Raw genomic sequence first — 144,179 nt, forward strand, 5'->3', positions numbered from 1 at the left:
ATATATATATATATGTATATATATATATATATATATATATATATATATATATATATATATATATATATATATATATATATATATATATATATATATATATATATATATATATATATATAGGTACGTGGACTGATTTTTTTAAATTATTCAAATACTATAATGTTATATATCATTAGAAAGCTCTCAAATACAGTATTTCAAAGGTGAAAAAATTACGAAAATCGGACAATTCTATAAAAAGTTATGACGTTTTTAGTTGCAAATTTTCGATATATGGATTTCTTGATAAAACTGTGGTCAAAAAAATGTTTTTTTTTACATAAATTGTTATAACTTTGTCAATTCTTATTCAAAAATCTATAACTTGGTATCAAAAGATAGGTGTAAAAATGGGCTTTAATTTTAAACTTTTTTCTAGGTAAATGGCGCATCAAGGGATCCAGAGGGGGTGCTAATCCACCACCGACACCTCACAAAAAACACTTTTTCTCCATAAAAGAGTGTTTTTTTTATGAAATTGATAATATTTATGAATAAAATGTTGGTATTATTTGGTATTACATCCCTAGCCAGTGTTACAGGTCTATCATAAAGTTGGGTGTTAGGTTGCGGTTAAGGTTTAACACACCCTACCAAAATTTCATTCTTTTAAATATTGTAATACTTACTAAAATAAGTAAATTATAAAAAATAAATTACAATAGAAATACAAAATACATTTTAAAATAAATGTAATATTTTAATACTTTGAAAATTAGTAACTAGTGGTGTATAAAATTACCTTTTTTGGAGGGGGCGTATCCTGCCCCTCCCCTGCTGCCCTAAACCTGGAAAAAAAAAATTAATAACAATTTCACAAAAAATGTTAAAATGCTTTCTTAAACAGAGAGAAATTAGAATAAAAAACTCATTTACCACATTACAAAGATGCGTTTGAATATCCATTTTGTCCTTTGAAGGGACTGATTACCCGCTCCAACCTTAACAAAAAACACACAAAAACAATAAGTATTTTGAAATAAAAAATGTAATTAAGTTTTGTCATGGCTTTTAGTGAATGATTTAATTTTTCAATTCCATTAATGAATAAAATTAAATCATTTTTAACAATAGACACCACGTGAAAGTAAGCCAGAGCCGTCTATCAAAAAAAATTTGCAAGCCATAAAACTTGCTGTACCATATTTGCAAGCTACAAAACTTGCGGTACTCATTTTGCAAGCCATAAAACTTGCTGTACCATATTTGCAAGCTACAAAACTTGCGGTACCCATTTTGCAAGCCATAAAACTTGCTGTACCATACTTGCAAGCTACAAAACTTGCGGTACTCATTTTGCAAGCCATAAAACTTGCTGTACCATATTTGCAAGCTACAAAACTTGCGGTACCCATTTTGCAAGCCATAAAACTTGCTGTACCATATTTGCAAGCTACAAAACTTGCGGTACTCATTTTGCAAGCCATAAAACTTGCTGTACCATATTTGCAAGCTACAAAACTCTTCTTCCACGACCACTTGCATTACCTCTGCTGCTTTCCCCAGCACTCCTGTTTGGGGGATAATAGGGCCATCTAAAAAGAGGGTCATCTTTGCCCCCAAACTGGACCCAACGCAAATACGACCTGTTGCTGGTGGGTCCAGGATGCTGGGTCCTATAAACCCTGTAGGCTACATATGTAAGGTCTAAAAGCAAATAAATAATAATTATATGATTAACCACTGGCATTATGTAACACTTAATAAAAAATTTTTACTTGTTAAAGTTTATCTAAATATATAAAATTATTGACTAATAAATCACTGATAGGTAAACAAATTTTTAATAAGAGTAAAAATTTCAATCCTGCTAGTGATTTTCCTTTTATGAGAATTCAAATGAAAACACAATATAAATGTATTAAACAGTGCATATTAATAGGAATAATAAAAATTTGATAACCATTCAGATACATTTTTAATACATAAATTTACCGGCAGAAGGTTGAGCATGTGAAACTAAAGGTAGAAAAAGTTGTCATTTAAAGATATTACAATTGCTGAGAAATGCGCACACATATTTAAAAGTAATAGTTATTAGACATACCAGTTGTTGCAGATGTAGAACATGGAACTAAGGTTAAAAAGTTGTAATAAGATAAATTGCAATTGATGAAAAATGCATACATAATTAGAAGGTAAAATTTTTAAAACTTACCAATTGTAGAAGATGTACATGGTCCTAAGGTTAAAAAGTTGTAATAAAAAATTAATATAGCAAATGATGAATAATGGATACGCATATTAACAAGTAATATTATTTAGACATACCACTTGATGTAGAGAACGATGAAACTAAGGTAAAAAAAGTTTTAAAAAAGAAAAATATAGCAATTGATAAAAAAAGGCATACACAAATAGAAAGTAAAAATTTTTAAACTTACCAATCGTAACAGATGAAGATGGTCCTAAGGTTAAAAAGTTGTAATAAAAAATTAATATAGCAAAGGATGAAAAATGGATACACATATGAAAAAGTAATATTATTTAGACATACCAATTGATGCAGACGACAATAAAACTAAGGTAAAAAAGTTGTAATAAAAAACAAATATTGCAATTGATGAAAAATACATACACATATTAGAAAGTAAAGTATTTAAAATATACCAATTGTAGCAGATGAGGATGTTCCTGCGGTTAAAAATTTTTAATAGAAAATAAATATTGCATTTGTTGAGAAATGCATACACATATTAAAAAGTAATAGTTTTTAAACTTACCACTTGTTGCAGTTAAAGTTGGAACTAAGGTTAAAAGATTGTTATAAAAAATAAATGTTGCATTTGATAAGGAATGCATAACAGGTTTTTAGAACTTACCAACTGTACCAGATGAAGATGGTTCTAAAGTTAAAAAAGGAGTAAGACACCGCACAAAAAAATAAGTTTAGCATTAAATATATTCACAGAATAAAAATTCCTTGTTTTCAAAATTACTAATTATAGCAAGTGATGAAAGGAGAGTTAAACAAAATATGAGTTAAACCTAGACACACATGTTTAAACTTTTGTTAACGTGATTCATAACAAAAGTTAAAATATACAAACTTACCAATGGTAGACCTTGTCGATTCAACTAAAGGTAACAAAAAAATAGTACGATAAAAAATAACACCTTTTAATTGCCAAAAGTAAGTTCAAAAAATAACAACTAAAAAATTAAAATATAAAGATTATATGTATATAAACAAGAAGCTAACATTAGGAATGTGTATATACTTATATAAACAATATACATATATAAATTAGTATACATCAAGAAAAAGGTATAGACAATAATAATTATATCTTATATTTAAGAAAAACTTTAGAAACATTAAGTTAATGCAAAAATGTTATGGGAACTATACTTACGAAATCTCAAAAAATCTATAATGATAGTGCTAGGATCTAAATAAGAAGCAAATATTATACATGTTTGTATAATTATTTAAATAATATTTAAAGGGTGAAGTGGTATACAACAGCAAAATAATAAAAAAAGATGAGTGTAATTTTTATATCATTTTTAAACTAAACACTAAAAAATATGTTTGTTAAGAATAAATCAATTTAAATTCTATTTGTAGACTTCTATAGAAATTAAAAGAATTGAAGCAAATCATAAAATAATTTATTTTTAACAAAGTATTTGTTAATATACAAATAAGTATTATTAATACTTATTTGTGTATTAACAAATTTGTATACTTATATGAATCATATTATGATGTTTGAATGAACCTGTGAAATGATACTTTTGTCTATCAATAAAATCAAAACAGTTTTAATCTAATAGTATTAGATTAAAACTGTATTATTAAAAAGGTATTATTAAAAATGTATTAGTAATACATTAATCTTTTTATACTTAAGATTATCTTACCAAGATAAACAAAAAGAGTAAGGTTTTTACATTTATGTTTTTGTTTTAAAAATAATTAGCAATAATATAATTATGAAAAAAAAATTTGCTTACTATCTGTTAGAGAATCTATATATGTTTGTAAGATTTGTTTTTCCATTTTATTTGTTTTTCTGTTATCTAATAATAAAAATAATGCAGAAAAAAATTGTTTTTCTAAGAACTGGCCCCCCTATCCGCCCCCGTATTTTTATAGTTCGTGTTACCGAAAAAAAATTGATTAAAACAGAAATTAGGTACCAAAAGTGCTGCACTTAGTTATATATCTGCTCCCATTTTTTTTGGCTGAAATTTGGCAGGTAAAAAGAAAATACATGTAGAAAGTAGAATAAATAATAAAAAAAGCGGGCTTAACATTTCTTTGATACGAAATTAATGTGAGAACATCGACTAAATTTTCATAGAAAATTGTCAGCAAAAAAATTCATAAAAAAGTTAGGCAACCATACTTAAAAATAATATAGGAATCAAGCTTGACCTTTCTTCTTTCAAAAAATATCCTAAGTTTATATGTGTTTCTAAAAAGAAATACCTCAAAAAAACGTTTGCCTAAGGCTACCTAAAAAAAGTGGTATTTGTAGAATAACACATAGTAAACTATCTGCTCCCTTTTTTTTTCTTTGAAAACTGGCATGTGCTTAGAAAATGCATGTAGAAAGTTAAATCAATAATAAAAAAAGCGGGCTCAACATTTCTTCTACTATAAATTAATGTGAGAACATATACTATATTTTCAGGACCATAACAAACCATGAAAAATTAGTAACCATACATTAAAAGCCACATAAAAATCAAGATTAACCCTTCTTCTTTCAGAAAAATATCTAGGTTTATATATGTTTCTAAAAAGAAACACCACAAAAAACGTTTGTCTGACGCTACCTTAAAAAAAGTGAAAAAAACGTGGAACAAAATTTTAGCACAAAAATCGGCTCCGTAAAACGCGATTTCCGCGTACCTATATATATATATATATATATATATATATATATATATATATATATATATATATATATATATATATATATATATATATATATATATATATATATATATATATATATATATATATATATATATATATATATATATATATATATATATATATATATATATATATATATATATATTACATCGGATGTTTGAAACTTATCTGCAAGTAAACTTAGGGTACTTTGGTGGGACTTCTTTCCCCTATGATTTATGTATGACTGTCCCATTAAACGTGCTTATTTTATTTTGTTATGTTTGCAATCACAAGGATAACTTTCTTTCCTCTTTCTAGGACTTGGAATTATGAGATCCATTAAAATTTTTGTTAAAACAACATACATGAAACTGTTTACATTTTCCGCGTATTGCGCCTAAAAATACGAATCAGCTGGAGAGTGAATTTTTTAAAAAGGGCGTATTGGAAGCAAATTTGCCTTTCCCTGTTGTAAAAAATGACCAAAAACTACTTTGAGCTGACCCAAGAAAACCGCTTTGACAGGGTGAAACTACAATGTTTCCTGACTCCAAAAATGTAAAATTTGAAATCTAACTATTTCGTCCGAGAAAATGATTTTGATTTTTAGTTTTTAGTACTTTGCACAATTGGGCGAAATGACAGCTTTTCAAATTTTGCATTTTTACAGCATTCAAAAACTCTTCAAAATAAGCATTTATTACTCCAAAACATAACTGTCTAAAATTCACTTGAATAATAGTTTATTCTGACACAACTGATATAGTTTTTCATTAACAAGATGGAAATAATAAACACTTTCTTAAATAATTCTTTTAGTTATTCTAAGCCAAAACACAAAAATAACCTCTTGATTCTAAACACATAAAGAGCAAATGGTACATAAAATAAATTCTTCTCAATATTTGATTCTTCACAAATGCTTGCTGTTGTAGTCCACAACACATGAAAGAAGCCTCTTTGCATACTCAGGATGATTGCGGTCTCTTTTGTATCTCTGCCAATGTGAGCTGAAATTATGATGCATTGATACTGTTGCCTGCTCACTAAAGATCCCCAAGGGAGCCCTTTTGATCTCAATGAATTGCTTCACATGGAAGAAAACAGCATGAACTTTTGGAGTCACACTGATGTTCATGATTGCCAAATATGAGTCTCTGAAGCGATCAATTTTTTCAGAAAAGTCATCCTCCAGAACCATACCAAAACATGCTGTCACCACAGACTTAAACTTTCGAAGGGCATCAATGATTCCAAAGACTTGAAAAGCAGACTCAGTCTCTGCAATTTTTTGAAGGAGGTCAAGATTGCTGAGAAGCTTGTGACAGGCATTCCCTGCAAACTGCCCACCATGGTATGGTTCTTGTTGAATGTGGAGAGCTGAGGGCCACTTGACAACATTGGGCCAAACTTCTGTCATGGTTTTGTACATGTGATTGACCACACCAAGGAGAAGATGGAGTTCCATTGGTAATATGAGCTCCAAGATGAGTTTGTTTTCAGAACCAGATAGCAAAAGCTCATGCACTACATTGCCAAAAGATCTTGCCTTTTTGATATCACCACCAGACTTAGCAAACTCTTGATAACAGGCAACAAGTGAGCCTAGTGTCCTCAATGATCCTGATTGAGAAAGATGCTTTGATTCTGTGTTGCACCAAGAGCAAGGGTGAGTACTTGCATGGCTCTGAAGGCCACAAAGGATGTTGGCAAGTTTCATGTCGCATGAGACAACAAAGTTGACTTTGTCTAACTTGATTAAAGACAAGATCTGCCTCACATTTTCAAAGTTTTCTGGTAGTCCTTCTGATAAAGCCACAAGCATTTGACGCTTTACACTATTGTCTTTGGCAGTCCTCTGAGTTAAAAGTTTTTTCCGTGGTGGTGACCTTGAATCACAGTGAGAATCCAACTCTATGATGCCAAGAGAAACTTTCAGAAATCCTCCACCTCCATCAATTCCCAACTTGACAATATGATTCTGGAAAACTCTTCGAGAAAGCAGGACTTCATTCAAAAGCTCGGCAAGATCCTTGCAATGCACAACCACAAAGTCAGTGGAGTTACTCTCTGATAAAACTTGGATGCTGGTTTGAGTAAAAAACTCAGACAACTGTTTGCCAATGGCTTCAAACTTGCAAGAAAACTAGTCTCCACAATCTTGGTGTCACTGACTCTGTTGATGGTTGATGCCAATTTCTTCATGCCAAGGTTGGACAGTCCTGTGTTTAGCTGAACTTGTACAAGATCTTCAGTTTTGATGCTGGGTTCAGGAAAAAGAGCTCTTGCACTTGAGCTTCCTAAAAATGAAATTATATTAACACTTTTTGTAATTTTAAGTTTTAAAATTAAAGGTATTCCCTCTGAACCTGCCATCTTTATATGTATATATAAAAGTATCACCTGTTTTAACTCTAAGTGGTGGGCCGCCTTTAGGATGCGATATTTTGACAGTACCACCAGGTGTGGAAGGTTTAGTAGAGATGACTTGAGTAGCTATTTGCTCTGCAGCGAGTGGATCAGCTGTAGCTAGCTGCTTGAGATTCTCTCTAAAAGTGAATGGAGTGCACTGATGTGGCAGACCTCTTCCAACTAGACTCAACCAATCACCACATCTTTGAGGGGTACAATCTTCCACAGGTTTAGAATAGTCCACTGGGCTCTTCTCATTCAACTTCAAATGTCCAACTTGACAAATAAGACAGTTGCAACCTTGATCTCTTGTTGGTGGTCTAACTTTTATAGATGAGAAAGGAAACAAAGGTGGCAGGTTAACATCTTTTCCTTCATCTTTTCTCCGAAGAATTGTTCGACATGAGTCACAAATGCCTCTTGGCACTCTGGTATCAGTCAAATCAAGACTTGTATGGTAATGCTTGAGGATATTTTCAACAAGGAACTGTGTCAACTCTCGAGAGCACTTCTTCAGACACAAGACACAGACAGATTTCCGACAATCTTCATGATTTTTTGAAAAATTTGGCATTTTGAAATTTTTCTCACACAACTGATAAGTGAAACACTTTAAATAAACATATTCACTGCCAATTCCCGGAATTTTTAGCTTATTTACAATTTTGATGCAACAAAATGTTTAAAATATACTTCAACCATGAAATTGTAGGTAAAATTTTATCTTCTGAGTTAAAATAAATACAAATTATACTTGCTATATAGACTGTTATGTTTTAGAGTAATAAATGCTAATTTTGGAGAGTTTTTGAATGCTGTAAAAATGCAAAATTTGAAAAGCTGTCATTTTGCCCTATTGTGCAAAGTACTAAAAACTAAAAATCAAAATTATTTTCTTGGACGAAATAGTTAGATTTCAAATTTTACATTTTTGGAGTCACGAAACATTGTAGTTTCACCCTGTCAAAGCGGTTTTCTCGGGTCAGCTCAAAGTAGTTTTTGGTCATTTTTTACAACAGTGCTTTTTAAAAAAAATCAAAAACTTTCAGGTGGCTTTATTTGTGTAAGAAGATAAAATTTAAACACATTTTTGACATAAACTGATGAAGCTATCATAGAAGGACACAAAAAGTGAATTTCAAAAAAAATGAGCCCTTTTAAAAAACTCAAATTTCAAATTAGCCCCTTTAAAAAACACTGATTCAAATATACAAATAGCCCCGGTCTCACTATTGGCGCAAAGTATAAAAATGATTATAAATGTACTAAGTGCAAAGTTTATACAAATTTTTTTCTATTTATTTTGGCCACAATTTTAAGCCAAAAATTTAATATTACGAAGTGATGTTTTAAAAGAAAAGTTTTTGTACACAAAAAAAACTCTTAACATTACAATGAAAGATGAAATAATCAATTAAAAAGATTCTAAGTTATTAAGAAACTATTATTTTATATAGAAGAAGCTATTTGTAATAAAGGCTCCGAACTTACCGCTGCTGCCAACTAACCACGTTAGTTGGCAGCAGCGGTAAAAAAAAAGTATCCTGTATTTCTAAGATCTTTTAGATTTGGTGGTGGTGGGGGGGACGCATTCACCGATCCCCCGGATCCGTCACTGCATACTTCTGTTGCTAATATTGTACGCCACTCTCTTTGCTGCTTATAATACCTTATCCATTGTATCTTTTATTGTATCTACAGAATTATCTGTAGTTCTATCACTTATTTCAAAAATCGTTAGTAGATCGTCATAAGTTACACTAGAAATTTGAATAAATTTTTCTTATTTGAGTGCTGAGCCATCGAACCAATTTTTTCATGAAACTCAAAATCTATTCTTGGTTCTGCCATGCTTCACTTAGCTCAGTTTTAATTATAAACTAAAACTTCATGTTTTCAAGCCAATTTCATATAAAACATCTAATTTCTTAGTTAGCCACTAGTACGTACCTGATTACAAATAGATTTATATGAAGATACCTAATTTCTGAATACCTACCTAATTACTAATAAATTTGTATGAAGATACCTATTTTCTAAATACCTACTTAATCACTAATAATTTAAATGAAGATGAAATATTTAATGTCCGAGCTAATGATTCTTTTTTTAATGCATTAAAAGTTAATTAAATTACATTTTCAGTATAATGAGACATTTTCAAATTTGCATCTTTTATCAAAGCCACCATTTTTTTTTTTTTTGCAGTTGTTTAATGACATCTGAACTTTGATTTAAACATATGAACTTTGATTTGATTTTGATTCTAATTTTGGTTTTTTTCCCGGCTCCATCGAAGTTGACTTTTAACGTTTTTGTAACAATATTTTTATTAAAGTGCTGAATTTCATAAATTTAAAAGATTTATCAAAATTATTTTTATTGAAAAGTAGATTAGATTAGCTTTCAAACAAAATATAATGACCCACTCTTCATTTGATTATATCGCCTTAGCAGAACGTATAAAAAAAAAACAACACCTTAAATGAGGCAAAGCCGATATTTTCATCTAAACATGTAACTTTGAATACTAATTTACCACCGCATTACAAACCTAACTAAAACCACAGTATAAAATCCAAGAATAATATCGACTGAAGAATATCAAATTATATTTTAACAAAAAACTATATTTAGCATTTAAATAGCTTTAGATAATGTTATACATACACACGCACACACTTATATGTATATATATAAATCCATTTGTGAACTGCCCTATAAACATATTTATATACATGCATATATGCATATATATATATATATATATATATATATATATATATATATATATATATATATATATATATATATATATATATATATATATATATATATATATATATATATATATACATATATATATACATATATATATATATATATATATATATATATATATATATATATATATATATATATATATATATATACATATATATATACATATATATATAAATATATAAAAATACATATATATATACATATATTTATTAAGTGAAAAATACGTATAAAAAGAATGTGCTGGACAAAATCCATTCATTAAAAATTCAATATATAAAAACTAATTTCGCTGCATTTTGGGAGTACTAGGTTCGAATTCAAAGGGGCTTGTATTAAGTTCCACGGAATTTGCAAGAATGCTCGGACTAAATGGCGAAAATTGAGCAGCACTCTAAAAAAATCGATTAAAATTGTATATAATCAAAAAAAACATATAATCAAAATAACAACACCATACTTTATTTATGCATTATTTACCATACTTAAGAATATACCTGATTGTCTTCAGAGTTAAAAGATTGGTTGATGTTACGATTTTTATTTGGCTCCTTTAAATCTTGATTTTCATCTTCACTTTTCTAAAAACACTTGTACTTGATATTTATGCTATAAATTAATTTGAATAATAAATATTATGAATATATTATAAATAAAAATATAAAACTATAAAAAATTAAAAAAGGAAAAATAAAAAAGTTAACAAACCTCTAGATTAGTAATATCATTCAGTTCAACTTTATTTTCGAATAACCTATTTAAGATACATTAAAATTAAGAAAATCTTAAACATGATTAATTTAAAATTAATTTTAACTAAAATTAACTATATATATATATATATATATATATATATATATATATATATATATATATATATATATATATATATATATATATATATATATATATATATATATATGTATATATATATATATATATGTGTGTGTGTATATATATATATATATATATATATATATATATATATATATATATATATATATATATATATATATATATATATATATATATATATATATATATATATATATATATATATATATATATATATATATATATACACACTACCTTTTATTAATTTTTTTTTGCAATTTCATCTTAGTTTGATCAGGGAAATTTTCATGAAGCTCTGCACGACGATTCTCCAAAACTAAAAGTTTTTCCTGTAAACATTGTAAACAAAAAGGTGTAGACACAAATATAAAATATTATTGAAAAACATAAACGATAAACAAAAAAAGATTACTTTAACTTGTTTTAATAGGTTTAACTCTTTAAGAACACCAATGACATCACCTAATCTTGTATCAGATAGTTGCTTAGATTCTTGTAGAATTTCAATTTTTCTTAAAAGATCATTTTTGGTCAGCTCAGCTGTTATTTTATATGAAATATCTGACCTTTTGTCGCTTGAACGTTTTATAATTCCTGGTAGAACATCACTTAACTGCTGATAAGCACTTTTCATTTCAGCAATATTTGATACTGTCTCTCTTTTTAATAGATTTAAATCACTTTTTATCTTAAAAGAACATTGTTTTAATTTTGAAAAGAAATCATATTTGTTTTGCACTAATTGTTCTTTGTAGAATTTCGTCCTCTCATGGTCTTTAACTTCTTGCTCAAGCATTGCACGTAAAGTAACGAGCCTTAAGTTTAAAGTGTTTTTCTCTTTCGTTATTTTATCAATTTCAGTTTTTAGCTCAACGCATATTTGATCAAAATGATAATTTGCATCGTTTTTTTCACGTTGTAATAACGTGATTTGATGTTGTAAATGTTCGTTATCTATGTTTGATGTGGAAGAATCTTGTTTGCGTAAAGCAGATAAAAGGAATTCTTTCTCGCGCATTAATGTTTCCAGTTCACGCCGAATTTCAAGATTATATTTTTCTTTCTTTAAAACCTCTCCCCGATAACTATTGTTATCGGTGACTAAATTATCCCACGCTAGCTGAATATCACGACGAATACGGCTTTCTAGCTCAGCTTTTTCTTTTCGAAGTATATCCATATCTTGTTTGAGAAAATCTACACACATTTGCACGCTTTGTAAACTAGTCTGATATTCTGCACAACTTTTTTGCAAGTTTAAGATAGCAGTATCTTTACTAGCGATAGCGTCAGTATAAATGACTATTTGGCTGGTAAAAGAATCAATTTGCTTTATCATAAATTCTAACTGAATCTCTAACTGTTCTTTAGACTCAAAAGTACGTTCATTTTCTTGATGGACCAATTGTAACTCTTCAGCTAGTTTGTAAGAGCTTGATACCTCTTGATCTCTCGCTTCTTCCAATAATTTTACCTTGTCAGTTAACTCAAATATCGCATCATTAAGTAACAGTACTTCATCTTGCGCATGCGCTAATTCGTCATTCAAAAGTTGAACTTCCTTTTTTAAGTTTTCTTTAACTTCTTCATTTTCTATAAGAGTTTCTTCTTGTTTTGCTTTCCATTGTTGAACTAATAATTCTTTTTCTTGAACGTTTACAAATATTTCATCTCTTAAGAATTTTAAAGTAACTTCACTATCGCATTTCTCTTTTAAAAGTTGGTCAATACGAGTTTGCATCTCACTAATTTGTCGGACAAAATCACGCTTCTCAACAAGATGACATTCAACTAAGTCACACGTTTCTTGATGAACCTTTTCAATCTCCGTATTTAATTTACTAAGTTCTAACTGATAATTAGTTATTGACTGTTCATATAAAGTGATTTCTGCTTTATCAAATAATGGATTTTCATTTCCAAAATCTTTATTGTTTTTAGGTTTTAATTTTTCTACTAATTGAAGGTTTTCATTAACAATATACTGTAGTTGACTTTCTAGCGATGTTATATTATTTTTACTTATATATAACTCTTTTTGATATTCCTCTATAAATTTCTGAGAATCATTTAACTTTACAAGATTTTGCTGATTTTCATAATAAGATTGTTTTAAGACATTATCAAAATTTAACAATTTCTCATTTAATTGTGATAAACTTTCATTGTTAGCATTTATGATAGCATCTTTTTCTAAAGTTTCCTGCACCATTGCATTAAGTTTTTCATTTAACTGTGATATTTCAACTTGATAGTAATTTTCGATTTGGCTTATTTGATTCTTTAGAAACATAGCTTGCTGTTCATGACTTGTTTGCAATGATGTTATAAGTTGAGATTTTCCATGAATCAGTTCGTCAACCTCCTCACGTAAGCTTTTAATTTGTTTTTCACAGAGACGACGATCATTCAAAATGCTATTAAGTGAATTTTGGTAGTCTTCTTTCATTACTTCTAGTTCCTTCTTTAATATAAATACTTCGTCTTTACTTTCATGTGCATCTTTTTTATACTTTCTACAGAGTTTTTTTAACTTCAGTATATATTTTTTAGAACAATCCTCAGATCCTATTGGTGCTTCCATTTGAGTTTGATCTTCTGTAACTGATTCAATAAACTCAAGTCGAATTTCACTTTTAATAGGAGAAGTATCAAACGATTGTTCCAATAAAGAATCGTTATCTTTTGCATGCATGCTTGAAGGCACAACAGTTCCAACACTTAAAACAGAGTGAGGCTTCTCGGAGTGAGGCTTGGAGTGAGATAATAAATTACTTTGTTGCAACTTTAATCTTTTAGCATCAACATTAGTAAAAACATCAATTTGGTTTTTCAAAGAAAAATTTTCTTCCTGTAGAGCTGTATTAGCCTGTCGAGCATTATCTAAATCTTCTCGAAGACTGGAAAAAATGTTTTGGTATTTATCATGAATGATTTCTTCAGCATTTTCTTTTTCTGAAGTGACTGTTAGCAACTCCATTTTTAAGCTACTAATAGATTGTTCTAATAATTTGATTTTCTGAAAATAAATGCTATCCTCAAACGCGATCTCAGCATGCTCATCAACTTTTAAAGGATAAGGAGTTCCATTGATATTTGGAAGCAATTCTATGCTTTTATTAATAAAATTTGATTCTATGGTACTTGTTAAACTCTGTTCAGCATGTTTATTTTTTGAACTTTCTAACTCTAAACTTTTTATTTTTTCATTTAGTTCATTAATTACAAGTTGATTTTTTTCAAAACTCTTTTCTGCATCTATAATTAGCAACATTCTTTCTTTTAACTGTTGATTTTCGCTTTTCTCATTTAAGAGTTCTGTTTTAATATTTATTAAAGATTCTGTCAGCAAAGAAATTTGGGCATCTAATTCCATTTTTTCAGTCTCTGATTCGTCAATGCTTTGTTCCATCAACCTGTTTTGCTGAATTACGTCTCTTAAATTACTTTGAATAATAGTCTGTTCATTATTGAATGTTTTGATTTTTGCCCTCATATTTTCAATGATATTATTCTTTTCACTAAAAACAGACTCAAACTCAAAACGCAAATCTTTTAATTGTTTGCTTTTGTTCAATACTATCTGTTCAATTTCTGATGATTTTTTATTAAGTATCTCATCTCTGAGAGATATTAATGCGTTATTCTGTGCTTCCTTATCTTTAATTATAGATTGTAACGTTTGAACCTGTGTTTGAAGGAGAGTTTGATTATTTTCCAAAGCATTTATTCTGTCTAAGTTTCCTGAAATTTGAGACGACATGTCCTTTATGTGTTTATCTTTATCTTCAAGAAGTGCAGTAAAATCATTTTGAAATTTCTGTATTTCAATGTTATTTGATGAAACAGTTTGGCGAACTTGTTGTTCCTTTTCCATTAATAATGATGTTAGACGACGTTCTAGGGCATCAGTTTTTTCATTAAAAGCCAACTCTTTTCTTGTCATTTCTGTTGTTAAACGATTGTGTTCTTCATCAACAGCATGTTGAACAACTAGATCCTGATCTGCAAGGCGTTTTTTCAGATCAATTAACATTTGATCTTTTTCTGTGATATTTGCATCAAATGTGCTTCTTAAGTTTTTAATTTCTTCTGCTTTACTAAAAAGAACCTCCTCAAGTTTGCCATCAGCATCTAATTTAATTTGTTTTTTCTCATTAGATAAAAGCTCAAACTCTAATTTTAAACTATCATAACTTAATTTCATGCGACTAAGGTTTTCATCTAATGTACGATTTTCTTTACTCAGTGTAGCAACATAATCATCTGCTTCTCGTAATCGAGACTCAATCTTTTCATAATATTTTTGTTTTGAGAGCAACTCAGCAGAAACTTCAATGCGTGATTTCAACTCTGCTATTACATGTTCTTTTTCATTTAACAACTTCTCTTTATCACGTATTTTGTTTGAAAGAAAAGCAATTTCATCAATGCTATTTTTTAACTTTAGCTCAAGTTCTAACACGGTTAGCTCAAATGCAGTTTCGTATTCATGTCGATCTTTAAGCGCAAGTTCTACATCAGTACGCAGCCCAGAGCTAATATCATCAAATTGACTGGTTGATTTATTTGAGATTTTTTCATTAGTAAAGCGCTTTAGCTCCTCTTTGAAAAAGTCTCTTTCTTTCTGTAACTGTTTAGATTTACTTATCATATCTCTGCATTGGGCACAGGATAAGCTAAATGTTTTATTTTCATCTAACAATTTAGCATTTCTGTTGATATCATTAGGAATACTATTTAAATCAGCATTATTATTTTTTGAAATAAGATTCTCAAAGACAGAAACTGTTTCTTTAACTTCTAAACTACCTGATAATGAATATCTGTCAAGTAAAGCTGAATCAAGTTTAGTTAGCAAACTTGTTTCTTTTGCCTGAGCATTTTTCTTCTAAAATAAAAACAAAAAATAAGAGACTTTTGTTAGAAATTTCTTCAAACATTTTACATTCATTATAGCACCCTTGAATATGAAAAACGTTATATATTATTTCTATAAACTTATATATTATTTCTATAAATTAATATAGTATTTCTATATTTATTAATATATTATTTCTATAAATTTATATATTATTTCTATAAATTTATATATTATTTCTATAAATTTATATATCATTTCTATAAATTATTTAGTATATAACAAATTAGTAAAGTAGGTCCCATTAAAATTAAAATTAAAGTTAAATTGAACCTCTCATTTCGAAAAGGGCACAAGTCCATTTACTAAAACTTTTCAAAATCAACCAAAATAGGATTTTTATTAAAATAATGTCTAGGTTGCTAAAGAAATTAAACATAGAAGTAGATAAATAAAGAATGTATATAAATTATGTATTTTTTATTTTTTATAAAAAAAACATAAATCATACGAAAATTTTTAATTTAAACTTATAAACTAACTGTTAAAAGTTTTGGACTTATGTCCTTTTCGAAATGACATGTTCAATTAATAATTTGACTTCTTTAGAGTTTAAGCTAACTACAATTTAACTTAATGATATAACACTTTATAAAAAAGTTCCCTCAGTTAAACATTTTATGAATGTAAGTATAGTTTGTTTTATGAATGTGACTGTCATATTCGTGTATTACATGAATACTAGTAACAAACAGAATAAATACAATATTTTAAAAAAATTGCTAAAACTATTATTCATTGTTTTATTATTCTTCAAATATTTTGTGACAATGTGTCTTTGTAATTCTTTTATTTATTGAATTTTTGTTACGCTTTTTTGTGATTATGTGTGTTTTTGTCACTATTTATATAATCACAATTTTTTGGTGATTTTGTATTTTTTAACCCTTTTTTTTGGTGGTGTTATAGGTGGTGGTGGTTGGATTTTGTAAATTTTTGCAATCCTTTCTTTTGTAACTATGAAAGATTTTTGTGACACATCATTAAAAAACTATGACATTTGCAATAATGTAAAACTATGAAATTAAAAAAAAAAAACAAGACATATAAACATTTGCTCCAAATATCTTTTTAACCTGATTGACATAATAACTGATAACATAAACCCTAACTAAGAAAATCTAATAGTTATTTTTCAGATTCAATCAAAAGAAAAAAAAGAAAAAAAAGAAAAAAAATTAATACTAATTCAATTGACTCAATGAATAAAAAGTGATTTGATATGAGCTTAAAATAATTAAAGTGTTTGAGATAAATAAAAATCTTACCATCTCAAGTAAAACTTCTAACTCATTTTTAAGTTCATGTACTTGATCTTCCAATTTTTTTATGTAATCAGATTTGTGAACAATCTCATCTTTTAACCCTTTAACTTCTTCTTCTTTTAAATCAAGCATTATCTGCTTCTCTCGTAGGCACGATTCAGATGAAACAATAGAATTTTTCAACAACTGATTTTCAAGCGCTATTGCTGATTGTTTATTATCCAAGTCATCTTTGAAAAATGTTGTTTCTGTTAACTGTTCTTTAATATCAGCTAGTTCATCTTTCAACTCATGATTTTCTTCCATAAGATCATATAAGTCTGCTTCTTTCATGTTTAACTTTTCTTCAACATCATTTATTTTTGCAACTAGAATTTTCATAGATTCATTTTCGCTAAGTGATTGGCTTTTTAAATTTTGACAAAAAGATTCTGATTCTCTATATCTCTGTTCAAAATCGATCATTTTTGTATTCAAAGCCATTAAGTACTCATGTGTGTTATTGATAAAATTCTTTATACTTGAAGATAAAGAGCTCTCAGGCCATTCGAGAATTGATGCATCATCAGATATTTCAGGAATTATTCTATAATTTTCAGGTGTTTCATTTACGATTTCTTTAATAAAAAGATTCCATTTCATTAATATATAATCTAAGAATTTCAATACGTTACTTATTTCCAATTTTGATTCTTCTATTTCCATTTCTTTTTCATTAAGTTTTGAAGTTACTTCTATCTTATAAGCAGATAATTGGTCATATAACAAATGTCCATTGTCATTTAAATCAAACAGAATCTTGATATTTTCTAATTGAGTATTGTTTTGGTCTATTTCTTTTTTATGAGCTTGATAGTTTGAGAAAAGTTCTTCATTAGCTTGACACTTTTTATAAAGCTCTTCTATTTCATTTGCTTTTTGTTCTTCTAACATCTGATATTGAGATTTTAGATGCATCAAATCTTTTTGTAGATTCAGATGATCATCAAGCAATTTTCCTAGCGTATCTTCTTTTACTCTTAATGCATCTTCTAGTGCTGTTTTTTCCTCATTCCAACTCTCTTGGTTTAACTTAATTTTATTAGATAGTTTTTCAAGCTTCTTACTTTGATGTTCTTTATCACTTAAGTCTCTCTGTAGTTCTTCATTTAATTTTTTAATATCCTTTATGTCTTCTCTAAGGTCTTCATTTTCTCTTTGAAGACATTTGAATTCATCTTGCAATCTAACAAAATTATGTAGCTTTTCATTAATTGATTCTGTTAGCTTTTGGTTTACAAGTTGAAGATTGCTCAATTCCTCTTGTATATTATTAGCATGAAATACTTGTTTTTCATAAGACACAATGCATGAATCATGAGATATTTTAAGTTCCTGGAATGCAGAGTCATTTTCCTTTGCCTTAGCCTCAAGAGACTCAACTGTCATTGTTAAAACTTTATTGCTTTCTTCTAATTTTAATATTTTAATGTTTTGTTCTTGGAGATTTTGTGAGAGCTCATTAAAAAGTAAATCTTTTTCTTCTGACAAACGATCAATTTCAGATTGTAAATTTTCAATAAAATGGTCTCTGTCCTTAATAGTCTGCTTGACTTTAATTTTTAATTTTTTGATAATTTTGTCCTTGTGTTCTTGCAGTTGTTCAAGATTTTTGTTTGATTCAATAATAGAGCTATTTTGTTCTAACAATAAAGTTTTCATGTTATTATTTTCATGTTTAAGTATTGCATTTTCTTCTTTTAGATTTTCCATTTCAACATGAAATCTTGATGCTAAGTTGACTTCTTGTTTTAGCTTGTCTTTTTCCTCAATTTCTTTCCTTAACTTTGATTTTAACTTTGTAATAATAACTTCTTTTCTCTCTTTAACGGCTGAAAGTTTCTCAATGTTCTCTATAAGATCTTCAACTTGTTTCATCAAGCCAAGATCAGAATTTACAGGCTGTTCATATGCATAATTTGTAGAAAGAAGATCTTCAGAAACTTCCCACCCAGGTTCGGATTCTTGATTATATAAAGTACTAGCATTAACAGAAATTTCACACGAGACATTATCAGACAATGACTTATCAATTAAAGGCGTATCAATTGCAGATACATTTAATATCTTTTTATTTTTCTCTCTAATTGGCGTTGAAGCAGATGCTGAAATTTCTAAAAGATGTTTGGATGAGGACAAAGAACTTTCTAAAAATGGTTTTGACGGAGAAGCATTTTTTGAGAGAGGATTTAAAATATTTTCTTTTGACTGATATTCTTCTTCTTTGTTTATGATATTTTCATTCAGTTTGCTATTGTTCAGACTAAATTTTTTATTTTTGCATAAACTACATATAGATTTATCAAGTTTTTCTTGGAAATCAATAGGCAATGAAAAAACACCTTGTTCAGACCCCTCCAGAAATCCTCTTAACATTTGAAGCTCTTCTAAAGTTCGACTTGACTCTTCACATGATTCTTCAAAAACAGATCTTTCCGATTCTAAAGTTTCGTTTTCTTGACTTATAACCTGAGCAAATTGTTGTTTATTAATTATATTTTCAAGTTCTTTAATTCTATCAGCCATTTCTTGTATTTCCAAATGTTTACTTTGCAGACTTAAAAAAGCTTTTGATTTTTCAACCTCTAAGCTATCATTACTAAGTGCTACACTTTCATTTAAATATTTAATTACAGATTCATTCATTTCAGATAATGATTTTGAGCTTTCTGTTTCTACTTCCTTAGTTTGTAAAATACCTTGCAAATCTACAATCATTTGGTCACGCTGTGCAATTTCAACTCTTAGGTTATTCAATTGACCCTCTCTAGTGCTTAGGCTGTCATAAGCTTGTGATAACTGATATTCTTTATTTAGCAGAAGTTTATTGAGTTCATCAAATTGTTTTTTCAGGTTTTCTGACTCATCTTTATATTTTAGCAAATTTCTCATTTGTTCTTCATAAAAATTGCAATTATTTTTCAGTTGATCTATTAAACCATCTTTTTCAATTATGACATCTTCAACTTCTTTAAAATATTTACTATGAGAGCTTCGCTCATCATCTAAATCTTGTTTTAAATGATCATAGTCTACAACATTAGATTCTAAATCGTCACACTTTTTAGTCAGATCATTGACTTGAGACTGAAGATAACTGGCTTTATCTGACAAATTTTTCAGCATAAATTCCTTTGTTTCTAGTGCCGATAAAATTTTACTGATTTCAGAGTTTAACTCTTCTCTATTTAACTTCTCTTGCTCAGACAAATAACAAAGTTCATTATCTTTAAGAACAATAATTTCTCTATTATGAGCAATTTCCTCGTTTTTCTTTTGCATGGTTTGTTTTAACTCATGGTGTTCTTGAGATAGCACATCATACTTTTCTGCTTTTTGATGGAGTTCAGCCATTGAATCTTTAAACCACATCAACTCTTCTTTTAATGTTGCAATTAGATCATCCTTCTCAGAATTGTGGTTAGCAATCTCTGTATTTTGCAACATAAGAATTTCTTTGTATTTCAACAACTGTTGATTAAGATTAAATATTTCATTTTGTTTTTCTTCTATGTGAGCCTCATATTTACTTATTAGTTGTAGGTTGTTGCTATCTGGGTCATCTGACTTTTTGTTATCTGATATATCTGATCTTCTATCTGGTAATTTATTTTTTAATAAATTACCAGATAGAAAATTGAAATCAACAATTTCAATGTTTTGATTTATTCCATGCAACTCTGCTAATAACTTGACATTAGAATCTTCAAGTATTCGTATTTGATTTTCTTTTTCAGCTAATAAAGCAGACAACTTGATGTTAGAATCTTCAAGATGACGGATTTTATTTTCTTTTTCAGCTAACACTGTAGACAACTTGATATAAGAATCTTCATGATACTTTATATGATTTTCTTTTTCAGATAAAGCAGCAGATAACTTGACATTAAAATCTTCAAGATTATGTATTTCATTTTCTTTTTCATCAGACAAAGCAGACAATTTGGTATTATAATCTTCAAGGTTTTGGATTTTCTTTTCTTTTTCAGCTAACACTGCAGAAAACTCGATATTAGAATCTTCAAGATACTGTATATGATTTTCTTTTTCAGATAAACCAGCAGATAACTTGACATTAGAATCTTCAAGATTATGTATTTGATTTTCTTTTTCATCTGACAAAGCAGACAACTTGCTATTAGAATCTTCAAGATGTTGGATTTTCTTTTCTTTTTCAGCTAACGCTGCAGACAACTTGACATGAGATTCTTTAAGATACTGTATATGATTTGTTTTTTCTGCTAAATCAGCAGATAACTTGACATTAGAATCTTCAACACTATGTATTTGATTTTCTTTTTCATCTAACACAACAGAGAACTTGACATAAGAATTTTCAAAACTTTGTATTTGATTTTCTCTTTCAGTTAACACAGCAGACAACTTGATATTAGATTCTTCAAGATTTCGTAAATGATTTTCTTTTTCAGTTAACACATTTGAAATTTTGGCATTAGAATTTACAAGATACTGTATTTGATCTTCCTTTTCATTCAACACAGCTAATAACTTGGCAGTAGAATCGTCAAATAAGACTTTATCTGCTGATTTAGCTGCAATTATCTGCTTTAATTTTAACTTGAGCTTTTTTATTACTAAGTCTTTATGCTGCTTTAAATTTTCAAGTTCATCATTTACATTTTCATCTTTTACAAACTCTTCCCTTAAACTATTTGCTTCCTCCTTAAGAATTAAAATTTCACTAAAATACTGTTCTTTTAATAGCTTCTCACAATCACGAGCATGCTCAGCTTCTTGTTGATTAGCAACTGCTGCATTCAAAGCTCTTTTTAACTCAACAACATCAGCAATTTCAACTTCTTGTTTAACAGGTTTTGAAATGTAAGCACATTTTTCTATCTCTGCCTGATATAAACTTTCGTGTAATGTAACATGATCAAGCTTGTTCTGTAAAACAACTATTTGATGGTTTAATAATTTAATTTCACTTTCATGTTTAAATATCAACTCTTCTATCCGAATTTCATTTTCTTTTATATAATTCTTTTGAAACTCTGCGTTTTCTAGAGCTGATGATTCTAACATAACCATTTTTTCCCTGTTAAATTTTTCCTCCATCAATTTGTAGTTTTCTTCAACAACTTTATTTTTCATAATTTCATACTCTTCATGCGCAAATATTAATATTTTCTGTTTTTCTTGCTCAAAAATGTTTTCCATTTCAGCCTTAATGTTTAATCGTTCTTTGTGTAGGTTTTCATCTAAACTTTGAGTTTGCTTCTCTAATTCTTTTTTCAAACTTTGAATTTCTTCCTTATACTGAACACTTTCATTAATTAGTTTTTTAATATCTGCCTGCAGCTTTTCAACTTCTCTAGTCTTATTGAGATATTTGTTTTCTAAACAGTTATATTTATCTTGAAGATTTAGATTATTTTGATGAAGTAATTCAACATCTTCTGATGATTTTAAAGTCTTGAAATTATTGATAAATTCTCCTAAACTGTCAATGTCTTCACTTTCTTCACCAAGAATTTTCATTAAACTAAAGAGCTTTTTGTTTTTTGAAGCAAGCAAAGATTTTTCCATGTTAGATGATTCTAAAAGAACTTTTAGTTTAGCTATTTCATTATTTAGTTTTTCATTCTCGCTGTGCCGTAAAGATGATTTATCTTGTAATTCTTTGGCAAGGAGTATTTCAGCTTTCTTCATTAGTGATAACTTTTTCTTCATCTTTGTTATAACTGCTTTTTGATCTTCATTCATTAACTTTAACTTTGAGATTTCATCATTTTTAGATTTGACTAAATCAGTGAAATTTTCTTTATCATTGGTTAAATGATCAAGCTTCATTACATTATCAATATTATTATCACAATGCAACTCAGCACTAAACTCTTTATTTTCTACTTGTTGTAACGTAAGATCTGAAGACTGCAAAAGTATTTCTGTCTCACAGATTTTTGAATAACTTAAAGATTTATCATCTAAAAGAATTTCATTTGGTGGAGTTTGATTAATCAACTGCTTATCTTTTGTTTTCTGGAACTCTGTTAATCTTTTTATTTCATCTTTTAAATTTATTATTGTGATTTGGTTCATTTCTTGCTCTACCTGTAACTCTTTGTAACAATTATTCAAACTGACAAGATTACTTTCAGAAGAAGTATGGGATTTTAAAAGCTTTTCAAACTCATTTTGTTTTTCAGCAAAATCTTTTTTTAGAGTCTGACATTGCTTTAAAATTCTTGCTGTTTTTGTTTTTAAAGAGTTATAATCTTCTGTTAAACTTTTATTGATTTCTTTAGTTGTGTTTAGTTCATCTTCTTTTAATTTTAATATGTTTTTGATTGATACCAAATCACAATTTAGGTCATTAATCATGGTTTCTTTAAGAGATAAATCATGTTCTTTTGTGTTAAGCATTTCCATGGTTTGTTTTAATTCTGTTTCTTTTAAATCTAAAACTTTCATAAGTTTTTCTACTTTCAAAATATCCATATTTTCATCAGATGATTGATAAGGCAAAAGTTCATCACAATAAGCTGTGAAGTTTTTAAGTGATTTCGATAAAGCCTCATATTCAGTTGCTCTAATTCTAACAGCACTTTGAAGCTCTGATATAATTTGATTGCCTGAATCTTTTTCAAACTGAGCCTGTTGATACTTTGACATTAAATCATCATTTATTTGGTTAAGATGTAAAAGCTCTGCTGATTTACTTTCAATTGTGTTTTCTAAACATGAAATTTTTTCCTGAGCTGAAGCTGATAATTCTTTCATTGTATGATATTCTTTTTCAACATTAGAGTAATACTCTTTAAAATTTTGTAAGTCACTTTCAACCTTAAAACAATGATCCTTGTACACTTCGAGATCTTTTTCAATATTACAACAATAATCTTGTTTTGTTCTAAGCTCGTTTTCAAGTTTTAAAAGATATTCACTGCTATGTTTAAATTCCTTTGCAAAACTTATGCATTCATCCTCTTTTGCTTTGGTGTTATGTTCAAGCTTAGAGCAATATTCTTCTTTTACTTTAAGATCATTTTCAAGTTTAATGCAATACTCCTTATTAAATAAAAACTCTTTCATAACATTAGAGCATTCATCCTCTTTAACTCTAAGTTCATTTTCAACTTTCAAGAAACACTCTTTACTTTTAACAAGTTCTTCTATAACATTAGAGCATTCTTCTTCTTTTATTCTAAGTTCATTTTCAACTTTCAAGAAACACTCCTTACTTTTAACAAGTTCTTCTATAACATTAGAGCATTCTTCTTCTTTTATCTTAAAATCATTTTGAGCCTTTGAATAAGCCTCTAAACTAGCTCTTAAATCTTTTTCTATATTTAAAAGACGATCTTCGCTGATTTTAAGACATTTTTCGGCTTCTTTACAAAGTTCTTCCTTTTCTTTGAGTTCTTTTTCAAACTTATTATACTGTTCTCTGCTAATGTCTTCTAAAACTTCAATTTGATGTAACTTTTCATTCAGTTCAAATTTTAATTCAACAACTAATTCATGATTGTTTTTATTGGTGTTTTCTTGAAGTTGATTATAGGTTTCACAACATTTTTTTAGTTCTTCAGAGATTCGATAACAGTCATTTTCTTTTGATGAAATAATGGAACATAAATGCTCTTGTTCTTGTTGCCAAGTTTCTCTATCAGCATTGGACTTTTGCAGTTCCATATTTAAATTTAAATTACAAATCTCTGCTTCTTCATTTTTATGCTTCAATTTACTAAGTGATGAGTTTAGCATTACTATTTCACATTCTTTGGTTTCTAGAAGTTCCTCTAAGCTGCATTTCATTTCCGCCTCAACTTTTAGACCATCAATTTGTTCCCTCAGTCTTTTTATTTGTTCATCTTTCACTTTGTTATTTTCTTTTTCAATCGAAAGCAGATTGTTTAATTCTTTTTGAGTTTCTGTCAACATCGCAACTTCAACACTTAGTGAAGCAAATTCTTCAACTTTTGAATTAAGAGATATCTTTAAGTTTTTATTTTCTTCTTCATTATTTATCAAAGCAATATTGAGTTTTTCCCTGATCAAGTTACTTTCAACACTCTGAGATTGTAAATTTTCAAGTTTTTCCATTAATTGATGCATATGTTTTAATGTGTTAGCTAACTCTAACTCTTTACTATTTAACTTAATCACAACATCTTGTTTTTCCTCATTTAATACACTCATTGAATCTTTCATATTTTTTAAAAGATCACATAGTTCATTTATTTCTTCACTCTTTTGCTTTAACATATGGTCATAGTCATCAATATGTTGAAGTTTTGAGTGAAGCAATTTTATGGCTTCATTCTTTGATAGTATGCTACTATTCAAACTTGTAACATTTTCTTCATATTCATTGATTATGTTATTCATCTGAGCTAGTCTATTTTCAAAATCAACTTCTTTATTGATAAGTATTGTTTTTAAAGATGCCTCAGACAACAAAGCACTTTCAAACTGTTTTTGAAGATCACTATAAATTTCATTAGCTTCTCTAAGATCATTTTGATAGGATGTTTCAGTGTTAGTAATTTCTTCCTTTAGTCGATCAATAACAACAGTTTGTTCTGCAATAGATATTTTTAATGATTCTGAATACAAGTCTTTTTCATTTATAGTTAGCAAAAGATTTTCTATATTATTTTTACTTAAAAATAAATCATTTTGCAGTAACTCGACTTGATCAAGCATAGATTTGACAGCCTCCTCTTTTGATCGCAGATTTGCATTAAATACTTCAACCAAATTATTTTTCTCGCTAATCTCAATTTCTAACTTTGATTTATCACTAGACAAACATTCTACCAATTGTTGAAAATTTTCAATTTCTGCAACCAATTTGTTCAGAGTTTCTTCTTTCATATGAAGTTCAGTCATAATAGCATTCTTTTCTTTCTCGTCTGCTTTCTGGTTTTCTTCAACTTTTTTAAAAATTGCTTCAAGTTGATTTTTTAATGCAATATTTTCACTTGAAGTGCCACTAAGTTGCTTAGTAATTATCTCAATATGATTATCTTTTTCTTCTACAGACTTTGCCATATTTTCCTGCAAAGCTTTAAAACTTTTTGTTTTTAACTCCAAATCCTCATTTAACGATACAATAACCTGGTTTAATTCAAGTTCTTTGGCAACTTGATCAGATGACAATGAAGCTAAGTCTTGAAGTTTGTCTTCTAACTTGCAGCAATTTAGTTGCAAAATCTTAATTTGTGAACGAGTTGTTTGCAATTCATTTTCAAGTAAAGCTTTTTTTAGTTGTTCATCTGTAAGTAGCTTTTTAAGTTGTTCACACTCAGCTGACTTTTCTAAACAAAAATGACATAAAATTATTTTATCTATATATATCTATACCTGTATCTATCTATCTATCTATCTATCTATCTATCTATCTATCTATCTATATATATATATATATATATATACATATATATATATATATATATATATATATATATATATATATATATATACATACATATATACACACACCCACACATTGACAAGCAAAAAAAAGTGAAAAGTATAAAAAAGCTTAAAAGTGAACAGAAACAACGTTTAATTTAATGAGTAGGAAATAAAGAATTCTCATATATTTGTTTATCTTAAGTGGTTTATTTTTGAGCGCATGTTGTTTATACTATGTGGTTTATTTTTAAGTGCTCTGCAAATTTTAGTTGCTTAGAGTCAGCAGCAGAATTAAAAAAAAATTCTAATATATCAAAATATTACAAGAATTCTTACCAACCATAGAAAAATTAATGATGAATAGTATTATAACAAGAGAATGCCCTGCACAAGTCCTGACCTTAATTCCATAGAAAACTTATGAGATAATTTATACCAAAATTACATACCAAATATTTATTTTGCATATATATCTGCTCAAAAAAAAATCTAAATATTTATTTTTTAAAATTTGTATATGTTTATAAAACTTTCCTTTAATAATATTAAGTATATATTAAGTATAGTTTTTAAAAAAAACTTGTTATTGTTCACTTTTCTTTTCCTATTTGCTTGCTATTGTATATACACAAATATCTTTGCATACCTAGCTTAGCATAAAACAACATTGATGACATACAAAAATAGAGAGCTGTAAATGTTTCAGTACATAAATCGACTAAAGACTTGGGTTTAGTGGATATTATCTAGATATGAAGAACTTTTATTGAGGCAAAAAAAAAACATTCTTTTTTTTTATTACTCCTCTTTAATTCCATTTTTCTAAAAAAACTGTTAGAATTCCAGTTGGGATTTTTGAACTTTAAGGTTGCAAAATATGCGTGGACTGTGTAAAGTCCACGCATATTTTGCAACCTTAAAGTTCAAAATATAAAGTTCAAAATATGCGCGGACTGTGTGAATATGCAAAAATAATGATATATACAGAGAGATATTTTAAACCCGTTGGGAATTACACATTATATGCAGTACCATTGGGCTGGCTAACACTCTGTGTGTGTGTATATATATATATAATTATAAATTTAGTTTTCTAACAAATTGGTTATATGTTAAATGCATCTTTAAAAAAAAGGTAAAAAAAGTTTACACAAACTTATTTGTTTAAGTTTTAATATAGACACTCATTTTAAGTTTATTTTAGCTCTTAAATCATAAAATTTTCCAGGTTTTAAACTGTTTGAAAGCGAGAAATAAAATGTCTTTTTTTTAATAAGATGTTTCAAACCTTAAATTTATAAATAATTTTAATGTAACAATAAATAAATTTGACAATGATTTATTTTAAATATTAAATTAAATTTATAAAACTAAACTATTAACTTTATTAAAGTTATTTATTATATAGTTTTTATTTACAGTTATTATAGAGTTTTTATTATAGTTTTATAAAGTTATTTATTATATAAAAACTTATTATTTTTATAAAAATAACTAATATTATTATAAACTTATATGATAGCAACTAATGACTTTTAATTCAATTTAAAAGTAAATTTGCATTAGCAAACATATATATTAATTTAAAAAATTAAATAAAAAATAATACAATATGTAATGTCTTATTACTTTATATATAATTTAGTTCATTATTAAACAAAGCGTCAAGTGTCAGCAATAAAACTTCATGTGCAGCTAAGTCTAGATTACTCTCTCTCTTTATATATATATATATATATATATATATATATATATATATATATATATATATATATATATATATATATATATATATATATATATATATATATATATATATATATATATATATATATATATATAAAAGGTGGTTCAAAAAACAACATTTTTGAAAAATATCTGCAGTAACACTGGATTTAAAAGTTTTTTGAATAAAAAATATTTTTAGGGGTGTCTTGAGACCCTTACATTTAATGAGTCCCTCACATTTAGAGGTGTCTTAAGACAATCAACATTTAATGGGTCCCTAATATTAATAAATAGTATGTCTTGTTGGGCCTCCAATGAAGCGAAATTTAAAAAATAAATATCATTTTACAAAAACAATAACAAAAATTTAAAAAAAAAAAAACTAATAAATTTTTTTTTGTAAAAAAGCATATTTTTTATTTTTGCTAAAAAATCTCATTTTCTAGGCAATAAAATCTAAAATAATAATTTATAAAATGACGATTATTTTTAGAATTTTATATAATTTTACTTCATTTGAGATCCAACAAGACATACTTTTAAAAAACTTTTTTTTAATAATACAAGAAACAAATTAAATGTTCAAGAGTCTTGAGGCACACCTAAAAATATTTTTTATTCAAAAAACTTCTAAATCCAGTGTTACTTTATCATATAGAACACATTAAGGTGCACACTGCAGATACTTTTATAAATTTTTTTTGAACCTTATATATATATATATATATACACACACACACACACACACACACACACACACACACACACACACACACACACACACACACACACACAGAACAATACTATACTCATGATTTATATATCTATTATATAATAATATATTATGATTAATAATTATATTAATTAAGAAAAAGTTAATAAAAATTAAATTATAAAATATATTAGACTATCAAAAAATATAATATCTCAAAATTTATTGAAAATGTAATTAAAAACTTTAAAGAAACATTAGTAAATAATAAGTGTGCTGACAGAAATTATCTCCAGAACGCTATGTAACTAACTTTAAAAAAGAAATCCCCCTCCATAAAGTACAATATCATATTTGTTTTGTTAGGAAATATATCTAGTATTTTCCAAAGAAATATATATAATTTATATTATGCTTGTATAAATTTCTTTCATCATTTATCATTTTATTTTCTATTTTTTATTGTTATATGTTTAAAACTAATATGTTATATGTTTATCATTTATTTTTGCTATCATGTTATACTTTTTAATATATCTTTAAATTAGTTAATATCTACTTTTAAATTACTTCTAATACCTACTTTGAATTATAAGTATTACAAATTTAAAACATATTAGAAAAAGTTTTAAATATCAGTTAACAATATAACTGGAGATAGCTCCAACCAATCAACACACTTACCATTATGAAAATGCTGAACTTCTGTCAAACGCTGTTCAATTACAGTACTGTTGTTAGTCATTTCTTCAAAACATTGCCGCAGAGAACCTATATTGTCATTGTAAATGCGTCTGTGCTCATCAAACTCTTCAGTTACTTGTTGCAACATTTTAGTTGTTAAAACCAATTTGTCAGAAACAGAGACACTTAAATTATTTTTTTCATTATACAAAATATTTATTTGAAATAAATCATTTTTGAGTGCTATCTCTTTAAGTTCAAGTTCATGAACAGTTTCTTTTAGTTTATTGATTTCAATATTTTTTTGTGCTATCTGATCTTTTATACTATGGATACAGGCTTCTTGTTCCTTAACCATTTCTGATAAGTGCATAATTTCAGACTCTTTGAAAATAACAATCTGTTTCAGCTTTTGCAAGTCTTCATTTTCAATTGCCAACTTTTCTTTAAGTTGAACAAGCTCTGCTTGACAAGACACTAACTTTTCAATAAGATCATTCTCACGCCACATACTTTGCTGCTGCTGCTGATAAAAGTCATTACTTAAAATATCAAAATGATATTTCATGTTTGAAAGATCAACTTTTGCATTATCAGTTTCTTGAGAAAACTTAATAACAAGTGACTCATATTCTTTGATCTTCTGCTCTGAATGCTTAATTTTATCTTTGAGATTCTTCTTTTCAGATTTTAAATGTTGTATAAGATCTTCATTTTTCTGTATAAGAAATTTTATTTCTGTAGCTTCCCTATCTGATTTAGCGTTAGTTACACCTAGTAATTTATTTGAAAAGTCCTCAGAAATAGTATCATTATAAGAACCATCACTTTGTATATGAGATGTGCTATTATTTTGAATTTGTGGTGTAACATTATTTTGTATTTGGGGTGTATCATTATTCTGTATTTGAAGTGCATCTTCAAGTTGAACATTTTCATAATTTTGTTCTTCTAGCACTACTTCATCTATGATTTCATCATTTATCATTTGTCGTTTATTCAATAGATCATTATTAGAAGAATCACTAATATTCCCTAAATCATCATCACTATTACTAAATGAATTAATTTCTGATTCATAAGTTTGAGGATCCAACAGTTTAGACTTTATATTTGACTCAAGTTTATCTAACTGATTCTGTAAATCAACTTTGCTTGAATCAGTGATCTTCATCAATTTACTATCATTTCTAATGTTGCTAATTTCATTGAAAATAATTTTTTCATTGGACTTACAACAGAAAACAGTTGATTGAAGACTCTTGATTTTTTTAACATACTCTGAGAGCAAAAGTTCCTGTTCGCTTTTATCATTTTCAAGTTTTTTAATTATAGCTTTATTCTCTTTATTTCGTAATTTAAGACAATCAATTTCAACTTGGTTCTCGACATGAATATTTTTTATTTTACTTTCAGCACGAATGAGAGTTGATTTTAGTTGTGAAATTTCCTCATTTAAGTGAACAAACTCTTCTTCCTTTATTTTAGACTTGTCATCAGTTGAATTCACTTTTTGTTCAATTAACTTTTCATTTTCAATAGCTTTTTCATTTAAAGTTTGAATTTCTTCTTCCATTTTCACAATTAATTTTTTTCTAATTAAAAGATCATCTGTGGCAACTTTTAAAAGATTTTCATTTTCAAGCAAATTATTTTGTAAAGTAGAAATATTTTCATTCAAAGAAAACTCTTTTAAAAGTGCTGATTCTTTATAAAAAAAAAAGTCATTTTTTAAAGTTTCTTTTTCTTGTTGAAGTACTATCAACTCATTTTTATGTCTATCAATAACATCATTTAATTCATTAACAGTAAGCAACAACATTGAAACTTCTTGCTTTAATCTATTGTTTTCATCAGAACAAAGCTTAAAACTTTGAGACGTATCATTTAAAAAATTTTCTGTGCTAATTCGTAAACTCTCATTATCTAATACAGTAACAGATTGGTGATCTAATTTACTATTCAAAGTTACTATTTCATTTTCAAGTCTAACAATATCCTCTTTGGAACTTTTCAGACATTTATTTAACTGAGTAATAATAGCTTGGTAACTTTGACTTTCATATTGAAATTCCTTTTCTTTAACTTTATATCTTTCTTCAAAGATTACAGCCTTTTGTCTAAAGTCTTCTAGAGCATTCAATTTATTTTGAAGATCAACACATTTTGCTAATGATTCAGAAAGTTTTATGTTTGATTCCTCCAAAATCTTAGTCAAAAAAACTTCCTTAGTTTTAAAGTCACTTTCCTTAACCTTATAACGGTCCTTATAAAGAGCAACTGACTTCAAAGCAGCATCTAACTCAAACTTTAATTTCAACTCTTCTGCAGCTAATGCAGAATATTTTACCCGGTACCTATCTTCTTGCTCTTGATATTTTACTCTTAAATCATGGTTCTCTCTGCTTAAATGAGAAACTAATACCTTACGCATTTTAAGTTCATCATAGTTGGAAATCATTAAATTAATATTTTCATATTCACATCCAATACAATCTTTAGCAATAATCTCATTAAAAATAACAGAGACATGTGACTCTATAGTAGCTTTATCATTATCAGGAATTACACTATCACTAGGTTCTGAAACAATGCAATTATCAAAAATAGGATCTTGTTTCTTAGATTTATCTAAGGGAATCTCATAAGTTTCTAACTTTTTAGCCAAAGACTCAACTTCTTTATTTAATAAAGATAACTGCAATAAAGAATTTTCATTTAAGAACAAAATATCATTTTCAAGATAAATGACATTTTGTTCAAGCTTTCGGATTAAATCATCTTTAATAGACAAATCAAGATTAAGAGAAGAAAACTTAGAGAAAACATGATCAGAATCATTTGACTTTTCCTGCAAAATCAGTGTATATTCATGAAGGCTCACTTCGAGTGCTTGGATATGTTTCTCTTTTTCTGACAAGCTTAACTCTAAACTAGCCACATCCAAGAGTTTCGCGCTCAAATCTGCCTCCAGCTTCTCCACGTGTAGAGTCGTGTCACTGAGGGCCTGAGCCTTAGTACTTAACATATCTTCCGACGCACATAGTTGGTCTCTTAAACTGTTAGTCGAACGTTTCTCTTTGTCCAATTCCGTGACCGCCTCTTCTAAAGCTGCAGATTTCGCTTGCAGCTGTTCTCTATCAACAACAAGGCACTTCTGAAGCTCTGTCACAAGGTTGTCTTTGACTTCCAGCTCACTCTTCAAATGATTCAAAGTGTCCTTCAACTCTCCGACTACGACGCGTTCGTTGGCCAGATCATTAGCCATGACACTGCACTCATCAGCTTTTCTTGAAAAAGACAAATTTAAATTTGAGAGTGCTTCTTCTGCCGCTACCAGCTTTTCTGTCAATATATCAACATTTTCCTTGAGAGAACATTCTCTGGCATTCATTTCGGTTACTTTTTGCTTAAAATTTGATAATGTCTTCTTTTTAAACTCTTTGAAATCGTCAGCATGTTTCTCTTTGTCTAGCTGCAAGCAAGATATAACAGACTGCAGCTGTTCGATTTCTGCAGTAAGTTTCGATTCGGTCGCATTCGAAGATTCAGACAATGAAAGAAGCTTTTCGTTTAACTCACGGAGCCTTTCCTTCTCCGATTCTATACAGTCCTTAAGCTTTGAAATCTCATTTGATAGCTCTGCATTCTCATTCAAATAAAGCATTTTTTCTGCACTCAACTCATGTAATAAAGACGCTTTTGACGCTAGTTCATCTTCCAGTTGTTTACAACTGTTTCTGAGGAGCAGTCTTTCATCCTCAAAATTCTCTTTAGATGCACTCAAATCAGAGAACGCAGCACTGACCTCGTTCGACTTTTCCTGCAAAATCAGTGTATATTCATGAAGGCTCACTTCGAGTGCTTGGATATGTTTCTCTTTTTCTGACAAGCTTAACTCTAAACTAGCCACATCCAAGAGTTTCGCGCTCAAATCTGCCTCCAGCTTCTCCACGTGTAGAGTCGTGTCACTGAGGGCCTGAGCCTTAGTACTTAACATATCTTCCGACGCACATAGTTGGTCTCTTAAACTGTTAGTCGAACGTTTCTCTTTGTCCAATTCCGTGACCGCCTCTTCTAAAGCTGCAGATTTCGCTTGCAGCTGTTCTCTATCAACAACAAGGCACTTCTGAAGCTCTGTCACAAGGTTGTCTTTGACTTCCAGCTCACTCTTCAAATGATTCAAAGTGTCCTTCAACTCTCCGACTACGACGCGTTCGTTGGCCAGATCATTAGCCATGACACTGCACTCATCAGCTTTTCTTGAAAAAGACAAATTTAAATTTGAGAGTGCTTCTTCTGCCGCTACCAGCTTTTCTGTCAATATATCAACATTTTCCTTGAGAGAACATTCTCTGGCATTCATTTCGGTTACTTTTTGCTTAAAATTTGATAATGTCTTCTTTTTAAACTCTTTGAAATCGTCAGCATGTTTCTCTTTGTCTAGCTGCAAGCAAGATATAACAGACTGCAGCTGTTCGATTTCTGCAGTAAGTTTCGATTCGGTCGCATTCGAAGATTCAGACAATGAAAGAAGCTTTTCGTTTAACTCACGGAGCCTTTCCTTCTCCGATTCTATACAGTCCTTAAGCTTTGAAATCTCATTTGATAGCTCTGCATTCTCATTCAAATAAAGCATTTTTTCTGCACTCAACTCATGTAATAAAGACGCTTTTGACGCTAGTTCATCTTCCAGTTGTTTACAACTGTTTCTGAGGAGCAGTCTTTCATCCTCAAAATTCTCTTTAGATGCACTCAAATCAGAGAACGCAGCACTGACCTCGTTCGACTTTTCCTGCAAAATCAGTGTATATTCATGAAGGCTCACTTCGAGTGCTTGGATATGTTTCTCTTTTTCTGACAAGCTTAACTCTAAACTAGCCACATCCAAGAGTTTCGCGCTCAAATCTGCCTCCAGCTTCTCCACGTGTAGAGTCGTGTCACTGAGGGCCTGAGCCTTAGTACTTAACATATCTTCCGACGCACATAGTTGGTCTCTTAAACTGTTAGTCGAACGTTTCTCTTTGTCCAATTCCGTGACCGCCTCTTCTAAAGCTGCAGATTTCGCTTGCAGCTGTTCTCTATCAACAACAAGGCACTTCTGAAGCTCTGTCACAAGGTTGTCTTTGACTTCCAGCTCACTCTTCAAATGATTCAAAGTGTCCTTCAACTCTCCGACTACGACGCGTTCGTTGGCCAGATCATTAGCCATGACACTGCACTCATCAGCTTTTCTTGAAAAAGACAAATTTAAATTTGAGAGTGCTTCTTCTGCCGCTACCAGCTTTTCTGTCAATATATCAACATTTTCCTTGAGAGAACATTCTCTGGCATTCATTTCGGTTACTTTTTGCTTAAAATTTGATAATGTCTTCTTTTTAAACTCTTTGAAATCGTCAGCATGTTTCTCTTTGTCTAGCTGCAAGCAAGATATAACAGACTGCAGCTGTTCGATTTCTGCAGTAAGTTTCGATTCGGTCGCATTCGAAGATTCAGACAATGAAAGAAGCTTTTCGTTTAACTCACGGAGCCTTTCCTTCTCCGATTCTATACAGTCCTTAAGCTTTGAAATCTCATTTGATAGCTCTGCATTCTCATTCAAATAAAGCATTTTTTCTGCACTCAACTCATGTAATAAAGACGCTTTTGACGCTAGTTCATCTTCCAGTTGTTTACAACTGTTTCTGAGGAGCAGTCTTTCATCCTCAAAATTCTCTTTAGATGCACTCAAATCAGAGAACGCAGCACTGACCTCGTTCGACTTTTCCTGCAAAATCAGTGTATATTCATGAAGGCTCACTTCGAGTGCTTGGATATGTTTCTCTTTTTCTGACAAGCTTAACTCTAAACTAGCCACATCCAAGAGTTTCGCGCTCAAATCTGCCTCCAGCTTCTCCACGTGTAGAGTCGTGTCACTGAGGGCCTGAGCCTTAGTACTTAACATATCTTCCGACGCACATAGTTGGTCTCTTAAACTGTTAGTCGAACGTTTCTCTTTGTCCAATTCCGTGACCGCCTCTTCTAAAGCTGCAGATTTCGCTTGCAGCTGTTCTCTATCAACAACAAGGCACTTCTGAAGCTCTGTCACAAGGTTGTCTTTGACTTCCAGCTCACTCTTCAAATGATTCAAAGTGTCCTTCAACTCTCCGACTACGACGCGTTCGTTGGCCAGATCATTAGCCATGACACTGCACTCATCAGCTTTTCTTGAAAAAGACAAATTTAAATTTGAGAGTGCTTCTTCTGCCGCTACCAGCTTTTCTGTCAATATATCAACATTTTCCTTGAGAGAACATTCTCTGGCATTCATTTCGGTTACTTTTTGCTTAAAATTTGATAATGTCTTCTTTTTAAACTCTTTGAAATCGTCAGCATGTTTCTCTTTGTCTAGCTGCAAGCAAGATATAACAGACTGCAGCTGTTCGATTTCTGCAGTAAGTTTCGATTCGGTCGCATTCGAAGATTCAGACAATGAAAGAAGCTTTTCGTTTAACTCACGGAGCCTTTCCTTCTCCGATTCTATACAGTCCTTAAGCTTTGAAATCTCATTTGATAGCTCTGCATTCTCATTCAAATAAAGCATTTTTTCTGCACTCAACTCATGTAATAAAGACGCTTTTGACGCTAGTTCATCTTCCAGTTGTTTACAACTGTTTCTGAGGAGCAGTCTTTCATCCTCAAAATTCTCTTTAGATGCACTCAAATCAGAGAACGCAGCACTGACCTCGTTCGACTTTTCCTGCAAAATCAGTGTATATTCATGAAGGCTCACTTCGAGTGCTTGGATATGTTTCTCTTTTTCTGACAAGCTTAACTCTAAACTAGCCACATCCAAGAGTTTCGCGCTCAAATCTGCCTCCAGCTTCTCCACGTGTAGAGTCGTGTCACTGAGGGCCTGAGCCTTAGTACTTAACATATCTTCCGACGCACATAGTTGGTCTCTTAAACTGTTAGTCGAACGTTTCTCTTTGTCCAATTCCGTGACCGCCTCTTCTAAAGCTGCAGATTTCGCTTGCAGCTGTTCTCTATCAACAACAAGGCACTTCTGAAGCTCTGTCACAAGGTTGTCTTTGACTTCCAGCTCACTCTTCAAATGATTCAAAGTGTCCTTCAACTCTCCGACTACGACGCGTTCGTTGGCCAGATCATTAGCCATGACACTGCACTCATCAGCTTTTCTTGAAAAAGACAAATTTAAATTTGAGAGTGCTTCTTCTGCCGCTACCAGCTTTTCTGTCAATATATCAACATTTTCCTTGAGAGAACATTCTCTGGCATTCATTTCGGTTACTTTTTGCTTAAAATTTGATAATGTCTTCTTTTTAAACTCTTTGAAATCGTCAGCATGTTTCTCTTTGTCTAGCTGCAAGCAAGATATAACAGACTGCAGCTGTTCGATTTCTGCAGTAAGTTTCGATTCGGTCGCATTCGAAGATTCAGACAATGAAAGAAGCTTTTCGTTTAACTCACGGAGCCTTTCCTTCTCCGATTCTATACAGTCCTTAAGCTTTGAAATCTCATTTGATAGCTCTGCATTCTCATTCAAATAAAGCATTTTTTCTGCACTCAACTCATGTAATAAAGACGCTTTTGACGCTAGTTCATCTTCCAGTTGTTTACAACTGTTTCTGAGGAGCAGTCTTTCATCCTCAAAATTCTCTTTAGATGCACTCAAATCAGAGAACGCAGCACTGACCTCGTTCGACTTTTCCTGCAAAATCAGTGTATATTCATGAAGGCTCACTTCGAGTGCTTGGATATGTTTCTCTTTTTCTGACAAGCTTAACTCTAAACTAGCCACATCCAAGAGTTTCGCGCTCAAATCTGCCTCCAGCTTCTCCACGTGTAGAGTCGTGTCACTGAGGGCCTGAGCCTTAGTACTTAACATATCTTCCGACGCACATAGTTGGTCTCTTAAACTGTTAGTCGAACGTTTCTCTTTGTCCAATTCCGTGACCGCCTCTTCTAAAGCTGCAGATTTCGCTTGCAGCTGTTCTCTATCAACAACAAGGCACTTCTGAAGCTCTGTCACAAGGTTGTCTTTGACTTCCAGCTCACTCTTCAAATGATTCAAAGTGTCCTTCAACTCTCCGACTACGACGCGTTCGTTGGCCAGATCATTAGCCATGACACTGCACTCATCAGCTTTTCTTGAAAAAGACAAATTTAAATTTGAGAGTGCTTCTTCTGCCGCTACCAGCTTTTCTGTCAATATATCAACATTTTCCTTGAGAGAACATTCTCTGGCATTCATTTCGGTTACTTTTTGCTTAAAATTTGATAATGTCTTCTTTTTAAACTCTTTGAAATCGTCAGCATGTTTCTCTTTGTCTAGCTGCAAGCAAGATATAACAGACTGCAGCTGTTCGATTTCTGCAGTAAGTTTCGATTCGGTCGCATTCGAAGATTCAGACAATGAAAGAAGCTTTTCGTTTAACTCACGGAGCCTTTCCTTCTCCGATTCTATACAGTCCTTAAGCTTTGAAATCTCATTTGATAGCTCTGCATTCTCATTCAAATAAAGCATTTTTTCTGCACTCAACTCATGTAATAAAGACGCTTTTGACGCTAGTTCATCTTCCAGTTGTTTACAACTGTTTCTGAGGAGCAGTCTTTCATCCTCAAAATTCTCTTTAGATGCACTCAAATCAGAGAACGCAGCACTGACCTCGTTCGACTTTTCCTGCAAAATCAGTGTATATTCATGAAGGCTCACTTCGAGTGCTTGGATATGTTTCTCTTTTTCTGACAAGCTTAACTCTAAACTAGCCACATCCAAGAGTTTCGCGCTCAAATCTGCCTCCAGCTTCTCCACGTGTAGAGTCGTGTCACTGAGGGCCTGAGCCTTAGTACTTAACATATCTTCCGACGCACATAGTTGGTCTCTTAAACTGTTAGTCGAACGTTTCTCTTTGTCCAATTCCGTGACCGCCTCTTCTAAAGCTGCAGATTTCGCTTGCAGCTGTTCTCTATCAACAACAAGGCACTTCTGAAGCTCTGTCACAAGGTTGTCTTTGACTTCCAGCTCACTCTTCAAATGATTCAAAGTGTCCTTCAACTCTCCGACTACGACGCGTTCGTTGGCCAGATCATTAGCCATGACACTGCACTCATCAGCTTTTCTTGAAAAAGACAAATTTAAATTTGAGAGTGCTTCTTCTGCCGCTACCAGCTTTTCTGTCAATATATCAACATTTTCCTTGAGAGAACATTCTCTGGCATTCATTTCGGTTACTTTTTGCTTAAAATTTGATAATGTCTTCTTTTTAAACTCTTTGAAATCGTCAGCATGTTTCTCTTTGTCTAGCTGCAAGCAAGATATAACAGACTGCAGCTGTTCGATTTCTGCAGTAAGTTTCGATTCGGTCGCATTCGAAGATTCAGACAATGAAAGAAGCTTTTCGTTTAACTCACGGAGCCTTTCCTTCTCCGATTCTATACAGTCCTTAAGCTTTGAAATCTCATTTGATAGCTCTGCATTCTCATTCAAATAAAGCATTTTTTCTGCACTCAACTCATGTAATAAAGACGCTTTTGACGCTAGTTCATCTTCCAGTTGTTTACAACTGTTTCTGAGGAGCAGTCTTTCATCCTCAAAATTCTCTTTAGATGCACTCAAATCAGAGAACGCAGCACTGACCTCGTTCGACTTTTCCTGCAAAATCAGTGTATATTCATGAAGGCTCACTTCGAGTGCTTGGATATGTTTCTCTTTTTCTGACAAGCTTAACTCTAAACTAGCCACATCCAAGAGTTTCGCGCTCAAATCTGCCTCCAGCTTCTCCACGTGTAGAGTCGTGTCACTGAGGGCCTGAGCCTTAGTACTTAACATATCTTCCGACGCACATAGTTGGTCTCTTAAACTGTTAGTCGAACGTTTCTCTTTGTCCAATTCCGTGACCGCCTCTTCTAAAGCTGCAGATTTCGCTTGCAGCTGTTCTCTATCAACAACAAGGCACTTCTGAAGCTCTGTCACAAGGTTGTCTTTGACTTCCAGCTCACTCTTCAAATGATTCAAAGTGTCCTTCAACTCTCCGACTACGACGCGTTCGTTGGCCAGATCATTAGCCATGACACTGCACTCATCAGCTTTTCTTGAAAAAGACAAATTTAAATTTGAGAGTGCTTCTTCTGCCGCTACCAGCTTTTCTGTCAATATATCAACATTTTCCTTGAGAGAACATTCTCTGGCATTCATTTCGGTTACTTTTTGCTTAAAATTTGATAATGTCTTCTTTTTAAACTCTTTGAAATCGTCAGCATGTTTCTCTTTGTCTAGCTGCAAGCAAGATATAACAGACTGCAGCTGTTCGATTTCTGCAGTAAGTTTCGATTCGGTCGCATTCGAAGATTCAGACAATGAAAGAAGCTTTTCGTTTAACTCACGGAGCCTTTCCTTCTCCGATTCTATACAGTCCTTAAGCTTTGAAATCTCATTTGATAGCTCTGCATTCTCATTCAAATAAAGCATTTTTTCTGCACTCAACTCATGTAATAAAGACGCTTTTGACGCTAGTTCATCTTCCAGTTGTTTACAACTGTTTCTGAGGAGCAGTCTTTCATCCTCAAAATTCTCTTTAGATGCACTCAAATCAGAGAACGCAGCACTGACCTCGTTCGACTTTTCCTGCAAAATCAGTGTATATTCATGAAGGCTCACTTCGAGTGCTTGGATATGTTTCTCTTTTTCTGACAAGCTTAACTCTAAACTAGCCACATCCAAGAGTTTCGCGCTCAAATCTGCCTCCAGCTTCTCCACGTGTAGAGTCGTGTCACTGAGGGCCTGAGCCTTAGTACTTAACATATCTTCCGACGCACATAGTTGGTCTCTTAAACTGTTAGTCGAACGTTTCTCTTTGTCCAATTCCGTGACCGCCTCTTCTAAAGCTGCAGATTTCGCTTGCAGCTGTTCTCTATCAACAACAAGGCACTTCTGAAGCTCTGTCACAAGGTTGTCTTTGACTTCCAGCTCACTCTTCAAATGATTCAAAGTGTCCTTCAACTCTCCGACTACGACGCGTTCGTTGGCCAGATCATTAGCCATGACACTGCACTCATCAGCTTTTCTTGAAAAAGACAAATTTAAATTTGAGAGTGCTTCTTCTGCCGCTACCAGCTTTTCTGTCAATATATCAACATTTTCCTTGAGAGAACATTCTCTGGCATTCATTTCGGTTACTTTTTGCTTAAAATTTGATAATGTCTTCTTTTTAAACTCTTTGAAATCGTCAGCATGTTTCTCTTTGTCTAGCTGCAAGCAAGATATAACAGACTGCAGCTGTTCGATTTCTGCAGTAAGTTTCGATTCGGTCGCATTCGAAGATTCAGACAATGAAAGAAGCTTTTCGTTTAACTCACGGAGCCTTTCCTTCTCCGATTCTATACAGTCCTTAAGCTTTGAAATCTCATTTGATAGCTCTGCATTCTCATTCAAATAAAGCATTTTTTCTGCACTCAACTCATGTAATAAAGACGCTTTTGACGCTAGTTCATCTTCCAGTTGTTTACAACTGTTTCTGAGGAGCAGTCTTTCATCCTCAAAATTCTCTTTAGATGCACTCAAATCAGAGAACGCAGCACTGACCTCGTTCGACTTTTCCTGCAAAATCAGTGTATATTCATGAAGGCTCACTTCGAGTGCTTGGATATGTTTCTCTTTTTCTGACAAGCTTAACTCTAAACTAGCCACATCCAAGAGTTTCGCGCTCAAATCTGCCTCCAGCTTCTCCACGTGTAGAGTCGTGTCACTGAGGGCCTGAGCCTTAGTACTTAACATATCTTCCGACGCACATAGTTGGTCTCTTAAACTGTTAGTCGAACGTTTCTCTTTGTCCAATTCCGTGACCGCCTCTTCTAAAGCTGCAGATTTCGCTTGCAGCTGTTCTCTATCAACAACAAGGCACTTCTGAAGCTCTGTCACAAGGTTGTCTTTGACTTCCAGCTCACTCTTCAAATGATTCAAAGTGTCCTTCAACTCTCCGACTACGACGCGTTCGTTGGCCAGATCATTAGCCATGACACTGCACTCATCAGCTTTTCTTGAAAAAGACAAATTTAAATTTGAGAGTGCTTCTTCTGCCGCTACCAGCTTTTCTGTCAATATATCAACATTTTCCTTGAGAGAACATTCTCTGGCATTCATTTCGGTTACTTTTTGCTTAAAATTTGATAATGTCTTCTTTTTAAACTCTTTGAAATCGTCAGCATGTTTCTCTTTGTCTAGCTGCAAGCAAGATATAACAGACTGCAGCTGTTCGATTTCTGCAGTAAGTTTCGATTCGGTCGCATTCGAAGATTCAGACAATGAAAGAAGCTTTTCGTTTAACTCACGGAGCCTTTCCTTCTCCGATTCTATACAGTCCTTAAGCTTTGAAATCTCATTTGATAGCTCTGCATTCTCATTCAAATAAAGCATTTTTTCTGCACTCAACTCATGTAATAAAGACGCTTTTGACGCTAGTTCATCTTCCAGTTGTTTACAACTGTTTCTGAGGAGCAGTCTTTCATCCTCAAAATTCTCTTTAGATGCACTCAAATCAGAGAACGCAGCACTGACCTCGTTCGACTTTTCCTGCAAAATCAGTGTATATTCATGAAGGCTCACTTCGAGTGCTTGGATATGTTTCTCTTTTTCTGACAAGCTTAACTCTAAACTAGCCACATCCAAGAGTTTCGCGCTCAAATCTGCCTCCAGCTTCTCCACGTGTAGAGTCGTGTCACTGAGGGCCTGAGCCTTAGTACTTAACATATCTTCCGACGCACATAGTTGGTCTCTTAAACTGTTAGTCGAACGTTTCTCTTTGTCCAATTCCGTGACCGCCTCTTCTAAAGCTGCAGATTTCGCTTGCAGCTGTTCTCTATCAACAACAAGGCACTTCTGAAGCTCTGTCACAAGGTTGTCTTTGACTTCCAGCTCACTCTTCAAATGATTCAAAGTGTCCTTCAACTCTCCGACTACGACGCGTTCGTTGGCCAGATCATTAGCCATGACACTGCACTCATCAGCTTTTCTTGAAAAAGACAAATTTAAATTTGAGAGTGCTTCTTCTGCCGCTACCAGCTTTTCTGTCAATATATCAACATTTTCCTTGAGAGAACATTCTCTGGCATTCATTTCGGTTACTTTTTGCTTAAAATTTGATAATGTCTTCTTTTTAAACTCTTTGAAATCGTCAGCATGTTTCTCTTTGTCTAGCTGCAAGCAAGATATAACAGACTGCAGCTGTTCGATTTCTGCAGTAAGTTTCGATTCGGTCGCATTCGAAGATTCAGACAATGAAAGAAGCTTTTCGTTTAACTCACGGAGCCTTTCCTTCTCCGATTCTATACAGTCCTTAAGCTTTGAAATCTCATTTGATAGCTCTGCATTCTCATTCAAATAAAGCATTTTTTCTGCACTCAACTCATGTAATAAAGACGCTTTTGACGCTAGTTCATCTTCCAGTTGTTTACAACTGTTTCTGAGGAGCAGTCTTTCATCCTCAAAATTCTCTTTAGATGCACTCAAATCAGAGAACGCAGCACTGACCTCGTTCGACTTTTCCTGCAAAATCAGTGTATATTCATGAAGGCTCACTTCGAGTGCTTGGATATGTTTCTCTTTTTCTGACAAGCTTAACTCTAAACTAGCCACATCCAAGAGTTTCGCGCTCAAATCTGCCTCCAGCTTCTCCACGTGTAGAGTCGTGTCACTGAGGGCCTGAGCCTTAGTACTTAACATATCTTCCGACGCACATAGTTGGTCTCTTAAACTGTTAGTCGAACGTTTCTCTTTGTCCAATTCCGTGACCGCCTCTTCTAAAGCTGCAGATTTCGCTTGCAGCTGTTCTCTATCAACAACAAGGCACTTCTGAAGCTCTGTCACAAGGTTGTCTTTGACTTCCAGCTCACTCTTCAAATGATTCAAAGTGTCCTTCAACTCTCCGACTACGACGCGTTCGTTGGCCAGATCATTAGCCATGACACTGCACTCATCAGCTTTTCTTGAAAAAGACAAATTTAAATTTGAGAGTGCTTCTTCTGCCGCTACCAGCTTTTCTGTCAATATATCAACATTTTCCTTGAGAGAACATTCTCTGGCATTCATTTCGGTTACTTTTTGCTTAAAATTTGATAATGTCTTCTTTTTAAACTCTTTGAAATCGTCAGCATGTTTCTCTTTGTCTAGCTGCAAGCAAGATATAACAGACTGCAGCTGTTCGATTTCTGCAGTAAGTTTCGATTCGGTCGCATTCGAAGATTCAGACAATGAAAGAAGCTTTTCGTTTAACTCACGGAGCCTTTCCTTCTCCGATTCTATACAGTCCTTAAGCTTTGAAATCTCATTTGATAGCTCTGCATTCTCATTCAAATAAAGCATTTTTTCTGCACTCAACTCATGTAATAAAGACCTTTTGACGCTAGTTCATCTTCCAGTTGTTTACAACTGTTTCTGAGGAGCAGTCTTTCATCCTCAAAATTCTCTTTAGATGCACTCAAATCAGAGAACGCAGCACTGACCTCGTTCGACTTTTCCTGCAAAATCAGTGTATATTCATGAAGGCTCACTTCGAGTGCTTGGATATGTTTCTCTTTTTCTGACAAGCTTAACTCTAAACTAGCCACATCCAAGAGTTTCGCGCTCAAATCTGCCTCCAGCTTCTCCACGTGTAGAGTCGTGTCACTGAGGGCCTGAGCCTTAGTACTTAACATATCTTCCGACGCACATAGTTGGTCTCTTAAACTGTTAGTCGAACATTTCTCTTTGTCCAATTCCGTGACCGCCTCTTCTAAAGCTGCAGATTTCGCTTGCAGCTGTTCTCTATCAACAACAAGGCACTTCTGAAGCTCTGTCACAAGGTTGTCTTTGACTTCCAGCTCACTCTTCAAATGATTCAAAGTGTCCTTCAACTCTCCGACTACGACGCGTTCGTTGGCCAGATCATTAGCCATGACACTGCACTCATCAGCTTTTCTTGAAAAAGACAAATTTAAATTTGAGAGTGCTTCTTCTGCCGCTACCAGCTTTTCTGTCAATATATCAACATTTTCCTTGAGAGAACATTCTCTGGCATTCATTTCGGTTACTTTTTGCTTAAAATTTGATAATGTCTTCTTTTTAACTCTTTGAAATCGTCAGCATGTTTCTCTTTGTCTAGCTGCAAGCAAGATATAACAGACTGCAGCTGTTCGATTTCTGCAGTAAGTTTCGATTCGGTCGCATTCGAAGATTCAGACAATGAAAGAAGCTTTTCGTTTAACTCACGGAGCCTTTCCTTCTCCGATTCTATACAGTCCTTAAGCTTTGAAATCTCATTTGATAGCTCTGCATTCTCATTCAAATAAAGCATTTTTTCTGCACTCAACTCATGTAATAAAGACGCTTTTGACGCTAGTTCATCTTCCAGTTGTTTACAACTGTTTCTGAGGAGCAGTCTTTCATCCTCAAAATTCTCTTTAGATGCACTCAAATCAGAGAACGCAGCACTGACCTCGTTCGACTTTTCCTGCAAAATCAGTGTATATTCATGAAGGCTCACTTCGAGTGCTTGGATATGTTTCTCTTTTTCTGACAAGCTTAACTCTAAACTAGCCACATCCAAGAGTTTTGCGTTTAATTTTTTTTGTAACGTTATAATTTGTTTATCCATTTGTTGAATTTGAAGGCTTTGTTGTTTCTTTTGACAATTTAAATCAGTTATATTAGATTGTAGTTGAACAAGTTCTGATGATTGACTTATAGTAAAATTATTGATGGCACCAATAATTTGTTTATTTAACTTAGATAATCTTTCATGAGACTTTTTGTCACTTGGTATTATTGATGCCTCGTTACTGTAAGATTTATAATCTGGAAATGGGCTCGAGAGGTTTGGTTCTGTATTTTTCATAGCATAGTAAAGGGTATTGTTTTTATCAAGATCGTCTTTATCATTATTTAAGAAAAAATCGTTAAAAATGATTCCACCGAGCATGCATTTAGAGGTAACAACTTTAAATAGCTTTTCGAAATTTTCACAAGTTAAAGATGCGTCAGCAAACATCTTCATATAGGTCTCTAAATCTAAAAGAAGAGAAGAAGAAATCGAATTACAATCTCTCAAATCGGATTCTAAAGTATAAACTTTCATTTCCAAATTTACATTTAAAGACTTGATTTCATTATAGAAACTTTCCAACTGAATATATTTATTGTAAAGTGCATTATTTTCTTGTTTAAGATAATCCAACTCAGAAGAAAGGTTAAATATTTTATTACTACATCCCAACAACTCCTTACACTGATCATAATACATTAGCTTTGATTCATTAGCTAAGGAATCTGCAGCAGAGAGCATTTTAAGTAACTCAGAAAAACAAAAAAGTATGTTAGGACAGGCCTCAAAAAAATACAATTGAAAATTTTTAATTATAGTCTGAAACTCAACCTTAAATTCTAAAAAAAACTTTATAAACGATAAAGTTAAGTCTCGAGCCTTAAAGAGTGCATTAACAGAATCATTTAGCAAACCAACTTTAAATTGCAAATCTTTATCAGTTTTAGATAAACACGTTTCCGTAATACCTAACTTATCTTTTAACAAAGCAAGTTCAGATAAAGAAGATCTACACTCATCTTTAAGGTCATTCATGGCATTTCTGGTACAGTCTAAGGTAAAGAGAGTTGTGCTCAACTCAGATTTTAAATCAAGATTCAAAATATCAACATCACTTAGTTTTAGTTTGACTGCAGTCAGCTCATTCAGAGTCTCGCATAAACAAGCCTTGGTTTCAGTGAGCTCTGCAACAGCAGAGTTCAATTCTAGTTTTTGGGCTTCAACACTAGCTTTCGTGACCTTAAGTTCATTGGTAACACTGTTATTATTTGCCTCCGATTGAACTAACTGATCTTTAGTTTCGGCTAAACTCTCAGTAGTTGTTGACAACGTCTGTAGAGTGGCATTTAATTCAGATTCCTTACTTACAAGAACTGCTTGACTTTCAGTTAACTCGGCCTCGTTTCTGTCCCGCTCCAGAATAGTCTTAGATAACAAGTCTTCAGTGTCGCATAGCTTTTCTTTCAGTTCTGCGAGTAACGCGCTGCTTTCCTTTTTAAGATCACTCAATGCATTTCTGGTGCTGTCAAGAGCTGAAACAGTTGAGCTCAGCTCAGTTGTTAAATCGAGCTTCTGCATTTCGACATCTCTTAGTTTTAGTTTGACTGCAGTCAGCTCATTCAGAGTCTCGCATAAACAAGCCTTGGTTTCAGTGAGCTCTGCAACAGCAGAGTTCAATTCTAGTTTTTGGGCTTCAACACTAGCTTTCGTGACCTTAAGTTCATTGGTAACACTGTTATTATTTGCCTCCGATTGAACTAACTGATCTTTAGTTTCGGCTAAACTCTCAGTAGTTGTTGACAACGTCTGTAGAGTGGCATTTAATTCAGATTCCTTACTTACAAGAACTGCTTGACTTTCAGTTAACTCGGCCTCGTTTCTGTCCCGCTCCAGAATAGTCTTAGATAACAAGTCTTCAGTGTCGCATAGCTTTTCTTTCAGTTCTGCGAGTAACGCGCTGCTTTCCTTTTTAAGATCACTCAATGCATTTCTGGTGCTGTCAAGAGCTGAAACAGTTGAGCTCAGCTCAGTTGTTAAATCGAGCTTCTGCATTTCGACATCTCTTAGTTTTAGTTTGACTGCAGTCAGCTCATTCAGAGTCTCGCATAAACAAGCCTTGGTTTCAGTGAGCTCTGCAACAGCAGAGTTCAATTCTAGTTTTTGGGCTTCAACACTAGCTTTCGTGACCTTAAGTTCATTGGTAACACTGTTATTATTTGCCTCCGATTGAACTAACTGATCTTTAGTTTCGGCTAAACTCTCAGTAGTTGTTGACAACGTCTGTAGAGTGGCATTTAATTCAGATTCCTTACTTACAAGAACTGCTTGACTTTCAGTTAACTCGGCCTCGTTTCTGTCCCGCTCCAGAATAGTCTTAGATAACAAGTCTTCAGTGTCGCATAGCTTTTCTTTCAGTTCTGCGAGTAACGCGCTGCTTTCCTTTTTAAGATCACTCAATGCATTTCTGGTGCTGTCAAGAGCTGAAACAGTTGAGCTCAGCTCAGTTGTTAAATCGAGCTTCTGCATTTCGACATCTCTTAGTTTTAGTTTGACTGCAGTCAGCTCATTCAGAGTCTCGCATAAACAAGCCTTGGTTTCAGTGAGCTCTGCAACAGCAGAGTTCAATTCTAGTTTTTGGGCTTCAACACTAGCTTTCGTGACCTTAAGTTCATTGGTAACACTGTTATTATTTGCCTCCGATTGAACTAACTGATCTTTAGTTTCGGCTAAACTCTCAGTAGTTGTTGACAACGTCTGTAGAGTGGCATTTAATTCAGATTCCTTACTTACAAGAACTGCTTGACTTTCAGTTAACTCGGCCTCGTTTCTGTCCCGCTCCAGAATAGTCTTAGATAACAAGTCTTCAGTGTCGCATAGCTTTTCTTTCAGTTCTGCGAGTAACGCGCTGCTTTCCTTTTTAAGATCACTCAATGCATTTCTGGTGCTGTCAAGAGCTGAAACAGTTGAGCTCAGCTCAGTTGTTAAATCGAGCTTCTGCATTTCGACATCTCTTAGTTTTAGTTTGACTGCAGTCAGCTCATTCAGAGTCTCGCATAAACAAGCCTTGGTTTCAGTGAGCTCTGCAACAGCAGAGTTCAATTCTAGTTTTTGGGCTTCAACACTAGCTTTCGTGACCTTAAGTTCATTGGTAACACTGTTATTATTTGCCTCCGATTGAACTAACTGATCTTTAGTTTCGGCTAAACTCTCAGTAGTTGTTGACAACGTCTGTAGAGTGGCATTTAATTCAGATTCCTTACTTACAAGAACTGCTTGACTTTCAGTTAACTCGGCCTCGTTTCTGTCCCGCTCCAGAATAGTCTTAGATAACAAGTCTTCAGTGTCGCATAGCTTTTCTTTCAGTTCTGCGAGTAACGCGCTGCTTTCCTTTTTAAGATCACTCAATGCATTTCTGGTGCTGTCAAGAGCTGAAACAGTTGAGCTCAGCTCAGTTGTTAAATCGAGCTTCTGCATTTCGACATCTCTTAGTTTTAGTTTGACTGCAGTCAGCTCATTCAGAGTCTCGCATAAACAAGCCTTGGTTTCAGTGAGCTCTGCAACAGCAGAGTTCAATTCTAGTTTTTGGGCTTCAACACTAGCTTTCGTGACCTTAAGTTCATTGGTAACACTGTTATTATTTGCCTCCGATTGAACTAACTGATCTTTAGTTTCGGCTAAACTCTCAGTAGTTGTTGACAACGTCTGTAGAGTGGCATTTAATTCAGATTCCTTACTTACAAGAACTGCTTGACTTTCAGTTAACTCGGCCTCGTTTCTGTCCCGCTCCAGAATAGTCTTAGATAACAAGTCTTCAGTGTCGCATAGCTTTTCTTTCAGTTCTGCGAGTAACGCGCTGCTTTCCTTTTTAAGATCACTCAATGCATTTCTGGTGCTGTCAAGAGCTGAAACAGTTGAGCTCAGCTCAGTTGTTAAATCGAGCTTCTGCATTTCGACATCTCTTAGTTTTAGTTTGACTGCAGTCAGCTCATTCAGAGTCTCGCATAAACAAGCCTTGGTTTCAGTGAGCTCTGCAACAGCAGAGTTCAATTCTAGTTTTTGGGCTTCAACACTAGCTTTCGTGACCTTAAGTTCATTGGTAACACTGTTATTATTTGCCTCCGATTGAACTAACTGATCTTTAGTTTCGGCTAAACTCTCAGTAGTTGTTGACAACGTCTGTAGAGTGGCATTTAATTCAGATTCCTTACTTACAAGAACTGCTTGACTTTCAGTTAACTCGGCCTCGTTTCTGTCCCGCTCCAGAATAGTCTTAGATAACAAGTCTTCAGTGTCGCATAGCTTTTCTTTCAGTTCTGCGAGTAACGCGCTGCTTTCCTTTTTAAGATCACTCAATGCATTTCTGGTGCTGTCAAGAGCTGAAACAGTTGAGCTCAGCTCAGTTGTTAAATCGAGCTTCTGCATTTCGACATCTCTTAGTTTTAGTTTGACTGCAGTCAGCTCATTCAGAGTCTCGCATAAACAAGCCTTGGTTTCAGTGAGCTCTGCAACAGCAGAGTTCAATTCTAGTTTTTGGGCTTCAACACTAGCTTTCGTGACCTTAAGTTCATTGGTAACACTGTTATTATTTGCCTCCGATTGAACTAACTGATCTTTAGTTTCGGCTAAACTCTCAGTAGTTGTTGACAACGTCTGTAGAGTGGCATTTAATTCAGATTCCTTACTTACAAGAACTGCTTGACTTTCAGTTAACTCGGCCTCGTTTCTGTCCCGCTCCAGAATAGTCTTAGATAACAAGTCTTCAGTGTCGCATAGCTTTTCTTTCAGTTCTGCGAGTAACGCGCTGCTTTCCTTTTTAAGATCACTCAATGCATTTCTGGTGCTGTCAAGAGCTGAAACAGTTGAGCTCAGCTCAGTTGTTAAATCGAGCTTCTGCATTTCGACATCTCTTAGTTTTAGTTTGACTGCAGTCAGCTCATTCAGAGTCTCGCATAAACAAGCCTTGGTTTCAGTGAGCTCTGCAACAGCAGAGTTCAATTCTAGTTTTTGGGCTTCAACACTAGCTTTCGTGACCTTAAGTTCATTGGTAACACTGTTATTATTTGCCTCCGATTGAACTAACTGATCTTTAGTTTCGGCTAAACTCTCAGTAGTTGTTGACAACGTCTGTAGAGTGGCATTTAATTCAGATTCCTTACTTACAAGAACTGCTTGACTTTCAGTTAACTCGGCCTCGTTTCTGTCCCGCTCCAGAATAGTCTTAGATAACAAGTCTTCAGTGTCGCATAGCTTTTCTTTCAGTTCTGCGAGTAACGCGCTGCTTTCCTTTTTAAGATCACTCAATGCATTTCTGGTGCTGTCAAGAGCTGAAACAGTTGAGCTCAGCTCAGTTGTTAAATCGAGCTTCTGCATTTCGACATCTCTTAGTTTTAGTTTGACTGCAGTCAGCTCATTCAGAGTCTCGCATAAACAAGCCTTGGTTTCAGTGAGCTCTGCAACAGCAGAGTTCAATTCTAGTTTTTGGGCTTCAACACTAGCTTTCGTGACCTTAAGTTCATTGGTAACACTGTTATTATTTGCCTCCGATTGAACTAACTGATCTTTAGTTTCGGCTAAACTCTCAGTAGTTGTTGACAACGTCTGTAGAGTGGCATTTAATTCAGATTCCTTACTTACAAGAACTGCTTGACTTTCAGTTAACTCGGCCTCGTTTCTGTCCCGCTCCAGAATAGTCTTAGATAACAAGTCTTCAGTGTCGCATAGCTTTTCTTTCAGTTCTGCGAGTAACGCGCTGCTTTCCTTTTTAAGATCACTCAATGCATTTCTGGTGCTGTCAAGAGCTGAAACAGTTGAGCTCAGCTCAGTTGTTAAATCGAGCTTCTGCATTTCGACATCTCTTAGTTTTAGTTTGACTGCAGTCAGCTCATTCAGAGTCTCGCATAAACAAGCCTTGGTTTCAGTGAGCTCTGCAACAGCAGAGTTCAATTCTAGTTTTTGGGCTTCAACACTAGCTTTCGTGACCTTAAGTTCATTGGTAACACTGTTATTATTTGCCTCCGATTGAACTAACTGATCTTTAGTTTCGGCTAAACTCTCAGTAGTTGTTGACAACGTCTGTAGAGTGGCATTTAATTCAGATTCCTTACTTACAAGAACTGCTTGACTTTCAGTTAACTCGGCCTCGTTTCTGTCCCGCTCCAGAATAGTCTTAGATAACAAGTCTTCAGTGTCGCATAGCTTTTCTTTCAGTTCTGCGAGTAACGCGCTGCTTTCCTTTTTAAGATCACTCAATGCATTTCTGGTGCTGTCAAGAGCTGAAACAGTTGAGCTCAGCTCAGTTGTTAAATCGAGCTTCTGCATTTCGACATCTCTTAGTTTTAGTTTGACTGCAGTCAGCTCATTCAGAGTCTCGCATAAACAAGCCTTGGTTTCAGTGAGCTCTGCAACAGCAGAGTTCAATTCTAGTTTTTGGGCTTCAACACTAGCTTTCGTGACCTTAAGTTCATTGGTAACACTGTTATTATTTGCCTCCGATTGAACTAACTGATCTTTAGTTTCGGCTAAACTCTCAGTAGTTGTTGACAACGTCTGTAGAGTGGCATTTAATTCAGATTCCTTACTTACAAGAACTGCTTGACTTTCAGTTAACTCGGCCTCGTTTCTGTCCCGCTCCAGAATAGTCTTAGATAACAAGTCTTCAGTGTCGCATAGCTTTTCTTTCAGTTCTGCGAGTAACGCGCTGCTTTCCTTTTTAAGATCACTCAATGCATTTCTGGTGCTGTCAAGAGCTGAAACAGTTGAGCTCAGCTCAGTTGTTAAATCGAGCTTCTGCATTTCGACATCTCTTAGTTTTAGTTTGACTGCAGTCAGCTCATTCAGAGTCTCGCATAAACAAGCCTTGGTTTCAGTGAGCTCTGCAACAGCAGAGTTCAATTCTAGTTTTTGGGCTTCAACACTAGCTTTCGTGACCTTAAGTTCATTGGTAACACTGTTATTATTTGCCTCCGATTGAACTAACTGATCTTTAGTTTCGGCTAAACTCTCAGTAGTTGTTGACAACGTCTGTAGAGTGGCATTTAATTCAGATTCCTTACTTACAAGAACTGCTTGACTTTCAGTTAACTCGGCCTCGTTTCTGTCCCGCTCCAGAATAGTCTTAGATAACAAGTCTTCAGTGTCGCATAGCTTTTCTTTCAGTTCTGCGAGTAACGCGCTGCTTTCCTTTTTAAGATCACTCAATGCATTTCTGGTGCTGTCAAGAGCTGAAACAGTTGAGCTCAGCTCAGTTGTTAAATCGAGCTTCTGCATTTCGACATCTCTTAGTTTTAGTTTGACTGCAGTCAGCTCATTCAGAGTCTCGCATAAACAAGCCTTGGTTTCAGTGAGCTCTGCAACAGCAGAGTTCAATTCTAGTTTTTGGGCTTCAACACTAGCTTTCGTGACCTTAAGTTCATTGGTAACACTGTTATTATTTGCCTCCGATTGAACTAACTGATCTTTAGTTTCGGCTAAACTCTCAGTAGTTGTTGACAACGTCTGTAGAGTGGCATTTAATTCAGATTCCTTACTTACAAGAACTGCTTGACTTTCAGTTAACTCGGCCTCGTTTCTGTCCCGCTCCAGAATAGTCTTAGATAACAAGTCTTCAGTGTCGCATAGCTTTTCTTTCAGTTCTGCGAGTAACGCGCTGCTTTCCTTTTTAAGATCACTCAATGCATTTCTGGTGCTGTCAAGAGCTGAAACAGTTGAGCTCAGCTCAGTTGTTAAATCGAGCTTCTGCATTTCGACATCTCTTAGTTTTAGTTTGACTGCAGTCAGCTCATTCAGAGTCTCGCATAAACAAGCCTTGGTTTCAGTGAGCTCTGCAACAGCAGAGTTCAATTCTAGTTTTTGGGCTTCAACACTAGCTTTCGTGACCTTAAGTTCATTGGTAACACTGTTATTATTTGCCTCCGATTGAACTAACTGATCTTTAGTTTCGGCTAAACTCTCAGTAGTTGTTGACAACGTCTGTAGAGTGGCATTTAATTCAGATTCCTTACTTACAAGAACTGCTTGACTTTCAGTTAACTCGACCTCGTTTCTGTCCCGCTCCAGAATAGTCTTAGATAACAAGTCTTCAGTGTCGCATAGCTTTTCTTTCAGTTCTGCGAGTAACGCGCTGCTTTCCTTTTTAAGATCACTCAATGCATTTCTGGTGCTGTCAAGAGCTGAAACAGTTGAGCTCAGCTCAGTTGTTAAATCGAGCTTCTGCATTTCGACATCTCTTAGTTTTAGTTTGACTGCAGTCAGCTCATTCAGAGTCTCGCATAAACAAGCCTTGGTTTCAGTGAGCTCTGCAACAGCAGAGTTCAATTCTAGTTTTTGGGCTTCAACACTAGCTTTCGTGACCTTAAGTTCATTGGTAACACTGTTATTATTTGCCTCCGATTGAACTAACTGATCTTTAGTTTCGGCTAAACTCTCAGTAGTTGTTGACAACGTCTGTAGAGTGGCATTTAATTCAGATTCCTTACTTACAAGAACTGCTTGACTTTCAGTTAACTCGGCCTCGTTTCTGTCCCGCTCCAGAATAGTCTTAGATAACAAGTCTTCAGTGTCGCATAGCTTTTCTTTCAGTTCTGCGAGTAACGCGCTGCTTTCCTTTTTAAGATCACTCAATGCATTTCTGGTGCTGTCAAGAGCTGAAACAGTTGAGCTCAGCTCAGTTGTTAAATCGAGCTTCTGCATTTCGACATCTCTTAGTTTTAGTTTGACTGCAGTCAGCTCATTCAGAGTCTCGCATAAACAAGCCTTGGTTTCAGTGAGCTCTGCAACAGCAGAGTTCAATTCTAGTTTTTGGGCTTCAACACTAGCTTTCGTGACCTTAAGTTCATTGGTAACACTGTTATTATTTGCCTCCGATTGAACTAACTGATCTTTAGTTTCGGCTAAACTCTCAGTAGTTGTTGACAACGTCTGTAGAGTGGCATTTAATTCAGATTCCTTACTTACAAGAACTGCTTGACTTTCAGTTAACTCGGCCTCGTTTCTGTCCCGCTCCAGAATAGTCTTAGATAACAAGTCTTCAGTGTCGCATAGCTTTTCTTTCAGTTCTGCGAGTAACGCGCTGCTTTCCTTTTTAAGATCACTCAATGCATTTCTGGTGCTGTCAAGAGCTGAAACAGTTGAGCTCAGCTCAGTTGTTAAATCGAGCTTCTGCATTTCGACATCTCTTAGTTTTAGTTTGACTGCAGTCAGCTCATTCAGAGTCTCGCATAAACAAGCCTTGGTTTCAGTGAGCTCTGCAACAGCAGAGTTCAATTCTAGTTTTTGGGCTTCAACACTAGCTTTCGTGACCTTAAGTTCATTGGTAACACTGTTATTATTTGCCTCCGATTGAACTAACTGATCTTTAGTTTCGGCTAAACTCTCAGTAGTTGTTGACAACGTCTGTAGAGTGGCATTTAATTCAGATTCCTTACTTACAAGAACTGCTTGACTTTCAGTTAACTCGGCCTCGTTTCTGTCCCGCTCCAGAATAGTCTTAGATAACAAGTCTTCAGTGTCGCATAGCTTTTCTTTCAGTTCTGCGAGTAACGCGCTGCTTTCCTTTTTAAGATCACTCAATGCATTTCTGGTGCTGTCAAGAGCTGAAACAGTTGAGCTCAGCTCAGTTGTTAAATCGAGCTTCTGCATTTCGACATCTCTTAGTTTTAGTTTGACTGCAGTCAGCTCATTCAGAGTCTCGCATAAACAAGCCTTGGTTTCAGTGAGCTCTGCAACAGCAGAGTTCAATTCTAGTTTTTGGGCTTCAACACTAGCTTTCGTGACCTTAAGTTCATTGGTAACACTGTTATTATTTGCCTCCGATTGAACTAACTGATCTTTAGTTTCGGCTAAACTCTCAGTAGTTGTTGACAACGTCTGTAGAGTGGCATTTAATTCAGATTCCTTACTTACAAGAACTGCTTGACTTTCAGTTAACTCGGCCTCGTTTCTGTCCCGCTCCAGAATAGTCTTAGATAACAAGTCTTCAGTGTCGCATAGCTTTTCTTTCAGTTCTGCGAGTAACGCGCTGCTTTCCTTTTTAAGATCACTCAATGCATTTCTGGTGCTGTCAAGAGCTGAAACAGTTGAGCTCAGCTCAGTTGTTAAATCGAGCTTCTGCATTTCGACATCTCTTAGTTTTAGTTTGACTGCAGTCAGCTCATTCAGAGTCTCGCATAAACAAGCCTTGGTTTCAGTGAGCTCTGCAACAGCAGAGTTCAATTCTAGTTTTTGGGCTTCAACACTAGCTTTCGTGACCTTAAGTTCATTGGTAACACTGTTATTATTTGCCTCCGATTGAACTAACTGATCTTTAGTTTCGGCTAAACTCTCAGTAGTTGTTGACAACGTCTGTAGAGTGGCATTTAATTCAGATTCCTTACTTACAAGAACTGCTTGACTTTCAGTTAACTCGGCCTCGTTTCTGTCCCGCTCCAGAATAGTCTTAGATAACAAGTCTTCAGTGTCGCATAGCTTTTCTTTCAGTTCTGCGAGTAACGCGCTGCTTTCCTTTTTAAGATCACTCAATGCATTTCTGGTGCTGTCAAGAGCTGAAACAGTTGAGCTCAGCTCAGTTGTTAAATCGAGCTTCTGCATTTCGACATCTCTTAGTTTTAGTTTGACTGCAGTCAGCTCATTCAGAGTCTCGCATAAACAAGCCTTGGTTTCAGTGAGCTCTGCAACAGCAGAGTTCAATTCTAGTTTTTGGGCTTCAACACTAGCTTTCGTGACCTTAAGTTCATTGGTAACACTGTTATTATTTGCCTCCGATTGAACTAACTGATCTTTAGTTTCGGCTAAACTCTCAGTAGTTGTTGACAACGTCTGTAGAGTGGCATTTAATTCAGATTCCTTACTTACAAGAACTGCTTGACTTTCAGTTAACTCGGCCTCGTTTCTGTCCCGCTCCAGAATAGTCTTAGATAACAAGTCTTCAGTGTCGCATAGCTTTTCTTTCAGTTCTGCGAGTAACGCGCTGCTTTCCTTTTTAAGATCACTCAATGCATTTCTGGTGCTGTCAAGAGCTGAAACAGTTGAGCTCAGCTCAGTTGTTAAATCGAGCTTCTGCATTTCGACATCTCTTAGTTTTAGTTTGACTGCAGTCAGCTCATTCAGAGTCTCGCATAAACAAGCCTTGGTTTCAGTGAGCTCTGCAACAGCAGAGTTCAATTCTAGTTTTTGGGCTTCAACACTAGCTTTCGTGACCTTAAGTTCATTGGTAACACTGTTATTATTTGCCTCCGATTGAACTAACTGATCTTTAGTTTCGGCTAAACTCTCAGTAGTTGTTGACAACGTCTGTAGAGTGGCATTTAATTCAGATTCCTTACTTACAAGAACTGCTTGACTTTCAGTTAACTCGGCCTCGTTTCTGTCCCGCTCCAGAATAGTCTTAGATAACAAGTCTTCAGTGTCGCATAGCTTTTCTTTCAGTTCTGCGAGTAACGCGCTGCTTTCCTTTTTAAGATCACTCAATGCATTTCTGGTGCTGTCAAGAGCTGAAACAGTTGAGCTCAGCTCAGTTGTTAAATCGAGCTTCTGCATTTCGACATCTCTTAGTTTTAGTTTGACTGCAGTCAGCTCATTCAGAGTCTCGCATAAACAAGCCTTGGTTTCAGTGAGCTCTGCAACAGCAGAGTTCAATTCTAGTTTTTGGGCTTCAACACTAGCTTTCGTGACCTTAAGTTCATTGGTAACACTGTTATTATTTGCCTCCGATTGAACTAACTGATCTTTAGTTTCGGCTAAACTCTCAGTAGTTGTTGACAACGTCTGTAGAGTGGCATTTAATTCAGATTCCTTACTTACAAGAACTGCTTGACTTTCAATTAACTCGGCCTCGTTTCTGTCCCGCTCCAGAATAGTCTTAGATAACAAGTCTTCAGTGTCGCATAGCTTTTCTTTCAGTTCTGCGAGTAACGCGCTGCTTTCCTTTTTAAGATCACTCAATGCATTTCTGGTGCTGTCAAGAGCTGAAACAGTTGAGCCCAGCTCAGTTGTTAAATCGAGATTTTGCCTCTCTATTTTGGTTTGAATATCTTTAAAATGTTGACATTTCGCTTGATATTCAAATTGATATTTATAGGCTTCTTCTAGTGCGATAGTATGCTTCATAGTTTCCTTTTTAAATTGTATTGTATTATTTTCAATATCATACAATAAATTTTTATTTTGATTTTCAATTTTATCAATATAAATTTTGATTTTAGATAATTCTTCATTTAGGTTTAATTCTATCTTCTTTAGTAACTTGTTATTTTCTTTTTCCTTGTGCAATGTTAATAAAAGATTATCATTTTCTTTTTTTATTATTTCTTGTTCCTGACTAATTGACTTATAACAATCTAATAATTCAGCAATTTCTCTTTCATAATCTAGTCAAAAAATATTTATTTTGTGTGAATGAAATTTATATGCTTCTTCTCTTTATTATTTCTATTTTCTATAATATTTTATATTAACTTGTATTCTATTGTAATTGGTATATCTCATATATAATAGTATAATATAAAAAGCAATATATGAGTTGCAAAAGTTTATATATTTTTTATATTTTCATGTCTGTGATTTGTCAAAGAAGTAAAATAATTATATTTATTTGTTATTTCAATTAAAATAAAAATTAAAAATTGTTATAATATAAACTGCTATCTAGTGCAGATTATGTCAAATACAGTTTAAGCTAATATGTAATCAAGCTAATATGTTATTCAGTTTCTTTAACTATTACAACATACTTACCCAATATTATGTTTACCAACTATATCTAAAGCATTTTGTTAGCCTGATTTCCAACAGCCATATTATACAAGGTTAACAGTGTGTTTTATTAGGCTATTATATTAAGTAGTGTATAAATTTATAAACACTATGTTAAATATTATTTTCAAATAAGAAAAAATAAGTAAAACAAAGAAGTAATTTTTAAGTAACTCTTCATGACATTAACTTTGGAGATAAAGGGTTTTTTTATTGAAATACTACTACAAGGAATATTACCACTCATGTTTTTTTCTTTCTTTCTTTTTAACTAATTTACTCCTAACAAGACTAGAAGCAACCACTATTTACAGGGTTATTAATAATTTTATATCAGTTTATTAATAATTAAATACCAGTTTATTAATAATTATAATCAGTTTATTAATAATTGTATAGCAATTTATTAATAATTGTATAGTATTTGTATATAATTTAATTTTTTTTAAATAAATGATATATTAATCCATTAATACCACGTTATTCTATCAGAAAATCATTATTATTTTAAATAAATTTTTGGTTATTTTGGCTCCATGGAAAATAATTTTAATGAAAGTGAACCTGTCAGAAATATAAGAAGGAAAAAAAGAGTACCAATTTCATCTACATTAATCAAACAAACAAAAATGAGAGTGGACAGAGGGGAAAGTATAGCTAAAATCGCCAATGCTACTGATTTTAGAGTATCCAAAATCAGTAGAAAATGGCAGGCTATAATATCAAATAAGAATAATCTTAGTAATTGTTTTAACCTACTACAGAAAAGTGGCCCCAAGCAAAGCTCCATTTTTCATGCTATGATATTGTTATCTGAATGTGTTTAAGACAACAATTGACTTATGCAGGGTGGAATGGCCAGAAGGCTTCAAGAAAATGGAATAACCATATCCCAACCATCTGTATCTTGTTACCTTAAGAAGCTTGAAATTACAAAAAAAAGATTAAGAAAGGTCTCTGATGTCACCTGTTCACCAAGAATAATTATTGAGAGAAAAGGTTATTCTATTCGATATTGAAATATTGACTATTCTCAAATGTTATTCTTGGATGAAACTGGGTTCAATTTTCATTCAAGACCAAATTTCGGATATTTACCTAAAAACACTCATTTACAACTGTTCCTGCAAATAAGAGACACAATATCAGTCTACTTGCATTAATATCAGTCAGAGCCATCTTAAAACATTCAATTATTGAAGGACGTTTCAACACTGAAATTTTCTTAGAACTTCACAAGCAATGCCATGAAGCAAGATTGTTTGAAAATAAAATTCTTATCATGGACAACATAAGATTTTATAAATCAGGACTGATAATTCAATTTTTCAGGGATAAGAATATCAGATACGGATATCTGCCCCCATATTCTCCCCAGTTAAATCTTATAAAGAAATATTTTCATGTTTAAAGAACAGATATTACAAATTACGTCCATATCTAGAAACTAAAGGAGATATTATTCAACACATTAATACTGTAATAAAAGATATGAATGAAAATGTTGATTTTATGGCGTTTTATCAACATATGAAGCATTATCTTGATTTTGCTTTTATAGGACAAGAATTTAAATAAAAACTTAACATTTAACAACACTTTTTATATTTATTTTACTGGATGTATTTTTTATTTTAACTAAGAAAGGTAATTTATGAATTATATATAATTGTAAACAACCTGCTATATAATTATTAATAAACTGATATATAATTTTTAATAAACTGCCTTATAACTAAGAAACTGATAGATAATCATTAATAAACTGATATATAATTATTAATAAATCGCTATATAATTATTAAGAACCCTGTAAGTGGGGAGTTACCAGAAAGCAAAGAATATTGTTAAAGAACAAAAAATTGGTTGACAGAAGACTTGAAAAAGTGTAAACTGTAAGAGTCAGGAAAAGATGAAGATGGGAGAGAGTTCCAAAGCTAAAAAAATTGATGTGCAAAAAAAATAGATGAATAAAAGTTTTTAGAACATTTACGGAAGGATGCTGTAAAATATGAAACTCTGCTAAATGATTAATCAAGTGAACTGATAATATGAATTGACTTGATTAGTCAAGTGAGAATGAGTTTTGATTGCAACTAAGCAATTATGATTTGTGGAAAAGAGAAAGAGATGCAACCTTACAATAATGGGACAGTGGCTCAAGCTTGGCAGGTTCAACTTTGCTTACAATACATTTTTAGATCTTGTCTAAAAGAAGAAGAGCATCATTAGAAAAACCAACCCAAATATGACAACAGTATTCCATAGAGACAAAGAAGAGATTTGTAGAGGGAAAGAATGGGATCAAGAGTAAGGAAATAGCAAGTACCATGAAGATAGAAAACTTTAGCAAATGCTAACTTTGCAATGTATTGTATTGTATTCTTTTGATTTATATGATAACTTGATAAGACATAAAGTAGAGGACTCAGTAAGAGTGCCACTTTTCATTAGTAAAGGAATGCCAACAACACTGTGATAATTGCTAGAAGAAAATAACTGGTTTTATTTTGGATTGAATTTCATCAGCAATTTCAAGGTGTCTCAAAAGAGAGATCACACACAAAATCAGCTGCCTGTTCTAAGCATCAGAAAGTGATGACATTTGGTCAAGAATAGAGTACATATTTGTGTTGTCAGCTAATAGAGGCACTTTAGAAGTAAGATTGCTAAAGATCATTAAAATTTATATATATATATATATTTATGTTAGAAAGAAACAATTAAATAATCTGAAAAACTTTCTCAAACACACACTATGTAGGAAACTTATGAAAGCTTGTTAATAGAAGTTTGTTAAATAAAAATTCAAACATTTTGATAATAATGGAGAGAGTTAGGAATTAGAGGTGTAAGGATGTTCTCTAGAGTTTTTAAAAATTGAAACAACAGATACCACGCATGTCAGTTGAGCATTTTTTAAATAGTTAGGAGATTATTAAAGAGAATACAGGAGAAGACATTTGTAAGACTATGACAGAAATGTTATCTGGGTCACAAGCTGAAGAAGAATTTAGGAAACTTTACCAAATTAACTTGAAATTGATAAGAAGGAATAAAAGCTTCCATGCCTACCTGAATCCAGGAGATTATTTAGGATAGGCAATCATCAGCAGAGAGGTGAAAGACACTAGCCTAAAGACTGTCAAGATTAAAATCATAAAAATAAAAGTGATTCTGATGCAGAAGTACAAAATAAAAGCTTTGGTGAGATTATAGCATGATCTGAATCACCTAAATAAAAACTTGAAAAAACTGTGCACTAGCTTGGCTCAGAGACAAGAAACAAATCAAGCAGTGAAGGTAAAAGATTAGGTTTGTCTGGAAAATGAGTCACAAAGTTAACTATTTGAGTAAGAGATTGAGAAATACAAAAGTTATGAGATTTAGTGCCAGCAGATTAGTAGTGTTAAAGTCAAGCCATTCATTGTGATGAGCATTAAAGTTACCAATAACAACAATATTAGCTGATAGACAAAGAGGCTTGGTCAATTTGATCAGAAATAATAGGTGAATTGATAAACAGGTATATACTCAGGCCAAGCATGTGTCTATTGGATTCTTTGCAAATTAATAATGATAGCTATCAACACTGAGATCCAAAGATGAAACAACCAAGTTCAAATTAGTCTAAAAAAAGCTAGTAAGCCTGGCTAATTTAGCTAAGGTAAGATTCAATGGATAAGAAGTTATTTTGAAGACTACAAATATTTAAAAAGGTAGATTGAAACAATTAAGTGGTGATATACAAATATTTTATATGCAACACACAAGGCAAATAGCCTTACATGCTTTGTGTATTAAATATACAATATTTGCTTTATTTAGAAAGTAAAGTATCAATTTTCATCAAATTCTTTATCGCAATTAAAATATAAAATATGTAAAAACAAAGAAAATAGTTTATCCATATTTTCCAGAATTTCAAAAAAACCCTAGGATAATACTATCAATAAAGTATTTTCATTTCTTTTTATTTTAAATAAAAACCTGTTTCATTTAAACATTTTTATTCTATAAATGGTCTGTATCAGTAAGATATTTTTTTAAAAAATATAAAAATAATACTACCCAAAACACAATGCAACTGAGAATAATACTACCCACAACACAATGCAACTGTGAATAATACTACACACAACACAATGCAACTGTAAATAATACTACCCAAATCACAATGCAACTGAGAATAATACTATCCACAACACAATGCAACTGTGAAAGCGTATAATGAAGCTTCTAAAATTATATATTCATAATTTATATATTCATGAAATAAGACTTATTTAATCAAAAATCATGAATATGAAAAAACTTCTGAAATTAAGAATCTGGAAAAAAAGCTAATCAAAACTTAATTTCAACAAGAGCCAAATTGAATAAAGATATTTCAGTTTTCTACAATAACACTTGATAAAATTAAGATCATCTGGAGCATAATATTGATTGTTACCATTTCCACTGCCAATACCTGATTGTGAAAATGATGCTTGCAGCATTTTACTTGCTGTTTACAGTATTGTCAATAATAAAGCATTCAACTGTTATATAATTATTTTATCAGTAAAATTGTTTAATTTGTAGAATTAACTATTTATTAATACGTAATTGAGAAAAATTTATAATAAAAATATGAAGAAAATAATTAGTTGATAATGTTTATGATGAAATTTTTAAATACCATGAAACTATATTGCTTAATACAATATAATTCATTGTATTTAAAAACTTCATCATAAACGTTATCAACTAATAATATTTGCAACACAAATAAAACATGTAAACACCAAAATATTTGTTAAGAGCAAGCAACATTAGCTTACCATTTTTTATCTTTCTTATTTCAATATTTTTCAAGTTAACTTCTTCAATTAACTGCTGATTTTTACAGGATTCATTTTCTTTAATTATAGAATTGAGTTTGTCTAGTTTTTCAACCAATAAATCAATTTGTTCTTTCTTTAAGGAAAAAAAAATGTCAGCAAAAAATTTATTACAAAAAAATTAACTAAAAGTTGTTACAAACTTTACTCATTTACTAATGTGAATTTTTGCTAAAAAAATTACCTTGGCTACTAATTCATTTTCTAACTGAATAACTTTGAAATCCATATTTTTTTCTTTGGAAAGCAAAAGTTCTTTTTCAGTATCAGCATTGCTCAACATTAATCTAATAATTATTAATTAAGCATTATAAATATTCATTCAATAATTGTAACTTGACATTTTAAACGAATATTTTTGGTTAATTATATTGATAGAAATTAAAAACATGAACAAGAATATACATCAAATATGTATAAAATAGATGAACCAGAATATACTTCGAATATCTTTGTATAAAATAGTTTATATATATATAGTAGACTCCTGTTAACTCCAATGGAATATTGTCTGACTTAACAAATATTTCAATTTATACTTAATTTGGATATAGACATTTTGAAATGTCACACTTATTAAATTTTAAAAAAAAGTTTACTGAACTGAACTGAATGTCAAAGGTTCTTTAATATATAAATACATATAGAAAAATTCTTTTTATGTGAAATATAGAATAGCACATAGTATATAATATTTTATAAATCTTTGTAAAAGAAATAACGAAAAATAAAATAAAAATAACTGAAACTAAAATAAAAAAACTAAAACTAAAACTTAACTAAAATAAAAAATAAACTATAACAGTAAGATTATCTAAATTACGTTTGGCATAAATAACTTTGAATCATTTATCTTTACTAATGTTTTTATAATATAATATTATCCGAAACCTTTTTTAAATTAAGTAACAACTTACTTCTAACAATTGTTTAACGAATGCGCACATTTAAAAGTAAAAAAAAAAGATTCTTAACAATTCTTCACAGTAACGAAACAAAAGAAAAAATAAATAAATTGTTTATTTAAAAAGGTGATATAATTTTTTTTTATTTAAAGACATTTATAATAAAAATTACATACTTATATAAATATAAAAAAATTTATATATTATTCATTAAAATTTTTATAAAGAATGATTAGCAGTGATTTGTTACTTTATTTAAATGTGTTTCAATAAAATAAAAACATAAGTTAAAATCAAAGTTATTTAATTCAAACAGCTTTCAAAAAATTCTTTTTTTTTCTTCTCAACAAAAAACTTCTACTTTTCGAGTTAATTTAATGATTCTTATATAAAGTTTATTAAAGAGACCATCACTGTTTAAAGTCGTCGCTTATAAAATTTAAATTTTTTTTTTATAATTTTTGCTTTTTTTTATCTCACTTATAAATCTTATATAATTAAATATCATAAATAAAAATTTATACAACTTTCAATGATACTTTAATTAAAATCATTAGATACTTTATTTTAAAAACTGTTAAAACACAGTTTTTAACCACAGTTAAAAACTGTGGTTAAATTGTCAAAACAAAATTTTATTTGTGTGGTCATATAAAGACTTGAAATCGCATGCCTTCCTGGCCAAGCCTGTATAATATATGTTTTATACTATAAAAGAATTTAAAGTTCTCAGTTAAAATTCTCCTATATAATTCTTACAAATAGAAATTAGCTAATAGTATCAAAAATGTTTAGTTTATTAAACCATATTAAACGCAGTTATCTAACTTTTGAAGTTTTTAACCTTTTATTATATTTTATATATACACAATGCAGTAGTGATTAAAGCACTTGCTTCCTAAACATTTTAAATAAATTTTTCTCAGTTCAGAGTTCAATCCCCATTAAATTTCTGGTAGTATCACACTTAACTTGTTTATCTGTGCAGCAGCTTTGTAAAGAGTCATTTCAGAGATAAAATGCTGAGAGAGGATTTATTATTTATATTATAGGATTATATTTATATTATACAAGCTTTCTCAGGAGACATGCGCGCTTGCACACCTTATATGACCTTTTTTTTTTTTTTTTACAACACCGCCACAACTCCTTGCATTTTTTAAGCTAGTGCATTTAAAAAATGTTCTGAATAAACTTAAACTAAAATTTAAAATAAACAAACTATAAACTGGAAAGAGAAAAATTAAAAAAAAAAACTGAACTAAAAAATAGAAATCTTAACAAATGATAAAATGAATAAAAATAAAAGCATAAAATTATTATATGTTTTTATTTTAATTTAAAAGTGTTTCGCTACCAAAAATTTAAGAAAAATCAAAGATTCAAAGTTATTTAACCCAAGTTTAATTACTTTGAAACTTAATTTTTTTAAACTTGAAACTTTAATGTTTTCTTATGTCTACAAAGCAAATCAAACATTTAAAAAAAATCTGTTAGTAAGATTTGAACCCTTATCCAATGATGATATAACAGTTCGCATCTCATGACTTTAATCAACCTATTAATTAATCATTATATTAATGATAATTATTAATTAATTATTATTAATTAATCAACCTATGCGCTACATCAACAAGACATCAACAAGAAAAAGTTATTAGTTTTGAACTATAAATTAAAATGCTTTTAAATTAAATAAGTTTGAAGTATTAATTGAGACACTTCTAAAATAAAAAATATATTAGTTTTATGCTTTAATTTTCTCTGGTTTATCCTTAATTTATTTTAGCATTAGTTAAGTTTCTTTCTCTTTTCAGTTCATGGTTTGTTTATGCTTAATTTTTTCTTTAAATTAGTTAAGTTTTTTAGTGCATTTTTTAAATCATCCAAATTATCAATATATGCAAAAAAACCATAGCCAAGTTGTCAAAAAAAGATATTGAATGCATGGTCATATAAGCCATGCGACTGCACATTTCCTGACACGTGCAGTCGCACTTATATGAGTTTATTAAAAAAAATTATAAAATAAGTTGCTCTCTTGACTTTAGTGACCCATGCAGTCTTGGAAAGCTGAATACAGTAATATATGTATACATACATACATACATACATACATACATACATACATACATACATACATACATACATACATACATACATACATACATACATACATATATATATATATATATATATCTAAGCAAAAGTCTAACTTATTAGTCAGGTCTATGGACCACATGGTCAGGCATTTGGTCATCATAATCATCCTGCTACTGGTAAACATGTAAAACAGTGCAACCTGCTACTTTTTCTGCTGCCTTGCAGGATTCACTTTTTAAGCAAAGGCTTAAAGAAGTGCACTTCCTGCAATCAGTACTATCTAATATCTGTCATGTCTATAGTCACATCTATTTTTGTCTATTATAAAGTTGAAGGTATCTTAGTTATTGTGTAAGCTCACCCATAATTTACTATATATGTAAGTTTGTGTCCTGTATGAATCTCTAGCACAGTGTATGAATCTCTAGCACAGTGTATGAATCTTTGGTGTAGTGTTAGCTTAGTTACCAACTCGTGACTACAACTATAACATAAACTTACATTAATTTCTAGTATTCATTAAAATGTAATGTTTTTCCTAATGCATTTACGAAATATCTCATTCAATGTTTTAAAGTAATGCTTACAGAAGTAACTTTTTGCAACAGCTTTAGGTCAGGTTCAGGATCATCACAACCACCCTGCTATCAGTAACATGTAATCCAGCCTATCTGTACCATGTCCTGCTGCTTTGCAGGATTTGCTTTTCTAGGCAAAGATTAGGAGAAAAAAACTCTGACTTGAAATTCCCCTGCCTGGGGTTTTTGGGTGAGTAACAATGGTGTCAAAAAAATAATCATCTTGAGCAGATAACTTCAAGATACAACCTCAAGCTGTCTCGTAAAAGGCTTCCTAGGAAAAGACTTCAGGGGTAAGCAGAATAATTCTGTTGATCAGAAACACATACCTCCTTCATTTATTAGGTTGGCATAGATGTAAACCTAATAAATGAAAGAGGGATAATGAATGATAGATCTTCTTGACTCTACTCATAGATTTTTGCTTGTACCTTTTTGCTAGTGGTTATGCAACCCTTTCTGTTATCTCTTAATGATGGTACAGCTCTAAAACTTAGTTTACTGGTTCTAAGGCCAGCTAGTAGTAAGGTTTCCCAAACTCTATGGTAGCTCTGAGAGAGGCTGATTCCATCAACAGCTGTAAAATATCAGTGTATTAACGGTCCTAGGTTGTGCATGGATAATGTCTTTGTTAGTAATTTAGTGTGAATTATCAAAGCCACAAAAAGGACAACTAAGTTATGAGGTAATTAGCAGGACTGAGACAACTGCATAGCAATTGCAATCCTTTGACTATTCTTTTATGTGCTTCCACTTAGCACCTCGTCAACTCAATTACTTTTCTCTTAGTTCCTTATTGATCTTCTTATTCTTAAGATTATACTCTTTTAAATGTAATTTCGAATTGAATTAACCACGCCTTTTCTCTATATCTCTCTACCAATATTATTGTTATAGGTGACTTTAATGCTCATCACACTAAATGGCTTGGCTCTAACACCACTGACCCTGCCAGCATGAAAAGCTCCTAATTTCTGTACTTCTCAACCTCTTACTTAGATAGTTAACTTTGTGACTCATTTTCTAGACAACCCTAATCCCTTACCATTACTCTTTGATTTATGTCTCATTTCTGACCCTAGCTTGTATTCATTTTTCCTTGCTCTTCTTTAGGTAGTTCTGACCATGCAATGATCTCTAAATATCTTTTATCTCATACTTTTTTGAACTCATTACTTTCTTGTGCAGCTGCTATATCTAATCATAATTATTTTTTTCATCTTTTTCAAAAGAACAACTCTCTTGAATACAAACACCTTTTTGTTATTGTAAGCAATCAATTTAAAAAGATGCTGTTTGATGCTAAGCTCTATTATTCCCAGATTTTTAAATCTTGTATCTTATCTCAGAAGGCTCAAGGGACTTTTAGAAAATCTTCAACAGTGCTTTTAACAATAGTAAGTTAAACATCCCATATCTCTAACTCATGGGCTTGATCCAAGGATAAGGCGGAAGATATTCAAACTTTAATTAAGCAAAACAAAAAGCTGGCAATGACGTTAAGTGGCATGGACACCAAAGATATGACTGTATCTTTAAGCCTAACAGAGACAAATGACTAAGAACAGCCCAAAAAAATAAAAAAACATTTATATTAGGCAATACTAATAGCTCATATTGAAAGTAAAACAATGATAACAATTATAATGATGATGATGATGATGATGACGATGATGATGATGATGATGATGATGATGATGATGATGATGATGATGATGATGATGATGATGATGATGATGATGATGATGATGATGATGATGATGATGATGATGATGATGTTTATGATGATGATGGGAGCATAGTAAAATTTCAAAATTTTAAACCAATTTTGTTTAAAATAGTATGACATAGACTTACTTTGCAGATTTAACTTCCTCATTTAACTTGTTTATTTCATTAATCATTTCTTTTTTGCTAACGTCATGAGAAGATTTTAATACATCTATTTGGGATAACACTTGATTGAATCGTTGCTTTTCTGCAGCTAGCAAGTTTTCAAATCTAGTATTATTTTCTTGAAAATTATCACGCTCCTAAAAAGCAAAGTTTTATTAAACTTGTAATAAATAGTAGTAAATAGTGTAATAAAATAATAACAATAAACATGAAATGGTCGACATATAAATTATGTTGAAGATTTTAAGTAAAAAACTTATCATGCCTCTGATAGTGCAATGATTAACTTTTTTCATTATTCAATTTAATAAAGTAACAGGATAGGGCTCACCCATATCATAAAATAGGTTTTAGTGTTGACAAATTTGGATCTTGTAGCTCTAGTAAATATTACTTTGACTGGACAAAAAACCCTATTATAAAACTTAAAAACAAAGGGTTTTTAAGTTTCCTATATTGATGCTTGATTGAAAAAAGAAAGAAGGAGTAAAAAAGTAATAAAAAAAATTGAAATTGGATTTTTTTATTCCTGAAGAAATAAAAAAATGGAAGATTTTGAAAGTAAATAGAAGCAATTGCTTTTATTTAAATAGAAGTGATTGCTTAAATAATTTAATTAGAATTCAACTAGAAATAATGGTTTAATAATTTGCTGACATTTTTTCCATTAATTATTAAATAATTTTCCATTGATTATTAAATAATTTGCTGACATTTTTTCCATTGATTAAATATTATTAAAAAGAACTCAAATTAATTTTTAGAGTGTTACCCTCATATTTAAAACAATTTGAAGAAAATATTAGAAAATTCAATAGCAAAATAAAATGCTCAATCAACACAACCTTCATATCTGGATACTGCCTCGTGATCTGATAAACCTGGAACTCCTCAAAATCTCGCAATAATGTGAAAATAATTCAAAAAAGCTATATTCATTTTCATCTCTTCAGACAGAAGTAACTTTATTGAGAGAAAAAAAAGAAGAAATTGGTAGAAGATAATTTACATTCGCTAAATATTAGTTTCAATGTAGTTCAAACCAAAGAATAAATGTAAGACACTGCCTCAACCAACATTTATAGTTGAATTTAAAAGCATTTGCTAAACACCTTTGTAAAGGTACCTATGAGAACATCCATATTTGACTTAAAAGAACAATAACTGAACAAGCTGAAATGCTAGATTATTCAAAGAAAGACAAAAAGCTAATGATAATGTTCATAAAAATGTATTTGCTCAGCTCGTTAGATTTGTCATCCACAGCGATCAGCCCCAAGGCATTGATGTCTCACAGGTCTGCTTATTTAATGCTTAAAAACCTCAACAAATATAAAACCAGTAGCAACAATTCTATAGTAAAAAATCAAAAAAGACCCTCAATAAATATCAGTAACCAGTAGCAACAATTCTATAGTAAACAATAAAAAGAGACTACAAAGTTTATCAATATTAATAATAACTCTTTATAAGTAAATAACTATTTTAAACTTAAATACAAATTCTACATCTTTAAACAAAGAAAAATTGCTTGAACTAACCGATGTTGTTCTCTCTACATTATATTTATTACAAAAATATGGTTTAGCAAAATAACATGTTTGAATCTAAAAAATTATGATCTTTTTAGACATGGTGGAAAAAGTCATTGAAAGAAAAGTTGCTATTTATTTAAGTAAATGTAATTGAAATTAGTTTTTTTCTATGTTTAAAAATTCAAGTATTAACAACAACAAAAAATGAACTTTACAAAAAATGGACAGATATAAACTATGTGCTAAACTCATACATCCAATATCAAAGTACTAAAAATAAAGCATCAACTTTGGATCACAATTTACATCATAAAGTGGAAAATCACATATGTGGAAAATTGTGATAGCTGGCAAAATTTAATTTTAGTAAACCTTTATAATTCAGTTCAAAACAAAATCAAAAAATTATCTTGTTCTGTGATTAAAGTCTTTAAAGGAAATTCAGCAAACAAATATATTCAAAAACAATACTAATTCTAAACCTCCTTGAATGCTATTAATGCAATAACACTGAATCAGATATTAGTATACAAAAGTGGGTAAATTTTATAAATTAAGTACATATGTTAATATATTAACATATGTACTTAATTTATAAAATTTATGTGCGCCCACATTTAGAGAATGCAGCGTCAGCATGATAACCTTATTTAAAATAAAAGATATTGAAATATTAAAAAAAGTTCACAAAGGTGCTTAAAAAATAAAATGTTAATTACTCAAATTGCTTAACTGCCATTAAATTACTTGAAAATAGATGCAAACAAGAAAATCTTTTTGTTCAATATATTTTTTATTTGTTATTTTTTAAAAGATTTTGTGCTTTGTTGCATAGCAACATCTGGAAGTAAATTTCATGTGAAAGCAGCTCATTGCTTTTTACACAAAAAATTTTTTTACACAAAAACAACAATTTTTTGTGTGTAACTAATGCTAAAATGATTTTATAAACTAAAAAATTACTATAACCCACAAGTTTTTTATTTTATAGTTTAAAACATAAACATGATGTTAAAATGAACTTTTTAAAATTATAATTCTACGAGGTTGTTTCATTTTAAAAAAACCAAGAGTTATCAAGGGGCTTTTTCAAGAAAATTTATTCATTATTTTACAACTTGAAGCCTATGGTATAAACTTAATACAAACTAAGACTGAAATAAGTTTAAAAAAAGATTGCTTCACACAAAATGATATACTGAAAATGTTACCTGCACTAGATTCATTTTTATTAATTTGTAAATGGGTTACCTTTATAGCGCTTATTAGTGATTCTTCTAACTCCTTTCTTTCACATTCAAGCATGTTTAAAATTTCTTCAAAATTATCCACTGGAAAATCTTTACGTGCTAATAAAAATATTTTATAAAAAAAAGCAAGCAAACAAACAGAACATTTTTATAAAAACATTTTATAAAAAAGAGCAAGCAAACAAACAGAATACAAATAATAACAAAATTTAAAATTTTTCTGAAAAAACTATATATTTCTATTTTAACTATGCATACTATATATTTGCAGATCATAAACTTTTATTGTAATACAACCATTAGGAGAATTTTCAAAACTCAAAGGTTTAAAAGCTTATCCTGCTTATACCATTAAATTATTATTAAATTAAATTAAATTGAAAGTTTTATATTACAGTTCTCTTTATCTACAGTAATTTATTTTTACCACTGCTAAAGAGCCCTAAAATACACATGTATTTGTAAAATATACATACAACATATATACAGCGAGCAGGGAAAACACCTTACTATAAACAGACAGTTTTATAAATATTCGTTCCAAATTTTAACCCCAACCAGTGATCTAGTCTAATTTTAAAAGAAAGTTCAGTTGAGTAGAAAGTTACTTGTTCAGGTAGTTCGTTCCAGTATTTTATATAATTTGAGAGCCATTTTTTCATCAATGATGGTGAATGTCTTTTTTAGCATACCAAGATGTTGCAAAGATTTGGAGAAGACTGAATATGTGTGCTCCCCTTGAGGTTAAATGTAAAAATGACTCCTAAATAATGCTATTTAGTAGAGCTTCTTAGGCTTTTATTTATACATTATTTTTGCAAAAAGTAACTGTACATAGGATTAGTTTTACCATAATGGATAACACAGCACTTTCAAATGTTTAATTTAAGTAACCAAGTGTTTGACCACTCATTTACTAAGCATAGACAATCCTGCAGATCAACGAAATTAGTCTGCAATAAAGTTTTAGTACACTCAACAAAGAATTAAATTAAGTTGATCAAGAACAATGTTTTTTTTAATGTGAAAAAAAAGGATTGTCATTAAAAGGCAAGATCATTCATTCAAAATTTAAAAAAACTTTATTTTTTAATTGATGTCAGTTATTCTCTAGTTTAGATTTTTTAATGTTTGATAATATTGTTGTTTTTTTATTTATTCTTATTACTCAAAAATTCTTTATTTACATATTTACTGTTTATCTTAAGTTAATAAAGTTACAAAAATCTTTGCATGTTAATAAATAATATACTTTAAATATGTTATTAGTGTTTTTTTATTAAGGGAATTAAAAATACTTTTGGTAAACTAAGTTTGCTGGTACAGTACACCAAAAATAACAACAACAAAAATCAAAAATGAAACTTGCAATGAAACCTATCATTTATGTTATATATATAATATTTTATTTTTTCTATTTTTTTATTAATTCATCGTTAATTTTTTTATTTTTTTATTAATTCACCGTTTATTTTTTTATTTTTTTATTAATGGCCCAGAAGGCCACTACAGACGAGAAGGCTACTTAATTGTGGTTATAACCCTCTCTCAACTCTAGAACTCTGAAACACGAAACTTAACGAACAAGGCCGCTGCGTGGAGAAACAAGTTGAGCACAGTACTACCAGGGACGTGGTGGGGATCGAACTCGGAACCTCTTGCTTATGTTACTAGATATTTAAATTCCCTACCTAAAAAATACTTCTGCCATTTAAATGTTTTTGTTGCTTATTTAAATTAAATCTAAAACAGCATATTGCAACAAAAGTTCTTTTGACTAACACTCCATTTGAGCTAAATTGACAAGCCAATCAGGTTTCTTACCTATTAAGTAACTTAGCTATAGAGCTATTGATTTAAGTAAGTTTTATTACTTATTGCTGCCGATGTTTAAAATCTTAAATATCATATTTAATGCAATTCTAAATCACTATAAATTTATTTAAAATTTACATATAAAAATAATTTAATGATGAAAATTATAATTAGAATTAGATAAACAAAAATATGAATATCTGCGTCCAAAAATTTTTTTAAGTAAATACTTTAAATATGAATATCTAAAAGCTTTCATACAATAGTGTTTTTATCGACAGTTGCCAATTAAAAAGTCATTTCAAACTTTTTTGATCATGGAAACCATCAAAAAAGTTTTTCCATAATAGTTTAATACTATTAGGCACTTTTTTCTTTTTTTACATTAATAATATAAAAATAAATATAAAAGAAAATAATATATGTAAATAACCGTTTAAATTATTTAAAAACATATTTAAAAGTGATGTACACAATTAAAATAAATCAGTGTAACAAATTAGTTTAAAGTTTAATTGCAAACAATTTTCTTTCATTTTTGTTTTCTCTCTACTATATCAATATAAAAAAGCTTTAGAAGAGGCTCAGGGTAAAGCAAGTTAAATAATTTAATTTAACATTTATAAAATGTAAACATTTCTTTTATTCCTGCTAAGAATATAAAATATTTTAAAAAAACTATTGTAAAGATATTTACAATGATTCACTTTTTTATATTTCAATTACTAACTTTTTTTTATACTATCAAAACACTATTAAATAAAGTAAAAAATGATTTTTTTTACTTTATTTAATATATTTTTTTAAGTATTAATTAAAATTGCATAACATTTTTTTTATTTATATATAGTGTGCATTTTTTATAATGGAAATTTAGAAAAAAAAATTTTGAGTTTTTAAATTAAGAATTGTTTTGGAAAACAACGACTTATAGACAATTTAGCTACAAGAAAGGTAAAATTGAGTAGCAACTCGCCTTGTTACTCATACCTTTCATCAGGTCATATATCTTGCGGATAACAGGTTTAGGGCAAAGAGGTACAGTACAAACACAATAATTCACTAACTTAAAAAGAAAAACAAAAAATCTTAACTTATGCTTTCACTTTATAAAGTGATGTAGACTAGCACTACAGTAGTCTGCGACAATCACTACAGTAGTCTGCGACAATAAGTGGTGGATCAGCATCAAAACTGAAATTAACCTGGAAGGTGATACTGAAATTAAGTTTATTCACCTAAAAGGTCTATTGGCATATTTTAACTGGCCTCAAAGAGCAACTACAATTTATTCCTAACACAAACATATTTAAACAATTATTTGTTCCAGAAGCTTGCTCAAGTTTCAGTAGAAATTAGATGTTTAAAAAAGCTAATGGAAGAAGAACAATGGATTTCAATTTTCTTGTTCTACAGCTGATTAGTTAATGATAAAAACTGATAGGTTTTATCGTGCATTAGATAGATGTGGAGAGGTTAAGGCTATTGCTCTCAACATTTCTAAAGCTTTTGATAAAATTTGGCATCCTGGTCTTCTCCACAGGCTCTCTTTTTACAGTGTATCAGGTAACACCTTTAAGATTATTGAATCCTTCCTTAACAATCTTAGTATAAAGGTTTTCCTCAATGGACAACACTTTATTCTCATCTCAACAAGAAGCCAATACTTTCTGATTGCTTGGAGGGAACATTTGAGCTTGAAAAGGATCTCACTTCTGCTATAGCATGGGGCTCTCAGAGGCTGGTGAACTTTAACTCGGATAAAACTCAATTTTGTTCAACTAATCATTATTGCAATAATTTAGATCTTCCTATATTTATGAACAGCAATATACTCAATGAGTTGTCCACCATTCTATCTTCTAGGATTAACTCTTTCTTCCAATCTTTCTTGGAAACCATATATCAAATTCATTGTAAAACTACCATCTGCTAAGTTTGCATGTCTTTATTGTGCTCACCACTTTCTTACTCAGGATTCTATTCTTTATCTCTATAAATCTCAAATCCATCCTTGTATGGAATACTGTTGCCATATATGGGGTGCTTCCTCTTTTAGACCAGACGCAAAAACGCCTTGTAAACATAGTTGGACCTCAAACCATAATCACATCGCTGTAATGTTGCTTCTCTTTCTCTTTTCTATTAATACTATAATGGGCACTGCTCTAAAGAGCTAGCATCTCTTGTGCTATCTACTAAAATTCGTTCTTGTGTTACTCCTTATTCAATTAAGTCTCATCCTTTTACTGTGACTGTTTCTAAGTGCTCCAAAAATTCTTATTCATCTAGTTTTTTTCCTCAAACATCAGTTCTTTGGAATTCGCTTCCTTCATCTTGCTTTCCTGATTCATATAATTTGCAATCCTTTAAGTCGTCTGTCAATCGTTATCTTGCTCTACAATCTTTATCTTTTCTCTTCCAGTAACTTCCAACTCTAATAGTGGTTGCTTGCAGCCTTGTTGGAAGTGAAGATGTTTAAAAAAAAAAAAAGTGCAGTTTTATTGAATTCGGCATCAAAAAAATGTCTATATTCGTATTTTTGTTAATGGCATTCTTTATTTTATAACAAAAAACATTTTTTTAAATATTAATATTAATAATAACAATAATAAGTATTACTGTTCAGATTTAACATCATGTTAAATCTATGACAACCTATAACAATAATAATATAACAAATACTAATTTAGATAATAAATAAATAGTAGTTATGTAACATTTGGTAAAGTTTAGTCATAAGACAGCTCAAGAAAAGTACTTGATGTTACACTTTTAACTTTGCTTTTAAAATTATTCACTGTTGATGATCTGATTTTGATATTCGATTTGTGAAGGAATGTTCTCTAATTTCGCATTTAAACTGTTGAACAATGTTTAAATTGATTTTTTTTATTTAATGGCAGCAATATATATAAACAGCAATATATGTATAAACAATGTTTAAATCAATTTTTTCTTTTAATGGCAGCTGATGGATTTAGGATGGCACTAGGTGGATTGTAACGTTAGATTTCTTCAATAGATGGATAAATTTATAAAATTGAATTAAATCACCAAGATTTCTTCTTTCGGTCAATGTTTTTAGATTTAGTTTGATTACCTTACTTTTTATGCCTGAACTTAGTTGCATATCTCTGCACATTTTCGTGTATATCAAAATTATTTTTAAAGTATAAATTCCGTACTTGAACAGCAAATTGGAGATGTGGTCTTATGTATGCGAAATATAGCTTCTTGAAAGAGTCACAAATTTTATAATTAAAAGCTGAGTCAATAATACTTAAACTAGTATTTTCTTTTGATATTGCTGCTCTGATCTGTTAAGTTCATTTTAAATTGTCTGATATCAAAATTCCTGAATCTCTTTCAATGTTTGTTGTTAATACATTGATCTTACTTTCATTATTAGTCATGTAATAATCGAAGTATTGATTGTGTTTACTAAAGCGCATTATTTTACATTTATCAACATTGAAATCCATGTTCCATTTATATGTCCATTCAACTAACTTATCAATATTGTTTTGCATAACATTATGATCTATTAAATAATTAAGCAGTTCAATAAGCTTGTTTTCATATGCAATTTTATAGTGTTAGTTATTTGTTCATTGTTTATATAAATTAAAAACAACAATGGACCTAATACCGATCCTTGGACTACTCCACTTACAACATTTCACTACATTGAAGTAATATTGCCAAGAGCTACTCTTATTGTCTTTCAGACATAAATTTCTTGATCTAATTTAATTAGTTGAATTTAATGTCGTAGGGTGATAATTTTAATAACAAATGTTTATGTGGAACATGGTTAAACTATTTTTCAAAATCAGTATATAATATGTCAAGTGATTTTCCTTCGTCTATGCCACTAATTATGTTTAAATACTCTAAAAGATTTGTTGTACAACTTCTACCATTTCTAAAACTATGTTGATGAATAGTCTAAGTTGATTGGAATTTAAATAATTTGAAAATATCATAAAAATCAGACCATTTTAAGAAACAGTCAATACTAAAACTAAGATATCTTGTGATGTTTTTTTATAAATAATGTGTTAAAATATAAAACAAAAAGAAGGACACTTGGTTTAATAAACTAGGTGATTTGTTGTAGAATTATTCATCAAATATATAACTTTTATTAATATAAAACTTTTAAAAATAAATATGTGTATATAAAGAAGAAAAAAGAGAAAAAATAAAAATAACTATTAAAAAAAGTCTTCAATGAACAAAATAATAATAAAAAACTTTTTCATCTTTGCCATTTTATAAAAATGCTTTAAAATGAATTTTTAAAATTTCCTTGCTTTTCATGATTGTGTAATTATGTAGTAATTTGTAAAGCGCTTTTGAAATACACTAAGTTATTATTATTATTATCATTTTTCTTTTTTTTGTTGCTTAATTAAAAACTAGAATTTAATAAAATTTTAATAGAATTTTATAAAAAAAAATATTTTGATTGTAGTCAGCAATTTTAGGGTTTCCAGTTTCCTATGTCTATTACCGTGTACTTTTTGTATTTGCTTTAGTAAAAAGAAGTCTTTTAGCCAAATCCACAATAACTGAATCGTGAAAATCATAAGTAGACTACTATATTTGGTATTACATTAAACGAGCCAACTGAGACACGTTTAAAAAATCTTGAGGTGTTATTGATAACATACATTCGCTTTTTCTAACACTCAAGGTAAAGTTCTATTGTATTTCTTACCGAAATCTTTATAAAACTGTCTATTGTAAGTATATTCTAATTACATAAATGGATTATTATTTCTGTTAATTTATTATCTATAGATAAGTGATCAATGCTATATTATTTTTTAATCTTTTATTAGAATTATTAAAGATCACATCTTTTAAGATCCTTACAGATAAGGTAATAAATTGTTTAAGCCCTTATACTCTATTTAATTTTGTAAATGATTGTATTGAGGCTGTTTAGAATTTTTAGAAGTTGAAGATTGAGCTTATTTTGATTGTTAAATCTATTTTTATGTTATTATTTTATATAGTTTTATTTTATATTATGCTATTTAAGTTTACTTAAGTTACTTAAGTTATTTAAATTTTTTTAAGTTACTTGTAAGTTATAGTGCTTATAGAGCTAAAGTGCTTTTTAGTCACTTCAATTGGCTTTATTGTTATTTTTTTGTTAAAAGGCTCAGTAATAATAAAAAATTTTAGACAGTAGAACTAGTACTGATTTAAGTAAGTTTACTATTTTGTTTTACTTTACATAAATGTGCCTATATTTCAGTATATTTTATATTTCTCTGTATCTATATGAATATTTTCTCTTAAAAAAAACAATGAATTAAAAAAATAAATAAATTCTGCTGGAAGTAGTTGAAAAAAAAAAGATTATGCTTTTCCATGTTTCATTGTTTAAAGTGTTATGCTTCTTTTTAAAGGTATGTAAATATATATATATATATATATATATATATATATATATATATATATATATATATATATATATATATACATATATATACATATATATATATATATATATATATATATATATATATATATATATATATATATATATATATATATATATATATATATATATAAGTTATACCAGTGTATTCTACAAATAGAGAGCTCAATGTTCTTAAAGAACAGAGCAATAATAAATTAGTAAAAACATTTATCTATCTTTTATCTTCAACATAATAGTAATAGTAATAGTAATATATTTAAATAAGTCCTCGTAGATAAAATGACAAATAATTAAAAACCAAACAAACAAAACAAACAAATTATACAAAAATTTATGGTTTGTGAAATATAAACTTCAAGTAAAAAAAAAAAAAAAAAGCAATTGTTATTCATAGCAAGTAAGCTGATATCAAAATTGAGAAAAGGGAAAAAAGATTGCTTTCATTTAATTTAAGTTTACATCTATGACAAATAGTATCTAAAAAGCCAATATTTGCAGCTGCTAAAGTACGAATTAATTAATAAACGTGCAGCTCATCTTCAGTAAAAGATGTACTGTTTGCAGCTGGAGAAAAAAAATACTTATCAATTCTATTCTTAAATGCGTTAACTGATGGAACCTTTTTGCATGCTGACGGCAAGTTATTCCAATCATTGACAATACGATTTGTAAAAAAATTGTGATGAGCATTATTATATGTGAATTCACGCATTAGGACATTGGAAGATGATCTGCGAATTGGTGGATTATGCCAATTAATACTCTCAAAACCGTTTTCTAGCTTAAACTGTTGGATTAAGTCGCTATGTCTCCTGCGAATTTCCAAAGTAATAAAATTGAGCCGACGACACCTTTCAGCGTAAGGTAATCCTATTAAATCATGAGGTACTTTTGTTGCTTTGTGCTGAATTTTTTCGATTTCTTTGATGTTACCTTTTAAGTAAGGACACCATACCGGAATAGCGAATTCCAGGTGCGGCCTAACATATGTAGTGTATAACTTACTCCAAACTTTCATATCTCTTGATCTAAATGTCTTTTTTAATAGGCCAAGTATCATATTCGCTTTACGTGTTGCAACCTGTATGTGTTGATTCCATTTTAGATCATTAGATATGAAGATACCCAGGTCCCTCTCAATATTCGTTGCCTCAAGAGTAAGTGATGTATTTCCATCATTCATTACATATTCATGATTACTATTTCCATAACCAAGGTGCATAACTTTACATTTTGGAACATTTAACTCCATCAGCCATTCCTTTGACCATTCTGTGACAATGTTTAAATCATTTTGTAGGATCAGGCAATCAGCATCGTGAAACTCAGGTCTTATTTCTTGTAACAGTTTAGTATCGTCAGTATAGATTTTATGAACTGATTTTAACTTATCCATTAAGTCGTTTACATAAATGATAAATAATGTTGGACCAAGTACAGACCCTTGAGGAACTCCACTTAGAACATCGGTCCAGTCGCTAGAGTGTTCACCTAAAACAGTTCGCTGTTTTCTAATGTTTCACCATCAGTAGGTTCATCAGGAAGAACTTCCTGATATATATATATATATATATATATATATATATATATATATATATATATATATATATATATATATATATATATATATATATATTCGAAAATGTCTCAATTCATATGATTCTTTTATTTCATTATTCAGTTGTAACAATAGTAATATTACTAGTAATATATTTAATGATAACAGTGAAATTAAAATGGATAATATTGGGCTCAAAAAAGTTATTAGTGTGCTAATAGGCAACTTGAAAATAGTTGCTGTCAAATAAAAGAGATAGCTAGGAAAGATGAAATTAATTGTTATTGAAATGTAAGAAATGCTCATTGGTGAGCAGAAAACTTACTTGCTTGAATTCAGTGTCAAGCCCTGGTAATGTCTGTTAATTTGATTTTACTTTAGACACTTTAGATCAAAGCTAAGTATGAATTTTACTACTAATAGTAACAATTAATAACAGTTTTAAATTTAAATGATTTTAAATTTTTTTATAAATACAAACATAATTATGTTCTTCTTTTTAGTTGCCTTTGTCATCACTTGAATAGCTTGGTTACTGTTGAAACATGGTTTTAATTTTGTAAACTTAATATGTGAAATTTACTCTATTATTCGTTAATCAACAGTTAGAAAGAAGCTGGAACTTTACATAATAAAACCAGTTACTACTAATTATTGCATATCTTTTTTACATTTTTAAATATGCTGCTTTGGAAACACTTTCTTTATCTCCCTCTCTATCTCCCTGTTGATTGAGCTAGGCTGTTATAGTTACATTTTTTATTCTTTATCTTTTTCTGTTATTTTATTATCCTAATTCTACTAAGAATAAAATGCAAATAACACTTCTGTAGTTGAATATTGTAATTTTTTCTTATTTCATTTTAGGCGTCAGCAGGCTTTACTTGACCTTCTTTTTCTGGTACCTGCTGCGTTGTAACAGACTTTAACTTAGGGATTGTCCATAAATTATGGAAATGCTAAATTTCACTAATATAAGAAAAAAGATAAAAAGTTTTGCCTTGCAGAGCCTTAAGTTAAATAAAAAATAAAAATAGCGCATTAAGTTTAATGAAAATCACCACATAAAAGAACTTAAGATCTCCTACTTCTGTTTTTTTAATAAATTTAGTGTTGCGTAATTTATGGACAATCCCTTAACTGATGTTAATGTAGCCTTTTTATGCCATTAACAGTACTTAACTGATGTTAATGTAGTATTTTTATGTCATTAACTATAAGCAATAACATTGCTGAAAGGAAGTCAAACTTGTATTTAATTCTATTTTTTTAGATTATATATCAAGTTATTAATGTGTTTTTATTGTTATTAATGATTTAATTACTAATAACCTGTATTATGAGTTGTTTACTGCTAGTATATATATAAATGCTTTATTAAAACCTTAACACCGTAAATGCCTTATTAAAACTTTTATGATTGATGAATAACTACTTTTATTGTCATGCATTTTTTGTTATAACAGACAAAAACATCACATTCAAAAAGATAATACATAGCAAATATAAAATACCATATTTTCAAAAAAAACAACTTTGTATACTATATTAATTTTTTTTTTATTTTAAAAGGTTTATAAAACAAATGATGATAATTATAAATTTTTATGTTTAAAAAAAAAAACAATTATGAACATATTCATGAAAAAAATAAACTTACCTTTTTTTACAAAAATACCAAGTGCATTTTCCATATCAGTAATACGCATTGTTTCAGTTTTTAAAGCATCCTTCAACAAATCTTCTTGATTTTTGGCTACGCTGAGTTTGTTATTTGCATTTAAAAGATCATCATCAAGTTTCAAGACAGCATTCTCAAGTTCTTTGATTGTTGCACAAAGACCACTACACTCAGATTTAAGATCGTTAATTTCCTTTTTAAGTAATTTTTCAGTTTCATCTTTTTCTAATAAACTTTTCTTTAATTCTCTGCAATTATCACTTCTTATCATCAACATGTTTTGAATTGCAGCTAATTCTTTTTTTGTGTCATCTTTTTCAAGAATCTCATTACAAACGAATTCTGAATCACTGCTTGAGAGATAAGAGCTGCAAATCTTACTTATTTCTGAGTTTGTGTCAGAAATATACTTTTCAAGAATTTTATTTTTTATATTAGCTTCATCAAGTAAAACTTTTATGTCTTCTATTTCTTTGTTAAGAATACTGCACCTATTACTTATATAATCAATTGAATTCTTTTGTTGTTGGTTTGAAAATGATACTACTGAATCTAGGCTATCACTTTTGTGATATAAAAGATCATTTTCTCTATTTTGACGGAATTCTGGTATTTTTTCTTGATATTTTTCATTAAAGCTATCTAATTCTAGTATCTTCTGCAAAGTATAGCTAGTCAAATCTAGCTCATTTAAAAGCTCTTTATTTTTTTCCTCAACAAACGATAATTTTTTAGAAAATGAATCTAGATCATCCTAAATATATAATAATAATAATAATAATAATATATATATATATATATATATATATATATATATATATATATATATATATATATATGTATATATATATATATAGGTTATGTAAATAATTATAATAAGATTATATTTTTTTGTTATCATTAATAGTTAAATGTGATTGCATAGACATAAATATCACTGATAACATGGTAGTGAAATAGTGATAACTTGGAATTTAGTGAATACATCGATAGAGACTCAAAGTTTGGATTGTGTCAACATATGTAGTTTTATTATGGCAAAAAAAAAGTTGCTTTCTTTAAATTTCTGCATTTAAAAATCTTCCTAGGTTTAAGTGCACATTGCACAAATTTTTTTTCACACATGCAAAAATTTTTAGCCCATTTTTTGTGAAGTGAACAGAATAAATTGTTATCAGCAGTAGTAAAATAAATTAGTTTAAAGTTACTGAATAAAGATTATTTTACTAATGGTAAAATTTCACATTACCAGAAGTAAAATAAATACTTGTAGATAAATCTACAAGTATAATCTTTATTCAGTAACTTTTAACTAATCTTATTCAAGCAATAACTTGAGATTGTGAAAATGAAGAAACTAAATTACCTTTAAAAAATTGTTAGAACTTCTTTCAACATCAATAGCATTAGTGAGTTCAGCCCCAAGCTGATCTAGTTGATCTTTATATTTTAAAACCTGCTCTGCCTCATCTCTGTACTTTTTTTCAAACATAATGGCTTCTTTTTCTTTTAATTCAAAATTCTCAAAAAGATTCTCTATTTCTTTTGTCTTTTCTTCAAACATCTTTAAAAATAAAACAATTTTATGTTATTTTTAGAAAAACCAATTTTACATGTAAGTTTGCACTTATGTGTCATTTCCTAGCCACAACTCTATTTAGCCTTTTTTCAAACTTACTTCTGCTTAATATTTTTTCATGTATGGCATTAACTGCCTTGAAAATTGAAGGTATATATTTTAGGTTAAGTCAAATATTTACTTTTATTGTAATCTTGTAATGCCTTGTAATTGTGTGTATTTATTTAACATATAAAATACTTTAACAAGTAAAATTAAAACATCAAAAAAGTTATTAAATTTTGGTTTTATAGATTCTTACAGATTTTGAGTTTATATTTAAAAAAATTATATAAAACATATTTGACTATTTGCTGATGGTATTTTTGCATAAAATTTGATGCAAAAATACATAAAAAAATAAAAGCAAAAACTCAATATTTTTGTTAGAATTTCTTGAGGGTGTTTTATATTTTCAAACATTTTAAACTTTTGCATGTAAGGATCTGAATAGTTTTCAATTCAAAAAAAAAGTTTTGTTGTCATTTGAATTTTAATATTATTTTTTATTTAAGTTTGTAAAGAACTTGAAGCTGAATCCAAAAGTATATAACTTTTGCTAAATGAGCCCTGGGGTGAGTCTGTATGGGTGTTTGAAAATAGCTTGGGATAAATAATTTAGTCATTTTGATATCAAGATAGTTCATGCAATCTCAAAAGCTTTTATCAACAATAAAAACATCTTCATTTTGAATTTGCATTCATTTTAATAATGCCTTCTATGATATTAGCATAAATATTATTGCTATTACATATATATGGATAATTATTTAGCTATTAGTATACATCATTATTAGTACACATTAAAATCATAAACTATAAGAGATTTCAATGCTTGTGCATGGAATATAAAATTTTAAAATTTGAAAGATTCACATTTTTCTCTCTATGTATGTATGTATGTAGCATCCCAAATGCTCGCCACAGCATGCGGTATGCGGTAGTGGTGTAGTGGTAAAGTGCTCGCTTCATAAGCGAGAGGTTCCGAGTTCGATCCCCACCACGTCCCTGGTAGTACCGCGCTCAACTTGTTTCTCAGCGCAGCGGCCTTGTTCGTCAAGGTTCGTGTTTCGGAGTTATAGAGTTGAGAGAGGGTTATAACCACTATTAAGTAATCTCCTCGTCTGTAGTGGCCTTCTCGGCCTTGAGGAGGTGAATAACAAAAAAACAAAAAAAAAAAAAAAAGCATTATCTCTAAAAAATAAAAATGTTCTTGCTCCTTGTGTATGATCACACATTACTTTTTATCTACTGTTTGTATTTTATTTTACTTTATTTTATGTTTATTAAATTTAAACAAGGCTGTGGGTGCTACTACAGTTGAGGAGGCTGTTCAATGGTTTATAATTATTTATTTATTTTAAATCAATATTCTCTTTAAACCCTTTAATTTGAAACATGAATGTTAAAGAACACTGTGCCACTGCAGAAAAACATGTTTTCATCAAGATTTTATGGAACAATTAATAATAGCAATTAATATAAAATAGCAATTCTTCATGATGCATTCTTAATTCAAAAAAATGTATTTTAATTATGTTTAGATAATATAAAATACTTCATACATTAGTTCTTAAGCAAATAAAAAGTTTTTTTTATAATTATTTGCACACCCATATGCAGACCAGTTGCACACATGTGCAGACCAATTAACAGTAAGTGGTAAAAATTAAACCTATGATTTGGATTCATGTCTTTAATTCACAAGATACAGACCAAAATTTAACAAAAATATTAAATGTAAATGTAAAATTCTTATTTTAAGTAATTTAAGTATTTACAAGCCAAAAATTAACTAATATACTTGAATAAGTTTAGATAATACCAGAAAAATTTGATCTTTGCTGTTATGTTTTTTTTTTTAATTTTCAATTTTCTTAAAGTTAATTTTAAACTCACTGATAACTATATAGATTTTATAACATTTGTAACATACTTAACAATTAACTGATAAACTTTATTTTAACCATATAGTTTGTAAGGCATTTGAAACACATACTTAACAACTGACAAAAAGTTTATTACCTGACATAAATTACACTTAAATATAAGTATTCAACAATTTAAATTCACATAAATTAACACACAAACTATAATAACACACAAACTTTCCACACATAATCATTCTAATCAAAATACTTGTTAGTAACTTTTGCGACATATAAAAAATGGTGATATAAACTCTTAGCACTGCTTACATTTAAAAATTGATCTACCCTCATATATTTTTAGATAAAATAGCACATTACAGGAGATATATATAGTTATCAAGTTTATACTAAATAGCTATTTGAAAATTAAAAAAAAAAAAACTATAATAAATTTAGATTTTTTTTTTTTTCACTTTCTCTGAATTTAAAAACTCTTATTCTCACTAAAGATAAAAGTTTGAATTCCATAATCTAGTGTTTTCCATAATCTAGTGTTTTCCATAATCTAGTGTTTTCCATAATCTAGTGTTTTCCATAATCTAGTGTTTTCCATAATCTAGTGTTTTCCATAATCTAGTGTTTTCCATAATCTAGTGTTTTCCATAATCTAGTGTTTTCCATAATCTAGTGTTTTCCATAATCTAGTGTTTTCCATAATCAAGTGTTTTCCATAATCTAGTGTTTTCCATAATCTAGTGTTTTCCATAATCTAGTGTTTTCCATAATCTAGTGTTTTCCATAATCAAGTGTTTTCCATAATCTAGTGTTTTCCATAATCTAGTGTTTTCCATAATCTAGTGTTTTGAAGGTGCAACATTTAATACTTTATTTTAAGTTTGAAATATAAAAAAAATTATTATCATTCCAAAATGATTAAACTAACAAGAAATTTTTAAAAATTTTAAATTTGTAAAAGACTTTTCATCATCATCAGAATAGTGACAATTAAAATATGATGGAAAAAAAAAAATTTCAAAATTTTAAACAACATAATTCATCTAAATACTGTAAAAAATATTTGAAATCATTTATAATCATTAACAAAACATTTTTATAATCATGGCTTTTAATTTTATAACAAAAATAAATATATAACTAAATATAACTTTAAAAATAATAACTGCATTTGTAGGCTTTCTTTTTTATCGAGTTTATAAGGATGAACTTTTTGTTGAAACATTTTTAAATTCTAAATTTCATTTATTTAATCTTCAATAGTATAAAAAGCATTCAGTTTTCCAATGCACATAATTTGAATGTTAGTGTTTAGTTAGCGTTAATCCATCAAATCCACATCTAATACCACACACTTTTGAATTAAAAAACTTTGTTCTTAAATTTTTTTTTAAACAGTCTACAATCTTCCATATTTATGATTATGCATGAATATAGTTCTAACAAATAGTTAAAACAAATTATAAGGTAAATAAATTTTATACTTTTTTATAAACTTTATACTTGTTTCCTGAGTTTAAAAAAATCTTGCTATGTATTAAACTATGACAGCCCCATTCTATAACCTAAATATATTCAAAAAAAATTTAAATTCTGTAATAAAAAGTTACTAAGAGTAATTTAATAAAAAAGATTGAGCAATAGAGACCAATAAAACAAAATTGTAGGAGACAAAACTAAAATTATGGTCAAAGTTAAAAATAAAAAAAATCCTGCATAACAAAACTGATAATATCATTCAAAGCGAAAAAGTAGAAGAAATGATTTTAAATAACTTTGAGAACTATATAAAATGGCCTCATTATACAAGTATACTATAAGATAAATCTATAAACCTGTTGAGAACAGACAAGTGAATGAAATGGTATTAAGATTAGGATTTGGAGTGTCAGTTTCAGTACATCCTAAAACAGGTAGAAAAAGAAAAAAGAAAGAATTCTACATCATTTCCATAAACAAAAATAAGAGGCTAATTGTGTGTGGAGATATAGAAGGACATATTAGTGCAGTCGCATATGATTTCAAAGATCTAAAGAAAAGATCTAAAAACTACATATTACACTTTTTTTAATAATAATTTAAAAATCATTTTATTATTATATGAATTTTAACAATGCAATTGTGCATGTAAAACTCTAAATGAGTGGAAAAAACATGGATAGTAAAGATTTATAAAGGAAGAGGAGAAACTAAAAGTTGGTTTATATTGAAGAATTTATTTTTAAACACCTTCACTTCCAACAAGGCTGCAAGCAACCACTAATTAAAGTTGGAAGTTACTGGAAGAGAAAAGATAAAGATTATAGAGCAAGATAACGATTGACAGACGACTTAAAGGATTGCAAATTATATGAATCAGGAAAGCAAGATGAAGGAAGCGAATTCCAATGAACTGATGTTCAAGGAAAAAACTAGACGAATATGAGTTTTTGGAGCACTTAAGAACAGTTACAGAAATGGGATGAGGCTTAATTGAATGACCAATAACACAAGAATGAATTTTAGCAGATGGCACAAGAGATGCTAGCTCTTTAGAGCAGTGCCCATTATAGTATTTGTAGAAAAGAGAAAGAGAAGCAACATTACGACAATGTGATAATGGTTGGAGGTTGGCTGAGAGAGCAGGTCCAACTATGTTTACAATGCGTTTTTGCACCTTGTCTAAAAGAGAAAGGGCATCATGAGAAGATCTGCCCCAGATATGGCAACAGTATTCCATACAAGACCCGATTTGAGATTTATAAAAATAGAGAATAGAACCCGAAGTAAGAAAGTGTCGAGCTCGATAAAGAGATGCAACCTTAGCAGATGCTAATTTTGCAACTGATTTGATATATGATTTCCAAGAAAGATCAGAAGTAAGAGTTAATCCTGGAAGATGAAGCATAGATGACTCATCGAGTACATCACCGTTCATAAATATGGGAAGATCTAACTTATTGTGATAACGATTGGCTGAAAAAAACTGAGTTTTATCTGTATTGAAGTTCACCAGCCACTGTGAGCCCCATGCTGTAGCAGAAGTGAGATTCTTTTCAAGCTCAAATGCCCCCTTCAAGCAATCAGAGAGTGTTGCCTTCTTATCATGACAGGAATAAATGGTAGTATCACCAGCGAACAATACCACCTTAGATGTGAGAATATCTGAAAGATTGGTAATGTAAATTAAAAAGAGTATAGGGCCAAGGATAGAACCTTGAGGAACCCCTCAAGTTACAGAATAACTTTTATACTACGTTTGGAAAGGAAGGATTCAACAATCTTAAAGATGTTACCAGATACACCATAAGAAGAAAGCTTATGGAGAAGACCAGCATGCCAAACTTTATCAAATGCTTTAGAAATGTCAAGAGCGATGGCCTTAACCTCTCCACCTTTATCTAATGCGCAGTAAACCTATCAGTTATTACTGTTAGCAAATCAGCTGTAGAACGAGAAGATCGAAAAGTTATTAGATTCAAGATGAGAGATTAAGTGATTGTTAATTAAAGATTTAAAAACCTTGCTTATGATAGGAAGAAGACTATGGAGACGGTAGTTAGACGATCATTTTCCAGAATTTTTGAAAATAGGGATCAGATCATTTTCCAGAATTTTTAAAAATAGGGATAACAGATGCCGCTTTCCAGCAGGCTGGAAAACAAGATTCTGATAAGCACTTGTTGAATAATTTTGAGAATATAGAAGACAGCTCTGGAAAACCCTTTTGCAAGACTATAACAGGTATGTTGCCCGGGCAAGAAACTGTAGAAGAGTCTTAGCAGGAAATCACTTTAGTTACAGAAGCTGGAGTGATACGAATGTCAAGCAATGGATCAACCTGTTTGACGGCTATATCAGGTAGAACGAAAATAGTGGAATCATGAGATGATATTGATGAAAAGTTCGTAGCAAACAATTCACCTTTGTTTTTAGGTGAGGTGACAAAGTCTAAACAATACAAGAGAGGTGGAATTACAGATTTGCCTTTATTATTGATACTATTAAAGATTTTCCAGAAGTCACAAGAGCCTAATTTTTGTAATAAAATACAAGATTTCATGACCTGAGAATAGCGGGCTTTGGCATTAGAAAAAACCTTTTTACAATTTCTAGCAGCACAATGTGAGGAAAACCATGGAGAAGAGTGATGCTTGACCTGGAATCTTGACGAGAGGAAATAAAAGATTCTATGCCTGCCTGAATCCACTAAGTTATGTAAGAAGCACATTTGTCAACAGGAAGACCAAAGATTTCTCCCCAAGGGCCATTACGAAGAAAATCATGGAAAGAGTCCCAGTCAGCTTTAAGGTAGTTGTAGGAGGTACGATGATAGGATTCAGATGATGAAGATGCATGAGATAATAGTTTTAGAGAGATCAAACTGTGATCAGAAACACCTAAGGGTGAATGTGGGGAAACTGAGCACTGACTAGGATCAGAAACAAGACATAAGTCGAGTAGAGAAGGTAAATGATTCAGGTTGTCTAGAAAGCAAGTTGGAAAGTTGACTATTTGAGTTAGGGATTGAGCAAAGCAAAAGGTTTGGGCTTTAATGCCTACAGAGTCACTGACACTAGACCCAAGCCATTTAGTGTGATGAGCATTAAAGTCACCAACAACAACAATATTAAAATAAAGAGAGGTCTTGGTCAATATGATCAGAAATAACATCAAAAAGAATGCAGCCTTGAGATGAAGGAGAGCGATATAGAACAAAGAGAAAGGCAATAGAGTGAAGTGGTGCTAAACGAAAGCACATGAAAGAATAGTCAGTGGATTCAAACCTAGTTTCACGATAAATGGGTGAATTCTTACAAATGTAAATGCCCAGGCCAAGCATGTGACTATTGGAGTCTTTACGAATTAAAGGAAGATAACCATCAACACTAAGATCACAAGATAAGACAGCTAAACTCAAATTAGTCTTGCAAAGAGCAAGTAGGTCTGGTGAACTTTGCAAGCGATAAGACTCAACAGAAGAAAAGTTACTTCGAAGACCACGAATATTAGTGAATGATATGTTTAGAGAATTTGGTGATGATAATGGTTTTTTGTGTTTTATAGTTTTTGGTACTTTATTCATTTTTAAATTTGTTAAAGAACCTGACTCAAAGCATAGATAGTACTCAGTACACTGTTTAGTAGCCCAAGCAATTGCCTCATTACTATTAATAAACCCTAAGCCATAACAAAGGACTCCAAATGTGGCCTTGGCAATGCACACCAAAGGTACAAACAGGGACACCATCCATGCGCAACATGGCACTGTTAATACTTTGATGGCTACTTAATTGTGGTTATAACCCTCTCTCAACTCTATAACTCCAAAACACGAAACTTGATGAACAAGGCCGCTGCGCGGAGAAACAAGTTGAGTGTGGTACTACCAGGGACGTGGTGGGGATCGAACTCGGAACCTCTCGCTTATGAGGCGAGAGCTCTACCACTACACCACTACCATAGCTACCACAGAGTTTAAGAAACCTGACTACCAGCGAGCCTCAGAACCATAAAATTGAGTTTTAGAGCTTTACCCTCATAAGGAGATAATAGGATGAGTTGCCAAGTCATAAAAACAGAGGCACAAGCAAAACCCATGCATCGAGTCAAGAAGACCCATCATTCAACATCTTAAACTGGAAACAATGTATTAAAAATACATCTGCACCAGACTAATAGATGAAGAAGTGGTGCGAGGCTGGTCAACGGATAGAATTTGTTTACCTCTTAAGTCTTTGCCTAGGAGGCCTTCTACAAGACAGTAGCTGGATGCATTTAAGATCTGCCCAAGATGAGTATTTTTATCGAGACACCATCTCTAGCCTTTACTCAACCAAGAGCCCCAAGGCAGAAGATGTTTTATGTCAGAGTTGGCATCTCCTAGCCTTTGCCTAAAAAGGCGTATCCTACAAGGCAGCAGGACATGGAGCAGAGTGTACTGGGTTACATGTTACCAGTAGCAGGATAACTTGACCTGACAATTAAACTGGTTGACTAGGTGATAAAGATTTAAAAGAATAATTGCTAAAAAAATAAGAAGCAGTGTATTTATCAATAATAGCATTTTGGTTTTATGCCTAAAAATGGGACAACAGATGTTATATTTATTGTAAGACAAATTGAAATAAGAATTGTTCTTATTATTTAAAAGAGATTTTGGATCAAAACCAGGGATCTTATTTCTTTTTTGAAAGAAAAAAAAAATTTAGGGACAGCATTTGTGGACCTTTAAAAAACTTTTGACAGAGAACCAAGAAAGTGTGTGTAGTAGGTATTCAGGTGTTGAAGAATGGTTGGTAGTAGCTATCATTCTATGCATGAAAATGTTAAAACAGCAATCGAAATAAAAGATAGAGTAATTTGATGAAGGGATTTACCCAAAAATTTCTTAATTTTTTGAAAAGTTATGTAAAATGAAAACCAATGTTTAAAAAGTATATTAATGTATAATTACTAAAAATCAAAATACTGCTTATAAAACAATTTAAAAATTGACAAAACATCTTTACTGGAAATAAAAAATTCTTCGTTATAAGTATTTTAAAAGAATTGCTATAAAAAATGAAGCGAAAGAACTCTCAAGCTCAAAGGTAAATTACCAACATATATCAAATATTTTGTTGCTCTTGCTTAGAGAGCTGGTACTACCTCATAACTGTGGAGCGTGATAAGAGTAGATATTCCACAATGGCATTTTTTTCTAATGCCACAATTTACAATAAGTACGATATCTTAAAGTTGCAAATAAACTATTTAAAGTTGATTTGTACCAAATTACTCACATAAAAAAGTAAAAAAAATCATAAAAACCAAGATATTTTCCTAATAAATAACTTTTTTACATGTTTTGTCCCTTGTTTCTAATGTTTAATACAGGTTACAAACACAAACATTGGAAAGTATGGCAAGTTATAACTTTTTCCTCATTGAGCTAAACAAACAAATAAACTTTTTTTACAACATCTTGTATAACCTCAAATATTTAAAAATTTCAATTTTACTTAATTTTTAACAGCGGAATATATTTTAAGTGGAACTATTTTGATCGGATTCATTGAAAAATTTGTAATATTTTGTCCAGAATCTGATAAAATAGAAATTTTACTTTTTTATTTTTGATCTCCCTTAAAAATTGGGTATTTTACAGATCTGTCCTTAAGTACATGGAGTAGTTGATCTCACAAATTGCTTTTGTATTCTGTAGGAACTTCCTCTGATGCCTGCGCTGGACCTAATGTGTTGATGGACTATATACAACTTTTTTAATGAAACTTCTGAAGACCCACCTGCGACGTACAGCGTATTTGAATATTTTGTTGATGAACTGAAAAACATAAAACCAAAAATAAAAATTTCTCTATAAATAATCTTTCTTGTCATTTTATAAGAAAGAAGCAGGACTTTTTAATTTTAATAGTGACAGTCTCATTTATGGGCCTCTATTTTTTGAAATTAGTTCAAGGACCAGTTTTTCTATATTTTTCCCAATTTAAGTAAGCGCTCATAACATTTATATTCTGGTTTACATCCTGTAGTGAAGCCCTTTTAATTATAAAAAAAGAGATCACAAAGATGACACAAAGGGGTTACTAGATAACATAGAAACAAGGTCAGCGATTTTTTGCCAACTTCAAACACTTTTTGGTCAGCAGTTAGGTTGACATTGCCAAATGTCGACCCTGATTCCCAGTGCTGTGTAGTGCTAATTCCAAGTGCTGTGTGTATACAAGATTCTCATAATACTATTTGTTTTAAGAGTAGAAAACCGACTGTTGGTGAATACAGTGAACTCAAAAAAAGTGGTTGAAATAAAATGGTCAAAAGATAGTGTTGGTAAATTTAATCATCTCAAAGATGTAATCAGATCAGTTAGAGCAGAAGAGAAATCAAGGGCAAGATCTAATGTACCCCTAGGCCAAGTCTCCATTTCTACTTCTAACAGCAAGAGGGGCAACATTAAAGAACAAAGGAAAGTTATACACCACATATGTTTACAGATGATGTTCAGATTTATGTAGTATATTTGTTGTGATCATATTAACGAAATCTGTAAGAAGCTTTATTATACTAATAAACAACATTGGAAATAAACAATATGAAACTGAAGTGTGTATTTAAAGTTTAAACTTTTCTGAACAGAATGAAAACGGTAAGACTTGAAAGGTATTATTATTGATTTCATTATAAAAACTATTGTAAAACAAACTTATATTAAAAAACAATTTCATTATAAAAACTATTATAAAACAAACAAAGTTTTAAGCACCAACTTTAAGAATTATAAATTAATAAATTTCTTAGATGAACCCGTGAAAATAATTTTATAAAAATAATTAGAGGATTTGCAAAAACTAAAGTAAAAAACCATGAAAAAACTGTTAACTAAAAACCAATAAAAGCACCCAAAACAATTTATGCTTCAATTCTATATATGATGATTCTATAGATTTTTGCAGCTAAACTCATGATGAACAGTATTTTCAATCAATCTAATTCAATGTTTAATCATCTTTGTGTCTACCCTAGCACATGTAGTAAATAAAATTTTCATTCAATCCAATTCAATGTTTAAACATCTTTGTCTACTCTTGCACATGTCAAATATAAAACTGTAAAAGTTATATTTAATTAACAATATTAAAACAAAAAAAAAGTTTAGAAATTAACAACTTAATTTTAAAATCAACCAACCATACAAAAAAAACTTTAACTAAATTTAAAATAACCTTGCTCAGTTGAATATTCTGTGCCTCCAGAGAACTTGCTTTTTCTTCTGATTGTTCTAAATGACTTTGAAGATCTTTTATTTTAATAGCAGATTTTTCAAGTTGATTGTGAATACTTTTGGACTCAGATTCAAGTTTTCGAACAAGATCTTGCAGCTGATTAATTCTTTCATTCTTAAAAATATAAAACATGTTGAAGATTTAGGAGATCACTTAAAAGAAACTTTCAGGGATCAGTTGATAGAAATATGAGTTTTTCAATGAAAAAACTAGTTTTTAAGGGGATTCCCTAATTGCCAATCCAAGTGATGTTCATTAATATATAATTTTTATCCGCGTTATGTGTCTTGCAAAGATTAGTTTGGGCTTTGATTTTTTTTTTTTATAGAAAAAAATTGAATAATTGATGAACTTTTGGAGTTAATATTTGAGGTCAATGCGAAAAAGTATTTTTAAAATCACTTAAATCAAGTTATACTTTATGCTGCTGAAGCAAAATCTCTGATGAACTGGGCAAAAAGTACTTTCTGTTGCAACGGTTAGAATTTTTAAACTAACAGTTTAAAATTATTTATTATTATTGTCTAAATACTCCTGTTTTCTAAAAACATAATCCATTTAAATATAACATTCTATAAAATGTTAACCTAACAGTAATGAATATAATACAACCAATAAGTAATGTTTTAAAAGTCTTACTTATATTTGCTTTGTTTAAAAAAAAAGGGCTTATATAAATACTATATATATATATAGTATTTATATAAGTATTATAAAATATTATAATGTTATATAGTATTATAAAATAATATGTATATATATATATATATATATATATATATAATATTATATAGTATTATAAAATAATATATATATGTAATATTTTATATATATATATATATATATATATATATATATATATATATATATATATATATATATATATATATATATATATATATATATATATATATATATATATATATATATACTGATTTAAACACTTTAGAAATGCGCTGAAAAAAGAAATGCTGAGCTAAACTTAAACTGGAAAAAAAATTTCAAGAAAAAAGAAAACAATTCCTTACGAAAAAGAAAATATATAATCTTTAAAATAAAACTCAAAACACTCAAATTCAAAGCGATATTTACATTTTGTTACGTTTTTATTTGCGCTTGAAATAAATTACTTCAAAGCTTATCTTTTGAAATGTTTTTATGCAAAAGTTATGCAAAACGCTTTTAAAAACTACTCCTAATGATTGTTTAATAAATGAACAAATTTTATTTCAATTAGAGCGATAATATTTTTAAATTGTATAAACAATTTATTCAAAAAGTTGCAAAAAAAATTTTTTTTTTTTAAATAACGTAGTCTTTTTAAAATAATAAATTTTAATCATTTCATAAGTCAAGTTTAAAAAAAAAAGCTTTTAAACAATTCTTTGTAAAAATGGAAACAAAAAAAAACAAACCAATTAAATCATTGCATTGCAGCGAAAAGATTTCAATTTAACTTATTCATAATTTAAAGAAACTTAAAAAAATAATCTTTTTGATAAATTTAAATGTTTGAAATTATTTTTCCATCTCTTTCAAAAAAGATTTTTTGAAAGAGATGGAAAAATAGTTTCAAACATTTAAATTTATCATAAAAAAAACATGTCTACTAAAAAAAATTTAAATATAACATTGAATTTACACAAAATTTGTTTATTTCAAACAATCATTATAATTAATTTTATAGTTTATTTTAAGCCATAGCATAATATAAAAACTTTAGAAAAGGTCACTAAATAAAAAGCTAATGACTTTTTTATTGAATTTAAATTATTAAAACATCAAAAAAGCAGAGGTCAAATTGTAAAGAAAAAATTAATTAAACAAAAAAAAAATATCATTCCAATTAAATAAAGAATTAATCAAAAAGTAAAACATTAAGAATTTTAAAACAAAAAAGCACCTTATCAAATGCAACTGGTGTATCACTTTTTGAAATACTTTTTTTTTCCAGAACTTGAATTGTTCCAACTAACTTATCCACTTCTTTAGCAAGTTCTTTTTTATCATTTTCTAGGGATTGAATATACTGCTCAGTTACTTCAGATCCTTGAGTAAGCACTTTAAGTCTTTTAACAGCCTCTTCTTTAGTTTTAAGAAGTTGATCTTTAGCAGCCATCTGAAATTAAATAAAAATTCAAATTTACTTTATAAATTTAACTCCTTATTTAAATTTAAGTAAAACACTTTAAATTACAAAAAAACATAATGCAAAAAAATTGTAATACCTCATCAGCCATATTTTGTACTGCTATATCTTTCTCAGTCATAACATTACGCATTTCTTCTAGTTTATTGCTGATTTTTTCATGAGCTTCAATTCTTCCAGCTAATTCAAACATTAACTTTTCTGAATTTATTCTTTCTTGTGCTTCAACCTTATCCTTGAGTTCTTCAGCTTCATGAACTTGTTGCATGAGTGTTTGTATATTTTCATCTTTCTGCAAATTTAACATTTGATACTCCTCCAATTTACGTTGCAAACGCTTAAGCTCCTCTTTAATTTCTTCTCTATCCTGTTAAAAAATCATTCATTAAATTATTGTTGAGATTCAGATTCAAATAACTAAATCTCACTTTTTTTCAATCAAAATTCTATGTTATGTTATTCTATGTAATTCTATGTTATTCTATATATTTGTTTAAAAATTTTATTACCTTAGCTCACACCACTAATAATTATATATAGATTTATATTATTATAGATTTATAGTCAGAAACAGTATAGATAAAAGATCGTTACAAACTTTTATCACTGTCTTTTTTATGCAATACCTATCATTTATACTAATTTGAATACTTTTATTTGGTCATAATATGTTTAGCATACCATTTTTTATTTATTTTATTGATTATTCCTGCGATATATGAATATATAAAACAGAATTATATATAATGAAATAAAATATGAAATATATGAAATCTAATAATTTGATATTATGCTCAAGGTTGCATCAAAAGAATAGCATCATTACATTAAGAATTAGCAAAAGCTTGCAAAACAAAAATTTTTATAAAAAATGTTAAAATAGTTTATCTCATAAGATCATTGCACGATATAGATTTAATTCCTTAGAATTATACTTAACTCAATCCTTAGAGCTTTATTATAAGTAATCAACTGACAAACTCTACTACTAATAGCGTAGTATAGTGTAATATCAGCATCGTACCCAGATGTAATTTTATACAGTTTAACAAATATGGATACCCAAACTAATAACAAGTTATTATTACAAACTTTAACATAGCCTATTTAGTCCAGATAGTCAATTTAGAAAAATCTGGGTATTTTGGGCAGAAGTTGTAAGTAACTAAAACAAACCACTTTAAGAAATCTTTATTTACATAGCATATAATTGTAAATGTATATTAAATTAATAAAGCAAGTTGAACTTACATTTTGTAAAACATTATCTGAAGAAGGTACATTACCACTTGCTTTCAAGCTTTGAATTTCTTTCTGTATAATACATAAGTAATACATTAATTGTGTGTATATCTTTTTATAAAAAGTTTGTATTTTTTAATTTACATTTAAGTATTTTCATTAAATATTTATATTAACAATTTTAGTATAATAGTTAAGTATTTATTTATAATCTTATTATACTTTTCACTTGTTAAACTACACATTTATCAGCAACACACTTTTGACTCTGGATATCTAAAACTCTAAAGGGGCCATGGGAAAAGTTTGAGATATCAAGAATTCAATATCTCAAAAAAGAGGTTGAAAATTAGGAAATCTACTTTCATTTAAAACACCTTTTTTATCTGATAAAAATCAATAGCAACAAGAAAATAATTTTTAGAAAAAATCTGTTATCTGGCAATACTTTAAACTTTCTTCTTTTTTCAGGTGCATTAGATCTTTAGGTTTCAGTGCTAAGGGGATCATATTTTATTTCCACATTTTGGGCTGTATAGCAAAGCAGCCACGCAATTAGGCCTAGCCTTCATTTTCTAAATTACTAGTAAGAAGTTTCTTCTGTATAGATTTTACCATTTTTTTCCAGCGAGCTAGATAATTTGTTTTTATTTTTAATCCAGGTTGAAATTGTGTTTTGACATCATAATTTTAGGCTGCCTTTTTGTTAGACATTTGTTTTCCCAGATCTTTTAATATGTTTTTACATAAAACCCAAGGTTTAAAAGGTTGCCACTTTGAAGTTATCCAATTGAATTACTTAAAAGTTATCCAATTGATTATTTAATAAAAGACTAAAAAGATAAAAAAATGTGCTTAATAAATGAAACAACTTTGTGATGCTTGAGATTTACATATATTTAATATGACTCATGGTTTAGCACGGTTCTCAGCAACCAATATGCAATTTGTTGATTTTTTTTTTTTTTTTGTATCAAACATATTTAAAGATTACATTTTACATAGCTACACAGATTACATTTTATATAGCTACACATACAATTTTATGTAAAGGAGTTGTGAAGGGTTATAAATTGGGTATTTATAATAAATAGATAACTAAAAAAATCTAATATAGAAAAACCCTGAAGACTCAGAAAATTACCACTGCCATATGGTTCTTTTAAAGTCTGTTTAAATTGAAAAAAAATTTAATATCTTTGATTTTTTTTTTTGTGTGTAAAATACAAATTTAATCCTAAATTTTAATGGAATCTTTCTTTTTAAATTAAGTTTCAATAAATAAAGACTTTAAATAAATCTTACCACAATAGATTTTTAGGGTCATGAATCAAAAATAACATGTCAATATTATTGGAAACAGAGACATGCAAGTTAATCATTATTTTTTTAAGTGTCTAGGCATTTGGAACAATGTTTTTTAAATTGGTTTAATAGTTAATAACTGTGTAGTAGAAACATATACATGCAAACTACTTTGTGTCTTATAGCTTTACAAGCACTTTTAAGGCTGTACAAGCTTTCATAACTTAAACCTTTTTTTTTCAATTATTCTAGTTGGTTTTGTCTGTGCTCATTATAAAACCTTTAAACTTTCGGATGTATTTTAGGTGTAATTTTTGTAGAAAAATGTAGAATAACCTACCTCAGAGTGTATTAAACACTAAACCAATAAAAGAGTTCAAGTCTGCAGTTAACTGCTGTTTCATCAAAAATATAGTTACCTAGCAGTCCTTGCAGTCATATTTTGGTCAGTCACTCGCCGGGCGACTGAGAGTAAAAATTTAGCAAATGTCAGTTGCCTGCCAATATTTTTGGTCATTTGTCACTATTTTTTAATAAAAATTTCAGTGTAATTCTTCTACATTCAAGCCATTTTTACAAAGAGTGCTATGGGTTAAAATTCTAATTTTAAAAAAAGCATGCATCAGCATGAATGACTTTAGTTTTCTCACTTGTTTTAAGAGCTTCTTTTACAAATAATATTATAAAATGATAAAGTCTTTTTAAAAGTTAAAAAGAAGTTCACAAGATTACTTATGGTTTTAAGGCAATAAAACTAAAAACAAAATTTAAATTTGGTTATATCATTATCATTTTTTATATCATCACTCTTCGAAAAAATTTTGATTTAATTTGGCTTTTAACTAAGACAACGGAAGTTTTTTGATCTCCTCCTGTTCTTTGTTTTGTCTTAATGTTTTTCATTGCATGGAAGTCTCTTTCTGCATCAGCAGAACTTAAACTAAAACACAATAAAAAGTCAATCAGTGAATTTATTTTCTTTCAGGATATTAACTCTAATAGGATATTTCCAATATCTACTGGTTTTATTAAATACTATGTAGCACATAATATGTAAATAGTGTATGCTACATACTAAAATATTAAAATTTAGGAATTATTTAAATCTCCAATTAAAATCTGTTTGTGAAAAAAAAAAAGCGCTAAGTTATGCGCACAAAAATTTTAATTAATTTTTACTTTTAAATAAATTCTAATGAATGATTAAACTTCATGTTAACTGTATATCATCAAACAGTATTTAATAATGATATAAAAATATAACAGTATAAAAGTTATAACTGTATATAGTATAAATATATGTATACTAGGGTTATGACCAAAAAAAAATTTTTGACCTGTTGTAGGAATCAATGAACATTTTAATACTGATTAAGAAAATCACAATTATTATGGTCATTCATGCAAAAATTGAAAAAAAGCATTTTTTAGGATGTTTTTTGTTAACAACACCTTCCAATACATTCACTATGCCATAGGGTTTCTTGGTGCAGGAATTTTTTTTTTTAAACCAGCTCTAATAACAATTTTTAAATAATTAGGTTACTAAGTTCATAATTTACAATCACAAGAGATACAAAACTTTGTAAAAATTTTTAGTCAACTCTAGTGTATACTAAATATTTGTATTTATTAAATAAAGAAATCTCAAAATAAAATCTTTTTTTTTAAGAAGTCTATCGAAATAAGACTGTAAAAAAAAAAATACTGAAAAAACTCAAAGTGAGAGAGCAATCAAAATAAGTTTACAAAATTTGAACATTTGTTTTTATTTAAGTAAATTTTAACTGAAAAAGTTATTAACTTTTGAAAACTTGTAAATAAATAGTTCAAAGTGAAAGAACGCCAAAACAACTTTAAAAGATCCAAATTAATTTGTTCTTTTAGGCTTAAAATAACAACTTAAACTTTAAAACTTTCATTATTAAATATCATTAAAGTTTTTGTTAAATATTACTTAAAAATATATATACAATTTTAAATTTTATTCATATTATTTATAATATAAATATGTGACCACTAAAAATGTAATGCATGTACATCGACGTATTTTTTTTACAAATTTATTTAAATTACTCTTTTCTAAATGCGCAGAAAAAGTTAAATGATTAAACATAAGCTAGCATTTTAATTTTTACACAATTTTATTTCGTTCTAGTTAATAATAGAAAAAACATAAAACACAAGTCTCAACTTGTAAAATGTTAAACTTTAATATGAAACTTGCAAAATGCTATTGAATTATTATGTTAGATAGTTAAAAAGTCATCAAAAATAAAATAATTGAAATAAGTCATCTACTTAAAAACACAAAACATAAAATTTAACTTTGGATGTACATAATTATTTTATATAGAATTATTGAATTGTTAAGAAAAAAAAATTGATTTACTTGTTCAGGCAACTCAATTGCATCAAAATAATATTTCCATTAGCCCTTCAAAAGATTCGGCTGACATTTGCCATCGCACGACCGCGACTGTACACAATAACCTAACTATATGCATATTAGTTAATTGATTCTACAAAATTATCTAGTGATTCTACAAAATTATCTAGATTTTTTTAACATTTCCAAGACTAATTTTAGCTGCAGTTTCCCAAAGATACTTAAGTTTAGCTTTAATCCTGAATTCTTGAATTATTACTGGATGTACAAACTTGCAATGCTTTTTCCCACTGAGAAGATAAGGCTGGAGTCTCATATCAGTAACTAGTTTATATCTAAGGCTCATATCAGTAACTAGTTTATTAACAGTATAGTTTCATTTATTTTGATTACTAGTCTCTCAAAAAAGATCCCATATCCAGGCCTTGTTACGAGATTTCGCTGTGTAGCGAAAACGCGTAACGCATTTTTAAGTAACTCAACTCAGCAAATATATTTTGCATCGTTAGAAGTTATATTGCGTCACTAGCGTCTTTTTAAGTACCGCATTGTAATTAAAGTTATTTTATTAACGCGTTAAAAATCATACAAAAAGTTTTTTTTTTCTCACTATAACAAAAGTTACAAATAAAATCAAAGTTCTTATTAAAAAAATCATTTTTATTATTTTTTTCAAATATAAACTAAATTTTATTTTGAAAAAAATATTTTTTTCATGAAACGTAAAATATTTGTTTATTTTCTTATGATATTACATTTGGTTTTTGGTTATTTTATCAATTGTTAATAAATTTTTTCTTATTTAATTTGTGAACTCTTTTTAATAATGTTTTTAAACAATAGAGTTTTTTTTTGTTATTTATCAGTTACCGATAACATATTCGTGATCATAATTTATTTTCATAAATTAAATGAACGTCATTCAAACTTTACGTTATTGAATTAACAATAAACAAAATATGTTATTAATAAAATTTTTACATCAAAATAAATCGTGTATTTTTTAAACTATTATGACTAAAAATAATTTTTATATTTAAAAGGAATTTATATATTTAATTCCTTAAGATAAAACTTAAACACTTTATTTTTTTCAACTAATTTTTAATAAAAAAAAAAAAAAAATGAAACAAACTGTTTCTTTGACAAAAAAATCTATTAGTTTACAATTGCGGTTAAATGCTTTTACTTATGACTTTATTTCTTCTGAATAAACGTCACGTTAACGATAATCAAAAGATAATTTAAATATTCTAAAAGATATAAGTTTTTGCGTAGCACAAAACTGCTGAGCGCGTAGGCAAATCGCCTTTTCGCAAGCAAAATGCGAGCTGCGTAACGCTTCTTAACAAGGCCTGCATATCGTAAAATAGCCTGTGCAGTAGGGAGCTATTTTACGATATGGGATCTTTTTTGAGAGACTAGTAAGCGAGAAGCTGATGTATTCCTTGCTTTTTTTTGGTGCCATTAAAGTTAATTTTAATTAAATACTGGTTAAATGTAATTTATAAGTTGTTATACTCTGATGAAAGTATTTTTACTATTTTTAACAAATCTTAAAAACTAAATCCTAATAGGTCTGAAATAAATATCATCCACTTAAGTTTCTTTTAAAATGGAAATGCAAAGTACATCATTATTTTAAATATTTTTGAAACATGTCTCCTGCCTAATAGTTTATTTATTGGATTACAATATAATAAATATGTTATAAAAAAGATGTTTGCAAAGTAAAAGAAACTTTATTAATGCAAATATATTTTAAAAAGTTTATTTTAAAGTTAAAATTACAGTTGTTAAATATGTAATAAAAAGTTTTATGATTTTTTAATAACATTTTTTAGCGTGCATTATAATAAAAATAAAAAAAATAATTATACATTGAAACATACAACTAAAAAATTTTTTTCATATTATATTTTGATTTGGTATTTTAATTGAAAAATATTATGTTTTAAGTATAATTTTTAAAATTTAAATACTCTTCATGCGGTTTAAAGTGTAAAGCATATTTGTATTTTGAAAATTATAAGTGTATAAAATATTATAAAATTGTTTTTGTTTACTATCAAAAAAGAATTGACTAAGTATCTGAGTAAATGAGTTTCAAGTCAAAAGATAATTTAAAATTTAATTGAATATTTTTAGGCCAAGTCACTAATGAAAAACCTAAAAAAAAAACACTTTAAAAAACTCAAAAAAAAGATGTTGATAAACATTATCACGACAAAAGACTTTAGCTGAGTGTTTATTAGACCTTAAAAAACTGATTTATTATATTGCTTAATTTAAACTTACAAATATCAGATTTATAAAACTTTCAAAAGTTATTTTACTAGTTCCTTAATCAATTGAAAATAAATACTTTAAAAATTAAAAGTTCAACAGATCAACACCATCTTTAATTGAAAAAATTACAATTAATTTATATTTTTTATATTAAATCAATTAACCAGCCTACTAAACATGAAAAAAATGAAAAATAATATTAAAACTAATTAATAAATTACATCTTTATCTCTGAGTAGCTTTTTAAATTGCTCATTAATTGCTTTATTTCTCTGTTGCTCAGTTTCCAACTGGGATTCAAGGTTTTCAATTTTTTGCTGTTCACCAGATACTATTTGATTTATCTTATTCCACATGTTCTTGCTCTAGCCAGATCTATATATATATATATATATATATATATATATATATATATATATATATATATATATATATATATATATATATATATATATATATATATATATATATATATATATATATATATATATATATATATACATATATATATATATGTATATATATACTATGAATATATATATACTATAAATATAAATATATATATATATATATATATATACTATGAATATATATATACTATAAATATAAATATATATATGTGTGTGTGTGCGTATATATATATACTATGAATATATATATACTATAAATATATATATATATATATATATATATATATATATATATATATATATATATATATATACTATGAATATATATACACTATAAATATAAATATATATATGTGTGTGTGTGTATATATATACTATGAATATATATATATATATATATATATATATATATATATATATATATATATATATATATATATATATATATATATATATATATACCATAAGTATAAATATACTATAAATATATGTATATATATATATATATATATATATATATATATATATATATATATATTATACTATGAATATATATATATATATAAATAAATATATATATACATATATGTATATATATATATATATAAATACTATAAATATATATAAATATTTATATATACAAACATAAATATATATATATATATATATGTATATATATACATATATGTATATATATATATATACATATATACACTATAAATGTGTGTTTTGATAACATCTCTGAAAAATACTAAATAGCTTGCTGCCAGGGGCTTCAGTACATATGTTGACTATCTTATAGCCTGCTGCTGCAAGGGATTGCTGCTACATGGACTGAGGGTTTGGCATGGTACAACAACCTTTTCTTTCATTATTTTTAATTTCATTTTTTGAAAACGCTGTATAAGTTAATGTAATAAATATGTTGGGAAAAAATAGAGAATTTAACAAGATTTTAATATTAAAATTTTTTTTTATTGATGTTTTTTTATAAAATTATATGATTTTTAAAATTTTTATATTATTTTGCTTCGTTTAAGAAGTTAATGTAAAATAGGATTACAATCCTAAAAATAGGATTACAATTTTTACAATTACAATTTTTATATCATAACACTCTATGATATATATATATATATATATTTATATATATATATATATATATATATATATATATATATATATATATATATATATATATATATATATATATATATATATATATATATATATATATATTTAAATTATGTTAGTATATTCTACAAATAGAGTGCTAAATGTTCTTAAAGAACAGAGCAATAAATAATAGATTAGTGAAAAATGCTGATCTAATTTCTATCTTCAACAACATGTTTCATTATCAGTAGGGTCATCAGAAAGCTTTTCCAATTTCATTTTTTCTTTTTCATTTTCAGGAAACAAATTTATCTTCCTGATGAACCAACTGCTGATGGTATAACGAGTTGATATAAATTAGATAAGTGTTTTCACTAATTTTTATATATAAATAAATTAAAAAAATATATTTCAGACAACAGGCATGTACAAATTAGGTGCCAGGTCCATAGTTTTTAAAAGAAAAGTATTATTTTAAACTTTGATCAAGTGAATGCATAGAGCTATTCACCAAGGTACAAGCCATCAACTGTTTACGAAAAGCATGTCTATAGTTTAAGATAATTGTATGAAAAGATGGTAATCTGAGCTCTAAAAGCATGAAAGATATACTATCAAATTTGTTGTATCCGAAAAACATTTTAGCAAATTTGTTGTAGCAATACTGAAGACGTGCCATTATTTTATCATTATAATTTGGCCACAAAGGAACACCATATAAACAAATGCAATATGCTTTAAACAGTTTAACCTTCACTCTGGTAGAGCATAAATGAAAGCGTCTAATTAAAATATTTGTACGTGTGTAAAGGCCCTTCATCTCTTTGGTTATATCAAGATCATCGGTTAGGTCATTTTTAATTATATGACCAAGGTATTTAAAAGACTCAACAAAAGCAATTTCACACCCTGACACGAATAATTCTGGGAAAGAGTTTGATATAACTTTTGATTTTTGAGTTGGATTAAACACCATAAATACAGTTTTCTTGGCATTAAAGGACATGTTAATTAAAAAAGATTCCTTATTTGTAAAGCTAATTAGTTTTTGAAGAGAAAACCAAGAAGGTGCAATTAGAACCATATCATCAGCGTAGGCCAACATATTCCATAAAAAGATTCCATACAAAGGTTATCAGGTCCAGCTGCTTTTCCTAGTTTCTGAGTTTTTACTGCAGTCAACGCAACTCACAATAATATCAGAGTTTTCTGTGGAAAATTATATTTCCTTTATTAAACTGAGGTAATATTTTTCATTGTTAGTTGAATTACACAAATTTTGAAAGTGCTCTTTCCACATATTAGCAATAATACTATCACCTGTGGCACCTACAACACTAGCAACAAAGTTCGCTGCATTACTGTTACTGATCTTTCGCACATTATTCCAGAACTTTCTCGAGTCTGTGTTGTTCATATTTTTTGCACATAAATCGGCTTGAATTTGTTCATTATGATGTCTACAATATCTAAGAGCTAATTTAAAAGTAGCACGAGAGCGCTTCATGTTTTTAAAAATGTCACCCTGTTTCTTCTTTCCTTGAAAAATCCATTGCTTGAAGGCATCTCTTGCAATGTCGTGTTTATCTTTAACATAGTCATTCCAACCTGGAGTAATATATTCATGGTTTTTATGTTTAAAATTACAATGAGGTATGGTATCAGATATATATCAGATATCATATATATCCAATAAATATATATATATATATATATATATATATATATATATATATATATATATATATATATATATATATATATATATATATATATATATATACACACCTTTTTAAATAAAAAACCAAACAAATAGTTAGTATTTAAAAGTTTCTTATTTTAAGGGTTCTATTTTTTCAATTTAAAACTAAAAGTTTTTTAAGAGTTTCTTAAGTCTCAATGATTATGCATGTAAATGAAACATTTCTTTTCAAATGTCTTCATTGCAGAAAATTTTTAACTTTGTATTATGTCCTGTCCCTGTATGAAATACTGTTGTCATACTTAGGCTGGTTCTTCTAATGATGCTCTTTCTCTTCTAGATAAGGTTTAAAAACATATGGTAAACGTAGTTGGACCCAGTGTATCTGCTAAGCTTGATCCTCTTTCCCATCATTGTAAAGTTGCATCTCTTTCTCTTTTCTACAAATAATATCATGGTCACTGCCTAAAGGAGCTTTCATCTCTAGTTCCATCAACTAAAACTTATTCTCGCTTGACTTGTCATTCATCAAAGTCTCATTCTTTTATTGTATCTGTTCAAGCATGTTCCTTTCATTTGTCTAGTTTTTTTCCCTGCACTTCAACCCTTTCAAACTTTCTCCTATCTTCATGTTTTCCTGACTCATACAACCTTCAACAAGTCTTCTGTCACTGTTTCCTTGCTCTAACACTATTCTTTTTTTCTAGTAACTCCCAAATAATAGTGGTTGCTTGCAGCCTTGTTTGGAGTGAATCAGAATTTTTTTTTAAAAGTGAAATCTAGGTGAAAATTTAGGAACTTTCTTCTAACTCAATGAAATAAGTTCCTTATTCTATATTAAAAACATATATATATATATATATATATATATATATATATATATATATATATATATATATATATATATATATATATATATATATATATATATATATATATATATATATATATATATATATATATATATATATATATATATATATATATATATATATATATATATATATATATATATATATATATATATATATATATATATATATATATATATATATATATATATATATATATATATATATATATATATATATATATATATATATTGCAGTATTGTTTTTTTACCACTGCTTACAAAATGATTAACAACACTAACGTTTAAAATATATATTAACTCCACAACAGCACTAACGTTTAAAATATATATCAACTCCAAAAACAAAAGTTTTTCCATTGATTAATCGGTTTTGTGGTATTTTGAAAGCATCTGATTTTAATTACCGTAATAATATCAAATTAATTAATGAGATAAAAATTATATAGTGTACTGAAAAAATATTTCTAAAAATAGATCTTGATCACAGTCGAGTAAAAAATATAAAGTTAAAAAAGCGATTTTTCACACTTGCACACTTTAACTTTATTTTCAAACTATTTAATATGTATTATTATTTAAATTATTACTACATAAATTATTCAATATATTTTATTATTTAGATATAAAGTGCAAATTATAAAGTTTAAAAATATAAAGTATAAAGATAAAAGTATTTAGATATAAAAAAATTTTATTTAGATAAAATATTGGCATAATAACAAATATCGTTAATCTTCTACCGTTCGTTTTGATAGCACTCGGTCAATTAGCAACCATTTTTAATGAACGTGGAAATCATTCTTGGACAATGATAATAGCGGAAACGGCATTGTTTATTTTTATTTTATGTCTATTTTTATTTGGCGTTAAAAGGGAGTAACGCTGGAAAAATACACAGTAATTTTATTTAATAAAATCAATTATATATATATATATATATATATATATATATATATATATATATATATATATATATATATATATATATATATATAATATATATATATATATATATATATATATATATATATATATATATATATATATATATATATATATATATATATATATATATATATATATATATATATATATATATATATATATATATATATATATCGATGGCTCCGCGCAAAATCGGACTATCTGCTATCTCCGCCCATAACAAAATTGATCTATCTGCAATCTCCGCGTAAAACAAAATTGGCTTATCTGCGATCTCCGCGTAAAACAAAATTGGACTATCTGAATTTTTGCTAGATGCATTTTTGGACTATCTGCGTTTTTCGGGTGCATAAATTATAGATGGTGTTTTTTTAAATACTTGAAGTTTTTTATAAATTTCAAAAACCCCATTTTGGACTTTATTTTTTCTACTTTTTTTAAATCTGTTATTGGGCAAAAAAATCCAGCACTGTAAATATTACCATAAATATAATTTTTAAATATAACATCAAAAGTATATTATGCAGGAAATCATTTAAGTTGTTATTTTGGGGTTATAAGGCAAATCGGCGTAGAATTCCCAAGCAGTTTTTCTCACAAATGTTTTAAGATTCATCAAGTCTTTATATTTTGACTCTCCTATCGGAATTCTGGATTGATAAGTGTCAATAAGTTCAATTGACGTGTTAATGTTAAGATTTTGCGGAAGAGGTTTGTAATCTTCAGTGGAAGAGTAACTTAATTTATAAAATATTTTTGGCTCCGGAGTGTATTTCAGACATCTTATGTTTGTAACTGTTGCATCACCCTTTTTACTACCTGGTCTGATTTCTGTGTAATATTTAATATTTGAAAAACTTTTAAAAAAATCGTATTTGAGAAATTTTACTTTATACTTTGGAAAAGAAATTTTTGCATTTTCAATGAAAGCAATGTAGTCGCGAGGCTCGTGTACTGCTCTTCCTTTTAGATTTCTTTCAATATTAGCGTGTACACTGTCTCCTTCCATATGTGTATGTCCTTTTTCCAAATATTTCTGTTCAATTATTAAATTATTTTGAAAAGAAAACAAAAGAAGTGAATTTGCTATTACAGTACAACGATTTTGGTAGGTACAGCCGTCAGAATATATTGTCACTTTATTTAAGTTTTGATTTTTTTCTTTATATTCTAATAAGTGATAAAATAATATCGAAGCAAACACATCACTTTCCAGCCCCCCCTCGGTTTCATCCCATAAATAATTGGTTGCCTCTTTTGTGTGGAGGTTATAGATAGTTTGATTATGAATTTTGATCTTCTTTTTAAAGTACAAAGCACCAGCAGATAAAACTGGGCATAAAAGAGTTTGCTGGCAATCCATTGTTAAAACTAGTTCATTAAGGGCAACGTTTTTTTTATCAAAATCTTTACTATTTTGAGCTTGCGTTTTTAAATACCAGTGATCAGTATAACTAGATGGAAGAACATAGTCAGGTGTATCTTTCTTTCTTTCACGAATTTCAACGCAAACATCACACTGATCTTTTTTAGGTTTGTGTATAAATACGTTTTTCTTGTCAAGCAACTCATAAAAAACTGTGTGGCCCACGGGAACCAAGTGTTTTTCTGCTGCTTTAGTCTTGTAGAATCTGCAATATATATATATATATATATATATATATATATATATATATATATATATATATATATATATATATATATATATATATATATATATATATATATATATATATATGTTTCTGAATAGTATTTTATAATTACTCACGGTCACGTATCAATTGGTTTTTGCATCAGAGCGAGGTTACTTATTTGAACATTGTTGCGCGTTGGTTTAAATGTTTGTGCTCTCCATTTTATTCCCGTTGAAAATCCAGATTTTAAGGCTCAAGCTTTTTTTTTTTTTTTTTAATTGTTAGGGGCTAGTGCATAATTGGTATTGATATTATTATTAATAATTAATACGTCTCTGATTACTCATTATGTTATTATTCAATGTTGTAATGGTGATTTTTATAGTTACAACAGTGCATTGAGAATTTAAAAAACGTGGTACAATATTTTGAGCCCCGATCTCGAATTTCAAGTATCTTAAGTATGAATTCTTTCTAAGCAAACGTCAAAATCTTTTGTCAATCGCATTATTAAAAATGTATTGTATTGAAGTAAATGTAGGAAGTAATGTATCAAAAGTTAAAAATTTTCTTGCGCCTATACTATAACACACTGACATACGCAACCCCCCCCCTCCCCACTCTGAACATACGCATTATCAATAATCAAATTGTGGACCATAATATAAAATCAATTTTATATTATGGTCCACAGTTCAGATTACGGAACTTAGAATTGAAAGTTCAAATAAGACGCTAAACTTAATTAAACTTTATGTAAAAGAATATATTGGCCCAACAGCTATAAACCCTTAATCAAAGTATATTGTACCTGAATGTTTCAGCCTTAGACGTCCAGTTATCAACAAGGTAGAGTCTTTTGGTGTCTTTTCGACAGTAATGAGACTCCAATTTTTCTAACGAATCAATAAACTCATCAGCATACTGTTTACTCAATTGAAAACTATCAAGACTAGTAAATAAATCTGGTTTAGATAATACGTAAGGATTTGCTTTTGGGAACTCTGTTAGACAAAAACGTCTTACTGTGCTATGAGACAATGCCAGAGTGTTTAAAAAAAATTGCTTGCATACAGGCTGTATAGTATTTTTAACTTTAAGGTGGTATGCATACTCATTATTTCTTGTGTATTTATCGTATGGGTTAAATACTGTTCTTCTTTTAGTATCGCTTATACAAACTAACAATTTAACCATTTCAATTTTCAGATTTTTATCAAGTAGACAGAACTCGGTTAAAATATGTTGTCTTGTCTCGTCATTAATGTCACAACACCGCAGATTTTTTTGAAAACACATAGTACTTTCGCATCTTGGACCAAGTTCTTTGGCATTTTTTTGAATTTTTTTTCGAACCCCATCAACTAGTTTAGTACCGGTATATTCTTTACCTTGCTCGCGCAGCCTTTTGTTTACGTTCACAAAAGTGCTTTTTTTTATACTTTTTTTTAATGCGTTGTTAAGATCATTCCTAATATTTAATGCATTACTTGATTTGTCAAAAATATTAGGTAGTTCAAAGTTATTTTGGAGTTCAACTGTTAAAAATGTTCTTTCTCTGTCCGATAAACCATCATCATTTACTATTTGAGCCATACTGCAATCAAAATACGTCATTTTAATAAGGTTATATGACATTAAACTTATGAAAACCGGATGCATTTAATACCTTGGTTGACTGTTTCTAGTCACTCTCTTTAATTTCCGTCAAATTTAATTGAACACAAGATTTTTACAAGGGTACTGCCGCGTATAGAGGTTAAGAGCCTCCCCCTCCCCCTAAAAGGCCTAAAAATTTTAAATGCTAAAAAAGCCCTTAACATTGTAAAACGACCCTTAAATTTGCAAGTGGGTCTCTAAATTCGTTAGAACCCCTAATTTGGGTGTGGGGCAGCCTAGTCACACCTCTATCCATAAGTATTATTATATGATACCTTTATTAAAAACTAATACTTTGATGTGTCCAAAGAAATTTGCTAAGGTACGAAAAATTGTTTTTACAACATTAAAATTATATAAAAATTTTAAATTTACTCACATAATAAATAGATTAAAATTATATTAAAAATAGATTGTATTAATTTCCATTAATTTCCTCAAATATATATATATATATATATATATATATATATATATATATATATATATATATATATATATATATATATATATATATACACTTCTAAAAAATGTCACAGCCCAAGGACCCTGACAATATGGTGGTTTCCATAAATCACCAGAAATTATTTATCTTCGAAAGTATATTAACTTGGGTCTCAAAAGAAGTGGTTTCATATATATAAAAAGTTTGTTAAGAAGCGTATTAAAAAAATATAATAATTTTTATTAACATTTTTATTATTAGGCCTAGAGAAAAATTTTTATTATTAGGCCTAGAGATTTTTTTTTTTGATCAAGATAATAGTTAAGGTGACATCTGGTTGTAGTTTACTTTGGGCTGAGCTTCAAACTATAGTTTGAAGCTCAAACCAACTACAGCTCTAACCTAACTAAACCAAATGCGGAGAAACTGATTTTAAACCAGATAATTACTTATGCATGTGTTTGAAAGCAGTTTGTGTTTAGCAAAGTATCATCTACAAAAACAAAAGTTTATATATGGACAATAAGGAAAATTTACCATGGCCTGTTTGCTTATGGAACCAAATTAGATTAACAATGATAATTTTGTTAGTTATGAGCTGGCCTCAAAAAAAAATTGTATGTAATTATTTCATTTTGTTTAATTCACTTGGAAAACTTGAGTATAAATATAAATTTAAATTTTTTTATAGCTTTATACAAAAGATATGTATGTACATATATATATATATATATATATATATATATATATATATATATATATATATATATATATATATATATATATACATATATATATATATATATACATATATATATACATATAAATATATATATATATATATATATATTTATATATATATACATATGTATGTATATATATATATTTATATATTTAAATAAATATATATATAAAGTTAGCGTATTGTATATAGTAACCCAGATCGTATAGTTACGATCTAGGTTACTATATATATATATATATATATATATATATATATATATATATATATATATATATATATATATATATATATATATATATATATATATATATATATATATATATATATATATATAGTAACCTTTATCATTACTAACGAAATTATTGTTATTAACTTATTTTAGTTCAATAAGCAATCAAACCAAGTGGAGTTTTCTTTGTTGTCTACTTAAAACCATTCTTTTTTGGAGATGCTATTTAACTAAACACAAACTAGTTAAAAACTCATGCATGAATATTAAACATTATTGTTACCAACTTTTCTTAAATTTGGTTTATCAATAATTAGAATCAAAATCAAACTGAACCTAAGGTTCAGTTGGATTTGAGCTCTAAACCATTAAACATTGGCTTAATCAGATGTCACGTCAACTGTAGTGATGATCAAAAAATATTATTTGATAATTTTTATATACCCAAGTCTTTGGGATAAAATGATATATAAAAAGGGTTGTTTTTTTTACTATGATAGTAATAACTATGATACTATCAAAAATAGCTGTATTTTTTCTATAAAAGAATAATTACAAAATAACAAAAAACTGCTGTTTTAAATAAACATATCCTTAACTTGTACATTGATCTGAATATCAGGCTTTTATTACTTTTACAGTATATCTAATATAATAAATCATCACATTTTTAATAGACAATATTATTTACTTGAATTTAAATTATAGTCACATTTAGGTAACTATTAGGTAGCTTTAGAAATTATAATTTAACATACTAACACAACTTATCTAAAACATCTATAACTTTGTAGTCCTAACATATTTTTAAGATCTACCATATTTTATTTGATGATAGCAATAATACACTTGAATTAATTAATTTTTGAAGCTAAACAAACCAACTTGTTATTTACACATTTAACCAAAACATGACTGACTGCTATATACTTTATAGTATACCATAAAAAATATAGATAACACAGTAACACTACTTGTTTTTTTTCTGTTGAAAATAGTCAAACTTGAAAAACACCAAACAATGTCTCGAATAAGCCTCGTAAAATTGTAAAACGCTTTCTTAATCCAGTAGCATTCTAATTTGAACACAAAAAGGTGGTTTGCGATCAGCTACACATTGATCAATTCATGATGTATACGCTTACTAATTAAGTTCAGAATTGAGATTAAAGTAGATGCAGACTGTTCTTATTTTAGGTGCTAAAATGACGTTTTAAAAGTATTGTAAATTTTTCATTTGCATTAACATACTATATGTCATATAACTATTTAAGATAATTACTTCTAAACAAAATCAAATGTGGCGCGTTAAACTTTGTGTTAAAACTTAAACAGATTTATATCTCAGGAATAGATGGAAAATAATGCCATTACTGTTTTCTTATTTACAACTTTTATCATCAGATCTGCCATTTGTACTGAAATCACAATTTGTCAAGGCGCAAAATTTCATGCAATAAAAACTTTAAACGCCCGGAGAATGCAGATAGTTCAAAAATGAAGCTGGCGGAAAATGCAGATAGTCCAATTTTGTTTTACGCGGAGATAGCAGATAGATCAATTTTGTAATGGGCGGAGATAGCAGATAGTCCGATTTTGCGCGGAGCCATCGATATATATATTGAAAAGTGTTTTGAAATATATAACAAAATTAAATCGATTTTGTATTCAATAGCTGATAATTGCTGTATAGACATAAAACTTAAAGTACCATAGAAAAAGTTGTTTTTTCTTCGTTAATAGGTAAAGCTACAGCTAAGCGGCCAAAAATAAATTTATTTTTTCGCTTGTTGCGCTCTCGTGTCAAGACTTTCTCAAAGTAGCGACTTTTTAAAATAAACATAAAGAATATTTATTGGCTTCAATACATACATAGACTATCTTATAGCCTGTTGCTACAAGGGAGTGTTGCTACATCGATTATCTTATAGCCTGCAGCTACAAGGAAGTGCTGCTACATCAACTAAGGGTTTGGCATAGGGCAACAATTCTTTTCTTTTATTATTTCGCTTAATATTCCTAATGTTTAAAAAGCCTTCTCTGACTAGAGCGCATTAAGCGAAAAAATAAAATTATTTTAAGCCGCTTAACTGTAGCTTTACCCGTTAATATATCTCTCTATTTGAAATATCTTTTTAATATTGAGTACTCGTTTACGACCTTGAGTTTTGTTTTATTATTATAACAGCCTTAAATATCAATATATATATATATATATATATATATATATATATATATATATATATATATATATATATATATATATATATATATATATATATATATATATATATATATATATATATATATATATATATATATATATATATATATATATATATGAGCGCCCGTAAGTGTTTTTGATGTTTTAGGCCTTTTGAAATTTGGGATGGTGGAGGCCTGAAAACAAAATAGTCCTTAAATGCTTTCCCCCACTCCTTTCTCTCCATAACATTTGCCGACTGCCATTACAGTTTCAATTTTGCCAACTTCTATGTCCAAAAATGCCGACTGATTAATTTCCTAGGGGGGTTAGACACCCACCTCAGGATATATATATTGAAATTGTGCTAACTATAGACTTAACTAGGTTATTATTTATTAAGTATTTTATTAGGGGTGAGAATTTTTTACATTTTTTTCCTAAAATTATTTGCTCTATTACAACCGGTTGAGAAATAAAATAAAAACCATTTTTAAAATAATTTTAACCATAGCTGATTCAAAATCCCTTTTTTCGCAAACTCGTTATTTTGAAATGCTAAAGCTATTCAGAAATTTGGGACAGATTGAAGTCTTGTTTTTGAAAAAAAAAATCGTATTTATCTGGATTTAACTTGGCATTTATCTTGATTTTCATCAAGATAAGTACTAAGGAACTTAATAACGGAATCTTCTTTAATTTCTACTTTATCGTAATTTGTTGGTAGTGAAAATTAAATTAATTATAACATCTTTACAATATTTTTAAATGATTTTATTACCTTTAGATTTAGTAAAATTTGAGTAAAATCCTATAAATAGAAGCTTATAATATCTTATATTATGGTTATCAATACTATTTATAACGGATGGATTCAACTTTTTATCAACAAATAATTTAATTTCAGTGTCAATTATTTTAGGAATTTGAAGTAATTTTTGAACCGAGCTTTAGAAAAATACTTTAAACACGTTTCATCTATATATCTATATTTTCGTTAAGTGGAATATTAGTAAATAAGCTTTCAACATCATAGGAAACTATATATTTTTTAGTTATATTAACTTGTTTTAATTCCTCAACAAAAGAAAAAAAAGTCACAGGTGGAATAAAATTTAGGTATATAAGGAGACAATAAACCAGAAAGAAATTTGGCAAGTTTATAACTATATGTCCTGATTGTTGAAATAATTGGTCTAAAAGGTGGTAGAGAAGAATCTTTACTGAGTTTGTGCATCTTAGGTAAAGCATAAATTCTTGCTGTTTGTGAACCAACAGGATAAATGTTATTGCAAACATCATTTTCAAAACAATTATGTTTTTTAAGTTTCCTAAGATACCCTTGTAAAGATTGTTCTCTTTTAATAGTTGGATCGTCTTTTAACTCCTTAAATTTAGTTTTATCACTTATAATATTAGTTAAAGAATTAATGTAGTCAACCTTATTAAAAATAATTATACCCTTCACTGTGTCTGGCTTTGTGATTATAATGCTTTCATTTTTCTTTAGTCTCTTCAATATTTTGTGTTTCCTTAGACAACCATCAGATGGTGTGTATTTATATACATAATTGTTCGCTAAATGAGAAAGTTTGCTTTTAAGTTGAGGTTCCGAATCACTGCTTCTAAGTTGAGTATTGAGAAACTGTGCAATGCTATAAAACTGAGCGATAACGTCCGTCTTTTTTATAAATACTGGCGGTAGAGCAAAATTAAGACCGCTGTTTAATAATTCTAGTTCATCCTGTTGTAAAGTGTATGACGACATATTATGAACAAAGTGTTGGTGTTTAGAAGGAAGGTTAGTAAATTTTGTGAGGAAGCATAATTTCTTCTTGTGAGTTTTAATAATAGAAAGTTCTTTTTTCTTTACGTTATTATTAATTACTTTTAACAAAAAATACCATTGTATAGTTGTGCAATTGTTTCTTACTTTTTTAATTTTTAATTTTAGTTACAACGTATTTATATAATTGTATAGAAAAAACAAGGGATTAGGTGATAAGGCAAACTTGTCTTCTTCTCGTCCTTGCCATTTATATATATATTATAAAACACGGAACTTGTAAATATTTGTACGGCTAAATGAATTAAAAAAAAAAAAAGTATTCAATTTCTCTATTTTTAAAGCTTTTATATACTGAGGAATTGTCACATATTACAACATAAATTTTTATTTTTTTATTTAGGTGCCCCAAGAAGTCTTATCACGGTCTTATCACAGAGCACCGCGGATGAGCATTTAATCGGGAGTTCACGCCTTCTTCCAAACCGATGTTGCAAAACTTGTCCAGAGGTGGGGTTTGAACCACGATACTTTGTTTCTGAGGTAATATAATTTTGTGTAACATGTTATAAATAAAAAAGAAATTACCTTTCTCTAATTTTTTCAAAGATATAACCAAAGATATTGTCTAGCTCGAAATGCAAGTGCTTTAATAACGTTGTTTGCACCACATTTCTTCAGAAGAGTCGATAGAAGACCGAATCAAGCTTATTCCACGCGCGACTGTTGTCAATGCTTTTTGGACTGCGAATCTGCAAATTAAAGTTTTGCCAACTGCGTTGAGTAAAGCTTCTGCAATATTTGCTGTACAATTTATTGGATATTCTTCATTTTCAGCTATCTTAGCTTACATCTTAACGGTAATTTTTACGCGTTACAATGGGTTGGTGTAATAATTACTTTATAATATCTTTTAAGATTTCACTATTAGAATTGCCTGTATCATCAAAAATTGACTAAAATTTATTTCAAGTTCTTTCCTTTTTGGTGGCAGGTCTCACGGATGGGTTGTAATAGGCTCTGTCACATTACGGGATTGAACTTTGCACCCATTGAATAATTTCTGAAGTTCATAAAAAGTTTTTAATTTTTTGGCAGTAACTAAAATAATTTATCCCAACTATTTATACTACTTGTTTTCTTATAAACACTTTGTATTTATATGTTATATATAATTATAAAACATATATGTACATTATACATTAGAGCACATTAAACTTATATGTTTTTGTAATTGAGCCGCAAGGTCCAATATCAGATTACGAATCACGCACAGAAGTCACATGTAAAATAAAGATGCAGTTTATAACGAGAGATGAAGTACAGAAGAGACTCAAAACTACTGACGAGAACGAGTTGATGGGTACCGACAACGTTCATCCACGCTACTAAAAAGGTGTGCAGCAGCGTTTTCTTACTTACACTTATTTTTAAGACTTCGTTTACAAAAGGTGAAGTTCCGGACAATTGGAAGCACTCAAATATAACACTAATATTCAAGAAGGGATCCAAACTCAAAGCATTTAATTACAGGCCAGTGTCACTTACTAATATCCCTGGAAAAGTTATGAAGCGTTTTGTTTGAGACCAGATTATAAATCATTGCATTTTAAACGGTTTGATATCAAAAAACCAAGATGGTTTTGTTTTCAAAAAGTTTGAAAAAAATATCAACACAAGAATATTTAATGCTAGGACAAGACGGCTTGCTACTTGTATTTAAAGTTGCTCATTTAGAAATAGTTCTGGGAGTTCTAATTTTGGAAGATCTTAAACTCAAGTCTCAAGTTACGGCAACTGCTGCAAAAGCTAACCGATGCTTTGGGAGATTAAAAAAAACTTTTCGTAGTTGTAGTTTACCAAAAATTAAACAAAAAACGATCTGAGTAGAGAAGAGATATGTTAGGCCTCACAGTACGAAGAGAGAAGAAAAAGAAGTGATTTTATCCAAGTTTTTAAATAATTGCACAAAATTGACGAATTAAACTTCCACGTACCACTGAGTTGCCATCATCATTAAAGTATATTATACGAGGTCATAATTAACAACTAGCACAGCAACGAATACTGGACTACATACAGAAAAAGTAATTCTTTACAAACCGTATTGTGTACCAGTGAAATACCTTGCCGCAAAATGTAATTGATGCAACCTCACTAAATATGCTTAAAAATTGTTTGGATAAGTATTGAAATTGGTCAAAGAAAAGCATAATAGCATAATGTCTTTTAATATATTCTTACAATAAGCTCCTTGTGTGACAGATGTGCACGAGTACCAAAGACTGTCAGTGCAGAGGTGCCTGATGCAGCACATCTTCGTTGATAATTTTTAAACAAAAAGTAGCAAATATTGTTTTTAATTTCTCAAAGCATGAAAAATTGTTACGGATAGTTGTAAATATTTAAATTTATTGACCACTGAAATAAACTAAACTAAACTTTGTGTTGATTTAATAACAAATTTATAACTTTGAATAGCAGACTTTACTCTCCTTTACAGAGATTTTTCCTGTAAACATGGTATCGTCATTTTATTCCATAATTGACAAACTTCATTGAGATTTATTGATCAATAAAAGTTTAAAATATCAAACAGAAATCATTGGTTATATGAGTTTTTAGTTCGGTCAAAGCGTAATCACTTGAATTATTTTTTGAAGCCAAATTAATTCTTGTTCAACGTGTTGCTTCCCATTTGCATCATTGTTAGTTTAACATTTACGTACTAAAGAGAACCATTAGCTTTGATTTTGGACTGCAGGCTAAGTAAAGCTCATCTAAAATTAATCAACAATTTTCCTTGGCACTATATTCAAAAAATAAAAACTGTATTTAGTTCATAATGAATTAGGGGAAGAAAAAGGTTTAGGTCGTCAATGTAAAATAAAAAATACTAATTATTTAGTTTACGCACAAAGCCTTGATGACCGTACCAAATATAAACTGTTTATATTTTTTTAAGGATTATATAAAGTCTTCTGAATACTCTATACTTGTATTTGTACGCGAAGTAGAATTAGATTTAATGTCATCATACAAATAAAAGTCAGAAGGTACAATTGGTATTAGTTCTACCCTCTTAGTACTACCATTTTCAATTTTAAAAAGATATTCAGGTCATTAGATAAAACTAAAACTTTAAAAACAGTAGTTTGAGCCCAACACCTATTAACTTCTATATTGTTGGATTGGTTGGATTTTGATTATATGATTTGTTCTTTAAGCAACTCTTTTAAAATAAGTAATATCTTTAAACATTTCCCTTTTAATATGAACAATCTAAGTGCTGTTTTCAAAAATTAAGCGTAGTTTTTACTGAGCTCAAATTACGCACATTTATTATTGTATAAGGTGCTTTGGATGATGGTTCTTGTATAAGTTCTTTGAATGATATCTTTATAAAACTGAGGTTAATAACCGGCTTGAGTGAGGAAGTTAAACGAGTTGTTTAAAAAAAAATAAGTTTATCAAAAGATACAAAATCTCTTGGGTTGTGCTCAACTGTCAGTGCTCTTAAACAAGATTTCAGCTACAACAAATGATGGAAACCTGGTACAAAAAGTATTCTAAAACTATACGAAGTCCGCTGATATACTTACCTTTGAAAAGGAAATTAGTTTTTCATAATTGTTTGTGCTTTTTACTTGATTATCATATTGACATCAATGAACTTACAGTGTATATCAAAAGAGTAAGGGTTATTCTTTTCTCTTTATCCATGACTCCCAATGCTCCAAAATCTCCATATAATGTTAATTTATATGACTCAAATTAGTAATTGATAAACCAGTATATGTAGGTCTATTTTTTTTATGACTCACGGGAACAGAGACGTCACTAGGGAGTGCAATCCGCACCGAGTGACACTATCACAACATGACATAGAGGGTCAGGGCCGTCCCGAACGGGGGGTGTAGGGGTATCCCCCTCTCCCCAAAGCTGTTATATATACATTTGAGTTGGCACATTTGTACATTTAGTATTTTAGTTGGCAAGTTTTAAATTACATTTATCAAATGTCAAATATCTAGGACTTTGTGTGTGTGTGTGTGTGTCTCTAGTTGGCAAAAAAAACCTCCTCCATCAACCCATCTCTTCAGGACAGCCCTGTAGAGGCTTACACCAAAATGAATAAAAAGCAAATTATCAAAGCCTTTTTTTTTTTCTTATAAAATTATTTATCTCTTTTTTATTCTTATGTTGGTAAATTTTATGAGAAATATTTGTTTCTTGAAAGCGAATGATTAATTTTTGTTCGAGTTCTTTTATTGATAACTGGCAATAAGTTTTTTGAATTGTTTGTTTACCGGAGGTGAGGGGGGGTTGGGGTTGTTTTGAAAACATAAAAACTAAACATAGCTAAATCTAAACATATTTTGATAAGTGTTTATATTCTAACATTAAAGAAATAAAAAAGGAATTTGAAATGAATTGAAATTATTTAATACTAAAGTTTCGCAAAAACAAACAAATTAAGCCACTAGATATGTATAATTTATGAAAACTCGTTTACCGTTGAAATAAATGAAGTGATTTCGCAAAACAACGTCAAAAACATAATTAAAAAAAAGCTTTTTTAAATGTTAGAAGTTTTTTTCCAATTAGTTTCTTGAATATTGTAATCAAATTAAATGTTGTCAGAATGTTAAATAAAATTTTTCGTTGTTATTGACATGGATACTGAAGAAAAGGTAAAAGTGATATGCTTAGGCGATAGTGCTGTCGGAAAATCTAAGTAAGTTTAAGTAATATAGTATGCATATGATATAGCATGTATATAATATAGTATGTTCTTTTATTGCATTTTGCATATGTATACATACATAAGCAATAGTTTATTTTAGTTCATAAAATTTTTATTGAATTGAATAGGTTGTTCATTATATCTTTGAGTAATTTTGTTTTCAACAAAACGAATAAAATCTCAAAAGTTAAATATAAAAAAATTTATCTTTTACATTTAACTTTTACTCTGAAATGTTTTTTGAATTAATTTAGGAAAAGCTGGGAATACTTTGGTGGCCTAGTATCTGTTTACATTTTTTACACTGGCCACTCCAAAATAAAAAAGTAGTTAAAAACTAGAAACTATGTTTTCTACATATAAGGGCTCTCATACTTAAGCCAATAGTATCTTTTGCTCTTTCTATTTTTTGAACTTTCATAATTATGAACTGTAGTGTAGCTGAGTTTTTGTTAATAATTAAATTTTACAAAATTTGAGCTTGCTCACATTCTGTTATAGTAAGCAAAAAATAAGTTAAAAGTCTGTGCTTAGTGGCAGAACAAAAATAAACAATTAACACCAAGAAGATATTTAGTATAGTATTCTGATTAGATGTTTTATCAGTTGCTTAAATAGAGTTAAAGCAGAGTGTCTACTTGCTGGAAAAATTAGAATAGGCTGTTTTTGGAAAACATGCAGGAAAAACTGGAAAATGAATTTTTAGAACATCATTAAACCAGTGATGCTCAAAAATACATTTTCCAGTTTTTCCAGCATCTTTTTCCAAAACAACCCTTTCCAGTTTTTCCAGCAAGTGGGCACTCTGTGAAGTATTATTTCAATCATTGTGTTTGTTTTGCTGCTCTTTAAAAAATGTTAAATTTATCAAAGGTAATGAATAATTTAAAAAAAAAAAAACTGTAGGCTCAGTTTAAGGAGTCACAATATCGCTTGTACCAAATGTAGTAGTACTATGTGTGCAATGCAAATGATGAACTGAAAATTAGGATATTAATATTAAGTGTGTGAAGTACTTGTAATAAAAATAAAAACAATCTTGCTACTAATAAGTTTTTCAAAAAGAAAAGGTAATAAACAAAATCACCACATTTCTGCAGCCATAAAATAAACAGAGTTTAAATTAAATAAACAAAGTTTTTCACATTTCTTCTATAAGATGTTATGGTTGATGGATCACTTTTGAAGATTTATGTTTATGTCTTGTAGGTGTTTTTAATAACATATGGAATGTCACACAAGTGTAATTAACAAGGTTTTTAGCTGTTAAAGGGGAGAATTATTAAATAAGTTTTCTGGAAAGTTATTAGCTTAGCCAAAAACCTCAGTAATTAATTGTTTATAAGAGGAAGAATAAGTATAAAAATTGAGAATACTTGTAACAAACATTTAATTACAGTCTGAGTTGAAATACTAGGGTAGGGGTTTACGAATAGAAAATGAGAATATTCATTAATTATAATTTAAAAAAATACTTGTAATTTCCAAAGAAAGTGATTCTTTAAAACTAAGTTCAAACATTCTTATGATTGTGTTGTCTTTATCGAATTAGATTTCAATGGTTTGTGATATTTTGGCTCACATTCAAGACATAATTTGCACTGTTTAGTTATTAGTTTAACATCATCAAGTTAGAAAGCTAAATTATAATTTTTGATAAAAGCATAGAATCTAGTTGCTCTTTAGATGACAGAGTGATGAAGTTGACTTGAGTTGTCAGTTTTGAAAAGAATCTGAAAAGAAAGCAACAGGGGACTTAAAAAGAAAGCAACCGGGTGGCCATTCTGTTTAAGAACCACAGCTATTGCAATGTCAAATGTATCCGTTTTTACTTCAAATAGAACATTTTCATTGCCACAAACTGTAACTGTGTATTTAATATTATTTTTAAGTAGGCTGAAATCATTTATACAATAATAATTTAATGAGTATTTGGTGTTTTTAGTAATAAAAGCTATTTTGTCAGAAAATTTTGAGATCCATTTAGAGTACTATGAGAGTAGTCCTATGATACGCTTCATGGATCTGCCATCATGTATCATAGGAGGAAGCATTTCTTTCATTGCTTGAAGGCGGCTGGGATCTTAGCTTGTATTTCCCTCTTCTGTAGAGTAACCAAGAATGCAAATTTTATTTTAGGAAAAGCTACATTTATCATGGTTATTTTTAAGATTAAAGTTTTCATCTGACTTTTTTTTTTTTTTAATCTTATTCACCTTCCCAAAGATGAGAAAGCCACTACAGTTGAAGAAGCTATTTTATTGTGTTTACAACCCTCTCTCTTTAACTCCAAACAAGGTCACTGCGCAGAGAAACAAGTTGAGAAATGCATCATTCATGCTCTTTTACCACATATTGTTACGTTATCTAAATAATATACAAAAATATACAAAAGTATTTAATAGTCCTTTTCTTTCTATAAATTTGTTTGTAGTCCATTGAAAACAAGCAACACCATTTTTAATTATGAAAATCATTAGTTTAAATATAGTAATATAATATAATAAGTAAGTATCTAGTTGAGTGTATTCATTTTTTTGGCTATACTTGGCGGCTAATCTATTCTTAGAATGCTTTCTATGAGTCACAACTACTTGAGCTACTTGAGAGGATTAGTGGGTCAATAATGACCTACTAATTCCCTCTTTAGGCATACATATTGTATAGAGACCTCTTTAAGTATATGTATTGAATAGAGCATATTAATTGACTACTTCCATTTCAATGAATAACTGACCTTTGCTGTATCGACAAGATTTTGGATTTACAGTTTGACAATAAATTTCCAAATAAGCTATACAAAGATCCATTTAGTTTAACTAACCACAAATTAACAGTGGAGTTCTTTTTCATCAAACTTGAGGGTTATAGATTTGCAGGGTCATAGATTGAGTGTTATAGATTTATATTCTTTTTAAAAATCAATATCTAGAATAGCATTCTTGCTCATTCAAAATGTTTCACTTCATTTTAATGCTCATTTTTTATTGAAGCATTAATAAAAATTACTCCACAAATTGTGCTAGATAAAGAAGATGAAGCCATAAATGCCAGTTTTCATTTCCACCTTACCTTGCATTAGACACCTGAAGTACTGCAGAATTTAATGTTTCATGTTGGTGAGAATACTGCACTGTTTTCTTGTAGTTGCTGCTTGATGCTTTGTGAATAAACATATGTTTATAAATGCATCTCTAGTATACTTATCTCAATATTCAGTTGCAGATATATTTTTAAAGTTACATTTATTTGTTAAAACATTAAGAGCTTACAGATATTTGTCAAAGCCTTCTCCTTGCTGTTGTTTATGTGTTGCCAAAAGATGTTGTGCATAAACTTCATTTGATACCTTTATGTAAATGAATTGTAATACTTGTACTGAAAATAACAACTTATTAAATTAATTTTATTAAGTTTTTCTAATCTGAAATAAAAAAGTAATTTTAACGTAAAAAAACAAATTTGTAACATTCTCTGCAGCCATAAAATGTTGTCTTACTTATTAGTTTTTATTTGCATTTATTTGTAATTACTATTTATATTTGTGTCTAACTGTTGACCTTGTGTATATGTACATATTCTTTGATATAAATACATAATACTATTTTTTTCCACAGATTGGTTGAGAGATTTCTTATGGATGGATAGTATCTTTTTTTACAACCTTAAATTTTACTTGTAATATATTTTTATCTATTTAGTAAAAAGCAACGTGTTATAGTAACAGTGACATATTTTGTGTAGATTATATTATTTTTATGTTAAAAATATTTTTTAAATATCTTTTTTTTATATACAACACAACTTACAGAATATTTAATAAATATTATGTTGTTTTTTTTTACTTAGAACCATCTTTTTCTTTTTGACCAGTAGTCTTTTATTGTTAGCATTTAAACTTAAATTGTCTGCACACATTGTTAATTTGTAGACATTTCTATATTTTCATTGTCATCATCTTGGTGGCTTATAACTCAGCCTAATTTTGAAATTTCATAAATCGTAGATTATGACGTTTTCGATTTTCAACCAACAATTTTTGATTTTTATATTTACATCTATTTAAAACATGTACTACTAATTTTCCAACCTACTAAATTGTTGACCTGCTGTATTTTTGACCTATTAAATTTTCAACCTACTGAATATTCAACTTACTGTATTTTATAATTACGTCTTTCCGGTATGTATTTTGTATATTTTGTTGTTGATTTAAATACAAGCCAAATTTGATTAGCCTTGGTTGGCGCAGTATTTGAAGAGCTGTCTTCAGAATTGGAAGGTATAAGGTTCGATGAAGTTTGGAAAACTTGTTGATTGTTAATTTAAAAAAAAAAAAGTTGAAAATTAATTTATCTCAAATCAGTTGAAAATGAAAATTTATAAAATAGGTCTAAAAATAAATCAGTTAAATATGAAAATGTCATAAATTAGTTGAAAATAAAAAAGAGTATAATCAATTGACAACTATTTAGTCCTCAGTAGATTATCTGAAAATTAGTTCCACTTTTTGTAGATGTTCTTTTTGTAGAACAACTTAGTATGCCAAGATTTTTGCAGGTCTAATTATCTGACATGATCATCGTTATCATCATTGTCACTAGCAGTATTATCATTATCATCATTATTATACTACTGTTGTTACATAATTCTGTACAAATTGTTTATTGTGATAAACTGCTATATAAGATTTGCCTTTTAGGCGAAGGCAAGTAGAAAATTACTCTAATATGTAATTCTTTTCTGTCTTAGAGTTCTTTGTTGAAAATACATTCTGCTATTTTCACATTCACATTCTGCTATTTTTGCATTCACTTTCTGCTATTTTTTTGTAGAAAATTTTAGGGATAAACAGATTTCCTTTCTCCCATCTTAGCATCCTTTCTTCACTTACTTCTAATAGACTTATTTACTATAGATGTAAACCATTGTTAAGTTGTTTCTAAGAATGGTTTCCAAAGCTTATCTCATTTATCTAATTTAAAAAATTTATTAATTAAAGAAAACAACAACAATTTTTTAACAAAGTTATAGTAAACCACAGCAGTTATCAACATATGCTCTTACCTTGTTTAAATATTTCACAAAGATAGATGATCGTAATGTTCATGTTGGTAAGTTTGTTTTTTAATTGTCTTTTTTTTTTTAAATATCATCTAACAGCAGTTTCTTTACTATAGTGTCTATATATCTCTCCTTCTGTAATTTATTTCAGTATTTGCTGATTATCTTCATTATAATTTGTTTCTTTTTCAGTTATCATAACTTAAGTTATTTTCCAATGTATGAAAAATTTCCGAATGTATGAAAAGAAAAATTTTTTTTTTCTCTAAAATAAAAAAGTCTTTTTCTTTTCCTACATTCAAATATTTCACTTAATTAGTTTAAGAGTTTATATTTCATTATCAAATTATCAAATTTCATCAATATTATCACAAATTTTCATATAGCTTACAATACTTTCATATAATTTTATAACTTTATATAATCTTTATTCTTGTACAGTAATAATTTAAATTTTTTAATGATGGCAACTCTATCAATATAACTTGAAAATCTGTTTCCTGATAATTTAAAAAGAAGCATGTAAAGAAAAGGCGATGTAAAGAAAAGGCGATGTTTTGAGATTCAGTTTTTTTATTATTGCTTTGTTGTTTAACTCTTTCCATTTATAGTGATTTTTTAAAATTTTATTTAAAGACAGAAAATAATTTTCAATTTATTTTATCAACTTGAATTTTATTCAAAAGATTTCTGCAATAAAATGATAAAACTTGTTTTGGTTACATTTATAGTATTTTTTTTTCCGTAACAGCCTGCTAATGTTAGGAATAAATTCTCTTTCTCTCCTTTTTTGCTACAAGCATCACATTTTGCTTTTAACCTTCAGATTTACTTGCGAAAATGTAATCTTGAATGAAACAAATATTTCTCTCTGTGCTGTCATTAGTTAATTATATGTTTTTCACAAACTAAACAAGCTTTTTTAGTTCTCAAAATTATTCCAGAAGCCAGAATCTCACTTAGCAATATCTCTTAATCCATATATAAACATCTTCCTTAGAAACACTAACAGTGTCAAAAAGGATCCTATTTTCTGGACCAACAAGGTTAAGAATAGTCAGGCTACTATCCAAATCAAAAAATTTTGTGGATGGACTGCGTCTGAATGTTTTTGGCTTGAGATGTATTTTTCTTTATCATTTCTACTTTTTTGTTTTCAGGCAGATCTTTGTCTGCTAATGCAAGAACATATAGCTGTTCATTCAAATATCAGGTGTAACAGCGTCAGCTTTTTGTTAAAACATTTCAAAAATCTTCTTACTTCTTAGAGCAAAAATAATTCTTCAACTTATAAGAGTCTTTTAATGCCTCCATGTTGCATCTTTGAGCTAATCCTGCTATTTTACTCTTCAGGAACCATGGGACATACATAACACTTATGAAGAAGTTAATATTATTAAACTTCCCCTCCTTATCCACTGTTAGTATCATGTGTGTAACTTTAGTCATCTGCATTGTCAGAATATATATTGCCATATTAGCCATGAATCTTGCTTCACATATCATATATCAGCCATGAATCTTTCTTCATATATCTTATATCAGCCATGAATCTTGCTTTATGCATTGCACCAGGCTGTGGGTATCTAGAGTTCTCAATAACACCATTTATACTTAATTTGACTAAGTTGTGATAACCATCTTTAGCAAAGGTTTCGTTTTGAAGTACATAAGTCAAGCAGGTTAGGGCTTCTTTGACTTTTACATAAAACATTAGAAGTTAGCGCTCCAATGAAAGATTGACACTCTCAATCTTTTTTATTTCATTAAATATCTCTAAACAGAGCTTTTTAAATTTAACATTTTGTGATTTTTGTGGACCCTTAGTATCTCCAAACTAAATTACTTAGAAATCTGAAATGTGGACTTCTTATATGTGATGCCTCCAGAGAGCCCAAAAGTATGGTGGAGTCAATAATATTAGTTAGAGTTGCTATTGCTTGTTGTATTGTTGATATTTTATATTAATGCAACTTGTTGTATCTGAATTAAATGAAAACACCTGATCTACGCAATCATAGTACTAAAGAATGTTAAAAATCTCTCTTGTCTGAACTTCTCTCTGAGTTTTCAATTACGTGAACACCTAATAGAATGTTTTCAGAATCTGAAGCATTTTCAGTGTATACATATAATGCCAGTCAATCATTTGTAACAGAGATGTTTTTATGCTCACAAATTTGCGTCACAAAGTTTAGTGTCTATAGCAACATTAATATTTTGCCTTTCAACCTTTCTATGATTTCATTTCTAATAAAATTTCCCTGTTTTTAAAGTTTACAAGTTGATGTCTATGAAGAGTTGATAGAGAGAATTAACATTTTCGATATTAACAATAACAACATGCTGAATACTAGGTAACATATTGAAATGAGCTCTATAACTTATATTGTATCTTGTAGCATGTGCAGATGTTACTTAAAATTTTTTCAATAGTAAGCTATATGAGAATCTTGTTGTATTTATTCTGTCTTCAACAAATATAATTAAACTCCAAGACATAAGCATCTGAATCATATTCAGAAACGGAACACTCAGATGCAATATCTTCATTTTCTGAAATGACCTCAGCTTTTTCTGTAACAGGTACATATTTTTCTGATCTCTGTCTTCTCTTTCTCCTTTTGTGTTTTAATCTAGCTTTGCAAGCTTATATATAAAAAAAAACATTTTTTATTTTTTAAAGTTTGCTTTTTTAAATAGAAATTTTTTCAGAAAATAGAAAAAATTCCAAAAATTATTCATATAGTAACTATCTTGTTATTACTCCTATGCACACACATATGTGCATGCACACACACACACACACACACACACACACACACACACACACACACACACACACACACACACACACACACACACACACACACACACACACACAAATACAGATTTAGATTGGCAATGTACTTATATATTTTACCCAATTTTTTTTTTTAAAACATCAAATTTAATTCAGAAACTTTTTTAGATAAGATAAAAATATATATCAGTGAAGATCCCAGAGTTTATTTTGGAGTACTTTTTTTTTATATTTCACTTATGCTAGAGTTTATTTAGTTTAGTTCTACTCAATGCTAAGGAGGGATTTGAAATTTTAGGTACGAAGGTATAAATAAAGTTTGTTTAAATAAACTTTTTTCTTAAGTGAAATAAATGTAAAGCAAATGACATTCATTCAAAAGTTGATCAAAACATTTTTTTTTTTTCTAGAAAAAGCTTAATTTTAATAAATTTAATTGTCTTCAAATTGAGTTTTACAAAAATTTATAGAAGATATTTTAAAATTATTTAAAATCTATTTTAAAAATTAGGCTGAATATGTTAGTACCGCATCTAAAATTCAGGAATTTAAACTTTTTTTTTTTTATTAATATTGCATGTTTCTTCTTGAAGAGTTTTGGGATACTGCTGGTCAGGAAAGGTTCAGTAGTATGCATCCATCATACTACCATGCTTCACATGCATGTATACTAGTAAGCTTTTTTTATTTTTGTGTTTTTAAGTTTTGCTTTCATAGTTAGATAATGTAAAATAATGTTGGAAAATAATTTATTGTCATCAAATGTGAGTTTAATTTCAATTGATTCTTTTGAAAAAGATATAGTTTCAATAATTTTAGTCCATTCAACTTTTTGATCATATAAGAACCAATCAAAAGACAGTTATGTGAAGCAAGAGTATATATACACTCAATGCTGATGCTTTAAAAAATGTCTACTGAAATTGGTTTTTCAAATGATAATTATTTTCTTCAGTAATTTATAATTGTTATCTTGATATGAAAGGTAAAAATCTTTATTTATTTCTGGATTTTATTTGGAGCCATATTCACATTTCTTCGTTATGTTCATATGTTCATAATCACCCTGTGAATAAACACTGCGGTTAGCTAATGGATAGGTAAAATAAAACAGCAGTTTTTATTAGTTAAAATAAATATTTGTTCTTGTGTCCTCCATTTGGTTAACAGAAGGATTGAATCAAGTTATTGAAAGATAATTAATGATTGAAACTAACCTTGCTATATTCTACAATTAAAACTGCTATTGGAGGAGTGTTATAAAATATTAATGTTTAGTTGTAATGTAATAAACACGCCAAAAACAAGTTTTAAAAAATTATAGAGACTTCAACAGAAGTATCATCTTTTAAAAATTTTTTCTACCATAATATAAAATAATAACTTGACTGTGAACAAAAAATATTACTTATTTGTCCATTTTGTCATTTAAAATGTCAAATATCACTTTAAACTCTTTCAATAGTTTAAAGTTAATTAAACTAACAAACCTTTTTGGAATTTTTTGACAGTAAACCGGTAAAAAAATAAGTAAATTTAAGGAATAATTATTTTAGATCTATTGATAAACAAACAATTGCAGTGTTAATTGTGTTTGATAAAATGTAGGCATTGCAACCAATGCCAATGACTTCATGATTAAGTTTTTATGAATTTGTATATATTGTTTTAAACTTTAAAAGTTGGCATTGTCTGCAGAAAAACTTTTAAAGAAAATATTGTTTCGTTTTGACCAAACTTCTGACTCTTCATTAAGTTTGATTTTTTTTTTGATATGGAAGCATCCTATGCCATTTTGTGTTTAACAGACAATAATTTTTAACTGCAGTCTATCCATGACTACTAAAAAATGTTGACTGTTTTTTTTTTTTTTTTTTTTTTTTTTTAATTTTAAAAAATATTTTAGAAAAGATTTTATGAATACTTTTTCCTCTTTTTTAATGGGAATTATAAAAACTTTAAAGAATTTTTTGCTTTCACTTTTGTTTCATTTTTGATAATACTTTTTAGTTACAGTTATTCTCTTTAACAGATTGGTAAAGTTTTTTTTCTTGAGAATTTAATTTTTATAGTTTTAATTTTGTTAGTATAATTTACACACAAAAGTTTAATTTACTAACATAATAGTTTAAATACTTCAGTAATTTTATTTAATTCAATAAAGTTATTTAAGAGAATTTTATTTGTATTTATGTATTATTATGAAGATGACATGATGATATTATTAAGATAACATGATGGCATTATCAAGACGGCATAATGTCATTATGAAGATGATATGATGACATTATGAAGACGATATGATGATATTATGAGGATGGCGTGATTACATTATGAAAATGACATGATGGCATTATCAAGATGACATTTTACCTATTGAGATATTATTTAAAACAACTTTAAACAAATAACTTTATTTTTATTTATAAGTAAAAGCAAAACCAAACTTCATTTTAATCAAACAATTTTAATACTTTAGGAGAAAAATGTTTTTTTTTCTCCATTTATTGATTAAATAACATGCGGTAACTAAAAATCTGGACAAAACTAAAAATTGTGTAACTTGGAATTGGAATGATAAGTTTTATTGATTTAAAAAAGTTTTTCATGCCATGGTGACGAACAGTGTCCACTCTTGTAAATGTTTTCTCTAATTTGACAAGACATTTTGAAATATACTTGTTTTCATTGACTGCTTGGCAATGTAATGCTGAGAGATTCCTTTTGTTGAGAATGCTATCCAAATGAGTAATTTGGGCTCAATTTGTCTTTTCTTTTCAACCTTACATCATTTAATGCTCAATTTATGTCAGAGTAGAATCCAATGCAGAAATATTGATGTGGCTTAAATAAAAGTATGATTCATTACCAATAACAATTATTTTTTTCCGAAAAATCAAAACTAATCTACAGTATTTCAATCAAACAGCTTTTAGGTGTTCTTTTAGGTATTTTAGTTTTTTTATGATTACATTTGTGATTGTCATTTTGATAAGGAATTGATAATTTTGCATATGTATGGTTGTAATACATTGAATCGTTTTGCAAGACCATGCTGTTAAATACCATCCTTTTGATCTATCAATTTTTGAAAATGCTTTATCTGATTTTTATTGCTTTGCAACCACTTCCAACTTTTCTTTTTGGTCCTATATTATTCTCCTTTCTTTTTAGTATATTATATATAATAAATTTTGGTATGTTTTCTATTTTTAAATTTGTAATTAAATAGGTGTGATTGCAAGTTTATTAATTTATTCCTTCATATTTTTAGCTCCTGCATTATCCAAACTTATTTATGTTGTATATTTTTTGTTTATTCAAGTTCATTCATTTTATTTAAGGTTTTTGATGTAACTCGCAAGACTACTTATAAGAATCTGTCTAATTGGTACAAAGAACTTCGAGCATACAGACCTGATATTCCTTGTATATTAGTTGCAAATAAAATAGATGGTAAAAATTTTCATGATTTTTAGTGTTACAGAATTTGTACATTTTAAATAAATGTAGTTGTGTGCTAAGTTGATACTCGCTTTAAAATGATGTCTTTACTAATAGTTTTATATTAATTTTTAATCTTACTGGCTGTTTTGGTTGATCTTAAATAAGTTTGGGAGGATTGAAATCTGTATCAATTGTTTGAGAGTTGTTTAACCCAAGATAAGATATTAAAGCTTTGTTAATTATGACTAATAATAGTAAGAGGACTGATGTCATTTTCTAGCAAGTTGAAAAATTCAGTAATGCTCTGTTCAATAGAGAGTATTGAAAAGAGTTCACTTTTGTAAAACTTTGAAATTTGAATAACAAGCTGTAGAATAGTTTAAGTGAAAAATAACGCAACTGAAGCCAGAGTGGATGTCTAACAATAGCTTAACCTTTTTTTCTAGTATGATTAATATGTGATCATAAGATTCAAGAAATGAATTAGAGAAAAAAATTTGCTTTAAAATAGTCTTATTCTTGGAAAAAGTATAATGATCTGATCAATGTATAAATGATTGAATGTTAGACACCTTTGTTAATCTGTTAGAAATTTTCTAAAAGTCTTGAGAACCTAACTTCTTAAATAGATTATGAGATTTAATAATTTTAGAATAATAGATCTTAGTATTAGAAAATACCTAATTGCTTTGATTTCTTGTAATGATGAAAAAGACATTTGTCCTCAAGAGAGTTGTGAAAAAGATGAAGAAAAAAAAAAATGATGATGGAAGATAAGATTTTGTAAGGTTATCTAAAAAATGAAAGATTATATAGTTTTAATAATTTGTTTGTTTTAATTAAATTTATATTATTTCATTTTTAAATCTCTATTTAGTTGATTATAATTCTACTAAAAGAAGTTTTAATTTTGGTAAAAAGTACCATCTTCCTTTCTATTTTGCTTCTGCATCTGACGGCACGAACGTTGTTAAAGTAAGCCATTATAAGATTTTTTAATTTTAAATTTAATTTAAAAAATATCTTTTAGTCCAATTTCACTCAAACTTTGAAATATGCAGGTGTTTCGAGAAGCAATCAAAGCAGGACTTCATTATAAAGACAACTCAACAGATTTTGTTGATGAAGTATTGAAAGAACTTGAGGTAAATATCGATGGTAATATTAGAATATTAAAATGTTGATGACGTGTTAAAAGAACTTCAGGTTCACTAAGTATTAAGAATGAAACAAAGGTTCAAACTGAACTCCTTTTTTTTCTAAGATGTTTTCGAAATTTTTGGTAATGAAAAATAGTAAATTTTTTAGTGTGTTAAATGATGTAAAAATAATTAGAAATAATAATAAGTCTGAAACATTAAATTTTATGAAAAGTTCACGCCTTGGTTCTACTAGCATTTTCCTCATTTTGTAATCTAATTCACTCGTTTTATTTTAGAATTTTGATGATATGTCTCTGCAAAATCCAGCAAATGGATCGTCAAACGGATCTGATCTGACAACATCAAATGTCGCGTTGCCTTCTAAAGATAAATAATTTTAAAAATGAAAAAAATATACATAAAAATTTAAAACATATTTGTTGATTTATAATCAATATTTGACGAAGTTAAATAATTAGAAAAACTTTTTAGGCTTTTTAGAAATGAGAACGAGTTTTAAAGTTGTAAAATATCTGAATTTTTATACTTATCTTGCTATGTACAGTTTGCAAGTTGAAACACTTAACAAATTATTAAATATTTTGTTTGTTAGATTATGAAACTTTTAAATTTTTTCTAATATAAAAACAAATAAAAGTTCGTCTCTATCGCGTTTGTTATTCGATTATATAGCGTGTTTTGAAATTCTTTAATCTAGTCTTCACCTTATTTTGAAACAAACAATTTACTGCAAGCATAAGCCTATAAGTTAAATTAAATGTACATTTTAATAACCTTTAAAAAATTTTAAAATTTTTTCTAGTTAAATTCTGTTTTTGTATGTAACATTTATGTAGCTTCCGTTTCATTTTTTGTGTTTTTTCATTTTTGTTAAAAAATAACTTGTATAATACGTTTTTAGCAATCGTTTTCGGTCGTTTAGAAATAATACAAAATGCGTTTCTTTTAAGAGATATTTGTTCGCAAAGTATTTTATGAAAAACTATCATTTCCATATTGTAATGACTTTTACAAATAGAGTATTTCATTTAGAGACGTAATATAATTGATAAAAGTTTCGAATGAAGACCAAAAACTGATAAGCTTTGCATTTTTTCTAGAAGACACATCTCAGAAATTATAATTAAGTAGTCACTTCAGTTTATTTTTTACATTTGCATCTAAAATGCTAATTTCGATTTTATTGGATTCAAACTGTTAACCTTGTTCCGAAATGAGTGGAAGTTGGATAATTGGACCACTTTTTGGAGTGGTAGTTCTTGGTCTTGGCAAGATTTTCCTGGATTAATGCCAGGGCCGGCCTTACGAATTGCGGGGCCCAATTTAACGAATGCTTGCGGGGCCCACCTGATTTTTTTTTTACAATAACTACTATTAAGAAAATTATTGAAACACATTTATTATACAAAAAAACATAACTCCACAAACGAATCAATAAACAATAATAAAAATATTACAATGAATTTAAACAAAACAGTTCTTGTTAATATCATAATAAACAAATAATCTATAAGTCAAAGTGGATCTTTCTTGCTTTTTTGCTTGCGAAATCCTTTAGAATTTTTTCATAATTAATTTCTCTACTTATAGGAGATTTAATTGATATTAGTGCCAAATTGTTTAGTCGTTCTTGGTTAATTACTGACCTAAGGTAGGTTTTAATTAATTTTAGTTTTGAAAAACTTCTTTCACCGGAAGCGACTGTAACTGGAATTGTCATCAGTATTTTTAGGGCTATGAACAAATTTGGAAATGCAGTCGACCTATCATTACAAGCCAAATATTTAAAGAGTTCTTTGGGTTTTTGTTGTTGAACGGGCAGTATTGGCTTAATTGCCTCCATTTCTTCGGAAAGCATGAACCCTTCTATATCTTTTGTAATGTCTGTCAAAGCAATTTCTAGGTCGGCTGAATGTTTTCTGAGATCTTCTTTAGACATATTTCGAAAATTATATAGAAATCCAAAAAGTTTATGGTGTTCTTTCAGCTGCATAAACCGTGGTTGAAGAGATTGCAATGCTTTGTCTACAACTTGATTGAAAAAATTTACCCGGAATTCTGTCTTGGGGTCTAAAATTGGTTCGTCAGAAGATTCATAAAGAAACATTTTCTTTTTCTTGTAACAGCGCTTCTGTTAAAATATGGGTTCAACTTCTAACTCATTTGCAAGCTCTTTGGCATCAATCAATGCTGCTACAAAGCCTGTCTCTCGGTATGTCTTCAACCAATCAAACAATTTTTCAAAAGATGTCAGCCCCGCGGCAATGTCTATGGTATTGCTTTGAAGTTCCTTGCTAGTAAAATTTACTTGAAACAATAAAGAGTGCCAAAAACATAGTGCAACCAGAAACCTATAATTTGTCATTTGGCTTACTAATGATTCAGCCTCACTTTTCCCTTGAGCATCATTTGTGCTTTTTGCTAGTTCTTCTAAAGCATCACACACTTCTGCGGCTTGAAATCGTACAGCTTTAACACTTTCCATTCTACATTCCCATCTTGTTTCTGATAATGGTTTAACAGACAGGCATTTCACATGCTTTTTAAAAACAGTCCATCTTTTTGTAGATGAAGCAAAAAGGGTGTAAATACGCTGCAGGGTTCCAAAAAATGTCATGGCATCTGAACACGTTTTAGCCATATCTCCTAGAACAAGATTATAATTATGGCACACACAAGGAGTATAGAAAGCTCGTGAATTTCTTTCCAAAAGTCGTGCTTGCACTCCAGAATTGTGCCCTTTCATATTAGCTCCATTGTCATACCCTTGTCCTCTGATGTTTTCAACATCTAGTCCTAGCATTTCAATTTTTTTCACAAGAGTGTTAAATAAATTTTCACCAGTGCTGCTCTCAACTATAATAAACTTTATAAAATGTTCATAAATTCCTGCTGGGACATCTGAGTGTGTGCCATCAGCGACATATCTTAGCACCATTGACATCTGTTCCTGATGGCTGATATCAGGAGTGCAGTCAAGAATCACTGCAAAATACTTTGCCGACTTAATTCTAGCAATAATTTCCTGTAGAACAGCTTGGCCTATAGTATCAATAATTTCATCTTGTATGGTCTTGCCTAAATAATGATCATGAATGTCTTTGTTAATAATTTTCTGTATATGATCTTGCATAACTGGATCAAATTTTCCTAGCAATTCAATGACGCCTAGAAAATTGCCATTATGTGGATTTCCAATTTGTTCTTCAGACCCACGAAATGCCAAGTTCCTTATTAATTTTTCATTTAATGTATCAACAGTTAATCCAGTAGATAACCTTTGCTGCAGTTCATAGCAATTAAGTGTACATTGTAAATGTTTTTTTGATTTTTCATGATCCTCTAATCTTGTATGAATATTTGACCAGCTGTCAAATCCAGAAGTAGCAAGTGCAGAATCAGAATTTGTGTCAAAAAGTTTGCAATAGTAACAGTAAACTTTATCAAATGATTCAGAATATATTAGCCATGGTCGTTCTATAACTTCCCCATTTTTTAATTTTCTTTTACAATGAAATTTCGAAAAATGTAACCCTTTTTCATTTTGCGGAAAATTTTCTACAGTGATCTTAGGGGGTTCTTTGTTCACTAAATAATCTCTGACATTTTGATTTATTTTATTTGGCCATGTAGCAGGGTCATCTTTTATCTTTAAAATATCACATAGTGCTGGGTTTGAATTTTCTTCTCTTGATTCTGAAACATCCTCATTATCCTTGTGTGTTATATTTATACATAATTCAGATGTATTTTGTTGAGCATTACATCCAGAAAGAAAACTACTACTAGCTTCTGATGTAATTTCTTTAGAAATATTTGTTTCAATGTCGTCTGACTCGACTTGTCTGTCTGATTTTTCAGTTTCAAACAGATCTACTGATTTACTCAAATATTTATCTAACGCACCTTTTTCTTTTTCTGCTTCAGTTTTCTTTACCTTAGCTAAGGTTCTCTTCATGTTACCACTTAGATATTTTCTACCGACGTCCCTTTGTCTTTTACTCATATTTTGGCTTGTATTCTTCAAAACTAAAAACTTATCTCTTTTTTTACTACTAAATTGCACAATAAAATAAAATAGTTTAATTAAACTAAATTAAATAAAAAATCCCCCTTACAAAATTAAAAGTAAAATTAACAAAACTAATATAAACATTTTCCCTTCAATTAGCTAAAACAATATAGAGATAAAATATAATAAAACATATTGATAAAGAGATAATAAATAAATAAATCCATTAGAATTATAGTAAGATTAAAACATAAAAATAGCTTTTTTTATTTGAAGCATGAAAACAAACTTAAAAGTTCTTTTGTTTTTAGTTAATATAATGTTTACTGAAGTATTGAACTATATAGACTATGTGATTCTAGATACTATAATATAGTATCTAGTCTAGATAAATAAATCTTAAGTATCTAAACAACTCAACAAATTAAAACATAAATAAAAATGTAAGCAATTGATTACTGCAAATATCTTAATATAAATAAACAAACATTTAATATTAAGATTATTTATTAGACTTGAAAAAAAGTACTCTTAAAATTATCCAATAAAATTTATATTGTCTTAAATATAAAATATTTACTGAAAAGCGAGAAAAGTTTGCGTTAAACAAAAGTAAATAAAACTAATAGTAAACAAAATGAAAAATAATTATAGCATAAACAAACAAAAAATATATTACAAACATTTCAAAAGTAAATACAGCTTAATCTTTAACAATATAAAAGCTGCCGCCATGTTCATTACTTGCCTCGTGAATTTTCGGAAATAAGTACTTCTGGAACTTTCGAAAGTAGATTGGAAACTAATATATTTTATACCATATACCGCAATAACTAAGATAAACTAAAAATAACAATAGACGTTACCATGCGCATTAAACGTTCAACGTTAACTGTACGAATTATATTAAGATTGATAGAAATTTATAAAAAAAAATTACTGCCATTTATAATGATATGCTATAAATTGCGGGGCCCCTACCAAGCGCAGGGCCCTATTTGGAGCAATCGGTCAAATCGGCCTAAGACCGGCCCTGATTAATGCTATCTCTTGACTCGATACTGTGCATTATATCATGAACTTATGTTAGGTATTTTTCTTCTTTTATTTGCCGTATAACAATATTTACAATGAGATAGATTGTGTAGGAAAAGTGGGGGCATAACTGCCCCCTTGACGTTTGAATTAATGTTATATGAAAATAAAAACGATGAATTTAAATAACCACGTTATTAAGCTCATTTTATTAATTACTACAATTATGAAATAAATAAAAAGTTTTTTGAAAATGTTATTAAACGAAACTTGCAATTAGTTTAAAAATTGGTTGCGCCTCCATTGTGCGGCACGACTACTCCCTCACAGAAATCGTTTGGAGTACACTTTGCGTATTATATTTTCTTTACCAGAGTCACTGCTCTGCCTACCTTTTATTCATAAATTTATTGCACGTTTGCATATTTTGCATGCATTCTTTGTTTCTAGAGTATAAGTTTTCCCATTTAGAATACTTAAAATTTCCGTGAAACATTCTTTGTTTCTGTAGTCTTATTAACTGTTTGGGCATTTGAATTTTTTTTTACACCTTTTAGAGCCATGTGCGTTTCCAAATCAGTTTCATATGGTGAACTGGTGAGTATAATTGTTTTTCCCTTTCGGCATTGTCTTCGAGATTACTAAGTGCATGCGGTTGTGCGTCTATGTGGTTCTGGCCCCAGAGAAATAGTTTTATTACTTGATTATTAGGTTGTGTTGATATCAGGTTTTTACTTGATGAAATAACACATAAGTAAAATACTAAAAACAAATATCGTTTAATCCACAAAAAAAAGCCCTTAAAAAAATATGATGTGATTATAAATTATAATCACATCATATTTTTTTAAGGGCCTTTTTTTGTGGATTAAACGATATTTGTTTTTAGTATTTTACTTATGTGTTATTAGCGCTATTTCATCAATTAAAAAAAAAAATGCCTGTTGCGTTTCTGAACATTGTGTATAAATTTGTTCATTTTGATAAAAATATTATAATATAATATTTTTATCAAAATGTTATAATGTTATTATAATATAATATTTTTATCAAAATGAACAAATTTATACACAATGTTCAGAAACGCAACAGGCATTTTTTTTTTGACAGTAGCGAAATGACGGAAACAGTTTTACTAACGCATAGTATTTGTGTTGCCATACTAGATAATATTTTCCATAGGAAAATGTTGGAAAACTGGTGTGCTTCCATATGCGGTTATGCCCCTAAATCTACGCATATAATGAATTGCTGAAACTAGAAAAAAAACATTCAGTCTTATAACCGAGCCCCGTTTACATAGTCGCTGTCAATCTTTAAAAGTGCAGCAATCTTTCGTTAAGACTTGCTGTCCTCCATTAAAAGTTATATATATAGCCAATTCCATAGTTCAGTGACGCATCATGCGGAGAGATTTTTTTTAATAGAAATTTTTCTATAACTCAAAAATAATTTTTTATTACTCTAAATCAATCTTGAATTAAAATTTTATAATATAAACTAAACACAATTGTATTAACATAACACTGCTACATAGCAAAAATTAAAACATGAGTTCTGTGACGCAACGCGGAAAAAAGTGTTTTTTTTATCAGCATACTTTTAAATGGAGTTTTCGCTGAAATTTTAGTTCTTGCTTGACTTATTAGATTTTTTTGTTGTAATTTATTCATTTGGCAATAAGGTAGTCATAAAAAAAGCCACAAACAATAAAGTTTTCATATCGTTTTATTTTACAGAAAAAAAACCATCAGTTCAGTGATGCAACGTTCAGTGACGAAACAAAAAGACGAAACTAAAATCATTTTAAAAAGTTTTGTTATTTTGTAATAAATTTTAATTATACTCAGGTGAAAATAGCATCGGAACAACGTTATCATTCTGAACATAAAAATAATGTTTTTTTTGATATACCTTTGATTTTTCTTGAATAACATAGAATTGAACTGAATCCAAGTTCATTTTTTTGTTGTCTTGTATCGTTTTCTGATATGTGAATTACAGATATTTGCAAATCTTGTAATGCTAACGCAAAATCTGCTGCTGACCTGATTTCGTATTGACTAGTTTTAACTCTCAGGGCTGCGATTCGCTTAACATAATGCTTAAAATAATGCCATAATGCTTTTGTTTTTGAACTGAGAAGTGGCATTATAGTTGAACATGTGTACTTCTTTGACTTGATCAGAAATAAAGTGAAGGATTTTGTCAATGTACGGTATAACGGAAGACTTAGTATGATCAGTTGAATCTGAAACTATGGCAAATGTTTTTAACTCAATGTTCCAGACTGCTAGGGTCATGATAGAAACTTGATTTTGACCAAAATGAGCCGCTTGTGGCTCATTTTGATAGAAACAACTAGCGTTTTCAGCCCAGTCAACTTGGATTACCGCAATTTCAGAATTAACACTCATCGAAACCTCCTTCAGTTTATTAAAAATTGTTGATTGGTTTTTCTTTACAAATGCGTGTTTAACGAACTTATCACGCATCGCTGATATGTGTTGGATGAGTTCTGTTACAGTAGACTTTTTTGAAATTTTTTTCAAAGGAGAAAGAATTTCAGATTATTTCTCCTTTGAAGTTAGTAGTGCTTTTAAAACTTTTTTTCAATGCTTTTCCTCTTTGTTGAACGTTTTTAAAAGATGAGCTTGGTCTTTGATATTGATTTAAAAGTTTTCTTTTTAAAGCGCGACTTTTTAAAACTCTTAATTTTGCTTTAGCAGCATAAGCTGCTTTTTTATTAGGATCGGCTTTCAATTTTTCTCGATATCTCTTAGATCTAACTCTGGACATTTCTTTCTTTTTATCAGCATTCCGAGAAACATAATTAGCTTGGTATTCTGCATAACGTTTTTTTTTTTACTTCTAATTTTGATTCCATTTCTTAAAAATTTACAACTTTATAAGAAAATGTTAACATAAATCCAAAAGTTTACTAATGTTTACTAATAGCCCTTCACAATACTAAAATGCAAAAATTTATTCGAATTTGAAAAATTTTAAAACCCACAACGAAATGTGAACTTTTGGATGATATTTTGACTTCCTTACCGCGCTATTTTATAAAACGCTAATTATCCCGTCGATGGGTTCAGTGACGCAACAGCTTTTAAACTATAACTATATGTTAATACAATGCTTTTTGACCAATTTTTTTTTTAGTAATGATTAAAAGTTTACATTAAAATATATAGTTTCTAAAAAAACCTCGCCATAAAGCATAATTTCATTGCGATAATTAAACTTTTTTAGCTTTTAGTTCAGTGACGCAACGTAATTTTTGCAGATGTGTATGTGACAAAAAAACACTTGAATTATTTTTAAAGAGTAAAAGTTTTTTTTACTCAAGACATATATGTAATCTCAAAGATTCTTTCTAAACAAAAATATGGATATGTTTTGTTTAAAATATTGCAATAACTCGCCCTCAAATTTTACTCACTTTTTCGAATAATAAAAAGAACAAACAGTTGCTAACATTCATCAAATTTATCTACTCGGTTCAAACATTTTCTACTCAAAATTTATTTTAACAATAATTTTAAGGTGTTTAAACTATAATTAAAGGAATAAAACCTTTTGAAAAAAGAAATTTTTAAACACGAAATTTATCTCTTCCATCGAGGAAATAGCCATATATATATATATATATATATATATATATATATATATATATATATATATATATATATATATATATATATATATATATATATATATATATATATATATATATATATTAGGGTTATGACTTTTTGATTTTTAAAAAAAAATAATTTACTGCGTAATAAATCGTCAAATAAACTTTTGTTAGAAAACATGTTCAATTCCTCTCGGTTGTTAAAAAAAGGTCACCCCGCAATTAAAATAATGAACCGTCATTTATTTAATCTTGTTACGCTACTACTAATACGTGTGGCTTTGCTAAAAATCATTTAAAACTTGTATAGATTAGAAGTGTTTAGAACTTTAGAACATTTTGGAAAATTCCAGAATATTTTAGACAACTTTAGAACATTCTGGAACAATTTAGAACATTCTGGATCAGTTAAGAATATTCTGGAGCAATTTAGAATATTCTAGAACAATTTAGACTGTGTATATATAACTGTTTATCTAATTTTATAGTTATTAAAGAAGCAACACACGGCGACGTATAACCCTAGCGATAGTAGCATTCAGAAGAACAAGAATGTCTGGACCAATAATCTGATAAAATTGGAAGACTCTCGTAAAAGATGAAAAATGAAAAGAAGAATAATTCTCCAAAAGCCAATTATCGGACGCTACCATTTCCTTGGACCAAAAATCAAAGGAAGAAAGGAGCGAATAGCGGAAATTTCCAAAGAAGTCACCAAATTGTGGAAGAACTGAATTTTCCTTATGTATCTGATCAAGTTAAACAAGCAAAGCTTGATAAAATACTGAAATGTTATGATGAATGTGTGTCAAGCGGGGAAGCTACGAACTCCTTGATGAAATTTTTGATATTACTAAAATGAATGGAACATGGTTATCTTCCGAGGACAAACAATTGTACCATCTCCAAGTGGAAAGCAAAGGAATAGTGGTATACTCTACAGGCTAAGCGGTAAAGAAACAATCCATCCCTTTAAAAAACAAAAACTTTCTAATAGGTCATCCAACTCGTCATCTTACTATCCTGGTTTTAGTGATCCTGACAGGCTGATGACAGTGAATATGAAAACGATGAACAAGAAGAAGATAAGACTACTCCTACACCAAGCAGAAAACATCGTAAAAGCAAAATTGCAGCCAATTTGGTGACTACAATTTTGCTGGAAGCGAGAGCATCCATACTACAGAT

At 29.5% G+C, this 144,179-nt stretch overlaps 6 protein-coding genes across 8 annotated transcripts in view; 1 reads left to right on the top strand and 5 right to left on the bottom strand.

Annotated features, from left to right (window-relative positions):
- Window positions 1-4,141, bottom strand: part of LOC136087846 (uncharacterized) — a 6,459-nt gene extending 2,318 nt beyond the window's left edge. The window contains exons 1-14 of one of the 3 annotated variants that reach the window (XM_065811435.1): window positions 4,000-4,141; window positions 3,396-3,431; window positions 3,094-3,117; window positions 2,862-2,885; window positions 2,763-2,786; window positions 2,650-2,673; window positions 2,537-2,560; window positions 2,424-2,447; window positions 2,311-2,334; window positions 2,198-2,221; window positions 2,087-2,113; window positions 1,975-1,998; window positions 916-980; window positions 782-827 (exon numbers count right to left, since the gene is read on the bottom strand). In XM_065811435.1, coding sequence (XP_065667507.1) covers window positions 967-980; window positions 1,975-1,998; window positions 2,087-2,113; window positions 2,198-2,221; window positions 2,311-2,334; window positions 2,424-2,447; window positions 2,537-2,560; window positions 2,650-2,673; window positions 2,763-2,786; window positions 2,862-2,885; window positions 3,094-3,117; window positions 3,396-3,431; window positions 4,000-4,045 — 339 coding nt within the window. In that variant the 5' untranslated portion in view covers window positions 4,046-4,141 and the 3' untranslated portion in view covers window positions 782-827; window positions 916-966. The remainder of the gene's footprint in view (window positions 1-781; window positions 828-915; window positions 981-1,974; window positions 1,999-2,086; window positions 2,114-2,197; window positions 2,222-2,310; window positions 2,335-2,423; window positions 2,448-2,536; window positions 2,561-2,649; window positions 2,674-2,762; window positions 2,787-2,861; window positions 2,886-3,093; window positions 3,118-3,395; window positions 3,432-3,999) is intronic. The other 2 variants (XM_065811436.1, XM_065811437.1) reach the window with 2 other exon arrangements.
- Window positions 4,142-10,335: 6,194 nt separating this feature from the next.
- On the bottom strand, window positions 10,336-108,290 carry LOC100212328 (muscle-specific protein 300 kDa). The gene is given in 21 exon segments (XM_065811562.1): window positions 10,336-10,499; window positions 10,603-10,686; window positions 10,814-10,859; window positions 11,195-11,289; window positions 11,373-15,851; window positions 17,150-26,469; window positions 29,694-44,078; window positions 44,081-44,765; window positions 44,849-57,630; window positions 62,839-62,974; window positions 63,083-63,185; window positions 68,342-68,517; window positions 71,167-71,264; window positions 81,660-82,434; window positions 83,047-83,244; window positions 93,893-94,066; window positions 95,856-96,071; window positions 96,181-96,468; window positions 97,353-97,415; window positions 103,548-103,701; window positions 108,169-108,290. Coding segments are annotated over 20 exon segments (44,349 nt in total). The 5' UTR covers window positions 103,683-103,701; window positions 108,169-108,290; the 3' UTR covers window positions 10,336-10,388.
- Window positions 108,291-116,366: 8,076 nt separating this feature from the next.
- Window positions 116,367-117,056, bottom strand: LOC136087934 (uncharacterized). Its single transcript, XM_065811563.1, has one exon. The coding sequence runs from the start codon at window positions 117,054-117,056 to the stop codon at window positions 116,367-116,369; it is 690 nt and encodes a 229-aa protein (XP_065667635.1).
- A 4,535-nt stretch (window positions 117,057-121,591) lies between these two features.
- Window positions 121,592-134,709, top strand: LOC100199226 (rab-like protein 2A). The gene is made up of 8 exons (XM_065811439.1): window positions 121,592-121,812; window positions 125,439-125,468; window positions 126,856-126,935; window positions 130,282-130,361; window positions 133,033-133,144; window positions 134,013-134,110; window positions 134,197-134,280; window positions 134,574-134,709. Exons 1-8 carry the CDS (start codon window positions 121,751-121,753, stop codon window positions 134,670-134,672), a joined length of 645 nt encoding a protein of 214 aa, XP_065667511.1. The 5' UTR covers window positions 121,592-121,750; the 3' UTR covers window positions 134,673-134,709.
- Window positions 134,710-135,805: 1,096 nt separating this feature from the next.
- On the bottom strand, window positions 135,806-136,405 carry LOC136087935 (uncharacterized). The gene has a single exon (XM_065811564.1). It carries the CDS (start codon window positions 136,403-136,405, stop codon window positions 135,806-135,808), a length of 600 nt encoding a protein of 199 aa, XP_065667636.1.
- Window positions 136,406-136,432: 27 nt separating this feature from the next.
- Window positions 136,433-138,256, bottom strand: LOC101237043 (zinc finger MYM-type protein 5). Its single transcript, XM_065811565.1, has one exon. It carries the CDS (start codon window positions 138,254-138,256, stop codon window positions 136,433-136,435), a length of 1,824 nt encoding a protein of 607 aa, XP_065667637.1.
- Window positions 138,257-144,179: the final 5,923 nt, after the last annotated feature.

Source organism: Hydra vulgaris, chromosome 12, assembly GCF_038396675.1.
Source record: "Hydra vulgaris chromosome 12, alternate assembly HydraT2T_AEP".
Taxonomy (NCBI): Eukaryota; Metazoa; Cnidaria; class Hydrozoa; order Anthoathecata; family Hydridae; genus Hydra; species Hydra vulgaris.

Excerpts from the sequence above, each read along its gene's own strand:
- LOC136087934 (XM_065811563.1), bottom strand. The coding sequence starts at position 117,056 with ATGTCGTCATACACTTTACAACAGGATGAACTAGAATTATTAAACAGC.
- LOC100199226 (XM_065811439.1), top strand. The coding sequence starts at position 121,751 with ATGGATACTGAAGAAAAGGTAAAAGTGATATGCTTAGGCGATAGTGCT. Across the intron at positions 125,469-126,855 it reads AGATTTCTTATGGATGGATA|TAAACCACAGCAGTTATCAA; the intron begins GTATCTTTTTTT and ends ACAAAGTTATAG. Across the intron at positions 130,362-133,032 it reads CTTCACATGCATGTATACTA|GTTTTTGATGTAACTCGCAA; the intron begins GTAAGCTTTTTT and ends ATTTTATTTAAG.
- LOC136087935 (XM_065811564.1), bottom strand. The coding sequence starts at position 136,405 with ATGTTTCTTTATGAATCTTCTGACGAACCAATTTTAGACCCCAAGACA.
- LOC101237043 (XM_065811565.1), bottom strand. The coding sequence starts at position 138,256 with ATGAAGAGAACCTTAGCTAAGGTAAAGAAAACTGAAGCAGAAAAAGAA.